This window comes from Lithobates pipiens, unplaced genomic scaffold, assembly GCF_037356315.1.
Source record: "Lithobates pipiens isolate NorthernLeopardFrog02 unplaced genomic scaffold, aLitPip1_a1.2 Scaffold_1, whole genome shotgun sequence".
In the NCBI taxonomy this organism is placed as follows: domain Eukaryota; kingdom Metazoa; phylum Chordata; class Amphibia; order Anura; family Ranidae; genus Lithobates; species Lithobates pipiens.
In genome coordinates this window covers 217,021,665-217,165,843 of record NW_027507685.1, presented here as the reverse complement: position 1 = coordinate 217,165,843, position 144,179 = coordinate 217,021,665, and the positions used below count along the sequence as shown (strand labels likewise).

Below are 144,179 nucleotides of genomic sequence, written 5' to 3'. Positions count from 1 at the left end.
TTACGTCAAATGACGCACCAGACTTGGTTGAGTGGCTCACTCAGCCTTACTCTTCTGCATCCTCCTCATCCTCTCCACTCTCTGCTGTGTGCACCCTCAAAGACACTACCACCAACACCACCACTGTATACCCTCCGCTTGAGTCACAGGAATTATTTTCCGATCCATTACAAGACATTGCCGATGCGCAGCAACTCTTGGCATTGGATCAGAAAGAGGAGGTAGCAACAACCGCCACTCAGCAGTCTGACGACAGTACCCAGATCAGCCCAAGGAGGTTGGTCCCCCGTGTTGCTGCCTACTCCAAGATCTCCAATTATAGCGGTGGGGAAGGTGGCATCGATGATGACGTGTCTAGTGATGTCACATGGATGGCCACAAGAGAGGAAGAGGAGGGGAGTTCAGAGGGAGATATGGACCAGCAGATAGGGAGGAGAAGCAGGCGGAACTTACATTGCACAGGAGGGACAAACCAGACTGCTAATGTATCAGGAGCGAGGCATCAACCATGTACGGTCACATCTGGCGCTCCCAGGACGCCGGCACATGGCTCCGCAGCGTGGGCTTTTTTTAACGTGTCTGCTGCTGACAATAGTGTTGCCATCTGCAGCCTTTGCAGTCAACGCATAAGTCGCGGTAAGGGACGACCGCCTTAAGAGCCCAGTGGGAGCAACGGAACCCACAAAGCCACACTCCAGGCTCTCACCGTCCAGCCTTGTCTTCTACTTCTCCTCAGAATTGTCCTCCACTCCACCTTCCATCATGTCGTCCTCACGTTTTTCTGGAAAAAGGCAGGCTTCCGTGGGCCAAATTTTCGAGCGTAAAAAAAATGACGCCGGATAACCCTCTTGCCCAACGGTTGACCGCTGGCTTGCCAGAACTGTTAGCCCGCCAACTACTGCCATATAAACTGGGGGACTCAGAGGCTTTTCGAAAATTTGCGGCCATTGGAACACCACAATTGAAGGTCCCAGGAAGGAAGTATTTCTCACAGAAGGGCATCCCAGAGCTATATGGCCATGTTCAGCAGCAATGTGTGAATGTATCTCTGACACACAGGGTCGGTGCCAAGATGCATATGACCACAGACACGTGGTCTAGCAAACACGGGCAGGGAAGATATATAACTTTTACTGCCCACTGGGTGAACCTTCTGAGGGCCGTCAAGCATGTAACCCGTGGCACCTGTGTAGATTTGGTTTTACCGCCACGGATTGCATTATTCCTCCTCCTCCATCCTCCATCCTCCCCTGACTCCTTTTCCGCTGCTAGCGTCTCTTCCACTGTGCCACCCAAGATCCCCAGAACCTATTCGACATGCCAGGTGAGACGTTGCCATGCTGTGCTGCGTCTGTTGTGCCTGGAAGCCAAGAGCCACACTGGCCTTGCACTCCTTTCAGCTTTGCGTTCACAGACAGATCAGTGGCTAACACCGCTCAATTTGACAGTTGGTAAAGTGGTGTGCGACAACGGTGCCAATCTGCTTAGCGCATTGAAACAGGGCAAAATTACACACGTGCCATGCATGGCACACATCTTAAACTTGGTCGTGCAGCGATTCTTTGTCAAATACTCTGGGGTCCAGGACATCTTGCGGCAGGCAAGGAAAATTTCAGAAGATCTTACACGGCCATGGCTCGCCTTGCTGACATGCAGCGGCGAACACAATCTGCCGGTCAGATGTCTTATTTGCGATTGCCCGCTGTAATGGAACTCAACCTTCTATATGCTTGATAGGCTACTCCAGCAGAAACGTGCAGTTAACGACTACCTGTACGAACTCTCTGGCAGAACAGGTTCTGGGGAGCTGTTTTTTTTTTCACCGCGCCAGTGGCTGCGACGCATGCAGACTTCTGCGGCCATTTGATGAGATCAAACTGGTCAGTCGCAGCCATGACGCCATCAGTGACATCGTACCTTATGCCTTCTATTTAGAGCGTGCATTGCGTCGTGTCATTGATCAAGCTGTGGAGAAGCAGGAGCGGGAAGATGAGGAAGTCGTAATGCTGGATGAATTCCCAGGGGGGGCTACTCTATCTGAGACAAGTCAACAACAGGAGTCTGAAGAGGAATCAGAGGAGGATGGTGCCGGGGCGGATGAGGAGGAGCAAGAAGAGCATGCTTTAAACCTTTCTGGGATCCCTGTTGTTGTGCATGGATGGGGAGAGGAGAACGAGGAGGACGAAATTATCCTGGATGATGAGCAGGAGCCAGACCACCACACCGCTTCCAGTTTAATGCAAATGGGGGCCTTCATGCTCCAGTGTTTTAACAAGGACCCCCGTATAAAAAGCATAAAGGTCAAGGACCAGTAATGGGTGGCAACATACTTAGACCCCCGGTACAAACACAAAATGGCGGACATGTTACCACCATCACAGAGGGCTGTCAGAATGGAGCACTTACAGGCCTTGCTTAGAGAAATGCTGCATTCTGCTTTTGCGTGCACTGGCAGAGGAATTCCCACTGCCAGAGAAAGAGTTGCGGGTACCAATCCAACAGCGCCTGCAAGAAGAGGGCGGTTTGAAGATGTGTTGGTCACTTTTGATATGAGGTCATTCTTTCAGCCGACCCATCGACAGGTGTCATACGGATCCAGCATCAGGGACCGCCTAGACCGACAGGTGTCCGACTACATCGGGTTAACGGCCGACGTGGACGCTCTGAGAAGTGATGAACCCCTGGACTACTGGGTGGGCAGGCTTGACCTCTGGCCAGAGCTTGCACAATTTGCAATGGAACTGTTGGCTTGCCCCTCGTCCAGTCCGAAAGGATGTTCAGCGCAGCAGTGGGGATTGTGACCGATAAGCGTACTCGCCTAACTCACGACAGTGTTGACTACCTCACATTTATAAAAATGAATGAGGCGTGGATCTCGGAAGAATTCAACACATGTGACCAGTAGACCATGTAAATGCATAACTCTATAAACGATTTATATAATCTAGCACACGGACCTTTTTTCTACCTTTGGCCCACTTCCTTGTACAAAAAAAAAAAAAAAAAAGCACAGCGTACTATATGCCCGTATCCTCCCGTTTGAAGAGGTTGAGCGGTGTCATATTTTTGGGTCCCACAGTGCTGCTGTCAGTGCTCTCTATCACGGTGCTGGTGGCGCGTCAGTGCTCTCTATCACGGTGCTGGTGGCGCGTCAGTGCTCTCTATCACGGTGCTGGTGTGGCGTCAGTGCTCTCTATCACGGTACTGGTGTCAGACAGTGAGGGAGATAGCAGCGGAGAAGCCAATCAGCAGGCAGTACCAGCACCATGGCTGAGGATCAGCACTGGACTGGCACCTCCAGACCACTGCAGTGGAGCCCTGCATAGGTGGGGGTAAGGGCCGGGCAGAGGGAGGGGTCAGGGGCTCAAGCACAGGTTGGCACAGGACTGCGCTGCCCTGACTGTGGCACTGATCATCTCCTGCACCCCTTTCATAGCCTGCCCTGACCTTGCCTCTCCTCCATGGCCTTCATGCTCTCCTGAATTGTCAAAATTTCACAGATAAAAAAAAAAATAAAAAAAAAAAAAGGAATGCTTGTCGTTGTCGATCCCATATTCACTTAATACTTCTGTTATGTCAGTGTCCATGTTGTGGGACTATGTGTGCACAGCTAGTAAGTATTTGGTGGCTGAAAATATGACCTGGAGGTTTTTAAGGTTCGCCTGCCATTAAAGTGAATGCGGCTCGCGGACATTTGGACATGTTTGCGAAACGTCCTGTTGGAAGTTCGTCCATCACTAATTCTGACCAAAAAATACAAAAATAGGAGATCTGAATATTACACAAAATACAGCACATTTTATTTGGGGAGTGTATGAATGTTTTACTCATGCAAATTTTTATTTATTTTTTTTATTCAGGTTTTTAAGCATATGCAAAATTTTAATACATAGACCTCTTACTGAATAAGAATAGAGGCAAAATTGCTTCTTGCTGATTCAAGAGTAACGTGACCATAATTGTGCACACAGACTTAGGGGAATAATGACACAATTCACTGCTCTGCTGCACATGCGCATTTGATCGTTGGTGTGCACACTTATGAACAGCATACAGATTGTAATGTCACACCCCACAATGCAACTTTTTTTTACTTGCACTGACCTCACCAATGGGGCTTATTTTACTCACACTGACCCCATCAATGGGGCTTATTCTACCCCATGCTGGGGCAACACTGCTCAGCTCTGAAGCACAGGTGGTCGCACCCACTGCTATACTAATCACTTCCTGCCCCCAGATCAAAACAGACAGGCCTAGTTTAAAGCATAGGCCTGCCTAAATGTACCTGTGCTGACAGTCTTTCTAGAAAAAAAATCCTATGCTAGCACTTTCCTCAATGGGGCCATTCCCATGGAAAATACAAATCATAATCTTGCTTTTCCACTATCATGTGAAGACAGCAACAAAGAGCATTATGGGCATTTCACATCATTAGAGACTGAACAAAGATCATTGTTTTCAGCCAACACCATATTATTATTATTCAGGATTTATATAGCACCAGCAATTTATGCAGCGCTTTACAATATAAAAATGAGACAATACAATAAAATACAAAAGGATTAAGAGGGCCCTGCTCAGAAGAGATTACAATCTACAATCACGGGGTTTATTTACTGAAGTAGAGGCAGCTTCACTTTCTGAAGTGAATTATTAGCAAATAAGGTGCAATGAGTTGACAAATCGTGAACATGAGTCGGATGCATTTATACTGTGTGTACTGCTTGGCTTGTCCTTATTCACTGTGTTCGTTATTCTTCTCTTTTTGAAAATATTTAGCAAATCCAATAAAATAAAAAAAAATAAAAAAAAAAAACGAATCATGTGCTAGCAAGAAATCATTTTTATAATATTATATAGATGAGCTGAGGCGTGTTCGCATGGAACACGTGCAGAGCCCGCCAGGAAGTCGGCGCAGCGCTGCGCGTGTTCCATGCGAACACATCTGAGCTCATCTATTTTATTTCCCTCACACTTGATTTAGAGTGAACTTGGCTTCACCTTATTTATTGATTTCCAGTTTGCTAAAGGCCAAGTCACACCATAGTAGTCCGCTGGAGCGCAAGTAACGCATTCATGTAAATGACCGCAGCACATATAGGCAGTTATTAACGCAGTGCACTGGGGTGAATGGGCCCTTAGTGAGTAGTAGACTCCTTTAGTTAATCAACCCCCATCTCTGGAAACCTTTCAGTGAACTAAGAAGATTACCAAGGCACCTTCATCACTCAGCGCCAGAAAGCAGAGCCTAGGTTTCAATATGGACGCCCCCCATGAGCATATAGTTTTACAAACTATACACAGAACATTTTTTTTTTAAAAAGATTAAAACATGTTGGTAAGATTATTTTACATAAATCCCCCAGTATATCCACATTTGTGCATGCACACTCTTACCTGTGCTGTGGGTCTGTGTGCTCATTAGGTGTACTGCTAGGTATTCTGGGTGAGTTTTTAGCTGCTCTGGGTAAAATATGGAATGGACTACATACTAAGGGCTGGTTTATGGAAACCAGAGGAAGTGTCTGTGTTGTTCATACAAAATAATCAGCCAATTACTGTCTATGGCCCCATACACACTATTAGATTTTCTGCAGATTTTTGTCTTCATATTTACCAAAACCATGTAGTACAAGGACCTGCCTGATTGCATATAAATTGAAACGCTTAGGCCCCTTTCACACTGTCAGTTTTGCCAGCGGACCTGAACGGGCGCTCAATGAGCAACGGATGTCAGCGGTGACAAGTCCGCTGACATGCGACCTGGTCCGATCCACTAAAATCAGACGCATGGCCCTACGCTCGCATCCGTCCCTGGCGGATCGGATCGAGTGAGATCTGATGAAAATGGACATGCTGTCCGTTTTTGTCCGATCTCTCTATAGCAACCAGTGGCGCTCAACAAGCCCCTCCCTGCTCAGTGAGCAGAGAGGGACCTGTCATCCGCCGGCTCAGCGGAGATCAACGGAGAGATCTCCGCTGAGCTGGTGGACAGAGGCGGAATCCGTGGCAGTGGTTCCGCCTTGTGGGAATGAAGCCTTAAGGTTTGACCTCATATTATATGGTTTTGGTAAATTTGAAGACAAAAAAAATGCAGAAAATCGAATAGTGGGTATGGGGTCTAAAACAACTACGGTAGTATTTTTTTTTTTTTTTTAAATCCTACACAAAATATACTGACCCTGACCTTGGACCCTTACTTGACCTAAACACTAACCCTGTCACTGACCAAGATCAAACCTTATGCTGGCCATACACGCACAGAATTTCTGGTTGTTTGCAGACTGAACAATTATTCATCGGTCGAAAGCGAATTGGCCACTAACTTACAGAATAAACTTGTTTACATGATTGTTTCCATGATCATAGTGATCGTTGGACAACAAAAAAACATATGTAAATCCTACAAGACAGAATATTCTTTTTGTTTTGATTACAACATACACGTATACATTATAGTTGAAACGGTCAAAGTTTTTGCTTTTGGCTCCATCAACATTAGCCGGGCCCACGGACGAAATCGTCGATAAAGTTGAGTCCACTAATGGAACGATTGTCGAACGTTCTTTCTGAAAAAGATTTAATCTATGTATTTTTTCTTTATTTTCTATTATTTTACACACAGCTGTTTGTTTATTTCTCTCTGCAAGAAGAGAGAGAAATACAATGTATCTTTCCTCCATATTCACAGAGAGAAAAACAGGGGCCAGGTTTCACAGTGGCTGATCACTGTGATAGCCAATCAGAGGAATCGGGAGTTGATTGGTAGTACAGGAGAGGGGTAACCCGTCCATTAGGGGTGACCGGGCATCGCCCCCTCTATCCTCGCCGCCCCCTATATGCAGTGGATAGATTCATGCATAGCATGAATCTATCCATGGCCACCACGGCTACCCCCCTATCCATGCGTCCTGTCCCTTTTGGGTCACCATGCATATGAATTACAGTCAGGGCTGGATTAACGTAGGGGCTATTGAGCTGCAGCTCCAGGCCCCTATCTTAATATAGGCCCAGCCACCCAAAAAGGACAGACTGTTCATGGAAAGCAATGGGACAACGGGAAGAGATCTCCCTTGATGGGCCCTGCATTCCACATGCACCGTCTGGGCAGGGTGGTGGGATTGATAATGAGCACTGCATGAGCAGTCCTAACAGAAGCCTGGGCCACGTCAATGCAGGGTTCTTAAAGAAGTCTGGGGCTTCCATAGTGTTAGGCCTGCACAGCTGCACTCTTTCAGCTTAAAGGGCATGCTGATGCACGGCCCTTACAGAAACTTGGCAAATCAAATGCCAGGCTTCCCTAGTGTTATGCCTGCATGGCTGTGCCCTTTTGAGTTTGGGTGCATGCCAGCACAGGCTCTTGGAAAACAGAAGGGTGCCCAGTAAAAGGTCCACCAAAATCCTCGGCACCAAGCACATGATGCTCTTAATCCTGCCCTGATTACAGTGGCCAGGTTTTTTTTTTAAGAACCTGATTAGAGCCATGGGCTCTAACAGGGTTCAAAATAGGGTGAAATTGGGATGCAGAGCATTGCGTCTGGAGCCCACAAAGGTGTGTTGCAACAGCGAATGAAAATTCACTGTTGCAACACTGATCCTCCTCCCGGGCCAATCGAGAAGCTGTTATTGCCACGGTGGGGGGTTGTTCCACTCCACTGGTGGCCTGAGGGGGGGGGGGTTATTTGCCGCCCCCCCCCAACAAAAAAAAAACACCAGCCACCACTGGTACGAGACCCCGGTCACTGTGTGGCGCGCTCCCAGCACAATGACAGGTATGCATATAAGCTACCCCACGGGAAAAGAAAGCCCAGTCCAGTGAGGCCGCATATGTACTGTCAGCATGAAGGGGTTAATGGTCACTGATATATATGATTATGTGGTATCCATGAAGAAATTGCATATTAAGGTTTATTCCAGGTGAATAATGGTGTAAAACCACTGGTATGTACCCACCAAGGTGATTGTAAATGGCTGGTGGCCGGTAGAGGTTTCCAACGGAACATGACATTGAGTAGCACTGTCAAGGACCTGGCTTTAATGGTTGTATTGGAATTCAAAAAGTTGGTGTCTAAATTATGTTATTGTTATCTTATCTTGTCATTCAATAAAATCTGAGGCCATAAAACTCCAACAAAAATAATTTGTGTCTCATTGTATTATTTATGATGTTTGGTCTTGGTGTTCAATATCACTCTGCCCTCTCAGCCCTACCCGGGTCATGTCCATAACATAGGGAGAATTGTTCTGTAGTCTACAGGGCTAACCTGTGCAGGTTTAAAAAGACTGTTGCGATAAGGTTGCAGATTGCACAGGACAGCACTGGATTTCTGGCAGGATCAAAAGTATTTTTTTCCACTTAATAAGCGTCAGTTTACATGGAGATCGCACAGGAACGCATGGGTTTGAGCCCACACTGTGTGTTTTGACAGCCTATTTATTTGTTTGCACTACTTTTAAACACACACTGCATCAAACCACATGGTACTGGGGTACCATGCATTTGAGGTGCCAATAACAATACATTGGCACCTGTATGCAGAATGTAAGGGCAATGCGTTCACCTACGCTGTGGGAAACGTGCATGGAACACGCTCTCGTGTGAACCGTTTCTAAAAAAAAATAAAAATAAATTAATATCCCTAAAACCTTCCACTATAACTCATAAGGCAACAAAATTAAGACAGTTGAGTTAAGAACACCGCAGTAAGGCTACTTTCACACTGAAGCACCGCTAAAACACCAGTCGGTTCGGGCGCTAGCGGGCTGGATTTTTTTAAGGTCCTGTGATAAGGGGACCTTAAAAGAAAAGGAAAAAAAAAAATAAGACTCGGCAGTGCTTTCAAAGCACTTTTAAAGGCGCTTTAGCAGTGCTACCCATTAATTTCAATGTGCAGGGGCGGTTTTGGAGGCGCTATATATATATATATATTATTATATTTATATATATTTATATATATATATATATATATATTTATAATATATATATTATAATATATATATATATTTATATATATATATATATATATTTATATATATATATATATTTATATATATATATATATATATTTATATATATATATATATATTTATATATATATATATATATATATATATATATATATATATATTTATATATATATATATATTTATATATATATATATATATATATATATATATATATATATATTTATATATATTTATATATATATATATTTATATATATTTATATATATATATATATATATATATATATATATATATATATATATATATATATATATATATTTTTATATATATATATATATATATATATATATATATATATATATATATATATATATATTTATATATATATATTATATATATATATATATATATATATTTATATTTATTTATATATATATATATATATATATATTATATTTATTTATATATATATTTATATATTTATATATATATATATATATATATATATATTTTTTTTTTTTTTAATATATATATATATATATATCATATATAGTGCTTATTTATATATATATATATATATATATATATATATTTATTTATATATATATTTATATATTTATATATATATATATATATATATATATATATTTTTTTTTTTTTAATATATATATATATATATATATATATATAGTGCTCTCAAGCTACCCCAAAAATGCTGCTTGGAGGACTTTTCCTAAAGGAGTCTAAGTGCATCCAAAACCTTTACCTCTATTAAAAAAAAAAAAAAACTATGGTGAAGTAAACCAAAAACAAAACCTCAAGGTATCCACAAAAGCCAATCCGACCATTGGTTATACAAAAAAAGGAAAACTCATTCAAATTAAAAACAACGAAAAAATGTATTAAAATTCTACTTACAACAGATAAGTGATCACAAGCATTAGGAATACAACTCATCCTAGCACTCTCACGAGCGTGATGACGTCACCGCTATTCGATTGGATCTGGTAAGAAGATATTCTTGCCTGACCTATTCAGAAACTGGATGATGCACTGAATATAATGGGCTTTGCTCAATAATAATATATGTTCTTTGGTGTCACAATTGATTGTTTTATTAGTTATATGCCAATTTTTCAAGTAGACAGTGCAACAATTTTTCTTTATATATCTTTTGATGTTGCTGTTTACAATGTTCATGACGAGTGCAGCTGTCATATCATCATTTATTTGAATTGTTTCAAATTAATTGGGAGTATTTAATTTTTCTTTAGCTATATATATTTAATATACTCCAGTCAATCCATGAAAGGAATCACTCAGAAGGTGGCTGGGGAGGTGATAAATGTTTTGGGGGCCTTTCCAAAGTGTTCACTCCTCTCCAGGGAGGGTTCCAATTTTCCTGGGGCTGCTGCTCCTGGGAGATAGCTAGTGAGATAAGAATTTGTAGGATCTGGGCTGGGGGCCTAGAGGGGATTGCTAATACATTTGCTGGAGGGCACAGTCCTGGTCTGGAGGATCTTTTGTCTCCCTCACTGAGGATCTACCTGTGGATGCTGGGTGGTAGGCAGCTCTTGGGACATAGTAAGAAAGACCTGATTTGGGACTGTTGTGTGCCTGCTGGTGTAGAGATTTTCTACTAAGAAGCTTGTACTCTAGCAATGATAGCTAGGGCCCAGCAAGGTAAGACCCATATAGAAGCCATACAAACTGTTGCAGGGGACACAATAACTGACCAGACCCGTATACCTGAGGTTTTCTCAGACAGTTACCGGGACCTGTACACGTCCACAGGAAGAACTGGACAACTTTCTGGACCAGTGCTCCCTTCCCAATACATCACAACAGGGTGTTGCTCTACTTAATGCACCAATAACACAAGAGGAGCTTTCTTAAGCGGTGAAACAGATGGATAATAATAAATCACCAGGAGAAGAAGGCCTACCCACTGAAACGTACAGGAGATATGAGGCTGCTCTGCTGCCTGCCTTGCTACAAACTCTGAATGATTCCCTTCAAGATGGCAGTCTGCCCGCATCTATGAATGAGGCTATCATAGTAGTCATCCCAAAGCCAGGCAAGGATCCACTACAACCTGACTCGTACAGGCCTATCTCACTGCTTAATGCAGATATCAAATTGCTGGCATGGGTGTTGGCCAATAGACTGTCGGGGGTTGTGGCTGAACTAGTACACTTCGTCTGGCTTCATTCCTACTCGGTCTACTGCGTTAAATATATGTAGGCTGTTCCTGAACACCCAAATCCCAGTGTATAACCCAGGCAACAGAGCTATATTTTCTCTCGATGGCCAAAGCTTTTGATAGCATGGAGTGAAACTATATGTTCTTGTATTTGGGTTCTGCGTCAATTCGGGTTGAGTGACAAATTCATATCTTGGGTGCAACTTTTGTACTCTGCCCATACAGCGAAAATAAGGATAAACGATTCCCTGTCGGAGCCTTTCCCTTTGTTCCGGGGGACACATCAGGGGTGCCCATTGTCACCAGTTATTCACCCGTGCCTTCGAACCCCTGGCAGCCATGGTGCGAGCATCCCCCAACATAACGTGTTTCTGTAGGGGACAAAGGGAGGACAAGATTTCCCTGTATGCAGATGATACTCTGCTATACCTGGGAGACACCGGGGACTCCTTGGGAGCGGTGATGCGCCTGATTGATCGGTTCAGGCAGATGTCGGGCTTCACGATTAACTGGCATAACTCAGCACTCCTACCGTTGGATCCTCTGCTGACACCTTTGCCAGACAACGTGTCTCATATACAGGTAGTCACCTCATTTAGATATCTAGGCATAGTGGTTACCAGAGACCCAAGGGACTATATAACTTTGAATCTGAAACCAATCCTTTAAAAGTTCCAACATAAACATACCAGCTGGTCTAAGTTACTGCTGTCAGTGACCGGAATCATTAATCTCATAAAGATGATTTGGGCTCCGCAATTACTGTACATTCTACATAACGCCCCGATCTGGATACCACAGTATTGGTTCAGCGTATAGATTTGCAGTTTAGGGCTCTCATCTGGAGAGGCGGAGTGGTGCGCATTAAGCTTGCCACCCTGCAGCTCCCTAAGGATCAAGGTGGAATGGCTGTTCCACATCCACGAATGTACTATTATGCAGCCCAACTACAACATTTCACAGGTTAGGAGCTTGAGACAGTTGAAGATTCTTCCAAGGGTTTACTTCTAGGCCCAGATACAACTTACACTGCCTTTCTCATATGGAAATGGGGTTTCCTAGGGTCCCAGCTAAATGCCCCACAGTGTAGCTTCTAATTAAAGTCTGGAAAGAGGTCAGGTCCATGCTGTGGATAATTGGGTATTCCTGACAATCACCCATTTGGCAGAACCGCTTTTATACTGATCTAGCCAATGTGCCTAAGCACCTGGTCTGGGAGAGAGCGGGGATTAGATTTCTTACCCAAATACTTAACGGCTCTGTCCTAAAGCCATATCCTCAACTTCTGCGGGAATTCCCTGGGCTGAAGGGTCATTTCCAATACATACAGCTATACCATGCTATGCACTCCCAAGGTAGACACTCTAATTTGTAGTTGGAAAACTCTGCATTCCTGGATTCTATATACACTGACCCCGAGAAGAAAGGTATAATTTCCAGAATTTATACTCACCTATTAACGCACATGCTGGCCCCTGACCTTCTACCCTGCAGGGAGAGATGGGAGTAAGATGTTGGCCCTATTGATGGGGAAAACAATGGGATCAGATTCTAGGAGTGGGTCCGCTGGTGTCAGGGTCCGCATCGCAGACGTACCCCAGTACAGCTACATAAGTGGGGCAGACGAGAAAACTCCCATATGTCCAAAATGTCAAGCTCATTCAGGTGACCTCATCCATATGCTCTGGAGATGTCCCAAGTTGATAAGGTATTGGAGTAGAATTTTCACCAAAATGAATAGTTTACCAGGTCTAACTTGCAGTAGACCCACTAACATGTTTGCTGGGGAGTCTCATTGGGTCGTGGCCTGTTAGTGGTCTGTTGCCTGATAGGCACCAGGAAGCACAGCAGAAGGCTTGATCTGTGCTCACAGAGCCAGAACGCTCTACCTCTCCAGAACTGAGGAAGTCTATTTAAATCCCCCCACCGCCCTTCTAAAACTGTCTCTTATGTCTTCTCATTCCTGGCACCAGACATGTGTATGAATGTGTGGACACCACATGTATGCAGAGGACACACAGCTGGAAAGACACTTCTGCTTTACTGAGGACAGCAGGAGGCTACACCTAGCTCGGGCACAGCAGCAGTGTTGGGGGGCAGATACTTTCCCTGCAGTGACAAGAGTTCCTCATTTGGCCGGAGTACAGGGACTCCACCCCTCCATGTGTGTCACCTTAAGGATTCCTCAGCGAATTCCTGGGATCTTCTACATACTTTTTACCAACCTTACTCAACTGGGTACTAGGCATGGAAAGTATATAGCACGTAATACAAAATTGGGTGCAAGGAGCGTTGGGTACCTCAGTGCTGTAAGTGCGCTGCCCTATCATGCCATGCTGCGGGGAGTATCACATAACCAGTGACATGCAATCTCCCTCCCTATTGCCTGCGTGTGTCCTGTATACATATATACTGTATATCTATTTACCATTCCCTGGTACCACAACCCCTCCAATCGTCTCATCATCATTCTTCCCGTGGCAAACTTGTCTTCCATGAAACCAGTCCCTGATGAGAAAAAGGTTGGGGACCACTGGTATAATATACCTAAAATAACCAAAACTATTTGAAAAACAAAACAAAAGGTTAGAGACAGAAGTTTATTTTATTTTTTTTCTGTGACAAGCTTGAAAATGATGCCATTTAAGAACCAGAGGAAGTTGTAACACCCACCAAGCGAAATATTTTTCCAGCAAGAAGAAAAAATTCCTTCCCGACTCAAAATGTTACAGCTGTTGGTTTTCATCCTGAAGGTCACTGTCTACACCAATGTGTCTTATTATTCACTAATATCCATTATGATCCAGAGGAAGGTGAATATGTCTTCAGCAAGGGGAGAAAAAAATTCTTCCGGACTCCAATTATGGTAATCGGTTGTTTTAACCTCCTATACATTTCTTTTGGGTGATTAGAGTTTAAATATATTCATTATCCTTGCAGGTTAGTCTGCATAAGTACAATGTGGTAATTGGTAGGGCAGGTTGGACAGATGAAGGCAATGTTCTACTCTATGTTCTGTTAATCTACTCTATATCGTCGATAAGGTTCAAATCTGAGCTTAACTTTTTTTTCAAAAAGTTGGCAAAGGTGAAACCTTTAGAAAGGTTAAGGGGGGACTTCACTGGGCAGCCTCCAGCTCCTTCTTCTATTTATTAGATTGAAAGAATGGCAGAGGTCTTATGTCTCCTTGTTTTCCCAGTTGCTGGGATGCGTTTTTCAGCTAATTGCTTTTTGCAAAGATTGTTTCTTTTTGGCCAAGGCCATGGTATGTTGGCTCTTGAATATCAGTCGTCACATTGATGGCCAATCTCATGTCTTGATTAAAAGGGAGTTTTCTGGTAGGAATTTGGAAAATTACACTAAACACAAACTGGTCCACACTGTCATTACAGTGCTGTGAAAAAGTATCTGCCCCCTTCCTGATTCTTTTTTTTTGCACATGTGTCACACTTAAATGATTCAGATCAAACATATTTTAATATTACACAAAGATAACCCAAGTAAATCCAAAATGCCATTTTTTAAATGATTTGATTTAAGGCAGGCATGTCCAAAGTCCGGCCCGCATTCCGGTTTTGAACGGCCCGTCTGGTTATTTGGACATATATATCTTTTGTGGCTCCCAATGATCGCCCAGTGCCGAGGCCACAAAAGATATATATGCCTTGGAAGGGACAGGGAGGAGCCGGGGCCGAGTGTCGTACACACACAGGAGAATTTCCTGTTTACAGGCGGCCTCTATAATAGGAAGTTCCGTCTCCGGTGCAGCCATTGGACGACTATTCTGTCCATCAAAGGAGGTGGGACTTTCTATTAAAGAGGCCACCGTGTAAACAGGAGATTCTCCTGTAGGTAATCTTTGGCGCTCATCAGTGCTTTCCTGGCAATGGTGCTTTGTTCCCGACAATGGTGAGGCTTTTCTGGCAATGGTGAGTGCATTCCTGGCTATAATGGTGCATTTCTAAATGTCTCAGTGACAGTGGTGTTCAATGTAAATCTTCTCATTACATTAAGGCTTGGTGTACAATTCTTTCATCCACACTAGTGGTCAGTGTGAAGGTCACCCCCCCCTTACATTGATCAGTGTAAATCCTTTCTTACATTGGTGGTTACTGTGAATGCTCCTATTACATTAGTGGTCAGTGTAAATCCCTATTACATTGGTGGCCAGTGTAGAAACTCCTTTTCATATTGGCAATTGGTTAAAAAAAAAAAAAAAAAAAAAAAAAAAAAACAACAACTTGCATTTGTAGTCAGTTTCAAAGTCGCCTTTAAATTGGTCGTGAATGGAAACCCCACCCCCACCCCTTACATTGGTGACCAGTGTAGAAAGCCTCCTTTATGGGTTGTTGATGTAAAATCCCTCATTAAATTGGTTGTCAGTGTAAATTCATTACATTGGTGATCAGTGCACATTTTCCTTTACAAGGTGCAAAATTGACCTTACACTGGTGGTTAGTGTAAATCCCCCTTTACATAGGTGGTCAGTGCATATCCCCCTCACATTGGTGGTCAGTGTAGAAACCACCACTATGTATTTACTTGCCAAAGATTTCCAGCTTTGCTCTAGAGCAGTGATGGCGAACCTCGGCACCTCAGATGTTTTGGAACTACACTGCAGAGTGTATGAGCATCATGGGAAATGTAGTTCCAAAACATCTGGGGTGCCAAGGTTCACCATCACTGCTCTAGCTGATTGAGAATTTACTACAGGGTACCGCCTCCTAACTAATCCCATCCCCAGCATTGCTATTTGTTCCAGGAGTAATTTTCTGTCTTTTGATGGGTCCCCTCACCTCCTTAGTTCACGGTGTGCAGGCAGTGAGGAGATGATGTGCTGTAATGTTTAGCAACCAATCAGTGAGCAGTAATGACGTGCATTAACCTCTTGCAAACAATTATTGAGCAGTAAGGATATGCAGTAACCTCTAGCAACCAGTGAGCAGTAATAATATGCAGTAACCTCTAGCAACCAATTAGTGAGTGATAAGGATGTCCAGTAACCTCTAGCAACCAGTGAGCAGTATTGATGTACAGTAATCTCTAGCAACCAATCAACAAGCAGAAGTCATGTGCTGTAACCTCTAGCAAATAATCAGTGAACCATAATGTGTGCCATAACCTATAGCAGCCATGATACACTGTAACCTCTGGCAACCAATGCCTGATCCAATTCAGTAAACTGCTATTTTTTTGTATTCAGCCTTTTTCTAGCGCCATAGCGCCTGCAAAATGCCCCCGGCGTGAAAGGGGTCTTAGGGTGTTACTGTTTCCAGCTCCCTTCTCTACCTTCTCCCTGTGATAGCAGGTGGGAGTTCCTCTCCCCTGCAGCCAATGTCTCATTTTAAAATTGGCAAAGCCCTGCACAGCTGCCGATTCATTCATTCACAACAATCTGTGAAGTCCTATCTTCCACCATGGTAGATGGACTTGTAGTTTCAATGGAATGCAAGCTTGCTGATCAGAACACTGGTAGTTCATACACAAGTCCTCTAGCTTTCTAACAGAAAGCCCGTATTCAATTCAGTAAACTGCTATTTTTTTTTTGTATTCAGCCTTTTTCTAGCGCTATAGCGCCTGCAAAATGCCCTCGGCGTGAAAGGGGTCTTAGGGCGTTACTGTTTCCAGCTACCTTCTCCCTGTGATAGCAGGTGGGAGTTCCTCTCCCCTGCATCCAATGTCTCATTTTAAAATTGGCAAAGCCCTGCACAGCTGCCGATTCATTCATTCACAACAATCTGTGAAGTCCTGTCTTCCACCATGGTAGATGGACTTTTAGTTTTAATGGAATGCAAGCTTGCTGATCAGAACACTGGTAGTTCATATACAAGTCCTCTAGCTTTCTAACAGAAAGCCCGTATAGAGGTATGGGCAGGACTGATCACAAAGTGCAATGCTTTGCAAGTTCCTATAGGGAAAAATTATAAATGCACATTCCTGCAAAAATTGTGCATTTATTATTTTTCTCTAAGGGCCAGTTCACACCACACGCAGTCCAGTGCATTTTTGTTCTGAATCAAAAACGCATGGACAGTAAGTTATATGGTTTCCAATGGCATAGTTCACACGAGTGCAGTCAGTTCCAGGGCTTTTCAGTTCCAGAAAAAAAGAAAAGTAGAACATGCTGCATTTTTCCTGCACTGGACTTTACTGGAATACAGAAAAATGCACTGGACCCTAATATAGTTAAAAACAAACAGGAAAAAAAAAAGCACCTGGAATGCATCCAGAAATGCATCAAAAACACGTTTAAACGTGCATGCAGAGACGCATCGGGAATGGATCTGGAGTGTGTTTTTGTGGTGTGAACTTGGCCTTTAAAGTGGAAGTTTAGTTAGAAAATGAAGTCCTGTCAGATCACTTTAGACTGCCCCATTTTGAAGGTATAGCTATGTAAAACATAAAAATAAGTTTCTATACTGTTTAAAATCCAGTAATACACTGCCTTACCCTACTCTGCACATGCTCAGTTGCTTTCTATTTTTCAGCAATGGGCCAAAAATGTAGAGGCCAATCCGCTGACAGCCTAAATATTTATTGCTGCTCATGGGCTCTGGGCTTCAGCAAAATGGCAGCCTCCAGCAAGAATAAACAGAACCCATGCTGGAGGCAATTTACTGCACACAAATTTTGGACGAACATTAAAGGTGGAATGAATGTATGTTCCTTGCTAAAGAAAATGGGTAAAGTTCTGCTTTAGGTAGGTTTTTTCAGCACATGAACTGACTAGCTATTATGATGCTTCTTCCTCACACATTACAGCCTTGCGGTATAGGAAATGCTAGAGACTAATACAAGGCCACATTCAGGTACTTACATTGCTTGCATTTAAAAAAATACATCCATTGATGTAATATTTACAGGTCTGAATTAATTAATTAGTGTCATATCTGCCTAGCATTCAACTTTAAAGTGATTGTAAAGGCAGAAAGTTTTTTTACCTTTGTGCATTCTATGCAAACATGTGTGCTACTCCCCTCACAGCCCCCCTAATACTCACCCGAGACCCCTTTCCATCCAGCGATGTGCATGAGAGCATCGGCTGTCCCAGGACTCCATATTTTCATTGGCCGGGACAGCAGCAGGAGCCATTGACTCCTACCGCTGTCAATCACAGCCAGTAAGCCAATGAGGAGAGAGCAGGGGCAGGGTCAAGCTGTGGCTGTGTGTATCTTTTGGACAAATAGAGCAGGGCTCAGGAGTGAGCACTCGACAGTGTCCCCATCGCAAGCGGCTTGCTATTCGGGGCACTGATCAAGGGGGAGGAGGCAGGAGCGTTAGTGGTGGGACGCATCCAGAGGATGATTAATATTATATATATATATATATATATATATACATACATACATACATATATACAATGGAATTTTTGTACACACCGTAAAATCCATTTCTTGAGTTCATCGAGGGACGCAGCACCTCCTTTATCCTAACCATTGGGTTATATCGGCTCTGCAGGAGTATGACTAGGCAGAACATAAAACTATAACCCCCTCCCTGCTCTAGGTATACAGTTTAGTAGCAAGCAGTAATAGAAGTATCAAACTCCATAGAAGGGTGGGTGCCGTGTCCGTCGATGAACTCTGAGAAATGGATTTTACAGCGAGTACAAAAATGCCATTTTCTCCTTTGTTCATCGACTGACACAGCGCCGCCTTAATCTGGACCATTGGGATGTCCAAAAGCATTGCCAAATAAAAATGAGAGGTGGGGAAAATAACCCAAGGCCAACCGCAAGAGCCCTAACCAGGACACAGGAACCTTAAGGTTGTCTAGGTGTCAGGAACCCCATCTGAAAAATAAAAACACACCTCAAGAGGGAAACCCCCTCTTAAAACAGCAACCTGCAAAACCCTGCGGCCAAAAGAAGCATCCACAGATGCAAATACTTCTACTTTATAGAATTTAGTGAAGGTATGCACCGACGACCAAGTGGCTGCCTTGCAAACCTGTGATATTGACGCCTAATGACAGAAGGCCCAAGAAGTACTAAGCACCGTGACAGGGAAAGGAGGACCCCGACCTTTAATAGAATAGGCCTGAGTCTGTCTGATCCATCTGGAGATGGTAGCCAAAGAAGCGCCCACCCCTTTCTATGGTAATGAATATAATGAATAAGTGCAGCGTCGCTGTGTGAAACACGTCTATCTGTACCCGTTTGCCTGTCCTGTGGTGTTATTTATGTTACGGATTTTACAATAAAGAGATTCATCACTACCTCGGTGAGCAGCCATGCCTTCCTTTTAGTTCAAATCCCATGGCGGCAAAAGAGACCATACAGGCAGAGCCACATGTCGGACTCCTTGATTGAAGGTACGAACTAAAAAGAGTGCGTGACTAGGGTTCGTGGAAAGAAGATTGGATAAGGCAGACAACTGGTGCTTGCTGGTACTCAAGGCCAACCTCTGCTCAACGCCCCATGGAAGGAAGGCCAACATGCAAGCTATAGAAAAGGAGAGTGTATGAGCGCCAATGGACTCACACCCAAAAATGTATGCTTTCCACGTACGATTGTACATCTTGCTAGACGTCAACTTTCGCTCCTTCAACAAAGTAGTAATCACTGATCCAGACAAACCTCTATCCCTCCGTACCTGGCTTTCAATGCATAGGCCATTAAAACCAGCAACTGTGAGGCAGGATAGTAAATCGGCCCTTGGAACAGGTCCTCACTGAGAGATAGCTCCCATGGGATGTTTACGGCCACCAGAATGACCAGAAGACTTTCGCCCTCAGTCCTTCGCAGGCACCGCAGAAGAGGAAGGTGTTGGCCCCGCAGTGGCACTAGGATGACTGCGGCATCTACCAGAGGAACCTGCGAGATTGCCACGAGTATCGGTAACTTCCTGTTGAACTAAACCTGCTGAACGGGCCGAAGTTTGAGTAGGAAAACTACTAGCCTGGTCAGCATTAACTCCAGAGTCAGACCCAGGTAATTCAATTTTCTGGACAGGGATAGAGGGGACTTTGGGTAGTTCAGACATCACCCAAACCTTTTCAGGAATTATATCCGCACAAGGAAACTGCAGGTCCCCTGCAGCAGACAAACTCCCAAAAGGTTCAATTTGTGGACCCCCTTGACGCTCACAAAGGAGGTCCACAAAGCTGGAGATCAGCAAAAATGGGAGCCCGAAAGAATTTCCTATGGGCTGAAAAGAAAGCCAGCCGCCCCCCTATCATCATCTATGACAAGGCTCCTTCCTTTTCCTAGATTGTGGCAGGAAGGTACTCTTCACCCCTGTGACACCCTTAACGATGTCATCCAAGGTAACCCCAAACAGGCGATCGCCTTGAAAAGGCAGATCAATGAGAGCTTTCTTAGAGGCTTGATCCACAGACAAATTCTTAAGCCACAGCACACATCTAACCATCGCCGCTAAAACAGAAAGCTTGGACAGCACAGGAGCTGCATCCAAGGCTGCATCACACATAAACTGCAGCCCATGGACCAACTGGTCCGCTAAATCAACATAAGCGGTGCGAACCTGCTCACAACTCAGACCCTGGCACAGAAGCTTGGCCCATTCAGTTAGGGTCTGCGACACTAGGGCCGAAGCCAAGACTGGACGCAATGCCGAACCAGCCATAGTATATATGCTGTGCGTCATAGCCTCTGCTTTCCTGTCAGCCAGGTCCTTAAAAAGGACGGTGATTACTCTACTGGGATCATGGTTGCTTTATTCAACCTGGAGACAGGAGGGTCTACCACTGGTGGAGTAGTCTACTTTTTTTAAAGTGATTCCTCAAAAGGGATAACGTACTGAGAAATGTTTGAGGATCACAAAGGGTGACTTTGTTACCATTCCTTATAGGTAAACCTGTCAAAATAAGGCAGATAAGCAAACACCTTAGGTATGTGAGGCGACTTTTTCGTACCAAAAGACACAGCCACGTCCGTGGCCCCCTCAGCTGTATCCTCCATTTTTAAAGTCTCACCCATGCAGTAATAAGTGCGTCCACCAGCGCTTTTTCACTCGCTGCTGTGACCGCAGAGGATTCATCCTCACCATTGGTTGGGTCAGGGAGCGTGATACAAACCCCCCTGGATGGGCCTTGTCCCCAGGAGCAGAAGGTTCTAAATCAGATGAGACAGACTACTACAGATACCAATGCCGCCGTCAGCGCAATTATGGGAAGCTGGGGTTCCAAGGGACCTGCCACCTCCATGAGGAGGTCAGTGGGGGAGATGTGACCCTGAGGCTCCATAAAGGAAAAGACCCTGCAGTAAAAAAAAATAATTTTTGGCACCACTAAAGGATCCCCCAATGCTCAGGGTACCTATCAGCAGAGTGATGCACAGGGACCCCCAAAGACTCACCCTACAAGCCTGAGGAGCGCCACAATTTGCAGGGTGTTACAAATTGTGACGGCTCACCTGATCTGACGAAACAGGGTCTCAGTAGACCAAGGAAAATTGGCCGCCGTGATATCAACTACACAACCATGGCCACCAGCTAGAGACCAAGGGAAAATGGCCACTGCGATGTCATCGGACACCCCAAACATGGCCGCCAGCCGTTTGATATGCCGAAGCATGCTGCCAGGATCCTTTCTGTGCCCTTAACATCACTGCACCCTCTGCAGTACCCTCAAAGGTACTGTACCAGGCAGGGTGAACATTTAAGGGGACTCCACTGCACACTCTGCACTGGGACCCCCAAACTGCACAATACCTCACACTGCACACAACCTAGGGGTCTTCCCTGCACTGGAACCCCCCCACTCCCAGGGCAGGACACACATCACCTCAAGACTGCCTCCCAATAATCCATAGGGGGGAGGGGTAAGTCCAGCTTAACTGAGGGACCTTTGGATGGGAGTAGGGCAGGGGTTGACAAATTTGCTTGGAATCTAGGAGCCAGCTAAAAAAGTTAGGAGTCAGGTCCGTGACGGCGATCTGGACGTGTCCCTGGCCTGACATGGAGACGAGTGAGGGGAAGATAGCCCCCAGCCCCCCCCCCCCATATGAGATCACCTCCCATTGGACACACTGCTCGAGTGCTAAATGGCCGCTGTGATTGGCCATTTAGCATGATCTGTGATTGGCTGTATCCAAGGGACACGGCCAACACAGAACTTCCCCGATGCGTGCCCATGGCGGCATGCAGAGGGGAAGTAAACAGGAGGATGTCCAGGGACGCCCTCCCGGCAATTGGTGTCCGCGCAGTAGACATCTTTCGTCTATAGCGCGGGCACGAAGTGGTTAACAAAAGAATGTGACTTCTTTTATTTCCACCATATTCCTGCTTTTTTACTGCCATATCCCCGCTAAGGGTTCGATCAGGTGAGCCTGAAAAACTGACAGGTGAACCCGATCAAACAGCCCTTGTGAAAGGGGCCAAGGAGGTAGGATTACAAATAATAATTTTTTTTTTCCTTAATTAAAATTAATTTTTTTACTTTTAAAAAATAAATAAAAATAAAAGCTATTATGGAAAAAAATGTATATATATATATATATATATATATAGTTAGTGTATATATGAAGCTATTTACCAGCCACCACACTCATCGTTGGGCAAAAGGTGCCAGATGACGCCAGTAATCACTTCCTTCTCTTCACTTTGGGAAAGAAATGGGCGGGCAGTGAAAAACAGGCAGGGCTTTGAAGCTCCATTAGGATTAGCATTATTGGATGGGTTGTAATTTCAACATCCACCATAAGATGGCGCCAGACGACCGAAAGACTTTAGAAGGCTGCAAAGCTGCGGCCTCAATTACGGCCGGCGCGGCCCGATGCAATCGCACGGCGGAGTTCGGGGTCCACACGGAGACAGGATACCCCAGCTGTGTTGCCCCAGGACGCGAATTCTAGTCGCAAATGCGACCTGGCGCCCGGGGTTTGTAGAGCCCTGGAGTAGGGAACCCGCAGGCAGGCCTGACCATCCCTGGAGGGTACCCATTTCCACCCCAAACCGCACAAAGGGGGAGAGGGGGGACTGTATTTACTGATCCATGATGCGGGTGACACTCCAGACAGAACTTCTCACTGCCGCAGTGGGGGAGCTCTCAGCCAAGGGACCACTGCGATTCAGACCAGAGCCCTGCGAGACATTTAACTTGTGGGCCAGCCTCCATCCATTGAGGTTATGCTGTGGCCGAAATAGCGTGTAGCTGTGGTATGCACCTGCTCGCTGGCTGGGCAGGAAAGAGCACTGGATCTAGATTATGCAGCCTGGTAGTTGATTGTAGCTCTTCCAAGAGAAAATTCATAAGAAGACAAAAAGCTAAATTTGCTAGGACCACAAGATCAAAGCAATGAGCTAGGTCCCTACTCCTGACTAGACAGAAATAAACTGAATACCTAGAGCAGGGAGGGGGGTTGTATACTGACTGAGGACGACCCATGGGGGTTAGCCAAGTTTTTTATGTTGTGCCTAGTCCTACTCCTGCAGAGGCAACATAACCCAATGGTCAAGATTGAGGAGGCGCTATATCCGTTGATGAACGAAGGAGAAATATATATATATATATTATATATATATATATATATATATATATATATATATATATATATATATATATATATTTTTTTTTTTTAAGTTGAACCTTTAATACCACTTTAAAGAGCAGGCAATTGTAAATTTTGACTCCCCTCTATTATAGATATAATAGTATATATTACATGTCAGGGATTATTACTGTTGACTTGTATTCGCTAATTGTAAAAGCAGGAACGCCACCATATATCTTACCCTCTCACACAATGGTCATGAAATAAACATGCTATTGTGAATACAAAAAAAAAAGCAAACAGCTGTGCTAATAAACATGTTTTCCTTCAAGAGCAGCCTAGAAAGTTAAAGTGGCTATAAAGGCTAAACTAAAAAGGTTACCTGCTTTGTGCATATAGCGGTCTCTTACCTCCTCTTTTGGAATCCCCTGATGTCGCTTGCTGTTCCTCCTTCCTATGGGTGGGCCCCCATTCAGCGCTGTGTGTGTCCATAGCCACACACACACAGTACTGGTAATCCCCACCCCCTCCTCTCAGGAGTTTGACTGACCACAGCAGGAGCCTATGACTCCTGCTTCTACCTTCTGTGAAAAAAGAATAGGACGAGAGCAGGGCAGCACTGGCTTGTGAGAGGAGACAGGTAAGTGTTTTGAGATTGGGGGAGGGGGTAGAGACAAGTAGACTATTTTAGAACCACTTTAAGACAATTATCAAAGTCCAACACCTGGAAGAAGCCAGTAAGAAGATGCCGGCACCAATGGAGAATTTTGCAAGTGTAGGCCTGTTAGAGCAGAGGAAAGTATTGATTACTTTTACCTTTGTTTAGAGTGGTGAAAGTCTACAATACTTACCTCTGCTCCAACAGTCCTACACTTGCAAAGTTCCTCATTGGTGCTGGAATCTTCTCATTAGAAATAGTTTTGCCATTAGATTTACTTTAAAATGGTTGGAAACCCTTCCATATACCCAGAGACGTGACTGGCCTCAGGTGATACACAGAGATTAAACAGATCCTCCTACATAAGTTGTACCTTCATCTGCAGTCTTCTCTACATCTGCTCTACATCTGTTCAAAGAGCAGAATTTATAAAGCTTTTCTGATGGTTCATAAAAAACAAAACAAAAAAAGAAAAGTAGGCAGAGAGCCGAAAATACACTTTGCAATGAGAGCTCTGAGAGCTGATTGGAGGGAAAAGACACACCCCCCGCTTCCCACAGCAACAGAGCTGAGACGGTCAATGAGGTGGAGATCCCTCCCTGTCACCATTTTTCCTTTGGTGTCAGAAGCGACTCATGCAGATATAAGAGGAAGGAGGCAGAAGAAGATATGCTGTGTTCAAATTTCATGTCTGAGGTTTACAACCACTTTAAAGGAAAGAAGTCATCATAATTAATGCAGAGACTGCCACTGCTTACTTTTGAAGCCACCAGCTCAAAACAAGTACACATCCTTTAAAGTCCAGACCACCAAACTGAGATCAGGAAAGGCAGCCTTCATAGGTCTATACATGCTTCCTTTGGTCTTGAATCACATATATGCGGTGTGGGAAACACAGCGAATTTTGTGCATTTATTTCCTGAACCGCATTAATATCGCACAGCATTCATGCAAATCACAGGGCATATTAATGACACCCCAAACAATTTGCAAAAAACAGAAGGGGGGAAAAAAAAAAAAAAAAAAGTCCTGCATCCTTTTTTGTCCAGATTTGGTGCGATTTGAAGCATACAAATGAATGGCTCAAATAGCACCACACAGACATCACATGTGACTTGAATAGTAATGCAGCCCAATTCCTATCCGAATCGCATGCGGTATCCCCCATTGCATATATGTGAATCCAGCCTTAAAGTGGAACTAAACACATCGATTTAAAAAAAAGTTACATTCCCGACATCCCAGGCATTGTGGTCACATTTGCTGGCGCCCGCAACCAAACTGACAAACTGCTGCTTTCATAATGGATCACATGTCAAGATGGCAGCTTCCTTGGCTGAAAAAGAGAGCGTTTAGTTCCACTTTAAAGCAGATCTCCAGCTTTTAGTGACGTTTAATTAGTTTGGACCAAGACAAGACATGCAACAGCTCTCAGCACCATATAAACTGTATGTAGCTTCAGCTACAAGCAGTATACATCATTGGGTTCCGGCAGTGGGCTGGAGACAAAACAAAGTCAAGGCTCAGGGCTGCTCAGCCACTCAGAGAGCATTGTGTTTTATGAATGATCGTCATCTGCCTGCCTCTGGCCGAGGCGGAGAGGCAGGCACAACCTCCACCAGTGTCTTGGTGGATTGAATGGTTTGTTTGCACCAGCTTGGTCCCAACAAATTAAACGTCTCTAAAAGCTGCAGGAAAGCTTTAGGCATATTGCACAATAAAGGTTTTGCCGTCTCCTAGACGCCTTTCCTCCTGGCAGCTGCGCTTTGACGCCTGTAATTGCATATAACACATTTAGGAGAATCGAGCGATTGGGCATCATTTCATTGGGCAGAATATTAACCACTTGCAGACTGGCCCACTTTAGCTTTTCTGCTGCAGGGCAGTATATATATATATATATATATATATACATACATATACACACACACACATACATAGATAGATAGATTGGCTTCTGTAACTAATCGCAGCAGAAGCTCTATCAGCAGGTGCTGGCCAATGGATGACAGCCAGCACCCTCTGATTTGCGAGAAGACAGAGTGGAGGGAGCTCTCCCTATGTAAACAAAGCAGAGCTCCACCATGTCAGTGGGAATGTGCTGGATTTCATTTCCCTGCAAAGCAGTGAAAGCAGCACTGTACACACAAGCACAAATCCGAGATCAGTGATGGCGAAACTTGGCACCCCAGATGTTTTGGAACTACATTTCCCATGATGCTCATGCACTCTGCAGTGTAGTGGAGCATCATGGGAAATGTAGTTCCAAAACATCTGGGGTGCCAAGGTTCGCCATCACTGTCCTAGATGTTTAAGCCCTTCCCAGGCAGTGTCATCAGTACAGTGACAGTGCATATTTTTAGCACTGATCACTGTATACGTGTCACTGGTTCCCACAAGGTGTCAGACTGTCCACTGCAATATTGCAGCCTCACTATAAGCCGATTATCATCACCATTACTAGTATTAAAAAATAAAATTAAATTAAATTCCAGTATATATGCCATAGTTTGTAGACGTTATAAATCTAGAAAGACACAAACCAATCAATATACGCATATTGGGATTTTTTTTTTTACCAAACATATGTAGCAGAATACATATTGGCTTAAATTTATGATTAAATTTGACATTTTTAAGTTTATTTATTGGATAGGTTTTAAAGTAGAAAGTAAAAAATCATTTTTCAAAATAGTTTTTTTTTGTTTATAGCGCAAAAAAAAAAAAAAAAAAATCACAAAAAAATCCAAGTGTTCAAATACCACCAAAAGAAAGCTCTATTTTTGAGGAAATAAATGACACAAATGTAATTTTGTGTACAGTGTCGCATGACCGTGCAATTGTCAGTGAAAGTAGCGCAGTGCTGTATAGTAAAAAATGCCTGGTCATCAAGGGGGTAAATCTTCCAGAGGCTAAGTGAATAATTTATTCTGGTCATTGAAATTAATTAACACTCCAAACACTAAAGACACCTAGCGTAACATGCGTTTACAGGCATCAATTGTTCTTTAGTGCCAAAACGCAGCTGCTCCAGGATGCGATGGAAGTTTTTTTTTCTGCCTCTAAACACTGCACATGGACACATAGGGGCATTTAAAAAGAAAAAGGAAAAAAAAAAAAATACTCCCCAGAATCCCCTAGGAGCAGCGTTAAAAACATTCAGTGTGCACGAGGCCCAACACACGATCCAAAAATCAGGCGAAAAATACCACAATCGAATTGGTTGTACGATAATTGGAACATTAGTACAGAGCTTTCGAGAGCCGATTGCGACAGTTCATCCAATCGGAAAAACGCCAAAATTCTCGTATAATATTAGTTTCATCAGTACGCTTGTAGTCCAAAAATATAATACAAATATACTACAACACGTGACATCACTTCCGATATTTTATTCTGTCGTACGAGAATTTTGGTACCTTTAGTAACCAGTGTTAATTTAGTCGACTAAAACATTTTAGTTGACTAAAATTAAGACAACTGAAATAACTAAAATACAGCTAAAATTACTTTTTAGTCAAAAGACTAAGACTAAATCTAAATTGAAATTTGATTTCAAAATTAACACTGGTCTGTAGTGCATGTTCATACTTCAATGTAATAATAAATAACATATTCGATTTTTTACTCCAGCCATATATAATGAGTTTGCAAATTGTAGAGAATTGTTAACTAATGCATTACAATTTACACCCATTCGATTTTAGACGACTAAAATGAGTTTTAGTCGGCTAAAATGTACTTGAGATTTAGTAGACTAAATACGACTAAACCAATTGCAGAAAACTAAAATGGGACTAAAACTAAAATGCCATTTTAGTCCTAAGATTAAGACTAAAACTAAATCAAAATTTGCTGCCAAAATTAACACTGTTAGTAACCTCTCAATTGTCGATATGCAACTAGCATGCAAAAAAATAAACGGACGATCTGTCGAATCGTGTGTACGGGCTATAAGGCTCCATTCACACTTTTGCAACTTGTCAAAGTCGCAGCTCGTTCTTTTTAATGGCACCCGTTCAAATCTTTGCAACTTAAAGAGGAAGTAATTCCTGATGGGTTTTACTTCCTCTTTTTTCCCTTGCAAAGTAAAACCATAATGCGATGCATAATAGCCCATTATGTGCCGCTTACCTGCAAATCAAGCCCGCGATGTCCCTGCTGGTGGCCACATCCATCTTCTTCCTTCCGCGGCCGTGGGCTCCAGCTCTGTGACTGGCCAGAGTCGCGTGACGTCACTCCGCGCATGCGTGCGGGGAGCTGCCAGTCACGGCACAAGCCCCTTAGAAAGGTATGATCATGCCCTTTCTTCAGTGTGCATGCGGTGATGATGTTGGCGAAAGCATATATGGTAAATATCTGCTAAACCGTGCAAATTTAGGAGATATTTCCAGTACCTACAGGTAAGCCTTATTATAGGCCTACCTACAGGTAAAAGTGGTGTAACAGGGTTTACAAACACTTTAAAGCCACAGTGAATTTGAAAAGGGGCCTGCGCTACTTTGATGTGACTGATCCAAACAGTGTAGTCACGCTAGTGTGAATGGTGAGGTTGAGATCACATCTTCCTTCCTTTTTTGTGGTTTTTATATTGCTTTGGGAACATGCCACAATTATACAATTAGAAAAAGCCTTTAGAATATGCATTAGATAATGGAAAAAAAAAAACAGACATGAAATATTTTTGGGCAGCACTTGTCAACACACCAAATAAATGTGAACTAGCACCATTAACCACTTGACCTCCAAAAGGTTTTACCCCAGGCCATTTTTTGTGATACGGCACTGCGTTACTTTAACTGACAAATGCGTGGTCGTGCAACACTATACACAAAGAAATTTGATACCTTTTCCCCCACACATAGAGCTTTCCTTTGGTGGTATTTGATGCGGTTTTTATTTTTTGCACTAAACACAAAAAAATAGGCGTATATTGATCGGTTTGCGCAAGAGTTTTAGTGTCTACAGACTATAGGATAGATTTATGGAATTTTTTTTTTTACTAGTAACGGCGGCCATCAGCAACTTATAGCAGGACTGCAATATTGCAGCAGACAAATCAGACTCCTGACACTTTTTTGGGAATCAGTGACACCAATACATTAATCAGTGCTAAAAATATGCACTGACTGTACTAATGACAATGGCAGAAAAGGTGTTAACATCTAGGGTGACCAAGGGGTTAAATGTGTGGCCAACGTGTTAGTGTGTGGGATGTTATTACTAAGCAATGTGCTGTTTTTTTACTTCCTGCTTTGCGGCCGTCAGAATAGAGCCCTGTGTTTTTTACCTACACAGTCCTCTACAATAATGTCTGGAGCCAATTGTGCAGGTGTTGGCGACTAATCAGCGGCCGGCGCCCACTGATTGGCTGGCTCTGCAGCCAATCGCAGCACAGCTGGTACGTGATCCAGCACAAAGCGGCCGCCCTGCCGTGGTATATCTACGGTGGGTGGTCCGCAAGTGGTTAATAACCTGTGCAAGCATGCTAAGGTACACAGTTGTAAAATGGCCCATATCTGTTTATATAGTAGGGGAGGCAAAAAAAAAAACAAAAAAAAGACACAAGTCCATCAAGTCTATTATAAGTAATAGGAGTGAAAGGAAACCTGTCATCTCTGTAGAACTAAGTATAGACGAACCATACCCTTCTGTTAATTGCACGTTTTCCTTGTTTTACTGACAAAAAAAAAAAAAGTTATCCCCAAGTAAAAAAAAAAAAAAAAAGACAGTAAATGAGAAAATGTGTTTTTATCTCAAATGTCTACAAAAGTTAATTTCTGAGATAAACATTCATCTCATACAGCATTATGTTTAAAGAACCAGTCCCAATAAACCCTTGTGATGATGAATAGCCATTTGTTTGCAGTCTGAGTGAATGAAGGTTGGGGTGGGGGGTTTAGGTTTTACTGTACGCTGTAACTAAATGTAAGTGGGTCTGTAGATAAAAAATATGAAAACAGGCATTCTAAAACCAGCAGATATTCTAAAGATGGCGGTATGGATTTTCTGAACCAGAGTGTGGGACTGCCCCTTTAAACCTGAGTTCTGCAAATTGCAGAAGAAAAAAAAAAAAAAAAAAGATGCAACGTTCAGATATTCTGTAAGATAAGAAATTCTATTATTGCTCCACAAACTGTCGCTTTTCATCTACTTTTGTTACGTGGAGGCATCGGTTCTAAAATGACCAAGCCTATACCGGGCATTCATTTAAGTCATAAAGCAATTATTTAACCTAATTTTCCCCCAAAACATCCAAGGTTTCCCAGAAAATTGGTACATTCCACAAAGGCTGGGAAGGCGGGACATTTACATTTGGCAGAGTTCTTAACCAATGAGATTTTTTTCACCAAACGTTTTAGTGCTAGTCATACCAGTTCTTGAGAAGAAGAAAAACAAACCAAGAAAAAAAAAAAAAACCTTTTGCCTACAGGGCTTCAAATACATTAAGATGAAATTAAAAATAGCAACAATTATTGCTTTTGACCCGGAAATCCATTTTTGAAAAATAAATTTCTGCAAATACATTCAGTTATTGAAGTTAAGCCACTTTACATGCCCTTTGGGAAGGAGATACATGGCGTCCCCTGCTGGAACAAAAGCGTCAACGTTCAGCTTACGGAGGCCGGTAACAGCAAGATTTAACGCAGCACAGCCTATCCGTCAATTCATATGCAGGAATAAAGGGCTAAGTGGACTCCGGGAACAGGTGATTGTGGGGGTAGAAAATTAGCATAACTGTTTTCTGCTTGTACCGACCAAGTGGAAAAAGCACCAATAAACTGAACTGCCAATTCTAACTTTCCTTGCACAACATGCACAAATGGAGACTTGCGTTTCATGCTTGGTTTTCCACCTGCCTTGAAGATCATGGTACCGTTATAAGGACAGAATGATGCTCAGGAGAGAGGTAGGGAAGAGGTGGTGGCCCGCTATAAAACCGCATTTTTTTTTTTAAAGGATGCTTTGCCCGTTTCTTTTCAGCATTATGGCTTAGAATCCTGTTGCTGCCCCAGCAGTACAAGGCATTTAAAAAAAAAAAAAAAAAAAAGATATGAACATAAATTTTCGATCCAGGATGAAAGACCGCATTATATAGCAAATTGTCTCTAAGTAAATTCTGCTCAATTATGTAGTCTTTTAATTAAGTTTCAGGGACGGTAGAACGAATATAGAGTTCCTGCCCCACTTCAGAAAGGGACAAGGATCTTCTGCACATCTTTCAGTAGAAAGTCTTTCTGGCGGTTGTGTCCCTTCGCATTGTAGGCTTACTCCCGAATGCTGGCTGAGTATGAGAACTGAGGAAAGTGGGTGCGCTGGTCAGGTTCTAAGGCATCCAGGTTGTCGTCTGCAAGGGAAAAAGACAGTGTTAGGACAAATGACAACAACCTCTGGAAAAAAAAAAATTAGAACAAAAGTTAGCGATACTAAAGCTAAAAACTTTTTTCTACATTAATGCATGCCTTGTAAGGAAAAAAAAAAGTTTTCTATTCCTCTGTCCTCCCTCTTCCCTGCACTCAAACAGCAGCAGGAACCATTGGCTCCCGATGCTGTCAATCAAATGCAGTGAGGAGGAAGTGGTGGGTGGGTCTCCAGAGACACACAGCTCGGAAGAGAGCAGACACTATGTGCCCTATATCAAACAGATTGAAAGAAGAGTTGGAGCCAGGAGAGACGCTGGGGGGACCCGAGAAGAGGTGGAACGGGGCCGCTCTGTGCAATACCACTACAACAGAGCAGGTAAGTATAACATGTTTGTTATTTTAAAAAACGTACTTTAGTAACAACTTTACCCTTTTCACCACCAGCTCTGTACGTCTTACGGGCCTAACAGCAGGGGGTATCACACGCACAATCCGGTGGCTGTAGCCACTGGAATAGTGTGAAACTGACAGGCAGACTCCTGCCTTTCAGGTGAGAGCATTTGGGCGGCTCTGCTACCACCCGATTGCTCACACACACACCACCGGTACTGGCTTACCAGGCTCCGCTTGCCCATCGGCAGGCCCAAGATCTCCATGGCGGGTACTGATGGGTAGAGGGGAAGGAGAAGAGCAGATACACATAAGCTCTCATCCTCTTCTTGCGACTCGGAAAGCGACGTCTCTGACGTCACTTCAGGGTCAAGCTCTCGGTGTCCCCGGCTCGCTTTGCTAAGGATGTTTTGCAATGCGACCTGCACTGCAAAACATTCAGTGGAGTACGGGGGAGATATTGACAGTGTGAACGCGGGCTCCAAGTGGAATTCCGGGATATAACGAATCTTAAAACTGCTGCCATATTTGAAAGTAAATCCAAAGGAAATTGAACAAGAAAATTGTATAATGTATGGCCAGCTTTAGACTGGAAGATGAAGAGAAAGGTTTACTTACATCTGTCAGGAGGTGTTATTGTAATGGACTGAGCTGTAAATTCATCATCAAAGTATCTGGTGTCAATTTCAGAGGTGACTTGTGGCTTGAAGGGAGGGGTCAGCTGATCATAGACAAAAAAAAAAAAAAAAGACAATTATTAAATCAGGTACATGCATATTAAATACACTCTACACTCTGCCCATATGATATGAAATTTAACAACACAACCACAGAAGCAAAATGACACGTGTATCTAAGTTACCTTTCGCTGGTCGACATCTTGCCAGTTGATACAAGAAAAGAATCGATGATCTTTCACCTCTTGGGCGTCATTGGGTCCACCTCCAAGCCTGCAATGTGCCATATAATTAATGGATAACCTTGCAATGGGTACTTCATGAAAATTTAATCTGTAAACAGCAGATTGTGTTTCACTAGTCACACAGACCCCTTCTAGTTATTTCAGAAAGTACTACCCACTGCAACAAAACCCAACCACTTCTAAACAATTGAATTTTTGAAAATTAAAGTAGCTTTGGCTGAGGTGGATGGTGTGTATGCCACTAGCAGACAGGTAAACCTGTTTATTGGGCAGGATAATGCAAAAGTCGTTTATAAAAATATTATAAAGTGGAAACATTCTGTAATGTTAAATTAAAAGTGATGTTCACAGTCTTACGGGGATGATTAAATCATTACAGAAAGGATGAAATGTTTTACACCTGGAGAAATTTTGGTTTCCTTTAGTGCTGATCACATAACCAAAAAGCCAAGCCTTGAACATAAGGATCAATGAATCTGAATTCTGATACTCCTCCTCGGCACAGATCACACAACCAAATCCCTAGGCTTTTAGGAACGGGAACTGAGGATACGTGTTCTCTTTAAAACAATTTCAATCCATTCCAGTAAAACCAACAAAAATGTATGGTAATATTTGAGTACAGGCCAACTTTAAAATTGCATGACCTGTATAACAGAACACCTGCGTTTTCATTCATTTTTAAGGTTAGGGAACTACTTAAAAGCGGAGTTCCACCCATTTAAAACTCAGCAGCTACAAAAAGTGTAGCTGATGACTTTTAATAATCAGATACTCACCTGTTCCACAGTCCAGCGATGCGGGAGCAAGAAGCCTCACTCCGCTCCCCCTATTCTCCGAGGCACCGGCATTCTAACTGTGGGCGCCCGGCCGTGGCTTCACAGCCTGGCGCGCACTGCACATGTGCGAACCACACGCTGTGAATGGCCGGGCAATCTTTTGACGTGTCCCAGAAGATTGACGTGTCCCAGAAGATTGCCGGGAGCGAGGGGGGCATTGGTGACCTTCCTTCCAGCGCCAGGGAGCAAGTGGGAGCAGGGTGCCTGTAAAAACAGGGTACCCACTCCCCCCCCCCCCCCCCCCCAGAAAATGACATGCCAGAGTACTTAAAGCGGAAGTTCCATGTTTGGGTGGAACTCCGCTTTAACTACCTTAGAGTGTTGCATTATTATCTAACCTTAAATTGCGAGTAACACCGTTTGCTAGCGTTTCTCAATATTTTTTTTAAAAATAAATTCTGACTCAATTTGCGAGAGTTGTCTCGCAAGACGAGCAGGATTCAAGCCTCGGGGGTGTATGGTAACGTATGTGGCCAGAGGTGCGGGGGCACTGGAAACACATGATTTCCGAGCAGTCTCAGAGTGTCTCCTGCTCCCCCCCCACCTCTGGCCACATGCGATACTGCATACACTAGCAGTGACACTAGAATTATCTGTGTTTCCATTGATTCTTATGGGGAAACTCGCTTTGATATACAAGCACTTTGGATTACAAGCATGCTTCTGCAACAAATTATGCTTGTAATCCAAGGTACTACTGTACTTTGAACGTATAATGTTGTTAAGCACCCAACAGTCGCTTAGAGTAAGCCATTGATATTTTACCATCTGTTATCCAACACTGAAAATAAAAAAGAAGGCCAATGAACTCTTCTCTGGAGATTTTGAAGTAAACAGCAGGGGGAATCTTTACCTTTGTTTTGGATCCTTTTTAAGTAGGCCACTCAACAGGGACTTCGCTTCAGGACTGAGTGTTCGTGGGAAGCGGATTTCTTCCATGAGAATAAGTTCAAACAGCCTCTCGTGGTCCTGATTGTAGAAGGGTAATCGGCCACACATCATCTCATACATCACAACTCCCAGCCCCCACCAATCGACAGCCCGACCATAGTCGTTGTCTTCCAGCACCTAAGAAAAGGTCAGTTTTACTAAGGGCAACTTCAGACAAACACACAAAGTACTGTAGAAAATTTTTTCTCAAACACTATAAAATAATGCACCTACAGTGAGGGAAAAAAGTATTTGATCCCCTGCTGATTTTTTTTTGCCCACTGACAAAGAAACGATAAGTCTATAATTTTGAAGTGATTGTAAGGGATCCTTTCATTTTTTTTAAAACAACAAACATATCATACTTACCTCCACTGTGCAGCTCGTTTTGCACAGAGTGGCCCGATCATCCTCTTCTGGGGTCCCCCGGCAGCATCAGATAACCCCCTAGGCGAAGGAAGCACTCTCTCGAGGGGGTTACCTTGCGGGCGCGCTCCCGAGTCCAGCATTTGCATCCACAGACACGAATGCCGGACTCAGCCCAAGTCATTGGCTTTGATTGACAGCAGCAGGAGCGCCAATGGCTGCACTGCTATCAATCTATCCAATCAAGAGTCGGGACCCCTAAGTGACTGCCATGTTTACAACCCCTTTAATGGTAGGTTTATTTTAACAGTGGGAGACGGAACAAAAATATCCAGAAAAACATTTAAAAAAAGTTATAAATGAATCTGCATTTTAACGTAAAATAAGTATTTGATCCCCTATCAGCAAAATTTCTGGCTCCCAGGTGTCTTCTATGCAGGTAGGCAATGAACTGAGATTATGAGTACTTTCTTTTCTTAGTGCTCATAGTCGCACTAAACACACGGCCAAGGCAGTAGTGGCTCAAGAAGAAGCACATTAAGGTCCCAGAGTGGCCTAACCAGTCACCAGACCTTAATCCCATAGAAAATATGTGGAGGGAGCTGAAGGTTCGAGTTGCCAAACGTCAGCCTCGAAACCTTAATGACTTGGAGAGGATTTGCAAAGAGGAGTGGGACGAAATCCCCCCCAAGACGCATGCAAACCTGGTGGCCAACAACAAGAAATGTCTGACCTCCGATTGCCAACAAGAGTTTCTCCACCAAGTACTAAGTCATATTTTGTGAAGGGGTCAAATACTTATTTCACTCATTAAAATGCAAATCAATTTATAATTTTTTTTAAAAATGCGTTTTTCAGGATTTTTTTTTGTTATTCTGTCTCCCCCTGTTAAAATAAAGCTACCATTAAAATTATACCATTTCTTTGTCAGTGGGTAAACGACAAAATCAGCAGGGGATCACTTACTTTTTTTTTCCCCTCACTATTTCTCTGATCCACCTAGCCCCTGCTATGCACTAGGGATAGACAATCAATGCCATCTCCTATTTGGCCTACTAAATGCTGGGGGTACCCAAACCTACTGTAAGTGCATCCAGTATCTACTCCTGCAGCCAAATCACTTTTAGCTGGCACATACAAATCACACACACACAAAAAATAAAAATAAATAAAAGTGTGCACTTATTTATAGCTGTAGCACGCTATTAGATAGGTTGCTAGGATGTTCGGTAAATTAAGTTATTTTTGGTCCTCTGTATTCTTTGGGCTGTGATGGATCTCACAGGCTGCAGGTTTGTTTGCTTCCCCCTGCATTCTACATAATTCTAAAACATAGCAGGCTGGAAAATCAAATGAGCAGCTTGAATATTTATTGTGCTTCAGCCAATCCCTGGGGAGATGTGCCCAGCCGGTGGTCTGAGCTTTAGAACAGCAGGGGATATCCTGTTGGAATGATTCCACCTGTCTGGATGGGAGGTGCCTTAAAAGGAACATGTTAGGTATACATTATTACATGTCATAGCCTACTTCTGTTTTTTTTTTTTTAAATTAACTAAGACCACCCATAAATTAATCGTTACCTCTGGGGCCAGGTACTCTGGGGTTCCACAAAACGTTCTCATTGTAGCGCCGTCTGTGATGCCTTCCTTACAGAGTCCAAAATCTGTAATTTTTACATGACCATCTTTATCCAGCATAAGGTTCTCCAGCTTTAGAGAGGAAAAGAAGAAATTAGCAGGAATTCCTTTACACCTATGTTAGCAATAAACTGAAAAGTTAAAGATTGCTGCAAGTGTAGCAAACTCAGTTTATGTCCTCTAACAATGACCCAACACAAATACTGTAGCTTACCAATCCTTAAAGCGGTTCTCCACCCTAAAAGGGGAAGTTCCGCTAATCTGATCCCTCCCCCCTTCCGGTGCCACAATCGACACCTTTCAGGGGGGAGGGGGGGTGCAGTTACCTGGATAATCCAGGTATCTGCACCCACTTCCGGGACAGACCACCGCAGGACCCCCCCCCCCCCCCCATTGTGTTCTGGGAAACACACAGTTCCCAGGACACAGCGGGGACCAGAAGAGACGCGCAGCGCGACTCACGCATGCGCAGTAGGGAACCGGGCAGTGAAGCCGCAATGCTTCACTTCCCAATTCCCTGACAGAGGATGGCGGCGGGGGCAGCAGCGAGACGAGCGATTGCTCGCCATCTGCCGCCGACATCGCTGGACCCTGGGACAGGTAAGTGTGATTTTATTAAAAGTCAGCAGCTGCAATATTAGTAGCTGCTGGCTTTTAATATTTTATTTTTAGGTGCAGAACCACTTTAAGCCTAGTACACACCACTCGTTTTTTTTCGTTCGGTCAACCCAGCAAATTGAATGTAAAAAAAAACCAAAAACTGGGCTGGTCCAGTAATAGCTGCTGTACTAACAATCCAATGTTGATCTTTGGACTGTATGTGCATAATACCAAATGAAAACTTTTTTTTCTGGATAAAAAAAACAAAACAAAAAACAATCCGATGTTATTGTGTTCTGACAGGGGGACGCCGCCATGCCCCCGCCAGAACTCTCCATTCAGCAGTTTTTTTTATTGAAAGGGCCGATGTCGGCCCAGCATTTGGCTTGTGTGTCCTAGACTGTAGTTATAGTTGCTGCAGTAGTCTACATTTGGCTCTTGTCCTTTTATTTTCATCTAGTGATCCTGTTCCAGGGTGACAAACTCCACTCACTGTATTCTATCCATGGAGGAGTAGTGTTGTCAGCCTAGGAAGTTAGGGGGTCTATTGATAAAAAGAAAGTTGCTGTGTGGATGTCTTCAGCAAACGCACAGGCAAAACCAATTATAACCGTATTGTATGTTCTTGTTTTTTTTGGGGGGTGCACACCACATTATAGGCGTTACATTAAGCCGATCATAGAAGGTAATCATGTTACAAAAAATATAGTGATAACTATATATTTTTTTTTTTTAAACAAAGACCCCTTAGTTTTTTAGGGTAACAATATACAAGGCTCCCTTCTCATGTAAAAATATGTGCTTTCCAATATATAAACTATAAATAGAAAAAAATAACCATTATCCCAATCTAATCAGCTATATGCACAAAAAAAGTGTACAAGCAACTGGATTGCTTTGAACCAACTGCACATTAGGGACCCATTCACACTATTTAACCACTTTAAGACCAGGCCTCTTTTTTCAGACTCGGTGTTTACAAGTTAAAAAATGATTTTTTTGCTAGAAAATTTCTTAGAACCCCCAAACATTATACACTTTTTTCTAACACCCTAGAGAATAAAATAACGGTCTGTCACACCGTATTTGCGCAGCGGTCTTACAAGCGCACTTCAAAAAAATAAAATTAAAAAAAATACACGTTTTTGAATTAAAAAAATAAGACAACAGTAAAGTTAGCCCAATTTTTTTATATTGTGAAAGATAATGTTAAGCCAAGTAAATTGATACCAAACATGTCGCCTTTCAAAATTGCGCCCGCTTGTGGAATGGCGGCAAACTTTTATCCTTAAAACTCTCCATAGGCGACATTTAAAAAATTCTACCGATTGCATGTTGTGTTACAGAGGTGGTCTAGGGCTAGAATTATTGCCCTTGCTCTACCGGTCGCGGTAATACCTCATGTGTGGTTTGAACACCGTTTTCAAATGCGGGAGCTACTCACGTATGCATTCGCTTCTGCACGCGAGCTCGGCAGGACGGGGCCCATTCAAAAAGTTGTTTTTTTATTTTTATTTATTTTTTTAACTTATTTTACCCTTTATTTTTACACTTTTATTCCTATTACAAGGAATGTAATCATCCCTTGTAATAGAAAAAATCATGACAGGTCCTCTTAAATATGAGATCTGGGGTCAAGAAGACCTCAGATCTCATATTTGGACTTAAATGCAAAAAAAAAATAAAAAAAATGAATTTGTCATTTGGGAAAAATAAAATTCCCTTTAAATTCTATGGGACTCTTCACATCTGTGTGCTGCATTTTTTTTAAAGTTCTGCATCTTCGGTATCCTGCTTACAAAAAACAAAACAAAAACCCTCCCATTGAAATAAATGGTTGCGTTTTTGGGGCTTTTTTTTAGTTACATGTCCATGTTTCACAAGTGCATGCTGGGAGTGTCAGGCAACCAGAAAATGCACCAAAAAGCAGTGCTTTTTCAGCAGAGCAGTGTGAAAGGACTCGAAGTGCTTCCAAATCAATTCTAACGCCCAGTATCCAATTAGAAGTGGAACACAGGTCAATATGTAGTTTTATTGAAGGTCATAAAGCGCGATAAAACCAACACGTTTGGGGGAGCAAAGACTCCCCCTGCTTCAAGGCTGCTGCTGTATGCTATGATGAATGGGGATATTGTATAAAAAAAAAAAGTATAAAATACAATCAGCACAAAGAGAACAAAAATAAATGCAGCTGAACACTAAAAGATTTTTTCACATAATCCAAAAAAAGGAGTTCCAGCAACAAAGAATCCCCGTGAGAAATTTCAATGCAAGGGTGACTTTCCCTCCACCTTCAACACGCTTGCTTCGCTCACCTCTAGGTATGGACCACTGAACAGATGGTCAACAACGCATGTCCCTTATGGGTATAACTTCCAAATGAAGGTCCGGATCAACAGATCGGCATCCCAGGGATATAGTGGTAAGAGAGAAGCAAAATCTGTGCACACTGATGCTTTCTGCTCAGCAGATTGTGACACTGAAATCGGGAGAGTGTCTGCATTCTGCAGTGGTTGCTGCAACCAATGGAAAATACAGACGACATTCTCCCGATTTCACCAGTGTTGGTATATCCCCATTCATCAAAGCATACAGCAGCCCTGAAGAAGGGAGAGTCTTCATACCCCTGAAACGCGATGGTTTTATCATGCTTTTAACTTTCAATATAACTACTTTATTCACCCGTGTACCACTTCTAATTGAATACCAGGCTCTCCTTTTACCTACCCCCACAAGTACACGTGGAAACAACCTTGAGGTTGTACCCAGAGATAGCAGCCCAAGACCCTCAAAAGGGTTCACCACTACCTTTTCTGCCAAGGTGGGCCAGATTCACCAGGAGCGAACTTCCCAAACAGGTTTGATGAATGTGAAATGTCCCCTTGCTGACACAACGAACAACCATAACAGACTCAAAGAGAAGAAGTCTTATCAGGACAACATATTGGTTTTTACTTGCCTTAATATCTCTGTACACCACGTTCCTGGAGTGGAGATATTCCAGGGCAGACACAATCTCTGCACCGTAAAATCGTGCCCTTTCTTCTGTGAAAACTCGTTCACGAGACAAGTGAAAGAACAGCTGTGGGGAGGAATGGACAGGTCACTAACAGCATAGGAACCATTTATACAAATTAAAAAATAAATATTATATATCTCCATCTACAGTATCTCACAAACTTAAGTACACCCCTCACATTTCTGTAAATATTTTATTATAGCTTTTCATGTGACGACACGAAATTACACTTTGCTACAATGTAAAGTAGTGAGTGAACAGCTTGTATATCAGTGTAAATTTGCTGCCCCTTCAAAATAACTCAACACACAGCCATTAATGTCTAAATCACCGCTGGCAACAAAAGTGAGTACACCCTTAGGGGAAATGTCCAAACTGGGCCCAAAGTGTCAATATTTTTTGTGGCCACCATTATTTTCCAGCACTGCCTTAACCCTCTTGGGCACGGAGTTCACCAGAGATTCACAGGTTGCCACTGGAGTTCTCTTCTACTCCTCCATGATGACATCACGGAGTTGGTAGATGTTAGAGACCTTGCGCTCCTCCACCTTCCCTTTGAGGATGCCACACAGAGGCTTAATAGGGTTTAAATATGGAGCCATGTTTGGCCAGTCCACCACCTTTACCCTCAGCTTCTTTAGTGAGGCAGTGGTCATCTTGGAGGTGAGTTTGGCGTTATGTTGGAATACTGCCCTGGGGCCCAGTCTCAGAAGGGAGGGCATCATGCTCTGCTTCAGTGTCCCACAGAACATGTTGGCATTCATGGTTCCCTCAATGAACTGTAGCTCCCCAGTGCCGGCAGCACTCCTGTAGCCCCAGACCATGACACTCCCACCACCATGCTTGGCTGTAGGCAAGACACACTTGTCTTTGTACTGCTCACCTGGTTGCAGTCACACGCTTGACACCATCTGAACCAAATAAGTTTATCTTGGTCTCATCAGACCACAGGACATGGTTCCAGTAATCCATGTCCTTCGTCTGCTTGTCTTCAGCAAACTGTTTGCAGGCTTTCTTGTGCATCATGTTTAAAAGAGACTTCCTTTTGGGACGACAGCCATGCACACCAATTTGATGCAGTGTGCAGCGTATTGTTGGAGCACTGAGAGACTGACACCCCACCCCTTCAACCTCTGCAGCAATGCGGGCAGCACTCATACCTCCATTTCCCAAAGAACCTCTGGATATGATTCTGAGCATGTGCACTTAACTTCTTTGGTCGACCCTGGCGAGGCCTGTTCCAAGTGGAACCTGTCCTATTAAACTGCTGTATGGTCTTGGCCACCATGCTGCAACTCAGTTTCAGGGTCTTGGCAATCTTACTATAGCGTAGGGCATCTTTATGTAGAGCAACAACTCTCTTTTTTCAGACCCTCAGAGGGTTCTTTGCCATGAGGTGTCATGTTGAACTTCCAGTGACCAGTATAAGAGAGTGAGAGCGATAACACCAAATTTAACACATCTGCTCCTCATTCACACCTGAGACCTTGTAACACTAATGAGTCACATGGCACAGGGGGCCCAATTTGGACATTTTCACTTAGGGGTGTACTCACTTTTGTTGCCAGCAGTTTAGAAATTGATGGCTGCGTTTTGAGTTATTTTGATGGGACAGCAAATTTACACTGTTATACAAACTGTACACTTACTACTTTACATTGTAGTAAAGTATAATTTCTTCTGTGTTGTCACACGAAAAGATATAATAAAATATTCACAAAAATATGAGAATATCTATAAAATCAGCATTCAGAATTTAACAAGAATGTCTAGTGTTTTCACACCTTGATCGTCTCATTTAACTACTTAGCAGCATTTCAGGATGATATTAAATATATTTATTTGATAATGTTATAACATCCAGGCTCCTAAAAAGGTTCTTGGAAAAAAAAAAAAAAAAAAAAAAAAATGAAGGGACATGCTGACTTAATAAAAGGACACTTGCTCTCTAGGGATCCAGCACCGCCCTTACCTGGGCTAGTTCTTCACTAGCCTCCAGGTGTGGAATCACCATAGCTGGAAGCCGACTAGTGAGGGGCAGTGCTGAATTCTTACTTTAAATAAGCGTGTGTACTCAATAACTGGTGCACATGCACTAAACCACAAAATATATATTTAAAGCCCGCACCTCTCCACCATTGGCATACTCCATAACAAAGCAGAGCCGGTCACTTGTCTGAAAGGCATACTTCAAAGCCTGTAAGAGAGAACAGAGTGAAAAATCAATTAGCGCTCATGAGACCGTTCTGTGTTCAAACACAATGCTAGCGGCACAATACTGTTGATTATCATTTTTCAGAATTAGGTTGTATAACTGCCTACTTACCTGTTTAAATAAATCTGTTAGACAGTATAGTCTTTTTATATAAACTTAACCACATAAACCCAGTGCAAAAGCCATTCCTTCCCTGCCTGTCAGAGCGAATCAGGTCTGAATCAGAAATAATAAAAGTTTCCCTGCCTGCGATTCAGTTTTGTTGTTATAGTAGGGGTGGATACACAATATCGATCACATTAACTGTGGTTGTAGAGACACATTTCCCCCCCCCGCCCCCCGGGGCCAATTCACACTATATGCGGTCACAGAAAACATTTCCTATTCACATTGCAATACAGCCAAGGGCAAATCTCACAGTAATGTGCAGCAAATCGCACCACTGAACATTCCCGTGAATGAATTGTACACTTTAAAGTTAACAAAAAAAGGGGGGGGGGAGGGAAGGAACAGTGTGATGTGCTGAATCTCACACCACACCGTCCCCTTCTGCAGCCTGCAAAGGAGAGCTGCTGGAGCGGTGAATCGCTGCGCCAGCTCTCCGCTGCAGTGTGAATACAGCCTAAAACAAACATGTTACACCTACCTGCTCTGGGCAATGGTTTTGCGCAGAGCAGCCCTGAATCACCTCTTCTGGGGTCACCCGTGGGAGATCTCGGCTCCTCCTTTTCTGTGTCTGCCCCCATAGAAAACCGCTTGCTTAGGGGCAGACGTGCGGCTCGATTCCGAGCGGGGCAGTGTGCATCTACCAACACACAGGGCAGCTCAACCCCATCCCCAGCTCTCTGATCACATGATTTACTTTACAGCAGCAGGAGCCAATGGTTTCAGCTGCTGCCTCTGTGAGCAGAGAGAAGAATGGGAACAGTGGCAGATCGAGATCAGGTCAAGGTAACTATAAAGGAGGAAACAAATACAGGGATTTTTTTTTAAAACACCACAGGGAATGCATCAAGATAAAAAAAGTTTATCTTTTAGAACCCCTTTAAGTTTCAGTTGAGCTAAAAGGGACTTCTAGGTGGAGACTGCTAGGTTCAGCTATACATCTCCTAACATCACCTACTTCAAGATCTCCCTGCCACTGTTCCTGTCAACCTTGGAGCTGTAGGAACTCTCAATTCCTCGATAAATCCTCTATAAAAAAAATAAAATAAACCAAGGATCCAGAAAGGAAAGTAGGACCCTTCATAACAGGTGTGCAGACCCTAAACCACTGAGGAAACCTCTCTGTATTGATCCGAGACCCAAATGTCTCTGCATGTGTCAATAAATTCAGTGAACAGAACCTTAAAGTAATTGTAAACGATCACCTCGTAAAACACCACATTCAGTTTAATAGAAATGAAAGGCGAAACATTTATCTATATAGCTATCTATATATCTATCTCTATCTCTCTATATCTAAAAAAAAAAAAAAAAAACACACATCAATACTTTCCCCTTGATGGGTGGTCACATTTCCTCTGTTCTCAGCTGCATTAGGCCTGAGGGGGCAGCAGCACTCTGAGCTTCCCAGTGAATGGCTGTGCAGCGGGGGCGTGTTAGGACAAGTCTTTGGAGAAGAGTACACAGAGTTCCCAGCATAGCTAGAGAACTTACCACAGTGTGCTCTCCTGCTTAGTGTGGTCAGTTGTTTTAATAGGGAATCAGAGGGACTGGCAGGAACTCCAGGGATTTCACATAAAGGAAGCAATACAAGGAGAATAGGATACTTTCTCATACAAGTACATGGTACAGCAGGCACATATCAGAAATATGGAGTGTTGGGGGTAACAAATGCTTTAAGGCAGGATGGCCAATAACAACAGTATCTGCTTTAGAACAACCAGATTGTCTATAACAGCCCCCCATCTTCAAAAATTAAGACAAGTATATTAACAGAAGCTATAGAAGAGTATATTCAACAATACAGTTGTACTGTAATGATACAAATGTATAATTAGTGACTTAAAAAGAAAAAAAATAGAAACAAACAAAAAACAAACAAACAATGGACCTCCCGCAACAAAACCTACCGTTAAAAATGGATGTCTTGTATTCTGCAAGACTCTGCTCTCTGTAACTGTATGAGCCACTTCATCCTGGAGCCACAAGAGAAAATGTCAAACGATAAATCAAGATGAGAGTAGAAACACAAGTAACACGGAAAAAAATACAAAAAAAACAAACAACAAACACTCTACAGATGAACCTTTTTGGTTTTATTTTCCTTTTTTGTCTAGTTCCATTCATGAAAATCATGCAGGACAAAAATCGCTTTTCCATATACTGTGCTGTACATGTGATGCCTTATAATCTCACTATATCTAAAGACATCTTTGTACATGAGGATGAAATATCATCTCTGCCTTTTACCATGCGTTCCAAATTTTATATGACTAAATAAACTTGAATCCAAGTGTGGCTGGCATGAGACTAAAAGTGTTGTTGGACCAAACATTAGAAGCTGCGTGATCTAGGTTACTGCCTAAAGAAGAATTCAGTTTTTTTTTATCTTCTGAGTTATTCACTCAAAAAGGGGGAAGATCAGCATGACAGCCAAGCAAATATCAATTCTAGAAGAGGTCAGCAATGGCTTTCTTTTAAAAAAAAGAAGTCAAAGTCCACAGATGCTCAAATAACAAAACTTAAAGCAGAGTTCCACTCATTTAAAAGTCAGCAGCTACAAAAAGTCTAGCTGCTGACTTAACAGATACTTACCTGTCCCACGGCCAGGTGATGCCAAATGTGGCATGTCGGGAGAGTCAGAAGTACTTAAAAGCGGAAGTTTAGTTTTTGGGTGGAACCCCGCTTTAAGAAGCCCGAAAAAAATGTGACTTTCTTTCCTTCCTCCATGGGTGGAGGAAAAGAAAAATCGCTCAATTTCCCCCATCAACACTGACAATGCCTCCTGCAATGCTATTGTGTACTCCTGGTGGAAAGGAGGCACGAGGAGCCTTCCCAGCTGGAGGAACACGATTATTACTAGCAGCTATGGACACTGGCAATAATCGCATTTAAAAAAAAAAAACACAACAGGCTGGTTGTACCAAAGTCGTACAATCAGCCTGCCCAGATATGGATTGAATCTCTGCCGATCCCTGCTGAACCAGCTAAATTCCGATCCATGTATTGCCAGCTTTAGTAACAAAGGCTTGCAGAAGGGCATGTCTGAATGCCCGAGAAGTTGATCTTAGGAGACAATACGCTGTAGCAGCAAAGATCTATGGCCAGTTCAACTACAAACTGCTAAAAAACTAAATAAAAGCCACAAAAACTACATTAAATCCCTAGCCATAAACAAATCCTCCAAAAGAAAGCTCTATTTGTTGGGGAAAAAAAAAAAAAAAGTCAATTTTGTTTGGGAGTCATGTTGCACGACCACCCAATTGTCAGTTAAAGCGAAGCATTGCCGAATCGCAAAAAGTCAGGAAGGGGGTAAATTCTTCCGGGGCTGAAGTGGTTAAGCTATGTAACTGACAATGCTCTCTGTATATTTACCAAACTCCTGGAAAGTCTGTCATTATGTATTGTTGTTGATTCCAGACTAAGCCATGTCATTTTCAAAAAAATGTAATAAAGAATTTACAAAAAAAAAAAAATTTGCACCGAGTTGGGCTTTAACACCAAATGAGTATTATTTTAGTACCACACAATATTCCTGCTAACACCCTTTATGTGTACATAGTTATACTTAATAAAGTGGTCACGGAGTGCATATAGTATATAGCAGCTCAAAACATCTGCGCACGCACCTTGGCGATGATGACATCTTTGCGTAAGATTTTCATAGCGTAATAACGACCCGTTGCCTTCTCCCGTACCAAGATCACTTTTCCAAATGTTCCTTTTCCCAACAGCTTGAGATAGTCAAAATCATTCATGGTCTAGAGAAGAGTTCACAAATGAAAAAAATAAACTTAATAAGCTTGAGGGGAAAAAAAAATAAAGAATTGCTTTTATTATCTGAACAGTTAACCCAAAGAAAAACTATAAAAAGTTGTTGTTTTTTTTGCCTTTAGGCCGTTTATATGGGACAATTAGCAGCGTGCCCCAAGGGGGGATGTCTGACCGGCATGGGAATGCAAAGGTGTTGCATGCATCCCCGTGCTGGTGTCCCATTGTTGTCTATTGGGAAACATGCTGCTGCATGGAAACAACTGCTGTGTTCCAATACGACATTAGGATGCAGGTCCTCAAACACTCAAAAATGTGTAATTTATTACAAATCGTATCTGCGTTTTTATTTTTTTTATTTGAGCTGATCAAAATAAATCTAGATATATGCGTTATAAATGCAGTCATGAAAAGTTGAACGGTATGCATATGAAAATGAGAAAGGTACACTGAAAAATTGGATTTTTGACTTACCGTAAAATCAATTTCCCTGAGTTCATTGACACAGCGCTCCATTATTCAGAACCATAGGGTTATATCGCCCCGTACAGGAGTAGGGCACGGCTTGGCTTGGCTAAGTCTATGGTCAGTCCTAGAAGAGATACACCCCCTTTCTCTGCTATAGGCCTTCAGTTTAGCAACAACAGACAGCCCCTTTTTTGGCCCGTCCGTGATCACAAAAGGTGAGTCTGATCTGCGAAAAGACCCTGTGACTGCCAAATACACACGAATCGCCTGAATACATCCAGGGCATGCAAGATAAATCCCTTGGGACATTTTGACCTGGGACACAGGGAAGGCAATACAACGTCCTTAGTCAAAAGGAATCAGAGCAACCAAAAAAATCCACCTTCTGGGACAGAGCAAGCAGAAGAACCTCCCAAATATTTTCAAAGGAAGGCTCCTGTAGATGTTCTGCTCAACCCACCATGAAGAAAGATCAAAATCTGAGCCGAGAAAGAACGAGTGTAAATGCCAAGCGCCTCACACCAGGATATGCATGCTAACCATGTCCGGTGGTAAATCTTCCTAGCCTTCAGCAGAGTCGTAACTTCAGCACCCGGCTCATAACAGCCAGGTCTACAAAACCAGCGAATGAAGAAGGACTGAAGAAGGATGGAAGATCGGCCCTTGGGAGAGTAAAAGAGCAGTCACCAAGGAACAGCAGCGATCAAGCGCACCTGGTCGGCGTATCAAGACCGACAAGGCCATCCAGGCCCACTAGAATGACCAAACTTCCTTCTGCCTCGATCTTGCACAAAAGCCGAAGCAGAATCTTGAGGAGAGGCGTCGACCTGACTATACCAGCCCCACAAAGCCACCAGAGTGTCTGCAGTGTGCACCGGAGGAGCCAATGACTTTGCCAGAAACCTCAGTACCGTTCCGTTAAACCGGGGCACCAACAAGTCTATCTCGGGAGTGCCCCATCGAAGACATATCCGATGAAAAACGTCCTGGTGAATGGACCACCCCATGGACCAACACTAGTCGACAGGCAACTGCCTGCCATTTTTCCACTCCTAGAATGCATATGGTAGAGAGGGCTGGAACAAGGCATTCTGCCCACCGGAGGATGCTGGCTACTGTCAGGGCTGCCAACACACTCTTCGTTCCCCCTGGTGATTGACATAGGTCACCGCCATGGCATCATTCGACTGGATCCGTTCCAGGAGCCCCCAAAGTCGACCTCCATGATCCATGTGTAGTCTGATCGTTCGAAGTCCCAGCATATTGAGCAGCAGTCAGGATTCCTCCAGTGTCCAACAACCCCAAGCAGATCCCAGTCCCAGGACACCTCCCCACCCAGACTGGCATTGGTGGTGGCCACTGTTCAATACAAGGGGAGAAAGGATGTGCCCTGACGAAATCCCAGAGAGCGAAGCCACCAGACCAGGGGCCCCTGATTTTCTGGCTCAGCAGAATCTGATAGCTCAGAGACTTTGGGCACTTTATGCCAGGATCTCACTTGAATTGAGCTTGTATGGAACTGTGCAAATGGAACCGCCTCGAAGGTAGATACCTACCAGGCCCAACACCCACACATGCAGGGCCACAGGGAGGCCCACCTGTGAGACAACAATAGTTGAAACGCAGCATGCAACAACTCCGAAGTGGGGGGTGGGGGTTGGCTGTCGGCCACGAGGAACGATGCGACACAAGCCGAGACCCGGGCATATCCGAACTCGTGAGATGTTTAACTCGCAGGGCCAGCCCCCGTCCAGTGGGGCTATGTCGCGGCCGACTTAACACATAGCTGCAGTCTGCACGCACTCGCTGGCCAGACTGGGGAGACCACTGAATCTTAGTGTCCAGCCCGTCGCCCTGTCTGACAGTTGATTGTAGATCTTACAGGAAAAAATCCAAGACAAAAAAGTAGTTTAAAAAGCAAAAACAAAATTGCAAGGACCAGTTATCCCAGCAGGGAACTAGGTTCTTACACCAGACAAGACAGAAAAAAAATGAAGGCCTATAGCAGAGAGGGGGTGTATATCACCAAGGTCTGCCCATAAGCCTAGCCAAGTCTTTTTTCTGCCTCGTGTCCTACTCCTGTAGGGGGCGATATAATCCCATGGTTCTGAATAATGGAGCGATGTGCATCAATGAACGAAAACAGAAACTTTCAGGTTAAAGCCAAACTCCAAGAATATTTTACGGGTTACGTAGATGATAAAAAGACACCAGTCCATTCAGTTCAACCTGTGTGGATATGTGTTTATGTCAATACCCTTTCCCATATCCCTGTATGTTGCGTTGGCTAGTGCATGAATAGTCGCAGAAGCTGATCAGCAGGTGCCGGGCAAAAGATGACCGCCGCTCATCGAGGAGACACACAGAACAGAGGCTTCTGCCTATGTTAAGGCAGAGCTCTGTTCTGACAGCAGAGAAGTGATGGATTTTCTTTCCCTCCAAAGCAGGGAAAAAACAATCCATCACATCCTTTAGTAAAAACAGCACACAGTGTACACAAAACTCTGGCTAGGCACACAGTTAACCCTTTGATCACCCTAGATCGGGGGTCAGTAACCTGTAGATCATGACCTACCAGTAGATCGCAGACAGGCGACCGATAGATCGTGGTCTGGGCTTGCTGACCCGCCATCCCAGAGTATCAGAGTACAATACAGAGGAACTACTTGTAAAGTTAGAGCTGTAGTAGGGAGCAAGAGCTGCATAAGCCGATGCTTCCTCTGTAGTGCTTGCTCTTGTCCCATACGGAGGGAATCCAACAGCACTCCATCTCTTATCATGGCTAACGGTCTCCAGAGTGGCGCCAACAGCAGGAAAGAGGAGATCTTCAGGTCAGTGTGAAGCAATACACTGAGCATAGTAGTATAGCGCTCCTTTTACACTGATGCGCTGCAGTTTACCCACACCGTGGGTGCAGTGAATGCAGGAATTTTGGTGCACTTTAGAAAGTGCACCACACCTGCAGGAGATAATACAAGTCAGGGGCAAAGCGCAGTTAACACAGGAAAGTTGCAAATGCACTGTCCTGCACCCGCGGTGCGGGTAAAACGAAACACATCAGTGTGAAAGCATCTTTATAGGGGGCTCAAAACTAAGGGTTAATTTATATTTGTAGTTTGGGGGTGGAAACCCCAGTTAAGATTTGTGGCCAAATTTACTTGAATGAGTTGCAATTGCCAGGCAGTCACCCCCCCCCCCCTAAAAGCAACAGGGGGTTTAATTCCTGCTGCAGAATTCTCATTATGGAGGAGAGCAATGGCAGCCCTCATATTTTTCTTAGGACAAGTGTCTTTTAGGACACGATTTAGAACAAAGTGGGGTGTTTTTTCAGAGCTCCTTCACTTACGGCTTTAGATCGCCCCTTCGATATTGCCAAATCCATCTCTTCTGTGCTGGTTGCATCACTCGGAGAGCTACTCTTGAAGTCCATGGCCTCCTCATCCTCTAGTTCAGAATCTCTGTTCTTTAAGCTGTTAGCAACGGTTTGGATTGCTCTCATCCATTCCTCCCTTTCGGATTACAAAAAAATAAGTAGTCATTGTAGCGCCTCTACCATAATTTCCAAAATCTATAACCAGTTGAAATGAGCAAGTCAGTCAGCCAAGGGCCTTTGCGTACCTTTCTTCAGGTGTGTCAACATGAAATGTGCGCTCAATAACCGTTGTCCACTGTAAGCATCGTATCACAAAGGTATTAGGTCTGGGGCGCTCCGTCTTCATAAGCTGACATTCTAAAAGAAAGGAAGTTGTAGAATGAAGACATAGATAGTTGTAATGTTCTCCAGAAATGTGAAATGATTAGGTACTTACCTCCCACAGTGAAGTTGTTAAGAGGGGGCATAGACACACTGTGCTCTGAGGAATCTGGCTTCTCCTTATACCCGATGAAGGAGCCATCACTCTTCAATAGGAAGTACCTGGGCCTCCAGGTCTTTATATATTCACCTGTGGAAAAAAAGAAGAGAGGAGAACATCAGAAATCTCTACATACATAAACTTACATAGTAAAAGGGGAAAATGTTTTTCACCAGTTCCCCTCTAAAGCAATTTTTATTTTTTGTAGACAGTAAAGTCTGCATTACAGATTTTCTGAAAGCATTGGCCCTGTAGAATGAAATGATGGCTGTTGCAAATTTTTTGCTACCAATCAGTGCATATTAAAAAAATAAAATAAAATTGACCACCACAAAATGTATTCCCCATATAAAAAAAAACTGCAATATAATAAAAAATATTGTTGCGCTACTCGATAAACTATATGATGCAAAACAATGATGTGTGATAATAAATATCAAACACCAAATTCATCACAGTATCAAGTATAATCAAAGTGATAAACCAATAAAAAAAGAAAGCCTTGATCAAAAACGTCCATCACACGAAAGACTTATTTTAAATCATTTCTCCACCACTTTAAAAATTCAAGATCTTAGTAGTCAGACGGAGTTGTAAGTCCTGTATTTCACTATATAAACTGACTTTACTGTTATAAATGTGTAAAATGCAAAACTCCAGTGGGTGCAACATGTCCGCTTTCCCCCCTTCTTAGTGTATCCTTACTGTGGACAAGTGTGGGGTGTAGCAAGATGGCGGTGACGGAACTTCCGTAGCAAACTGCGATGATGGGTCGGCGAATATGTTGTTACACCTCTACCAGCCTGTAAATGCAGTAACTCACATTTAGCCACATTCCGTTTACAGTTGTTTTTAATGGAGATACATTTCTGACCATTTAAAGAAAAAAAAAAAATCCCTTCTAAAAACGCAAACGCGGCTAAAAACATGTAATGCGGCAAAGGAGACGTTTTTAAATGCGTCCCATGTACATTAAGCCTTAAAGAGGAAGTAAACCCTCTTTCATTCCCTGCAAAGGCAAAGCATAATGGACTACTATGCATCGCATAGTAGCCCATTATGTGTCATTTACCTGACACAGGAGCCAGCGAAGTCACCGCTGTCCCCTGTAGTCCGGCGCATCCATCTTTTTGGTGGGGTCTCGCAGCTCCGCCGCTGTCATTCGGCGGAGCCGCGATGACGTCACTCCCGCGCATGCGCACGGGAGCCGACACGCGCGGCAGCTCTGTTGTTGAAAATGCCGCGCTCAGTGTGCCTGCGCGCCGCTGTCTACGGGCAAATATCTCCTAAACCGTATAGGTTTAGGAGATATTTCTTATTATATATTACGCATTGTAAAAACATATTTCACGTTTTTTTCCCCAAATTTTTTAATTTTACACGCATGTCAATTGCCACCTTTGACGTTCTCTTGGAAAAGGTTAGACCTCTTCTAGTTTGCATGGACACCAACATGAGGAAAAGCGTGCAACCAGAGGAACGTCTGTTGGTGATTCAACTTCAGCGTTCAGTAATGCAAGTCGTGTATTGTACAGCATAATTGGCTGATGAGGGGAAGGCAGTGATAATTGAGTTTATGGTGTGTTTTAGTCGCTTGGGGTATGTCTCTATCAGTTTTGCACATCGAGAGACTGAAATTCTTGCCCATTCTTCCTTGCAAAACAGCTCAAGCTCAGTGAGGTTGGATGGAGAGCATTTGTGAACAGCAATTTTCAGCTCTTTCCACAGATTCTCGATTGGATTCAGGTCTGGACTTTGACTTGGCCATTCTAACACCTGGATACGTTTATTTGTGAACCATTCCTTTGTACATTTTGCTGTATGTTTGGGATCATTGTCTTGTTGGAAGATAAATCTCCGTCCCAGTTTCAGGTCTTTTGCAGACTCCAACAGGTTTTCATCCAGAATGGTCCTTTATTTGGCTGCATCCATCTTCGCCTCAATTTTAACCATCTTCCCTGTCCCTGCTGAAGAAAAGCAGGCCCAAACCATGATGCTGTCACCACCATGTTTGACAGTGGGGATGGTGTGTTGAGGGTGATGAGCTGTGTTGCTTTTACGGCAAACATATTGTTTTGCATTGTGGGCAAAAAGTTTGATTTTGGTTTCATCTGACCAGAGCACCTTCTTCCACATGTTTGGTGTGTCTCCCAGGTGGCTTGTGGCAAACTTTAGATGAGACTTTTTATGGATATCTTTGAGAAATGTCTTTCTTCTTGCCACTCTTCCATAAAGGCCAGATTTGTGCAGTGTACGACTGATTGTTGTCCTATGGACAGACTCTCCCACCTCAGCTGTAGTTCTCTGCAGTTCATCCAGAGTGATCACGGGCCTCTTGGCTGCATCTCTGATCAGTCTTCTCCTTGTCTGAGCTGAAAGTTTAGAGGGACGGCCAGGTCTTGGTAGATTTGCAGTGGTCTGATACTCCTTCCATTTCAAAATGATCGCTTGCACAGTGCTCTTTGGGATGTTTAAAGCTTGGGAAATCTTTTTGTATCCAAATCCGGCTTTAAACGTCTCCACAACAGTATTACGGACCTGCCTGGTGTGTTCCTTGGTCTTCATGATGCTCTCTGCGCTTTCAACAGAACCCTGAGACTATCACAGAGCAGGTGCATTTATAGAGAGACTTGATTACACACAGGTGGATTCTATTTATCACCATCAGTCATTTAGGACAACATTGGATCATTCAGAGATCCTCGCTGAACTTCTGGAGTGAGTTTTCTGCACTGAAAGTAAAGGGGCCGAATAATTTTGCACGCACCACTTTTCAGTTTTTAATTTGCTAAAAAAGTTTAAAATATCCAATAGATTTCGTTCCACTTCACAATTGTGTCCCACTTGTTGGTGATTCTTCACAAAAAAATTAAAATTTTATATCTTTATGTTTGAAGCCTGAAATGTGGCAAAGGGTTGAAAAGTTCAAGGGGGCCGAATACTTTCGCAAGGCACTGTATAACATACATACACACACATTATATATATATATATATATATATATACACACACACACACACACACGTACGTACGTATGTATGTATGTATGTATGTATATGTGTATGTATATGTATATGTATATATAACACAAACTTTTACTATCACTTTAAGAGATGGTAGTCTTTAAACTGAGCCTCTGCTGTGCATTTCAGAGCCATCTTCAGGGGAAGAAATTACACCCTGCCAGTCCTAACTGATGTCACTATTTAATTTATATAGCTCTGACAATCTACGGGGGGTTTTACATATACACTATATTACCAAAAGTATTGGTACGCCTGCCTTTAGACGCACATTATTATACAGGATTTATATAGCACCAACAGTTTATGCAGCAATTTATAAGATGAAGGCAGACCCTACGAATACAATACATTTTAAAGTGGTTGTAAACCCCTTACAACCACTTTAACCTACAGGTAAGCCTAGATTAAGGCTTACCTGTAGGTGCTTGAAATATCTCCCAGACCTGCATGGTCTAGGAGATATTTGCAAATCGCCATACGGCGATTTGTTCTGCGCATGTGCCGGAGTTAGAAAGGGCACGCTGTGCTGTTTCTAGCTCGGGTCATGCCGTTAAAGGTGATGCAACGTCACGCGACTCCGGCCAGTCAGAGCCGGAGTTCGCGGCCCCAGAAGGAAGATGGGTGAAGAAGAATGGACGCTCTCTACTGGCGAGGAAGACGGGGACATCGCAGGCTTCTCCTGCAGGTAAGTGTAGTAGCCCATTATGCTTTACCTTTGCAGGGAAACAAAGGAGGACGTAACACCCATCAGGGTTTATTTCCTCTTTAATACAGTAGAAATCAGAGGGACCTGCTCGTTAGAGCTTACAATCTAAGAGGGAGGGTCAAGAGATACAAAAGGTAATAAATGTGGGGGATGAGCTGACTAAGAAAATAATTGTACAGTTGTTGGGGGGGGGGGGGGGGGCAGATAGGCTTCTCTGAAGAGATGTGTTGTCAGGGATCGTCTAAAAGTGGACAAAGTAGGAGAAAGACAGATTGGGATAGATCATTCAAGAGGATGGGAGAGGCCCTGGATAAGTTCTGGAGGCAAGGATGGGATGAGGTGACTACGGAGCTAGAGAGCAGGAGGTTTTACATGGTTACATAGTAGGTGAGGTTGGAAAAAAAAAAAAAAAAAAAAAAGAGACACGAGTCCATCAAGTCCAACCTATGTGTGTGATTATATGTCAGTATTACATTGTATATCCCTGTATGTTGCAGTTGTTCAGGCGCTTATCTAATAAGACTACCGCCTGTGGAAGGGAATTCCACATCCTTGACGCTCTTACAGTAAAGAATCCTCTACGTAGTTTAAGGTTAAACCTCTTTTCTTCCAATTTTAATGAGTGGCCAGGAGTCTTGTGAAACTCCCTTCTGCGAAAAAAGTTTTCTCCCTATTGTGGGGTCACCAGTACAGTATATGTATATTGAAATCATATCCCCTCTCAGGCGTCTCTTCTCCAGAGAGAATAAGTTCAGTGCTCGCAAACTTTCCTCATAAAGAATATCCTCCAGACCCTTTAGCTTAGTTGCCATTCTTTGTACTCGCTCCACTTCCAGTACATCCTTCCTGAGGACTGGTGCCCAGAACTGGACAGCATACTCCAGGTCCGGCCGGACCAGAGTCATGTAGAGCAGGAGAATTATCGTTTTATCTCTGAAGTTGATCCCCTTTTTTAATGCATGCCAATATTCTGTTTGCTTTGTTAGGCTCAGCAATGGCATGCAATGCCAAGGTGCTGCCATCTATTAGGACCCCCAGGTCCTTTTCCATCCTAGATTCCCCCAGAGGTTCTCCTCCCCACCCCTGACCATTCTGAGTCCTCCCCATTTATCACCACCCTCTGAACTTGCCCTTGTAGCCAGTTTTCAATCCATGTACTTGCCCTATGGTCCATACCAAAGGATCTTATTTTGTACAGTAAACATTTATGGGGCACTGTGTCAAATGCTTCTGCAAAATCCAGATACACCACGTCTACGGGTCTTTCTTTATCTAGATGGCAACTCACCTCCTCATAGAAGGTTAATAGACTGGTTTGGCAAGAACAATTCTTCATGAATCCATGCGGATTACGGCTAATGATACGTTCTTATTACTAAGATCTTGTATATAGTCCCTTATCACCCCAATAGTTTACATGCTACTGATGTTAGGCTAACTGGTCTGTAATTCCCAGGGATGTATTTTGGGCCCTTTTTAAATATTGGTGCTACATTGACTTCTCTCCCATCAGCTGGTACTGTTCCAGTCAGTAGACGGTCAGGAAAAATTAGGAACAATGGTCTGGCAAATACGTGACTGAGTTCCCCATGTACCCTCGGGTACAAGCCATCTGGTCCCGGTGGTTTATAAATGTTAAGTTTCCCAAATCTAATTTTAATTCTGTCCTCTGCTAACCATGGAGGTGCTTTCTGTGATGTGTCATGAGGATAAACACTGCAGTTTTGGTTACTGAAGCCCCCGATTCCCTTGTGAAAACCGAGGAGAAGAATAAATTCAATACCTTCGCCATCTCCACATCCTTTGTAACCAGATGTCCTTCCTCATTCTTTATGGGGCCAATATCGTCTGTCCTCCTTTTTTACAGTTTACATACTTAAAGAATCTTTTTTTTTGCTCTCCTCTGACGTGCATGATTCATGTTCTATCTTAGCCGCCCTTATTGCACCCTTACGTTTCTTGCTGCATTCTTTATAGTCTGAATAAGTCTGAATGCTGATGATGATCCCGCAACCTTGTATTTTTTGAAGGCCTTCTCCTTTGCTTTTATATGTATTTTTATATTGACGTTAAGCCATCCAGGACTTTTGTTGGCTCTTCTAAAATGCATTAGCCATTGGGATGCATTGGCTAATGCCCTCATTTAATATGCTCTTAAAGCAAACCCATCTGTCCTCTGTGTTATTTGTTCCTAAGATTTTATCCCAATTTGACCTGTGATTGCCGTTACCTAAATTGCCCCCTTTTTCCACATCCGTGATCAGGTCTGTTTTGTTGATAATCAGTAGATCCAGTAACACTTAAATTTCTAGTTGGTGCGTCTACCATTTGACCCATAAAATTCTCCTGCAAGACATTTAGGATCTGTCAAGCCTTAGATGAATATGTGGTTCCCTTTGCCCAGTCTCCGTCCCATCCTTGCTGCTAATCCAAATTGTGATCGATCTGTCTCCCCTTCCTCCCTCAGGTTAGGGGGCCTATACACCCAGTATTATTTTCCCCTTAGCTTCATCCCTTTGGAGCTCTATAAGGATTCCACCTACTCCCTAGCTCCCTTATCTCTCACATTCATTTGTATATTAATCTTGACATATAGGCACACCCATCCCCCTTTTTTACCCTCTCTATCCTTGCGATAAAGGGTATACCTTTAAATGTTTACCAGCCAATCATGAGAGCTGTTGAACCAGGTCTCTGAAATTCCCACAAAGTCTTGAACTTTAATGGCATCCCAGTCTGTGTAGGGTTCAATATTGAGTTGGCCCACCCTTTGCAGCTATAACAACTTCAACTCTTCTGGGAAGGCTGTCCACAAGGTTTAGGAGTGTGTTTATGAGAATGTCTGATCATTCTTCCAGAAGCGCATTTGAGAGGTCATGCACTGATGTGGATGAGGTGTGGTCTGGCTCATAGTCTCCACTCTAAGGCACCTTTCACACAATCTGCCTGTTCGTTTTTCTGGCAGATCTGAGCGGGCCACCTATCAACTTGTATGGGCAGGTGGATGTCAGTGGAGATGTGTCCACTGACAACCCCCTGCCATCCAATCCGACAAGATCTGCTCAAAAAAGACAGATGGTGATATGTTGTCCTTTTTATCCAATCTTCCCATAGAGAACAGCAGGGATCGGGCAGGTCCGTCCCTGCACAGTGAGCAGAGACCGATCAGTCATCCGTCTGCTCAGCGGGGATTAATGGAGTGATCCTTCGCCAATCTAGCGGAGTCCGCTGAGCGGATCCGCCCCCTGTGAAAGGGGCCTAATTCATCGCAAAGATGTTCTATCGGGTTGAGGTTAGGACTCTGTGCAGGCCAGTCAAGTTTCTCCAACCCAAACTCGCTCATCCATGTCTTTATGGACCATGCATTGTGCACTGGTCCAAATCATTTGGTGGAGGGGGGATTATGGTGTGGGGTTGTTTTCAGGGGTTGGGCTTGGCCCCTTAGTTCCAGTTAATTGAACTCTTAAGGCGTCAGCAAACCAAGACATGTTGGACAATTTCATGCGCCGAACTTTGTGGGAGCAGTTTGGGGATGGACCCTTCCTGTTCCAACATGACTGGCACCAGTTTAAAGCAGTACTAAACACCAATCAAGTCTCTATTATTTTAACTTGTTAATCCTGACAGTCTTGTTTCTCAACAGAACTATCCTGCAGATGTAACCGTTAGAGGGTTGAGACAAACTATCGCTGAAAGGGGTGCTTAAAAAATTACCAGCTTTTATTCATGTAAAACCTTTTTTTCAAAAGTAACACAGCTGTTGATGTAACTGCTTAAAACATGTTAGCTGGAGTTTGGCTTCAATCCGTTTAGTGTATCTAAATTAGAATGGAAGCTCTATCGAGCAGGGGCCTCCGATTCCTCTTGTACCAAATTGTATTAGAACTGTAACGCCTGGCTTCATTTTGAGCAAATTATTGATGTTATATAAATCCTGACTACTAGTACTACCCCCCGCATTGACAATGCTGCTGTCTGAAAATTGTCTCTGTTTCGATTTCACCCAGCGTGTAGGCAGCCTAATAAAAGGAGGAGTGTTGCTGGTCAGCTCAGCAGGTGAAAACAGAGGGGGGAAAAAAAGCCAAAAGAAGGAAACTAATGCAGCCACCACATCCAATTGGTAAACTGCAATGCATTACATTTTTTTGGTTTTAGATTTAATACTGTTTTAACCTTCTGTACCATCTGAAAGAGGGTAAACAGAGAGGTGGGTAACACTGCAAGCCAAATCAAAAAAAAAAATTAAAAAAAAATTGGAAAGTACCTGCAGCTCAAAGAGCTGTCTGAAAGACATTACGTCCAACGCTGGCATAAAAGGGGCCACAACATCCAGTTGGTAGAACTTAGAGAAAGTGTGAACAGAAGACCAGGTGGCAGCCTTGCAAATGAAATGTGGAAAACAGATGCCCGATGCTGATCTAGTAGAATGTGCTTTGACAGGAAAGGTGGAACCCGATCCTTGAGACCATAAGCTCAAATGATGGAACAAGGTGGCAGGGCACCCTACGGGGTCAATCGGGGATGACAAAGAGGGAAACCATTTTCCTGAAGGAAGCAGTGGCTGAGAGATAGATTCTTTACCTTCTATGAAAGTCTTAATCTAGCAACGACAGAACAGAATAGAAGTGGCAGAAATCAGACCATAAATAGTGATGAAAGCCAAGTGCTGCTCTAGGCATAGCTGCAGGAAGGAGAGGATTTGCCAAACTGAAAAACTTCTGGAGGTAGAAGCCCTGGGACTCACATCAAGTGAAGCATGCCTTCCATGTCTGATGCTGGACCTTGCAAGAAGTAGATTTCCTAGCTTTTAGCATCATGGTCATCACAGGCTGAATTACTCCTGTCCCTTAGAACCTGGGCTTCAACGGTCATGTCATTGAAGCGACCACAAAGCAGAATGGCAAAAGGGTCATTCCATAGCAATTAGGATCACCAGAATGTCCCCTCTCGATCTTACAGAGAAGACAAATATGTTTCATGGGAGAAAAAAAAAGGCACATATCAGCTTCTGCTAGAGAAACCATGTACCTGCAAACAAACCTGTACAATTCTTGTTCAACCTGAAGGTCCACATCTGGTATCCAAAGGTCCTGAACACCCCAGAGTGCATAGACCACTACCCTCAGTCCAGATGCTGCCATTTTTTTGTCTATGCTTGGGACATACTTGGCTTACCAAGCTGGAATGTTCTGCCTAGGACAGGATTTGATTTACCACCAGGATTTAACTAGGCTCTTGTGTCATTGCAAAACATCTGGCTCTTGATAGTTGATGCATGCCACTACCATGGTACCATCCATTTGATTCAGAGTCAGATGAGCCTCCAGTAGGATAGTTCAATGCTGCAGAGTCGAATTGCCAAAAATTTCAAGATATTGACGGGATAGGAGGTTGTGTCAACAACCAAGTCCCTGACACCGACAAGGTACCTAGGACTCCTTCCCCAGCTAGGCAGACATTCTAAAGACATCAAGGAAAGATTACCTACAACTCCAGAGCCAGATTTCTGAACCACCAAACCAAGCATTACCCGGCCCTCTGTGATATGTGAATCAGTCTAGCCAAAGACCGAATCAATTTATCCCACCACAACAGAATGTTGCGTTGTAGAGGTCTGCAAGGAAACAGCTCTGAAAGAGGCTATCAGACCAAGACTTCTCATACAAAAGTGAGGCATCGGAAAGCTCCTGGACAAGAAAGTCAGTCAGTCAGTCAGTCAGTCAGTCAGTCAGTCAATCTAGGACTGGATTGTTTGAAGTTTCTCCTGTGGACGGAACACTCTGCCATGAGCTGTGCCCAGGACAGGACCCAGAAACTACAAAGAGGAGTTTCATTCCAGCAATGATTTCTGAAGGTTCAAGAGCCATCTGAAGCGCTGATGGAAGTAAACGCCACACTGTTAGACAGAGCCCACAATGACTGCTCCCTGAACAGGGGATTGTCCAAGTATCCCACAATGGATATTCCATAAGAATGCAGCAGCACTAGCGCTGGGGCCACCATCTTGCCAAAAAATGAGGTGCAGCCAACAGGCTGAAAGGCACGACTACAAACTGGGCAGGTGCACCACAGCACAGCATTGAAATCACTGATGCGCTGAAAAGGTTGGGGGGGGGAGGGGGATTTGATCAGGTTACTTAACCCACTACCACACGTGTTTGAAAGCCAAGGAAACATATCCAAGAAGTCCGATAGAAGTGCTTTAAGATCCAATGCACAACTGTAAATAGTTTTTGTTTTTTTAAGTTAGGTTGCCAGCAAATGCAAAAAGTCCTGCCTGTAGTACAATCGGCACGATATTTGTAACAACTGGCATTTCAGCAGTCCAAGTGTATAAATGAAACAGAGACTTGCTTCTTTGGACACTACAAAATGTTCCTATGTCTGCCCCGTAGCCATTACGGTTGTGTTGCTACAGTCAACTTTCATCCACTTTGCTAAATAAATTCCCCTGTAGAAGTGCAAATCCGCGCAACTTCCTACAAAGCTTTGCACATTACAATATCACACACAGGCAGAACAGCTTAGGACTGAAAGGCTAATGTGCTCTTCGGGATATTTTCCATTATCACATTTGCCTTGAAGCAACTTTCCTTTTAAGCTGTGCCACAGGTGGAAGGAAAAGGTTAATGTTACAGAAGGTAATCCAACACAGCCTTCCAGAAATAGCATCTAATCGGGGAGCTAATTTTACCAGCTGTCAGGCAACTAGGTAGCACACTTCCCTCCACATCTTGTTCATCTGCACAAGAAGCAAGTCCTTGCCATAAACACAATGAATTTACTATTAGAGCTCACTAATAATTGTGCACACTAGGGCTGCATTCACACTACAGCGTTTTGAATCACGGGCAGATTTGCCACGAAGGTGTGAATGACAAAAATGCGGGACTCATTTGAATGACACCTTAAATCGCAGTGCAGGTCTGCCGCAATTGTTGCGTGATAGAAATGTGCTGCAATTGCGGAACGCATGTCGCCCAAAAATAGTTCAGGAGCTACTTTGGGGCTTCATGCGTCCTGCGATTGCAGCACGTTTTATCGTGCGACGATCGCAGCGCCGCGTTTTGGGGTGTCATTCAAATGAATGGCATCTCGAATGCAAGTCCCGCGTTTTGTCATTCACACCTCGCCGTGGGCAGATCTGCGGCAAATCTGCCCGTAATTTAAAATGCAGCCTAAAGATCCAAACAGGAGCAAAATATTGGGAGACATTGGGCAGGAAAACCCCCCCCCCCCCCAAAAAATCCCACTTTCAGCCCGTGTGTATTTCGGTCTGTCAGAAGGGGGTGGGGGTAATCGCGCCCCACCACTGGCGCCAGGAACCGCGCACGCCATCATTGGCGCCAGGAACCGCGCGCCCCATCATTGGCGCCAGGCGGGAGGAACCGTGCGCGCCATCATTGGCGCCAGGCGGGAGGAACCGCGCGCGCCATCATTGGCGCCGGGAACAGTGCCCCATCATTAGCGCCAGGCGGGGGGGGCTGGGGAACAGTGCCCCCATAATTGGCGCCGGGGGGGGGAACAGTGCCCCCATCATTGGCGCCAGGTGGGGGGTAACAGTGCCCCCATCATTGGCGCCAGGCGGGGGGGGGGGGAACAGTGCCCCCATCATTGGCGCCAGGCGGGGGGGGGGAACAGTGCCCCCATCATTGGCGCCAGGCGGGGGGGGGGGGGAACAGTGCCCCCATCATTGGCGCCAGGCGGGGGGGGGGGGAACAGTGCCCCCATCATTGGCGCCAGGCGGGGGGGGGGGGGAACAGTGCCCCCATCATTGGCGCCAGGCGGGGGGGGGGGGGAACAGTGCCCCCATCATTGGCGCCAGGCGGGGGGGGGGGGAACAGTGCCCCCATCATTGGCGCCAGGCGGGGGGGGAGAGAACAGTGCCCCCATCATTGGCGCCAGGAAGGGGGGGGAGAGAACAGTGCCCCCATCATTGGCGCCAGGCGAGGGGGGGGGGGGGAACAGTGCCCCCATCATTGGCGCCAGGCGCGCGGGGGGGGGGGGGGGGGGAACAGTGTCCCCATCATTGGCGCCAGGCGGGGGGGGAACAGTGCCCCACTATTGGCGCCAGGCGGGGGGGAACAGTGCCCCACCATTGGCGCCAGGCGGGGGGGAACAGTGCCCCACCATTGGCGCCAGGCGGGGGGGAACAGTGCCCCACCATTGGCGCCAGGCGGGGGGGAACAGTGCCCCACCATTGGCGCCAGGCGGGGGGGAACAGTGCCCCACCATTGGCGCCAGGCGGGGGGGAACAGCGCCCCACCATTGGCGCCAGGCGGGGGTTGAACAGCGCCCCATCATTGGCGCCGGGAACAGTGCCCCATCATTGGCATCAGGCGGGGGGGGGGGGGAACAATGCCCCATCATTGGCACCAGGCGGGGGGGGGGGGGGGGAACAATGCCCCATCATTGGCACCAGGCGGGGGGGGAACAATGCCACATCATTGGCACCAGGCGGGGGGGGGGAACAATGCCACATCATTGGCACCAGGCAGGGGGGGGGAACAATGCCACATCATTGGCACCAGGCGGGGGGGAACAGTGCCCCATCATTGGCACCAGGCGGGGGGGAACAGTGCCCCATCATTGGCACCAGGCGGGGGGAACAGTGCCCCATCATTGGCACCAGGCGGGGGGAACAGTGCCCCATCATTGGCACCAGGCGGGGGGGAACAGTGCCCCATCATTGGCACCAGGCGGGGGGGAACAGTGCCCCATCATTGGCACCAGGCGGGGGGGAACAGTGCCCCATCATTGGCACCAGGCGGGGGGGAACAGTGCCCCATCATTGGCACCAGGCGGGGGGGAACAGTGCCCCATCATTGGCGCCAGGTGGGAGGAAAAGTGCCCCATCATTGGTGCTAGACGGGAGGAAAAGTGCCCCATCATTTACAATAGTGGGAGGAACAGTGCCCCAGCATTGGTGTCAGCGGCAGGAACTATGCCCCGTAGTTGCTAAGATTGGGAGGAGTAATGCCTGAAGGGCTGAATAAAAGCAGGCATCTGGCCACTGGGTCGTAGTTTGGAGACCACTGTGATAGACTGATGGGGAACGGATCCCTATCCATCTGTTTTTGGTGGCCCGGATCAGATGCAGGCAGGAGTCCATTTACATCTGGGTCCCCACAGAGAACAATGGGTGGTCCCAACGAGTCCCTCTGAAAAACAGACAGGTGGGTGGTCGGTGGGGGGAGTGCCTGAGCAAAAGGAACACACTGGCTTGTGCAACCACCTCCTTATGCTCCTTTGCATATGGGAAAGCTGCACTGGAACACACTGGCTTACATTTTCACCAACACAGATTTTCAACCATTCAGAAGACAATGCTTAAAATAATATATTATAGAAATTAATCTAGCGGGGCAGAAATGATCAATCCATAAATATCAGAATGAAAACTGAAGACACTCAGCTGCAGCCGGCGGCTCTCTGGCCAATGTAAACCCAAAGACCTCGAGTGACAGGAGTGTACCTATCTTTATAAGCAAAGTTATTTTTAGGCTGAGCGTGAAAAAAAACATACAGCTTGCTACTGCAGATGCTGACAGGAGCCGTCACTTACTGTTTACTATTGTTTACAGGCAGGAGAGGAAGTGACATGGCCCCTTCGGAGTATACAGAAGAGAAGGTGGCAGCAGATAACATCACCATGCATGTTGCAATTAGTACTGCACAAGCCTCCAGAGAGGAACAAGCAAGACACAGGCCTTTCATCACCAATAATGGATGCCGCCATCACACACGAGAGCTCAGGAGCTCCGCTAAACAGATTCATGATAGGAAATGTATTCCAGAGAAGTCCACTGTCCTCTCAATCTGTCCTGTTCTCTGGCCCATAAAGCGCTTTTAGTTTCCACAATGCAAACGTGGAAAGATTTTGTTTGCGTTTTCCCCTCCCCCATGCAAAACACTACAGAGGTGGTGTAAAGATAGGGCCTTACACAAAGAGGATAATCCTCTTAATCCATCCCTTTCTTTCTAGGAAGCTCATTATTCTCAGACACAGGGGACTCTGCTATTGTCTGCAGATAGACAAATAAAAACTAAACACAGAAAAACAACCATTTCTGTGATCAACTTAAAGTGGGGTAACCACTAAAAAAAAAAAAATTAAAAAAGTCAGCAGCTACAAATACTGCAGCTGCTGGCTTTTAATAATCGGACACTTACCTGCCCCAGGGTCCAGCGATGCGGGGGAACGAAGCCCCCTCTCGCTCCCCGCTCCGCTCGCGGCGCCGTCATGCATACTGTGGGCACCCGGCTGTGGCTTCACAGCCGGGCACCCACTGCGCATGCGCGAGCGGCGCAGGGCGCCGTGATACGCCGTACAGTCACCTGGGACACGACAGGTCCCAGGTGAATGTGCGGCGCGAGGGGAAGTGATGTCACCAGCCCGGGCAATGAAGAAGGCAGATTACGAGGGACCCCCTAGCAACCGGTATTTAGAGGTGAGTAAAAATTTTTTTTTTTTTGATTTTTTTTACGAATTTTAAGTAGTTTTAATTTTTTGGTGGCAACACCACTTTAACACTAATGGTTTCTCCATGATTTTCCCGAACAATTGCAAGAGCAAACTGCCCATAAAACAATAAGGTCGTCCCTCCCTAAAGCAAACATTTTTTGAAGTTAAAGTGTTACTAAACCCACAACAGTAAAATCAGTCTGTAAATGAGTAAAGCATGCGTGTTATACGCATTGTGGAACCTAAGGGGTTAATCCTCTGCATTGTGTAAAAAGGCTGTTTGATCCTGTCTACTCTGATCCTCCCTTCTTCCACAGTCCCCAATCCATCTCCTGATGCCTTGGGAGCACTCGGCACATGCTCAGTTTGGTGTGTATTGCTAGACTGTTTTTTGTTTTGGGGAAGTGCATGCAATCAGCACAGGGCCAATCAGCACTGTCCAGCCTCAAAGGAAAGTCAGAAGAAAATTCCTCCTACAAGCTTTAACCAGACATTGATAGAAGTCATAAGACTGCTATAATACAGCTAATGAGAAAAGGTAGTTAGCAGTTTATATTTAGTAAAATAATTGCATTTCCATGTTCTGTGTACGGCCAGATATAGTGAATGCAGGGTCCTAGGTTTAGTAACACTTTAACACCTATTCGTTTGTCAGATCACGTCTGCAGATTCAAAAGTAATTTACATTCATTAAAGCAGACTTTCCATGCCAAACAGAAAGCCTGTTTATTTGCCCAGTTTCCCCAATAACCCCCCTCTACCCAGACAGAGTAGGGTGCTCAAAGCCCTGCAAGAATCCATGTAAGCCCACTGCGAAAAAGCATTCTCACAGGATTTTGAGTGCCCAGCTATTTCAGGAGGCAGCAGTGGGACATGCTGTCATCATCCATGTCTCCCAAAAGCATCAAAGACCAGGACTGAGAGTTTTGTCCCCCCCCATGGGTGACCTGCAGGTTTACAAATGGCATTATAATGCCATTTGTGTTGGGGGGGACAGTGAGCTTGCAAAACGGGAGACCATCTAAATGGCTGCAGTCGCCGGCTGTTTTTTTTTTTCCGCCCGAGTCAATTTGTTTTGATTGGCTGACAGGCCACACACATACTATCTGCCTACCCGATAAAAATGTATCCTTACTGGCCACTGATGTATTTTAGGCCTCTTTCATAAGCAGACTCTGCCAGCGGATCCAACTGCTCAGTGGAGGATCTCTCCACTGATCAGGCCAAAATGGACACAGCCCGCTCTCCTCTATGGGCGGGTGGATGAAAAAAAACAAACAAAAAAAAAAAAAAACAAACACACACACACACACACACACACACGCCAGACACCAGACCCCTGTCAGTTTCCATCCGATCTGTCAGATGGATTCGTCTGTTAGTGGAGCGGATGGGATGTCGGCAAGTGAAATCCGCTGCTTTATAATGGATGGACTGATGGGGTCCACTTGAAAAACTGACATGCGGACACAACCGGTCCACTTGTGTGAAAGGGGCCTTAGTAGACAAGAGATGACAGAACTTAAAGTGATTGAAACGTCTTGTTTTTTTTCCCCCTATAAAAATAACAGACATGTTATACTTACCTGCTCTGTTGCAGTGGATTTGCACAGAGCAGCCCCGATCCTCCTCCTCTCGGGTCCCTCTTCTGTGATCCTGACTCCATGTTCAGTGCCCCCACAGCAAGCAGTTTGCTCCGTGTGTCCATTCAGACACAGAGCCCCACCTGGCTCCACCCCCCCTCCTGATTGGATAACTGACAGCAGCCGCTGCTGCTGTGTCTCAGCCAATCAGCAGGGCGAATCTGAGACGGCTGAGACGCTTGTGGACATCGCTGGACAGAGAGGGACCTCAGTTAAGTATTAGGGGGGGCTGCTGCACACAGAAGCATTTTTTAATCTCAACACATAGAATGCATTAAAGCGGGAGTCCACCGGGACTCCGCGTTTTTTTTTTTTTTAAAAGCCAGCAGCTACAAATACTGCAGCTGCTGACTTTTAAATAGTGACACTTACCTGTCCAGCGCGCCCGGCTGCCGGGTCCCGCCGCCATCTTGGGTATGGGAATCAGGAAATGGAGCCTTTCGGCTTCATTTCCCGGTTCCCTACTGCGCATGCGCGAGCCGCGCGGCGCAATCCGGACGGTCCCCGCTTGCTGAAGGGGGCGGGCGCTGCGGAACGTACGCCCCGTTCCGCAGAGAGCTAGCCCGGAAGTGGGTGCAGTTACCTGGATTATCCAGGTAACTGCACCCCCCTGAAAGGTGCCGATTGTGGCGCCGGAGGGGGGGGGGATTCCGATGAGCGGAGGTCCATTTTAGGGTGGACCTCCGCTTTAAGCATTGCATTAAGATAGAAAAACTTCTGAATTTACAACCCCTTGAAGTTCCAAAATTTGTAAAGTCAAGCTCTTAAACAAAACAAAAAAACAAACAAAAAAAACACAAAACACCCCCCCCCCCTAGTGGAACTCGGACCAGAGAGGCACAGGGAAGTGGTTTCTGAGAAAAGGGTAAAAGTCCGAACTCTGACAGAGCTGACCATACACGGATTGCATTTCAGTGGGTCCTGATAAAGTGGGCAAAATGTATTTTGTGGGTGGCCCCCTACTGACCCTCTCTCGCCCAACATCCTTCAACTGCAAAAAATAAATAAAAAGGAGCCAGGCATACAGTGCCTTGCGAAAGTATTCGGCCCCCTTGAACTTTTCAACCTTTTGCCACATTTCAGGCTTCAAACATAAAGATATAAAATTTTTATTTTTTTGTGAAGAATCACCAACAAGTGGGACACAATTGTGAAGTGGAATGAAATCTATTGGATTTTTGAAACTTTTTTTAACTAATAAAAAATGAAAATTGGGGCGTGCAAAATTATTCGGCCCCCTTGCGTTAATACTTTGTAGAGCCACCTTTTGCTGCGATTACAGCTGCAAGTCGCTTGGGGTATGTCTCTATCAGTTTTGCACATCGAGAGACTGAAATTCTTGCCCATTCTTCCTTGTAAAACAGCTCGAGCTCAGTGAGGTTGGATGGAGAGCGTTTGTGAACAGCAGTTTTCAGCTCTTTCCACAGATTCTCGATTGGATTCAGGTCTGGACTTTCACTTGGCCATTCTAATACCTGGATACGTTTATTTGTGAACCATTCCTTTGTAGATTTTGCTGTATGTTTGGGATCATTGTCTTGTTGGAAGATAAATCTCCGTCCCAGTTTCAGGTCTTTTGCAGACTCCAACAGGTTTTCATCCAGAATGGTCCTGTATTTGGCTGCATCCATCTTCCCCTCAATTTTAACCATCTTCCCTGTCCCTGCTGAAGAAAAGCAGGCCCAAACCATGATGCTGCCACCACCATGTTTGACAGTGGGGATGGTGTGTTGAGGGTGATGAGCTGTGTTGCTTTTACGCCAAACATATCGTTTTGCATTGTGGGCAAAAAGTTAGATTTTTGGTTTCATCTGACCAGAGCACCTTCTTCCACATGTTTGGTGTGTCTCCCAGGTGGCTTGTGGCAAACTTTAGACGAGACTTTTTATGGATATCTTTGAGAAATGGCTTTCTTCTTGCCACTCTTCCATAAAGGCCAGATTTGTGCAGTGTACGACTGATTGTTGTCCTATGGACAGACTCTCCCACCTCAGCTGTAGTTCTCTGCAGTTCATCCAGAGTGATCATGGGCCTCTTGGCTGCATCTCTGATCAGTCTTCTCCTTGCCTGAGCTGAAAGTTTAGAGGGACGGCCAGGTCTTGGTAGATTTGCAGTGGTCTGATACTCCTTCCATTTCAAAATGATCGCTTGCACAGTGCTCCTTGGGATGTTTAAAGCTTGGGAAATCTTTTTGTATCCAAATCCGGCTTTAAACTTCTCCACAACCGTATTACGGACCTGCCTGGTGTGTTCCTTGGTCTTCATGATGCTCTCTGTGCTTTCAACAGAACCCTGAGACTATCACAGAGCAGGTGCATTTATACAGAGACTTGATTACACACAGGTGGATTCTATTTATCACCATCAGTCATTTAGGACAACATTGGATCATTCAGAGATCCTCGCTGAACTTCTGGAGTGAGTTTGCTGCACTGAGGCCGGGTTCACACCGCTGCGATGCGGAAACGCCGCGAATCCGCGGCGTTTTCCCGCATCGCACACCTCCCGCCGGCAGTTCACACTGCCCTATGCGGACGGCTGGGAGTGTCAATGATATGTTAATGACACCCCCAGATCCGTCCGCATATCGCAGTGCGATCTGCCGACTCGCACAGGAATCGGATCGCATGGTGTGAACCCCCATGCGATCCGATTCTGTTGCGGACCAAAAAAAGGGTCCCGTGCGAGTTTGCTGCGGGAGCGATGCGAATTCAGCCATACTATCTGTATGGCTGAACTCGCATCGCTACGGAGATCGGATGTGATTTGCGGTGCGAATCACATCCGGATCTCCCCCCGCAGCAGTGTGAACCCAGCCTGAAAGTAAAGGGGGCCGAATAATTTTGCACGCACCACTTTTCAGTTTTTTATTTGCTAAAAAAGTTTAAAATATCCAATAGATTTCGTTCCACTTCACAATTGTGTCCCACTTGTTGGTGATTCTTCACAAAAAATTAAAATTTTATATTTTTATGTTTAAAGCCTGAAATGTGGCAAAAGGTTGAAAAGTTCAAGGGGGGCGAATACTTTCGCAAGGCACTGTATAATTGTCAGCTGCCTCCAATCAAATTCAGCCACCAGCCCCTGTTAAAATAGATTGGCCGCAGTGGGAGATTCATCCATTCACGCTGCATAGTGTGGCTGGAGGGATCTGTAAGGAATCTGCAGGCTACACAGGAAAAAAAAATAAAATAAATAAAAAAAAAAAAGTGTATTGCCAGCCAAAAGCATGACTTGCCTTTTAGAAGATTAAAATGGGTGATAGAAAACCTATGATTTGCCTATTCAAGACAAATCAACACGGTTTTACCAGCAGCCACTACAGGAGTTTATGTTTGCCTTCCCTTTGCCAGTGGGCCCCCCAGAAGCAACGGAAAATACCCAGAATTTCCAGATATGCGGAACATGTGACAAACTTCCCCTCCTCCCTCTGGAGCTGGTGCTTGGCAATGGGATGCTCAGGCACCACGTGGCAGGGAGAGAATCCTCCGCTGTGTGACTGGTGACTTGGAGCTTACACGGGGAAGAACTCTTCACTCCCAGGGTTTGAACAGAGCAGGGCCGGCATTAAAGCAAATCTCTTGCTTTGTCCAGAATAAGCAAAACACGCTTTAAAAATGAATGTGCGAGTGCAGAACATCTATAAATCTGAGTGTGCGTTCCCAATACAGAGATGAATTAGTTGGGGGGTGTGGTGGTCACACCATCTGACTGTGCAATCAGATCGCTACATGCATGGCCTGTTTTACACGTAACCACCAAGCCAATTGTGTCATTAGTCCACGGAAGATTTAAAATGCAGAAGGAAGCAATGGTTGCTAGGAGCATTCAGACACCCTTAACAGGAGGCCCTATGCTACAATGCAGTTGTCGCTCTGTAAGGCGGTAGGGGAATTCAGGGGCCTCTGGAGTAAGGTGGTGTGTTTATTAGGATTGCGCTTATGGCATTTTAGGAATGTGGAGAGGTCAGCCAGGGTTACAGAAAATCACAGGATGCCCTGGAGCACAGACTATAGAGGGCGATCTTCTAGTCAATGACTGCTGACAAAGACCACGGCCACCGCACACAGCGTGCCGTGTTAACAAGGAATCCTGCTTCTAGCTGATAACTTAGATCTGTGAATGCGTTTTATTTTAAAGCTGCAATTTATTCTTCTACATGTAAAATGGCCGATTCTTTCAGAGCACACATTGGTATTGCAGCACCTGTTAGTCACTGAAATGCCCTTCGTAAGAGAGAAAAGCAGGCTACCCCAGAAACTAGATTTTTGTTTCAATTATTATATTATACAGGATGTATATAGCGTCAGTTTGCACAGCGCTTTACGTTAGGGCAGACAGTACAATTACAATACAATTCAATACAGGAGAATCAGAGGGCACAGCTTGTTAGAGCTTACACTCTCAGCCCTTGTACACACAGTCGGAGAATCCATCGGAATGTGTCCTATTGGACCGTCTCGTCGGATAATCCGACTGTGTGTGGTATGCATCGGACTGATTCCGTCCGAATATCCGTCGGACCCAATTTTCCAACATGTTGGAAATATTTCCTGACCAACTGGTTCGATCGGACATACTCCGATCATGTGTAGCGAATTTTGATCGGACCAAGTGCCATGCATGCTCAGATCAAATTCCTACATCAAAGCTATTGGCTACTAGCCTGAATGTAGTCCCATCGTAACAAAATTACGTCATCACGTTCTGAAAGATCGGATTTTTCGACAACTTAGTCCGACCGTGTGTATGCAACAGTTTCGGACACAATCCGTTGGACTAAATCCCACGGACAAAATCCGACGGATTTGGTTGGCAGAATCTCCGACCGTGTGTACAGGGGCTCAGAGGGAGGGTCAAGTGATACAAAAAGGGTAAAACAAAAACTGTGTTGGATGATCAATGAAGAAAATAAAAGTACAGTTTTTACGTGGAGGCAGGAACGGCTTCTCTGAAGAGAAAAGTTTTCAGGGATCGCCTAAAAGTGGATGGATTTTAAGATAGTCTGACAGATTGGGGTAGGGAACTCCAAAGGATAGGAGAGGCTTGGGAGAAGTAGTGGAGGCGAGTATGGGAGGGTGATGAAGTAGCTAGAGAGGAGGAGGTCTTGGGAGGACCGAAGAGAACGATTAGGTTGGCATTTTGAGATTTAGTGATGTAGTTGGGGGCAGAGTTGTGGATGGCTTTGTAAGTTATTGTTCGTATTTTGAATTTAATTTGTTGGGCGAGTGGTAGCTAATGGAGGGATTGGCAGAGAGGGGTAGCAGACACTGAGCGGTTAGAAAGGTGGGCGAGTCTGGCAGTAGCATTCATGATGGACTGAAGGAGGAATAGCCTATGTAAAAGGTAAGCCAATGAGGAGGCAGTTGCAGTAGTTGAGGCGAGAGAGAGAACCAGGGAGTGCATCAGGAGCGTAGTGGTTTCATTGGTTAGGAAGAGACGTCGTTTAAAGATGTTGAAGGTTGCAATATTGGACAAGGTATGTGGGAAAGCCATTGTTTACTTACTGAAAAAAAATCAGCTGAACATTTGATGGTTTTGGACCTCATTCACACAGACGTAAAGTGGTTATTTTTTTTTCCATTGACAAAGTGGAGGAGAAGAAGAAGGAAGGAGGAAGAAGAAAGAAGAAAAAAAAGTACTTTTATAACCGCTTAAAGAAACTGGTTTGCCAGCACAGGATGCAAACCTGTTCATGGGCATCTGCATGCAGGCAGCCTAATTAACCGCTTGCCTACTGGACACTTTCACTCCCTTTCTGCTCAGGCCAATTTTTAGCTTTCAGTGCTGTCGCGTTTTGAATGACAATTATGTGGTCACGTAGCGCTGTACCCAAACTAAATTTTTACGTTTTTTTGGAGACAGTTGGAGCTTTCTTTTAGTGGTATTTAATCACTGCTGGTGCTTTTATTTTTTGCTAAACAAAAAAAAAAAAAAATAGGCCAAAACTTAAAGCGGTAGTAAACCCGCATTTTTTTTTTTTTTTTTTAAAAACCTGCAAAGCAAAAGGCATAATGAGCTAGTATGCACCGCATACTAGCTCATTATGAAATACTTACCTTAGAACGAGGCCCCGACATCTCGCCCGATCCACGCCGAGGAAGCCGACATGCTCCCTCGGCGTCTCTTCCGGGTATCGCGGCTCCGGCGCTGTGAGTGGCCGGAGCCGCGATATCGTCACTCCCGCGCATGCGCGCGGGAGATTTAAATCCGGCCGGACGAGCGCTGCCGGATTTTCGCGGAGAGAACCCCCTTGTGCGCATGCGCCGCTGCAGTCAGCGGCGCATACCGAGGGGAATATCTCCTAAACCGTACAGGTTTAGGAGATATTTTTTTTACCTACAGGTAAGCCTTATTATAGGCTTTCCTGTAGGTAAAAGTTAAAAAAGTGGGTTTACTTCCACTTTAAAAAAAAAAGAGAAAAAAATAGATAAATAAAGAAGGTGGTTTTAGATTCTGTTAAACATTTTCTAAATCATTTTTCTCCTTCACTGATGTGAGCTGATGAGGCTGCACTGATAGGCGGCACAGATGGGCATGGATAGGGGGCTACACCAATGATCAGGACAGAGATTATCAGTGTAGATGTCCCCTGTGTGGTTACCGGCTCTCCTCACAAATTCTCAGCATAAGGAGAGGATTGGCAATAACCTGCAAATCCTGTTTAGGCTGCGATTGAACAGAGCTGGTCACATGGTAAAAAGCGGCTGTGATTGGCTCTTTACTTGATCTGTGATCAGCTGTGTCCGCAGTACACAGCAATCAGAGATTCCTCCCAATGCACGCCGTAAAGGGGCGCGCAGGATACGTGATCACGGGAGGACGTCCGTAGACGACCTCCAGGCAATGCGAGTCCGCACTATAGCCATCATTTGGCTATAGCGTGGGCCGTTAATGTCAAATGGGATGTGACTGCTGCTCCCAATTTGACATCTGTGTGGGTGCGGGCACATGCCCCCGAACATAGACCGTGTAAGATTGGAGACACACACCCACGCAGATGTCTGTGTCCATGCAGCCGCTGAATCTCAATTGAAATGAATGAGACTGCCTGCAGATGTATGAAACACCTTTGCATCCTGTGCAGGCAAACAGCTTCACAAGGATGTATAAGTCTGTGTGAACGAGGCCTAGCCCTCCTATTTTTATACCTTTTGACTACAAAATACTGTAGGGAGACAATTCTCAATTATAGTGATGCTAAACAGACTCCACAAGATGGATTGTGTGACAGATTTATTACAAGGTTATAGTTGGAGTCATAAAATTCCTTCCTCAGCTGCTCTAAACTAGCACTGCAACAGAATAGGACCAGACCCCAGACCCTGACCACTTCTTAAAGAGGGAGTCCACTGGAAAAAAATTTTTTATTAAAAGCCAGCAGCTATAAATACTACAGCTGCTGACTTAATAAAAATGGACACTCACCTGTCCCAGGGTCCAGCGATGTCGGCAGCCAAGAACGATCGATCCCTTGGCTCTCAGCTGCTGCCGCTGCCATTCTCTGTGAGGGAATCAGGAAGTCCCTCCGCTATTTGATGTGAAAACCTGTCATAGATCTTTGCAAACTGCTGCTGGGGGGTCACAAACCAACTACCTGTCCCAGAGACTTTGCTGAAATAGTAGTAGACTGGTTTGTGACCAACTGTGTTACCAACTTGCTTGACCAATGTCTCCCAATGATTCATATACCATCTCCAGGTACAACATTAAAGACCACACCATAATCCATTGGGGATTATATGTAAAATACTGGAAGACTACCCAATCAATGCACATGAAAAATCTGATTGTACAATCCCACCGCCACAGAAAACAGAATGCAGATTTGTAAGGTCAAGCAGACATTTTAATCCGCTAAGATCTGACCCATCTTCCTGTGTCTGCCCTGCTCCAACACAAGTTTGTTAGATTTAGGCCTCATGCACACGGCTGGTGTTAAAACGATTGTAAAGTCTCTCTTTTTTTTTTAACTAAAAATGTTATACCTACCTGCTCTGTACAGTGGATTTGCACAGGACAGCCTGGATCCTCTTCTTGGGTCCCTCTTCACTGCTCCTGGCCCCTCCCTCCTGTTGAGTGCCCCCACAGCAAGCAGCTTGCTATGGGGGCACCTGAGCAAAGCTGCAGCTCAGTATATCCATTCAGACAGAGCTGCAATTCACCCTGCCCCCTCTCTTTCCCAATTGGCTAACTGACTTTGATTAACAGCAGCGGGAGCCAATGGCGGTGCTGCTGTGTCTCAGCCAATCAGGAAACAGAGTTCCAGGCGGCCAAGGGAGTCGTGGACATCGCTCGAGAGAGATGGGGCTCAGGTAAGTATTAAGGGGGCTGTGGGGTGCGCTTTATCTTACTGCATTCGATGCAGTAAGAAAAAAATAAATAAATAAATAAAAAAACACTTCTGCCTTTACAACCTCTTTAAGGTAGAGCTACAGGCAAAAAAAATTCTCTTTCATTTTGGAAAGAGCAAGTGAGGGTTATAAGCCATAATTTTTTTGCCATCTGGGTCCTATAGGGAAGATTTCCCTTCACTTCCTGTCCCATAGCCAAACAGGAAGTGAGAGGAAACCCCTGCAAATTTAGGCTCCATGCACACTAGAGTTTTTTTTAAGCTAAAAAACGCTGGAAAAAAAATACACTTGACAAAAACATGAATAGCTTTTTGTAGTAGCGTTTTGGAGAGTTTTTGCTGTCAATAGCGTCTCTGCTGGAAAAACACTCCAAGAGACTCTTTTTCTGCTCCTAGATGGTTGAGCTGAAAAAACACTAACAGCCCAAAGTAGTATGCATGGACACATAGGGGTTGATTTACTAAAGCTAGAGATGGCAAGATCAGTCACACTTCTGCAGAGAAGCCAATCAGATTCTAACCACAGCCTGCTTAATTAAGCTTTAGCAATACAACCTCATTGCCGATTGGTTTCTCTGCAGAAGTGTGACTGATTTTGCACGCTCTAGCTTTAGTAAAGAAACCCCATAGAATAACACTAATTAGCTTCTAGGAGCAGAATAAAAAAAAAATGCTAATAACAGCTTCTAGGAGCTTGCAAAAAACGCTAGTGTGCATGGAGCCTAAAAGGAATTCTTTGCCCCCCCCCGGTCATCAGAACTTGTGTCCCAATTGGAAGATTTCCCCTCTATTACTTTTCAGACAACCCAAAATTTGCGATTTTCTTTACTTTCAATGATAATAGTAAACAGGAGAGAGGCTGAATCTCCCTAATCCCTAGTGGGGACACAGACAGCAATAAAAACCGACAGGTGTTCTAATCCCCCTCAACTCTTTCCAAAACAAAAAAAAAAAGTTTTGCCCTTAGTTAAACTTTAAACTCAAGTTTTTGGGAGTTTAGGCATTTTTTTTCTTCTGTCCTTGAACTCCCCTCATGTTATCCTGTGTCCATGCACTCATGTTTTTATCAGTTTAGTAGCAGGGGAGTTTGGAGGATGTTTTCTAAAGGCCCTAAAATCATGTTCCAGAGAGGGAATTTTGACCCCACAAAACAATGAATGCTGTTAAACTCTAGGTACATTTAGCGCTTCAGCTTTCATTTATTTCAATGGCCAGAATGAATTTTGGCCAATGAAATAAACACCCAAACTTCAAACACTGTTAAACTGGTTTGAAAAAAAAAAAATGCAGCTTAGGTGAGTTTAGACTGCTGATCATCTCCGGTCAGGATAAGCAGCATTTACAAGAAACCAGTGTGCATGAGGTCTTATATTAAGCATGTATATTTCCCAGATTTAGGCCAACCTACCCCTGCAGTGACCCCTAAAGCTGGGTATTCTCTAGAAGACTTTCAAATGAAAATTCGTACAAAAATGTATATAAATTCTGAATACATTCGATGGCTTGATGAATAGAGTTGGAAATTCCGATTGCTTTTAACATACAATTTTGTAAGAATGGAATTTCCCAAACAAAATACCAAACAACACTGTTAACACATTCTACTACTTCAAATTTTATTGTCGCTATAACTGAAAATGAACATCGATCTTACCCCACCAACGATTAAAAAAAAAAAAAATGCAAGTTCTTGAAGCGGAGCTTCAGGCTCCATCAGAAAAAAAATAAGAGTCAGCAGCTTCAAATACTGTAGCTGTTGACTTTTAATATTAGGACACTTACCTGCCCACAAATCCAGTGGTGTTCTCACCCAAGCCGATTTTTCAATAAGCTCTCGGTTGCTGCCGCCATCTTGGCTGAGGGAAACTGGTAGTGAAGCCTTGCAGCTTCACAGCCGGTTCCCTACTGCGCATATGCGAAGTGCGCTGCGCTTTGTGAAAGGCCCGCCGGCGGGGGGGAGGGGGGGGGTTGCTGGAGGAGCTTCTGGTTGAGTCTGCCGCAGCGAACACACCCGAAGTGGGAGCGGATATCTGTCAAAACCAAGTACCCGCTCCATCTCCCCCAAAAAGGTTACAAATGTGGCAGCAGAGGGGGTGAAAGGGCAGATTAAAGCGGAGCTCCACCCAAAAAGGGAAGCTTCGCTTTAATATGAAAGCTTTTGTTCGAAAATAGACTACTATATGCCCAGCTTTAGATTCGTTGTTTGCTGGAGCCAAGGCCCACACAGAGTTTAAGGCCTCATGCACACTGGACTTTTTTTTTTTCACAGCTGCTGTTTTTGGCTTCAGACTTTTTTCTGCAGCCAATAAACTCTGGAGCACGTTATCCTATGTATCCATGCACACATATAGACTTTTAGAAGTTTTTACAGGGGCATTTTCTGGCTGGAAAAAAAACAAAAACTAGCGGGTTTTAAGAAGTGTTATTCAGCTGTAAAAATACTCTAAACTCTGGAAAAAAGCTTAACGCCATAAACTGCAGCTATTCAGCGTTTTTAAACCATAAGCGTTTGTGGGAGTATAATTTTGTTTAAAAAAAAAATAAATAAAATAAAAAAACTCATTCTACAGCTAATACTGGCTTTTTTTTATTTTATTAACATCCAGTGGTATTGAGGCGTAAATGTCATGATGAATCAATATATAATGTTGCAACGTAAAACGAAATGTTACATAACATTCCACAACCCTTATCTAATTGTTGTCATGAGTGCAAATAAAGGTCTCATTTTAGAAGGGGAAAAAAACAAAACAAAAAAACATTTCTTTAGAAATTGAACAGGGTCTGCCCTTCAGAAGCACATTCAAGGTAGATATGGAAATACTAATAGCATCTCAGGTGAAGGGGGGTGTAGTGTCGATGTCAAATTAACATGATGTGGTGAGAAGCTTATGTCTTGTTAAGCTTGGGTATACTGAAGAACAGCTGACCTGCCACAAGCAATAGGAACACATGCCATGGTGTCACCCCCCGATACCAGTGTGCACAGGCCCCAATATGTATCAATCAATGAAGGAAGTAGCAGGTTTCTTGCGGTTCATACTAATAATCAGGACTTTCACATTTTAGATGGCTGACAGGTACACCTTTAAGCTAGGTTCACACCTATGCAGGTTGCGATTGATGCATTTTCCTTTGCATTTTTCATGTGCATTTTTGACACTTTTTAATGTGTTTTGCTTTTTTATTTTTGATCAGTCTATTGAACCAAAAATGCAACCTGCTGCAGGCATAAAAGTCATTGACCCTTTCCAAAAAAAAAAAAAAAAAAGGTTGAAAATGCACAGGTGTGAACACTACCTATAGGAAACCTTGTTAAATGGACTTTAGTGCCTTGCTACAAATTTGAAAACGCATAGATGTGAACCTAGCCTTAAGTGGAACTTAAGTTGCTAAATGTCAACGTGATCAATGTATCTAGCAGTATCCGACATGTTATATTATCTTTACAAGCAACCTGGGATCCCTGAGACCATTTCAAAACACTTAGAACACTAAAAGGCTTGGGCCAGCCATTTCCTAGCTGGTGGTTAGATCACCCACTGCAGTGACTGACAAACTTTTAAAACTGCAAGAAAGTGTTTTAATTTGAATAATTTAGAGTGCTACAAAAGGTGCTCAACATAAAGTTTAAAGGGATGTGCGTGAGCTGAGAAAATTGGATTCAAACATTTAAAATTTCCATTACTATGACATGTGCTAAAGCATTCTGAGATTTTGCCACTTGGGAAGTGTTACTAAAGGTTATAACAAACACGTTCTACTTACCTGCTCTATGAAATGGTATTACACAGAATGCCCCCGATCCGCCTTTTCTCGGGTCCCTCCTCTTCTTCATGTGTCCCCATATCAAGCTGTTTGCTATGGGGGCACATGGTGTCTGCTCGCTCCCGACCTGTGTGTCTATTGAGCTGCGTTACACAGACACAAAGCTGGGCTTAGCCCCATCCCCTCATCACAGCGTTTGATTGACAGCAGTAGGAGCCAATGGCTCCTGCTGCTGTTCAAGGCTGTGTGTGAAGAGGAAGAGAGGGGGGAGAAGAGATGCAGCTGCGCACAGCACTTGATCCCTTCTCCCCTCTCTTCCCCTTCACACAGGGATAGGGGGAGGACAGAGAAATATAAAACATTTACCTTAATGAAAAAAACCTTTTGTAGATTTAGTATCACTAACTATAAAGAACCCTTTCTATACTGAAAGAAAGATTATCTTTTTAGGCAATCTGTTGAGATGACCAGAAAACACTTCAGAACAATGAGATTGTGTCTGTATTGCCTGAAGCCAGTAGAAGGAGCTGTATGCTCGGAGCCTGTAGCCTTGCATCTTGTCTTTCCTACACTGAGGCCCACCCGCCGGTGACGTCATTTCCCTTGGTGCGGTCCACGCCAGGCAGCCTGGATCCTCTCCACTTCCTGTCTTGGATTCAGCGTCCTGCATAGGCTTCAACATCTCTGGATGCCAGAAAACTGGACAGCTGGTACCCCTCGAGGAGGACCTTCTGTACCACAGATATGCCTTTGAATTCTACTATTGTGTAAATGCATTACTTTGCACAATTAAAATATACATTTAATACTACACTTAGGTGTGCCTCCCTTCTTTCTTCTTTTGCTTGTATTGCCTACAGCTAGCTTTAGACATCTTTATTACACGCTAAACCACCTTTCATTAAAACAAGACCTCTTTTCATTTATACCTTTATACAGTGAAAACTGTAACCTGATGTGGACCTAAAGCAGAATGCCACCCTAAAACCAACTAGACTTAAAAAATGCCCCCCCTCCTATGCGACTAAGAAGTGTATAAAGATGTATACATTTACGTTTTTTCAGCCCGGTCACATGATCCAGCTCTCCTGTGTCAGCTGTAGGGGAGAGGAGGGAGCTCCGACAACGGCGGAGACACGGGAGCCTGTGTGGGACGTCACCACTTCTAGAAAACGCACCCATTGTCAAACGCTCTCTCCCCTTTCCCTGCAGCCTGACACAGGGATCCTGTAACCAGGCCAGGTTGAAAACAGGTATATACATCTGTTTCACACAGGTTAGTCAGCATAGGTGTTAGGAGGGGGGACAAAACATTTTTAGGACTAGTTAGGTTTAGGCTGGAATTCTACGCTTGGCATTGGGTTTTGCTGCTTATCATTGTTTCAAGAACAGACAGATCTTATATTAGTCTCTGTACATCCTTACATAATATCTTTTTTGCATTTGCCACTCACCTCTTTTTTGCAGCCAGCCTTCCTTTACCACCATTACTTCATTCATGGTGATGGAAAGACCAAGGCCTCAGTGTAAACAATCAGCTCTCCAAAAAAAGTGGGTTCAGACTGTTTAGCGGTTCTGGAAATAAGAAAAATAAAAGTGGTTAGCCAACAAAGGCATCTACAAGAATATAATACAGCGTATAACTTACACACTACAAACAAATGGCATAGACAAAGACATGAGATCTTCAAAAGAAAATTCAAGAAACACAACACTATAACACAAAAGACTGTGTGGTGGTTAACACGAGCTTTCCATACACTTATAAAATGTCATATCAACTATCTGTGCAGATTTGTAACAATCAGTAGGAAGGAGATTTCATAATGTGTAATGCCTCACAGTTTGCACAGGCTGGCTGTCAGAGACTTTATTAGTTACTGGCAGAAATATATTGAATTATATTTTAATGCCATTTTAGTTTTTGCTTGAATTCCCTCAAAAGCAGCTAACTTTCTGTCCTACTGCACCTCTACTAACTGTGCTGGCAGGTACTGGATTTTTTCTCCCCGACTTACTGCTCCTCTACTAACTGTGCTGGGAGGTACCTGAACCTTACATTCTGTCTTACTGCTCCTCTACCAGCTGTGCTGGCAGGTACCCAAATCTTACTTACTGTCCTATTGCTCCTCTACCAACTATGCTGGCAGGTACCTGAACCTTACATTCGGTCCTATTACTCCTCTACCAGCTGTGCTGGCAGGTACCCAAATCTTACTTACTGTCCTATTGCTCCTCTACCAACTATGCTGGCAGGTACCTGAACCTTACATTCGGTCCTATTACTCCTCTACCAGCTGTGCTGGCAGGTACCTGAATCTTACTGTCCTATTGCTCCTCTACCAGCTCTGCCCCTACTATATCTCCACAATTCCTTTATCATCCTCCACTATCAGCTGCATAGCACTGTGTTCCAGGTCTGAGCCGAGACATTCCTGTCTCATACATGGAGCACAATATTATCTGAGTGGCGCTTAACCATTCATAGAAAGCAATGTTTTCTAGCAATACAAAGCTTTCTCTGATTGGCTTCAGAGAGGCGGGCTGATGATGTCACAAACTCTGTCTCGGCCAATCAGCTTTAAAGTTTTAAGAATTCTGCCATAGCCAAAAAATAAAAAATGAGCTCCAGAGGGCTTAAGCTTGCTATACATTAGTAGATTGAGAATGAACATTCAGACAAAAAAAAAATAAAAAATCTCAGTACATTCGATGATTCTGCCATTTGAATGAGCTTTAAATTTTTGTTTACTTTTAACATTAGATTTTAGAATGAATGCACTTCTCTCGATCGAAACACTTGCACTCTTGAAAAATTAGCATTCGTTATGTTTTAACCACCCCATAGATTTACTGCTACAGAGCAGCCATTCTGTGCACCTAGAAGAGTCAAAGGGCAGAGCCCCGCCTATGCAAAACAAGGCAGAGCCCCGCCTATGCAAAACAAGGCAGAGCCCCGCCTATGCAAAACAAGGCAGAGCCCCGCCTATGCAAAACAAGGCAGAGCCCCGCCTATGCAAAACAAGGCAGAGCCCCGCCTATGCAAAACAAGGCAGAGCCCCGCCTATGCAAAACAAGGCAGAGCCCCGCCTATGCAAAACAAGGCAGAGCCCCGCCTATGCAAAACAAGGCAGAGCCCCGCCTATGCAAAACAAGGCAGAGCTCCGCCTATGCAAAACAAGGCAGAGCTCCGCCCTGACAGGTGGGAAGAGATGGATTTTCTTTCCCTGAAAGGCAAGGAATAAAATCCATCACATCCCTGACAGTACACAAGCACTGGCTAGGCACACATTTAACCCTCCCTAGATGTTTAACCCCTTCCCAGTCAGTGTCATTAGTGCAGTGACAGTGCACTGATCACAGTATTGGTGTTACTGGTTCCCACAAAATGTCAGTTAGTGTCAGGTTCTCTGTCGCAATATGGAAGTCCTGCTATAAGCCACTGATCGTTGTCATTACTAGTATAAAAAAAAAAAAAATTCCAGTATATACAGTCCATAATTTGTAAACACTATAATGTTAGCATAAACCAGGCAATATACACTTATAGGGATTTTGGTAACCAAAAATATGTAGCAGAATACATATTTTCCTAAATGTATGAAGAAATTAGATTTTTCTTTATTGGATATGTTTTAGGGTCAGTTCACACTACATGCATCTTTTTCTGCTTCAAAGATGCATGGAAAGTAGGTTATATGATTTTCAATGGCATGGTTCACACCAGTGCTTGCAGTTTCAGCAAGTTCCAGAAAAAAAAAAAAAATAGAACATGCTGCATTTGACTGTACTAGAATGCTGTAAAACGCATCAAAAGCGCACTGGAACACACATCCTTATTGAAAAGGTTAAGAAAAATGCACTGGACTGCATCAAAAACAAGCATGCAGAAAAGCACCTGGCACGCATCTGGACTGCTTTCCTATAGTGTGAACTGGCCCTTATAGCAGAAAGTAAAGAAAAAAAAAAAGTCTTCAAACTGTCTTCCACTGGAGCGGTGCGCTGGCAGGACGTTAAAAAACCTCATGCAAGCAGCATCTTTGTAGCGGTGAAGGAGCGGTGTATATACCGCTCCTGTCCATTGAAATCAATGGGGCCGCGCGGCTATACTGCCGGCAAAGCAACGGTAAAGTGGCACTAAAAATAGAGCAGTTTTACCGCCGACGCTGCTCCCGTCCCAGTGTGAAAAGGGCCTAAAAGAAAGCTCTATTTGTAGGACAAAAATTATATTTTACTTGGGTACACAGGAAAAACATTGTGCTGTTATTTTCCACAGGAGACTACAAAACACTGCACCAATAATCAGGGGGTGCAATATCAGGCTCCTGACGACACATCTTCCAGCTAGTAGTTCTGTAGAGGTTTTCAGTTAAAAAGCTGGAAGGGTCAGTGGACTACGAGTCCATTGAGAACTACAAGTCTATCTGCCACACTAACAAGGAAAGGGATTCAGTGTGAGGGGAACATGTCACACCCTAAATACATGTGTAACATGTTCCAAAAGGTGAACTTATCCTTTAAAGTGGTAGTAAACTCTGCTATATAAATTTTGTTTTAGGGTCCCCCAAGGTGGGCTATGCCATAATGTTGCTAGTATCCAGTTGGCCCCCGGCGCTTCCATCTTCTCCCGGTCTTCCTTCCGGGTCTTGGGCCTGCGCGGCTCACTGTACATGACAGCTGACAGGCAGAAGGAAGCATTTATGGCAGAAGAGACCAGTGCCTGTCAGCACATTTTCAAAAAATTGCCTTTACTTTAAAAGGGGGGTTGTAAAGGCAGAAGGATTTTTTATCTTAATGCATTCTATGCATGTAGACCCCTTTCACACTGAAGCGGTTTTCAGGCACTTTTGGGCTAAAAATAGCGCCTGTAAAGCACCTGAAAAACATCTCCCCTGCAGTCTGAGGGCTTTCACACTGGGGCGCTGTACTAGTAGGACGTTAAAAATAAAATCTTTGGAGCGGTGTATACACCTCTCCTAAACCGCCCCTGCCCATTGAAATGATTGGGCAGTGCCGCTGTAGCGGCACTTTGCAGTAGTTTTAACCCTTTTTTGGGCACTAGCGGGTAAAAGTGCCCACTAAAATTCCTCACCCACTTTGACATGCAACGACTCACATCCTACTAGCAGCTAGACTCTCAATCAGGTTATGGAAAACAGATAAGACTCCCTCCACTGACCAGCATCTAGAAATAGTCAACCTCCATTACGTTTATGAACTAATGATGGCCTCAAGTGAGGGTCTGTTACCCAAAGAAAAACGTAGATGGACCCCGTGGGAACAGTGGTCAGGAGCCGCTGGATTCCTATGACATTCACAATTAAAACCTTGGATATATTCTTACTGTGACCTCAGGTGATGCAATACACTACTCACTCAAGCCTATGGATGTAGGAAATATGCTAAACTCAAGTTCCATGACACCATCCTCCCCCTAGAGCACAGTTGAGTTCCCATTGGGGTGTCTATGGGAGGGAACAGCAAATAAAGTACGTATCTCCTCTGGGATATCATATTTGTAAAAATAGTGGCTGAGACTGCGCAGTGGCGCCATTGGCTGCTGTCAAAGTCAACTAGCCAATCAGGAAAGAGAGGGTGCCGGTTTGGGGCTCCATGTCTGAATGGACACACGGAGCTGTGATTCTACTTGGGTGCCCCCATAGCAAGATGCTTGCTATAGGGGGACACTGAACAGGAGGGAGGGCCAAGCAGCACAGAAGAGGAGGATCCGGGCTGCTCTGTGCAAATCCACTGCATAATGCAGGCAAGTAGAACATGTTTGTTATTTTTATAGGAACAAAAATGAGACTTTACAATCATTTTAGGTTCAGTAATTTTTGCAAATTGTGGGGTCTTTGTGTCTTATTTTATAACTCCTTGCTCTGGATGAACAAGTGGGAGGGGGTTTTCTGTCACTTTCTGTCAAAGGGAAGTAAGTATTACACAGCAGATTATCATCTCACTTCTGTGAATGAACCAGGAATCACACCCACTATGCAAAACAGTGCGGTGGAGAAAAAAAAAAAAAGCAGAAGATAAACACTGCCACAAAACAGGACATGAGAGCAGATGTGACCCGCTCTGCCCATGTCTGCCTCCAAATCCAGCCTGCGGGTGACCATGTTCAGCCAGCCCTCTGCCTGGGGGCACTGCCACGATGACAGACTGTCCTGCTCCACAGTGGTGGAAAACACAGCAGATTGCAGAGTGTTTGTTTTGCGAGCTGCATAAATAATACGCACGTTCTTATCTCTCTGGAAACTGCTATTAGCACAGAGACAAAATCTGGATTGGAAAAAAACAGGCGCTTGGGTCGAACGGCGAGCATAGGAGGCAGCGCAGGTTAAACACTTTGCTTGCAGCTCACCTGATGCTGCTTATCTCTCTCTGGGAGATCATGTTCAGACAATGGAACAGATCAGAATTAAGAGAAACAGATGGGTCACCAAGGATGATTTTAAGGATTCTGTTTGGACAGAAAAAAAAGTGCAAATAAACAAACTGCTGGTCTCTAATAATACCGGCAGCTCCAATGGTGTCATTTAAAGTGCGCCGATTATACCAGGAATTGACAAATTTGCTTTGAATCTAGGAGCCAGTTTTTTTTACTTAAATCTTACGGGTAACATGTTCCCGATAGAGAACTTATCGATTAACCCTTTCACGTTTTGGCACATTAAAAAAAAAAAAAATTATATATATATCACTTTAGGCCTGAAGATTACGTAAAACCCCCAAATATTATATATTTTCTGAAAGCAGACACCCTGGAGCAGTGATTCTCAACCAGGGTTCCTCCAGAGGTTGTAGGGGTTCCTTTAGCATTGGGCAATTTCTGCCTCTCAGATAAGTTCCCACTGACACCATTGATATTTTTAGCTCTCTGTAAGGAGGCAATTCTTCCCAATGATCACAAGTGTAAGGACCATTCTTCCCACTGACCACCACACTAATGTATCATGGGTTGAAGATTTATAATTTTTTAGAAGGGGTTCCTCACGAGACCGGAGAACTATTTGAAGTGTTCCTCTGTGCTCAAAAGATTGAGAAAGGCTGCCATAGAGAATAAAATAATGGTAGTTTAATTTTTTTTCTCATGTCACACGATATTACCGCAAAAGGTAAATAAAAAAAAAAAAAAAAATTATATATATATATATATATATATATATTAAAAAGTTAGTTTTAGGGGGCACAAAAATGGCATAAATTTCGCAATGTTTTTTTTTTTTTTTTTTTGGTAAAATATTAAAGCGGGAGTCCACCGGGACTTTTTTTTTTTTTTAAAAGCCAGCAGCTACAAATACTGCAGCTGCTGACTTTTAAAATAGTGACACTTACCTGTCCAGCGCGCCCGCGATGTCGGCACCCGAAGCCGATCTCTAGGTCGCCTGTCGGGTCCTGCCGCCGCCATCTTGGGTATGGGAATCAGGAAATGGAGCCTTTCGGCTTCATTTCCCGGTTCCCTACTGCGCATGCGCGAATCGTGCTGCGCAATAAAGGACGCTCCCCGCTGCCTCTGGGATCTGTGTGTTTCCCAGCAGGCAGCGGGGCACTTGCGGAAAGGGGCGTAAGTTACGCCCCTTTCCGCAGAGAGCTATCCCGGAAGTGGGTGCAGTTACCTGGATTATCCAGGTAACTGCACCCCCCTGAAAGGTGCCGATTGTGGCACCGGAGGGGGGGAGGGTTCCGATGAGCGGAAGGTCCACTTTAGGGTGGACCTCCGCTTTAAAGCTGGTAAATGGTTACCCAACATATCTAACCTTAAACAGGTTAGTATCCTATATTTTCCATAGGTGACACTTAAAGCTGCTGTAAACCACTGATGTGCAAAAAAACAACCTGCAAGTGGGGCTGGTGGGAAAAAAATTGATTTAAATCTTGAATCGAGTTGAGAGGTCAAATTGATTCAAAATTTCAGCAAATCTATTTTTTTTTCCCCACCAGGACCGCAGACTAGGCCGAAGCCGCGGCCTCGACTAAAAACTCCTGTCCGTAGCACCTCAGGACTGGCTCAGTGTCCATCAAAAAAAAAAAAAAAAAAAACAACACTTGCAAGGCAATGGCGTAATATGCTAGTATGCGTCGCATAGTAGCACATTATGAAATGCTTACCTTGGAGCAAAGCCCTCCAGCACTGTAAAGTCACCGCTGAGAGGACTGACATCTTCCCCTGTCTTCCAGGTTTGCAAGCTCCAGCTATGGGATTGGCCAGAGCCGCGATGACGTCACTCCCGCGCATTTGCGCAGGAGCCAGACCTTCAGAGTGCATGTGCCGATGAGGTCATGGGCTGAATGCACTCTGAATACCTGTAGGTACAACTCGTAGTACAGAGTTTACTACCACTTTAAAAGCCCCCTTTAAGTCATCAGTTTAGTGTTACCAAGGACGTCTGGTGCTAGAATTTTTGCTCTCATTACAGCGTGCGTGGCGATATGCAACATAATCAAAGTGTTTTTGGCATAGGCGCCCCACGCGTTTCCTTTTGTACGTGCATCTTCCCTCCTCCCCTACCTGGCAGCATCCGCTATGCGGGCCCGCAGAAGGGCAAGCAGTGCCGGTGTCATACAAAAGAGGCCGCATGATGAGCGCAGTTTTACAATGGGCAGAGCTGATAAGTGTGGGTAGTTTAATGTTGATGGGCAGGTCACAGACAGTACATAACACAAGCAATTTCAATACTTTAATCTTCTGTATGCATCCGCCCCTACACCCACCCCTTGCAGAGTTGCACGAGCATCGGCAGCGTGCGGCACAATGTAGTGTTAATTGCGCAGGCGCCGCGTACAGCTCACAAACAGCTGTTCATGTTCGGAGACTTTTGCCATCCCCTTTGTCCTTTGTGCTGCGCCTGCGCGGTACAGGTTGGACACTATCCGACGGGGGGACCTTTCTCAGCAGAACACCGGGATACATAGCGGAAGAAGGAGCACAGAGCAACACGGCCACCTGGCACCTGGGGTTTGTCAAGCCCTGCATTACACAATCTCCTTGTACAATTTTCCTTTAGATTTACCAAAACCATAGAATGAGGTCAAATCTAAACAAACTATTTCAAATGTTTAGTATAATGTATGGCCAGTTTTGAAGGTGTGTAGTTCTGAAGAATGTCCCCATCCTCTTTGTGGACATTAGAGTTCTGGGCTCTATCGCTCTCCAACCTGGAAAAGAGGAACACTTATCAGTTCCCTCCTTCTTTGTCCACTAGATCGCCCTCAAAACACACACACACCACGAGAATCCAACAATGTCTGTTGTAATCCTACAGTGCAATCTTTTTTGTTTACATCAGGAACCTTCCTTCAGCGAGCCCCCTGATGACACACAGCACCACACATGCGCAACGCAATGGCCCCCAAATACATTTGGGATGCGAGACACAAGTATCCCGGCAAGCTGCATCATTCTCACTTGGACCAGGAAGTTCTAGCAGGGTAAATAAAAGTACTATACAATATATGGAATGTCTTATGCCTAGTACACACATTCAGTTCAGCACTCCTGCTGTGCCTTTGTGTTCTGTGAAGGGTACTTCCCCCTCTACACCCCCCCCCCCCCGTCCCCGTCAGAACATACTAATCAGCGCTCACGGCCATTGGCCGCCGCACTGATCAGGTGCTGGTTTTTCCAGCATGTCCCCTTGACAAAAGCCAGTCCTTAGGCCAGCTCCTGCCTGAAGGACAGCTATACACATGGTCCGAATGTTGGCCAGTTCCTGCTGAACAGGCCGATATCTGAACCGTGTGTAGCCAGCTTTAGACAGCCCGAGGACAGGTCCAGCAACAGCAGCCGCCGCCTGCCCCTTCTCAGAAGGCAGCTTATCAATTCACAAGAAACCAGAGACACACAGATATCACTTATTCCTCGTACACAGATAAGCCGCCTTCTCTGAAATGTTGGTTCAGCCCACAAAATGGCTTTCTGCAGGCTATGAAAGAAAACAAAAATTGTCTAAATTTACCAGCACAGGGATTTTAAAACGGAGTTCCGCTGAAAAAAAAAAAAAAGCCAGCAGCTACAAATACTACAGCTGCTGACTTTTAATATATGGACATCTGTGCAGGGCACCGCGATTTCTTCACCCAAAGCCGATCTGTCCCTCGGCTCCTGGATGGAGGCACCATCATCTTCAGTAAGGGTATCAGGAAGTGAAGCCTTGTGGCTTTCACAGCCTGGTTCCCTACTGCGCATGCGCGAGTTGCGCTGCACGGTCTTACTGGTCCCTGCTGTCTATCGGGACCTGTATGTCTCCCAGAGGACAGCAGGGGGGATGGAGGAGGGGGTCGGACATTGCGAAGATAGCCGCGGATACTGCAGCGATCTATGCTCGGAAGTGGGAGCCAATACCTGGATTATACAGGTATCTGTTCCCCCTCCCCCCTGAAACGTGCCAAATGTGATGCCGGGGGGGGGTAACCGACAGGCGGAAGTTCCATTTTCAGGAGGAACTCCGCTTTAAAAGGAGCAAAAAAAAAAAAAAAAGGCCCTAGAAAATTTGATTTTCATAATCCAGTATAGTAACAAAGTATACAAGTATCATATTAATCACCAACTAAGCTGCTCTGTACACATAAGTGATTTCTGAGAACTGAAGCAAATTAAAATTTTGCTTCCAGCAACCAATCACGTTTTGGCCTTTATTTATCTTTGTGGATCCGAGTACTCTGGGCAGGACGGTGAGGGGCCAAGAGATTTGACATTTGCTAGTCATTAGGGGTGCAACGGACCGTCACCGGTCCGTGATCCAAACGGGTCACCCTGTTCGGATCGGCACACGACGCGATCTGCAGAGCGCTCCGCGGTCTCGGCAGCAATCTCGATACCTAACGCAAATGTTTTGTTTTAACTTCAGCAACTGTACAAAGCATTAAAAAGTTATTTACAAATGAATTTTTTATTTTTTATTTTTTTTAAATTTAGCGCTTTTTCATTGTGAAATGTGTAAACATATCTTAATACATATACGAGTAAAAATATTCACTAACAAAGCAAACAAAAAAAAAGTTTTAGTTGTTTATCGTTTATAAAATAGACGTGAACAAAAGAAAAACAGGAAATTAATAATTAAATGGAGAATAGGGAGTTAAAGTGGTTGTAAACCCTTACAAACCACTTTGACCTACAGGTAAGCCTAGATTAAGGCTTACCTGTAGGTCCAAGAAATATCTCCCAAACTTATACGGTTTAGGAGATATTTGACCGAAGACGGGCACCGCTGTCTACGGTGCATGCGTCGTAGACAGCGGCGCGCAGGCGCACTGAGCGTGGCATCGTCGATGACGAAGATGCCGCGCGTCTCGGCTTCCGTGCACATGAGTGACGTCATTGCTGCTCCGGCGAATCACAGCGCCGGAGCAGCGAGACCCACCAAGAAAATGGACGCTCGGAACTACAGGGGACAGCGGTGACTTCGCTGGCTCCTGTGTCAGGTAAGTGGCACATAATGGGCTACTATGCGATGCATAGTAGTCCATTATGCTTTACCTTTGCAGGGAATGAAAGAGGAAGTAAACTCATCAGGGTTTACTTCCTCTTTAAGGCTGAGTAGAGTAAATGAAGGGTTATTAAGGGGTTAAAAAGAGGAACATTTGTTCATCCCTTTGATCTACAGATGAAGAAACAGAAATATACAAAAAGAAACAATGTTTCTATTTATTTTAGTTTCAGGGCTGAGCAATGTTGTTAATAAACATTGCGGGCTGCTCTTTTCTTTTTTCTTTTTTTTTTTTTTGACAGCTCCAATTACCGGACTTCTATAAAAAAAAGGGGAGACCCACTGACAGCTCAAAGAGCCCAAAGTATCGGTTTTAGGTAATCGGTGCATTTGCACGAGTACCGATACTTGTATCGGTGCAACCCTACTTTTTACTGTACATTGCTGTGTGAATGGATAGGTCAATTGTGGGCACTCAAATTGCAGTTTGGTTCTTATATATACATACATACACACACTATATTGTCAAAAGTATTGGGACACCTGCCTTTACACGCACACGAAATTTAATGGCACCCCAGTCTTAGTCTGTAGGGTTCAATATTGAGTTGGCCCACGCTTTGCAGCTATAACAGCTTCAACTCCTCTGGGAAGGCCGTCCACAAGGTTTAGGAGTGTGTCTATGGGAATGTCTGATCATTCTTCCAGAAAACACATTTGTGAGATCAAGCACTGATGCTGAACAAGTTGGTCTGGCTGGCAGTCTCCGCTCCAATTCATCCCAAAGGTGTTCTATCAGGTAGAGGTCAGGAATGTAGGCCAGTCAAGCTCCTCCACCCCAAACTTGCTCATTCATGTCTTTATGGACCTTGCTTTGTGCACTGATCCAAATCATTTGGTGGAGGGGGGATTATGGTGTGGGGTTGTTTTTCAGGGGTTGGGCTTGGCCTCTTAGTTCCAGTGAAGGAAACTCTTAAGGCATCAGCATACCAAGACATTTTGGACAATTTAATTCTTCCAACTTTGTGGAAACAGTTTGGGGATGGCCCCTTCCTGTTCCAACATGACTGCGCACCAGTGCTCAAAGCAAGGTCCATAAAGACATGGATGAGCGAGTTTGGGGTGGACAAACTTGACTGGCCTGCTGATAGAATACCTTTGGGATGAATTAGAGGCGAGACTGCGAGCCAGGCCCTTCTCGTCCACATCAGTGCTTGACCTCACAAATGCGCTTCTGGAAGAATGGTCAAACATTCCCATAGACACACTCCTAAACCTTGTGGACAGCCTTCCCAGAAGAGTTGAAGCTGTTATAGCTGCAAAGGGTGGGCCAACTCAATATAGAATCCCAAGGACTAAGACGTCATTAAAGTTCACGCGTGTAAAAGCAGGTGTCCCAAAACTTTTGACAAGATAGTGTATATACCCACTGGAAATGTTAGGCCTCCTTGACACGGGCAACTACCTGCATATGCCACATTCCAGCACCAAGAATCAGTGGATTCTTGTGGCTGGAATGACAGGCGTAGGTGTACAGCGACGGCCGCTCAGCCTGTACGAAGACAACAGGCTGAGAGAAGTAGTCGCTGTTCACATGTATCCACACAGCTAATGATTACATATGTTTAGGGATGGATGCCTGGGCCTGGAAGTATCACCCATGTATACGCATCCATCCCTAAATGCATGCAACTGCTGAGTGTCCAGATACATGTGACCAGCAATAGCTCATCTCTGCCCGTCATTACTTTGTACAGGCCGAGTGTCCGCCACTGTATACGCATCCGTCTGCCATCCTTGCTGCCAAAATCTGGTGTATGCTGGCAATTGCCCATGAAAGTGAGGCTTTTCAAGTATACCAATTGTAAAGTCCCACTAACCAGCAAATTTTCTTGGAGCAAAAAAAAAAAAAGGATTATATATGACAGGGATATGCAATTAGCGGACCTCCAGCTGTTGCAAAACTACAAGTCCCATCATGCCTCTGGGTGTCATACTTGTCGCTGTCAGAATCTTGCTATGCCTCATGGGAATTGTAGTTCTGCAACAGCTGGAGGTCCGCTAATTGCATATCCCTGATATACGAGGACTGTTCCCCATAGCAATAAGAAAGGTATCAGCTTTGGATTCTATAACATGCAATTGAAAATGAGAACACTGAATGCGACTGGGTCCTAAGAGCATCACCACATTTATTTGCTATGGAGGTCCTAGGAGCACGGGTATGAAACTTCACTTTCAGGGCAAAAAAAAAAAAAAAAAAAAAGTGTACTGAGCAGAATCTTAGAATTGGTGAGGAACAGATTGGTTTGCATAAAAATGAATTATGAGTGCACCATCTGCGAAGGAGGACTTCCCCAGTCATCCAAACACCTGGACTGGTGACTTTACACTGGCAGTAGATGAACTTCTGCATCCAACTCCTGTCTGTACGAGATTTTACAGGTAACCAGACAACTGTTCCACAGAGCAGATTACATACAAAAGAACAGCTGTCTGCAAGAAAGTTATCACATGTAAACAAACAGCTGTCATGAAGAAGATCATGTGATTTCCATTGGCCACAGCTGCCTCATCACAAATGGTATCTATCTTATAAAAGGGAAACCCCTAAGAATTCTGCTCTTCCACCTGGCCGTGTCTCCACAAATAAAATCTCTACAGAAAAACATTTTAGTCACCTGTCTCTAAAAATGGCAACTGTTCCGGGGCTCATACACACTGATGTAGAAGTGGATCCAGCACCGGTGTTTCTTTCAGATCATATTCTGGTAGGCCTTCCTATACTCCCCTGGTAGACCTTTCATAAAGGCCAACTTCAAACTAGTGGACCAATCCGACCCTCCATTCTCCTCTATGGACCGGCGGGAGTCAACGGACATCTGTCCATTTAAACCCAACGTCCGATCCGCTAAAAATAGAAGGACGGGGATCCATTCCCCATCAGTCTGGCAGAGCAGATCGGGTGGCAGTCGGGTGTAAACGGACAGACCATTCGACCACCCCTAAAGGAGAGCGGGATATGTCTATCTGCTCTTCATAAGTGGAGGGGACCAGCCAACCGCTTGAAGTGGAGATCAGTGGACAGGTTCTCCGATAAGCAGGCAGTCTCCAACGGAGTTCGACCCGTGTGGAAGGAGCCTTACTCCACCTTTTGCAACATGTTACACCTATATTTAGGTTTAGGTTGTAATGTTTCCAAAAGCAAAGCCCTTCCTCACCCCAAAACATCAGCCCAGAGAACTGTGAAGGAACTACAAATCCCGTTTTCCACTGTAGTAGATGAACTTGTAGTTCTCAATACAAGTGCAGTAATTGGCAAACTCGTAGTCCATTGACATTTCTTCCAACTGAAAGGCCATACCTTGGAACTGGCACTAGCCTGGCATTACAGCTGTCATTCATTGATCATGGGTGTAATGCACTGCAGGCTCATGTGAAAAGAATAAAGACAATTTTTTTCCTGTGAACTTAACCTCTAGGCCCCTTTCACATGGGTCGGTGTTTCGTCACATATGGCGACCCATCACATTTGACTACCCGCTGGACTGCGCATGCGCGATGCCGCTATATGCGTTCCAATACTGTGGCAATGAATTTTGTGCCCAGGTTCAAGCCCCACCATCCAAGTGGACATAGAGTTAGATTATAATTATGCTGAATGTTGCGAGGCTGTGCTCAAAGTGTGGTGAGTGAAGCGAGCCTGGGAGGGGCCCTGTGTTGGAATGCATATATCGGCGTCACACAAGTGCACTCCAGCGGGTAGCAAAACGTGATGGGTGGCCGAATGTGACGTGACACTGGATCCAGTTTTGCTCAGCAGGGGATCTGTCTGCTGATCCCCTGCTGAGCAGAGTGACCGGGTGATAGGTCCGTGTCTGCTCCGCTTATGCAGAGTGGGCACAGACACAGCCCACTCTGCTCTATGGGCAGCCAGATGCAAACAGACCAGCTTTCTGTTTACATCCTACTACCCTCTGATCCGATCACCTGGAGTGGAATGTTTTTTTTTTTTTGCTAGATCGGACTCAGAGGCAGTCGGGTGTAATCAGACACAAATCTGTCTACATCTGCCGCTCCATGGAGGAGCATAGAGGGTATGATCAGGTCCAGCTAAAAGACAAACCCGATCAAATCTCTTGTGTGAAAGGGGCCTCAGCCTACGTTCACAAGGATGCGATGCGGGAAACACAGCAAATTCTGTACGTTTCCCACACTGCACTGAAATCACACGGCGTTTATGCGATCTACTGCGGGTGCCAATGTTAAATTGCACCCCAAAACAGCTTGTGAAACGCAGTTTCACAGAACACTCCCTTGAATGCAAGGCACACCCACAGGGGTTGATTTACTAAAGGCGAAAAAAAAAATATGCACTTTGCAAGTAGAGTTGTTCCACTCCAAAAAGCTATTTTTACGTTTTGGATAGCATACGGGAGGGTTAACTGGCCATGCAGTGATGTAGGATTGCTGGCAGGTCCAGTGGACAGTAGGTGCAGCATGCGGTGAACAGAAAGGTGGCTGCCCGGCGGTTTCTGTAACCAGCGTGACGTCACGCTGCCTCTGTTCACATGTCTCAATTGTATGAAAGTCGGATGTTTGTAACTTGGGGACTGCCTGTAATGTTAACAGGCATAGCTTTAAAGCTGCATGCCACATTTGCTTTGATACGCTGCAGTCAGGCCCAGTTGCTTGTGTGTACCAAGCCATTCTGCCCAGTATGTTGTTTGCGGTTCAATGCTTTTGGTGCTTTCAACAAGCTTAAAGTAAGATCGTCATGAGAGAAATGACAAGGGCTGATGCTGTGGACAAGTCTGTGCTGACCATCAATCCTTCATTTGCAGAGCAGCTATTGACTGTTACAAAGGTCAACATGAGGCAGAAAGAATTACCGACCACTAAGCAAAAAAATGCTGCAGCTTTTATGCAGGTTCTATATGCCACCTGTCCCCACCAGCGTTGCCTGGGTTTGCTTTGAAGAGACCCAGTCATAAAAATTGGCAAGGAATAAAAACAAAAACCAGAGGCAACCTGAAAAAATAGCCATGTGCAGCAAATCACTATTCTGTTGTGTTATCTTTATCCTAACAAGAGAGTAATATATTCTTGCAGCAAAGAATCAACACTCCTGGAGTGTCAGAAGCGCTGGCTTCCGGTTTGCCCACAGATGCTCCTCCTCTCCCTCATAATGTCATTACGATTTTAAGCTGGTCATACAGGGTAGTTTTTTTTTCCCCTAGTCTGTGGGCTGAATAAAAAAAAAAATAAAAAAAATAAAAAAAAAACTATTCCTCCATCCACATAAATGAGGTGGATAGAGGAGCAAGCGAAGTGAGGCCATGCCCGAAACGTGGCGAACGAAGCGAGCCTGCGAGGGGCCCTCTAACTATGTGCAGCCCTATGTCCACTTGGATGGTGGAGCTTGCACCTGGACTCACGGCGCAGGCGACTTTCATCTTCGGAGATTTTCCGAATCGCCTTGTGCTCCGTACTGCGGACACTATCTAATAGGCGGACATTTTTGGACAGAACACCGGGACCCTGAGCATTACATAAAGGAGAGAAGGGTGCATTCCCCACTATTTTCAGATGGCATGTGAGCTGATGTGGCCAGATGAGCAAATGAGCCAATCTATGCTACAGAAATGGGAAAAATAAGGAGGGGTTAAGGCGCTTTAGCACTAGAAATAGCCTCTCATTCATTGCAGTGTGTCTTGTCACACTGGGGTGCTGTGCCTTGGGGACGTTATGAAAAGTCCTGCAAGCAGCATCTTTGGGGCGGTTTGGGAGCGCTGTAAATAGCGCTCCCAAAACGCCCTGCCCATTGCAATGAATGGGCAGCACTTCTAAAGCAATCTGAAAATGCACTTTTTACAATTTTTTGGGGTAAAAAGCACACGCTAGTGGCTGAAAAGCACCACAAAAGTGTTGCTAAAACTAGCATTGCCAGCGTGATAGGGGTCTTAGTTCTGCTCCCACTTCCTCTCCTGGCACTGCAAGGAAGTTCTCCTCTTCCCCCTGCAATCTTCTGAGACACATCACAGGTCCCAGAGGATTGCCCGGCCATTCACAACATGCAGCTCACGCATGTGCAGTGCGCGCCAAGCTGTGAAGCCCCAGCTGGGCGCCCACAGTTACAATGCCGGCGGGGAGGAGGGGGAGAGGAGCAGGCCTTCATACGCCCGCATAGCTGGACCGTGGGACAGGTGAGGGCCTGTTTACTAAAAGTCAGCAGCCACACTTTTTGTAGCTGCTGACATTTTTAAATGGGTAGAACTTCATTTTAGAAAACCTTCTGCCTTTACAAACTCCCCTCCTCATTGACAGAGGGCAGCGTGGCGCCATTGGCTCCAACTGTTGTCAAAGTCAGTCAGCCAATAAGGAAAGAAGGGGAGTGAGGTCGGGCTGTGGCTCCATGTCTTAATGGACACAAGGAGCTGCAGCTCAGAAGGGGTGCCCCTATAGCAAGCTGCTTGCTGTGGAGGCACAACAGGAGGGAGGGGCCAGAAGAGCCGAAGAGGGACCCGAGAAGAGGGAGATCCAAGCTGCTCTGTGCAAATCCACTGCATGAAGCAGGCGAGTATAACAGGTTTGTTATTTTAACCTACAAAAAAGGAAAAAGACTTTACAATCCTTTTAAAGCTGTTGTAATGGCTGAAGGTTAAAAAAAAAAAAAATAATAATAAACACGTTCAGTGTGTAGCTACACCCCCTAATACTTGCCTAAGCCCAATCCAGCAATGTGCATGAGACCCAACGCTCTCCTAAGTCTCTTTCTCCTGGTTGGATGAGCTGTAGCAGCAGGAGCCATTAGCTCCCGCTGCTGTTAATCACAGCCAGTGAGGCAGGAGCGGGGGCGGGGCTGAGCCATTCTCTCTGCGTCTTATGGACACAGAGAGGCGGCTCGGGAACGAGCATGCACAAGTGCCCCCACAGCAAGCGGCTTGCTATGGGGGCACTTGGCAAAGGGGGAGGGTCCCAAAGTGCCAGTGAGGGACCCAAGAAAAGAAGGATAGGTGTTGCTCTGTGCAAAATCATTGCACAGAGCAGGTAGGTATAACATGTTTGTTATTTAAAATGTTTTTTATTTTTTTTTTATGAAAAAAAAAAAATCCTTGTTTACAATCACTTTAATGCATTCCCATTTTACAGCTTGCTGTCATCCGCCACTTCCCTAAATACTTACCCGAGTCCTCAATCGATCCAGTGCTGTGTACTGCTGCATCTCTTCTCTTCACACAGGGTGTCAAGAGGAAGCGGGGAGTGGGTCCAAGCCGGACTGTGTGTGTCTATGGTGCGTGGCTTCATAGCTACTCAGCTCGGGAGCACACAGACAAGGAGGAGCCAAGATCGCCGGCGGGGAACCCTGGAAAAGGAGGTTTGGGGCCACTCTGTGCAATACCATTGGACAGAGCAGCTGAGTATAACGTGTTTATTATTTTAAATTTTAAACAAATTACCTTTAGTAACACGTTACAATCACAGGAAAATGCACAAAGCCAGAGCGGATCTGTGCTGTGTGATCACTGAGATGGTCAATCAAAGTGATCACAAGTGTGAACACTACTATTGTTTACATTTCATAGCCTGCTCTTTCCTCTCACAGTAGAAGGATGAGGCTTCAATGAAATAATGCATGAATGAAGGGATCATAGGCAGCTGCAGACTCAAGGTTGTTTAAATTGAAAGAACTCCGGGAACCCCCACTGCATGGGTTAACTGCTTGTTTTGTCCAGGGGCGCACCGAAAGGCTTACACGATCATTCGATCCTCCGGGAAAACAGCGTTCCCCCCACGTCCAGTGGTGGACTGTTCCTGTTGTCCAGACCCAGTCTATGAGCATGATGACATCAGGAACAGTCCGTACAGGTCGCTAGCATGCGGGACGGGGGGGGGGGGGGGGGGGACCAGGAGCGGCAGGGACCGGTTTTGTGTTCGGTGGATTAGTCAAGTATAGATAGAGAGTAGGTAAGGGTTAGATCCCCTGACATTTTTGTTGCTGTGTCCCTATTGGGAAGATTCACCCTTCTATATGTCCTGGTGACCGTTGTTATCAAAAACACAAAATGTTAGCGTTCTCCTCGGGGCAGAAGGTGAGTCTCCTCGGGACAGAATTGAGAGAATTGTATAAAAGCGGAATTCCCCTCACTTTCAGGGAGATTTTCCAGGATAGGCAAAGGAGGGAAACCTATGCTACTGGACACAAATGGCAAAAAAATAACCTGACAGGTTATAAAAAAAGAAAAGGGAAGAGCTGTGCCAATACACACAATGAGTATGTAGATATTAGTAATGGAATAAACTAATATTCCATATATTAAATAACACCAGTTCTCCTCTAGTGACACCACAGTGACTCCACACACAGAAAGAGTGCCCGTCCACCGTATCATAAGCCTGCTTACCAGATGGCATGCACAAAGGGCATTTGGCTGTAACCCAGCTTGCAATGTTGACCACTGGAACCACACAGGAACCGGACCGTGTAGCTGAAAATCACCCTAGGCGTGTCAGAGTCCATAGCCGTACTTCAGCGATAGGCTCAGGAGAAAGAAATAAAAGACACACTGGGAAACTTCTTCTTCCTCAACCTTTAACCTTTCCCTACTTTATTCCAAACTAAAAAAAAAAATGTTTGGGCTATACATATACTTGTAAAGTAGATCAAATTTAACCAACCTCATGTAAGCTTTAGGTAGGTTAGTATCTTTTCAAAAGTTGTTTACAATCTTCAGTCTTTGTCATTCCATGCCCTGTAGCACACATTAAAAAAGAAGGGGTGGGATGCAGATGATGTCATTGCCATTATACCAACACTTGCCTATGTTTAGCCAATGACATTGACTAAACATGGTCATGTGTCCATATAAGGGCATTGATGTCATTAGGATCCTGCTCCTTTGTTTACATGCTCTGGGGGGACCTGGCCGGCAGCTAATTGGACTTAAGACTGCAAAGTGAAAAGTTCAGAAAGCAATGAGTAAGGACACCTGAGCTCATCTCTAATTATTGGTACAGACAACACAGAGGCACGACCCATTATCAGGAACCCAGTTTACAGCAACGATATGCAGCTGATGCTGGAGAAAACGCATGCAGACAGGAATTGGCTGAAAGCGATGCAATAATAATGGGAAAAATAAAAGGTGAAAACCAGTATTTTGTAAATGGCAATTGTTCATGATGCACAGTATTTTCTGCACTGGAACACCATGAGTCACTGCAAGGGCACATAGAATACAACTGTTGTCTATGTACCCCCTAAACCAGGGATATGCAATTAGCGGACCTCCAGCTGTTGCAAAACTACAAGTCCCATCATGCCTCTGCCTCTGGGTGTCATGCTTGTGGCTGTCAGAGTCTTGCTATGCCTCATGGGACTTGTAGTTGTGCAACAGCTGGAGGTCCGCTAATTTGCAAATCTCTGCCCTAAACCATGTTATGTGCGATGGGCCTGCAGGTCAGCGTGCAAAGACTGGAATGGAGCGCATGCTTTATAAACATCCGATAAACTGGAACTTACTTTCCCAATCAACACTGATTACTTTTATTCCTCATGCTGCTAGCATTAGTAAATAGATAGGAAATATCATATTTGTTTTTTAACTTTTTTCCTTTTACATTTCTTCAGTTACTTCCTGGTTTCTTGCCTGGGCGAATGTCACCATACATCCCAGGAGTCTTCAGGACGGATGGGGAGGAGGGGTTTTCTCAGCTAAGCACATTCACCTGCATTCATGCCTGAGCTAAGGGCAGATGGATTATCATGTAGTAAATGCTACATGAATCACATGCCCTTACTCAAGATGGCCAGAAATGCTAAGGGGGTGTTTTTCAAAGTGATTTCTCACCAAAAAAATATAAAATGTAGGCACGGATGGATGAGGGGGGGCTGGTGTTTGCTTGGAATATTAAAAATGAATTAAATGGCGTTTTTTGGGGGCTCAGATGAAGTGAAGATCTAATTTAAAAGAAATAAAAAAACATTCCAGGGCATTGAACCAGCTAATTGCGGCCTAGAAAAACTGACCGCAGACAGGACTGGCTCACACTAGCCGCATGGGCTTTGGCGCCTGTAATTCTACAACGCAAAACACCATATTGCTATTTTAGCTGAATATCTATAGTGAAAACATAGAATCAGCAAACTCCACATTGTATTCCAATTATTTCTAGCCTATTAATCCAAACAATCTTGTAGTTTGAAAACTTACTTTGTTAAGATCTTCACACATTTACCTCCTTTAGGTCGATTTCACACTGCTGTGGCTTGGCAGCAGCGTGGGTATACCCATGGTTTTCATGTGGTTACCCTGTGGTTTCCCATACACTATTAGGTTGTGCGTTTTCTGAAAGAGCACCAAAAGTCCTGCATGCTGCATCGTCCTAATACAAAGTCTATGGGAAAACCGCAGGTTAAAGCAGAGCTCCATCCAAAAGGGGATGCTCTGCTTATTTGCCTCCTCCCCCTCCATATTTGGGGGGGGGGGGGGGGGTGTACCAGCTCCCACTTCTAGCTGACTTCACCACAGCGAACTCAATCGGAAGTTCAGCCTGCCATGTCCCCTCCTTCCCACCGCCACCGGGCCATTGACAAAGTGCATTGCAAATGCACAGTACTGAACTGGCTGTGTGTGAACCTGCAAGGCTTCACTGCTGGTTTCCCTTACCCGAGATGACGGCGTCGGCACCCGAGAGCAGATTGATAAATCGGCTGGGGTGAAGGCACTGCTGGATTCGTGGACAGGTAAGTGTCCTAATATTAAAAGTCAGCAGCTACAGTATTTGTATTTGACTTAATATTTTCTGAAAGGAGCCTGGAGCTCCATTTTAACCGCATGAAAACCGCAGTGCAGCAGTGTGAAACCACCTTAGAGTCTGTGATCACTATCCTCGTGTGAGTAGTCAGTACAGGAATCACAGCTTGCAGGCAGCAAGGTACCATGGGATATGTAGTCATTAGAAATGGAACGTAAACAGCAGAAAGAGAAGCTGCAAAGCATGCAGGGAATGAGGGAAGTTGTGGAAAGCCAGCAGACAGAACTCATAATATGAATGAAGATTTTTAGGTAAGCTTGTATTGGATTGTCAACAATAACTATTATTTGCATTATTACAATGCTGAGGTTACATAAAATGAAAAGTGTACGCTGTGACGAGAGCACTCCTTTAATCCCTTCCGGACCAGCCACCAGTTATACTGCGGCAGGTTGGCTCCCCCAAGTGAGCCGTTGTAGTTGTACGTCGGCTCTTTAAGGCGCTTTAGCAGGCGCACATGCAGCGTGTCCCCTGGGCTGACGCATGTGCCTGGCAGGCGCGGTGGCCGCCGGACACCCGCAAACGCTCATGACAGAGCGATAACCAGGATCTGTGTGTTTAAATACACAAAGCCTGGTTCTCTCAGGGGAGAGGAGAAAGCTTGTGTGTAAATACTTAGTATGAACACCAATATCTCTCCTCCCCTAGTCAGTCCGACCCCCCTCCCAGTTAGAACATACCTAGGGAACACAGTTAACCCCTTGATTGTCCCCTAGTGTTAACCCCTTTCCTGACAATGACATTTATATAGTAACCAATGGCTATTTTTAGATCTGATCAGCTGTATAAATGTCACTGGTCCCAAAAAAAGTGTCAAGTGTCCTAACTGTCTGCCGCAATCACAATATAAAATCACTGATCACCGCCATTACTAGAGAAATAAAATGTTATTAATAATAATAAAAACGCCAAAGAAATATATCCCCCTATTTTGTAGATGCTATACATTTTGCACAGACCAATCAATATACGCTTATTGCGATTTTTTTACCAATAATATGTAGAAGAATACATAGCCTAAACTAATGGAAAAATGTGCTTTTAAAAAAAAAAAAAAAAAAAAAAAAAAAAAAAAAAATGGGACATTATAGTAAAAAGTACAAAATATAATTTCAAAATTGTCAGTCTTTTTTTGTTTCTAGAGCAGAAAATAAAAACTGCAGAGGTGATCAAATACTATTAAAATAAAGCTCTATTTGTGTGAGAAAAAACAAAAAGAGGACGTCAATTTTGTTTGGGTACAGCGTCGCACGACCACACAATTGTCAGTTAAAGTGACGCAGTGTCATATCGCAAAAAATGGCCTGGTCAGGAAAGGGGTACATTTTTCCGGGGCTGAAGTGGTTAACAATGAGACATTTCTGATATTTCTGCACACCCCAGATCAGCTGCAGTGCAAAGAAAGGCAATATATAAAAGAGAACCGGGGAGCAGCACAGAATAGTGCAGGCACCTTGTATTGTTCTGCACAGAAATTCTCCAAAGCTGTCGCCTGCGCTCCAATGTAAATAGGGCCTGTTAAAAACATTTGTTTCCAATGTGCCCTTACGGAGCGCAGAATACAGTTGATTTCCGCATATATGAATGAGCCCTAAACCAGTGTTCTAGCATGCAGGCAGCGTGTGCCCATAAAATCGTTACACACACACACCTGTATGTATTTTGCAATGTCCTATGAATGGATGCATTGCTAACACTTTTGTGAACACTTTTGGCAGCATCTATTAACATCAAAACTATAAATGAGATCCCCCCCCCCAGATGAAACAGTACCACCAGGGGACAGTCAGGAGGGTGCTGTGTTCTGACTGCGTGGCAGAGTGCCGCCAGGACCCTGCGTGGCAGAGTGCCGCCAGGACCCTGCGTGGCAGAGTGCCGCCAGGACCCTGCGTGGCAGAGTGCCGCCAGGACCCTGCGTGGCAGAGTGCCGCCAGGACCCTGCGTGGCAGAGTGCCGCCAGGACCCTGCGTGGCAGAGTGCCGCCAGGACCCTGCGTGGCAGAGTGCCGCCAGGACCCTGCGTGGCTGGACCCCGCGTGGCTCTGTACCGCCAGGACCCCGCGTGGCTCTGTACCGCCAGGACCCCGCGTGGCTCTGTACCGCCAGGACCCCGCGTGGCTCTGTACCGCCAGGACCCCGCGTGGCTCTGTACCGCCAGGACCCCGCGTTGCTGGACCCTGTGTGGCAGAGTACTGCCAGGACCCTGTGTGGCAGAGTACTGCCAGGACCCTGTGTGGCAGAGTACTGCCAGGACCCTGTGTGGCAGAGTACTGCCAGGACCCTGTGTGGCAGAGTACTGCCAGGACCCTGTGTGGCAGAGTACTGCCAGGACCCTGTGTGGCTGCACCCTGTGTGGCTCTGTACTGGTAGGACCCTGTGTGGCTGGACCCTGTGTGGCAGAGTACTGCCAGGACCCTGTGTGGCAGAGTACTGCCTGGACCCTGTGTGGCAGAGTACTGCCTGGACCCTGTGTGGCAGAGTACTGCCTGGACCCTGTGTGGCAGAGTACTGCCTGGACCCTGTGTGGCAGAGTACTGCCTGGACCCTGTGTGGCAGAGTACTGCCTGGACCCTGTGTGGCAGAGTACTGCCTGGACCCTGTGTGGCAGAGTACTGCCTGGACCCTGTGTGGCAGAGTACTGCCTGGACCCTGTGTGGCAGAGTACTGCCTGGACCCTGTGTGGCAGAGTACTGCCAGGACCCTGTGTGGCAGAGTACTGCCAGGACCCTGTGTGGCAGAGTACTGCCAGGACCCTGTGTGGCTCCTCCAGCAGCCCAGCGTGTCCCTGCAGTGCATTGCCCTAGGCCTCTGCGTACACATCTCAGCAGCGCTCTCTGGCTCAGGCCTCAGCCCTTACGTCCTCCAGCGGCCTACCCCCCCCCCGTCTTATGCTCACGCCCCCCACACACACAGACCGCACCCGGGCCTCTCTTCCGCCTTACCTTCCCGGGGTCAGGCGCCGCTCACCCCGCCGCTCCCCGATCTCATGTCTCCCTCCGAACGAAACCAACAGCGCTACAGAGAATAGAGGCGACAATGTCCGCCCACATCCGCCCCAGCACTGAACAGCACCGGAAAGGCCGGAGCCGCCATCTTTACTGAGGGCAGCGGCCTGGCGCGCCCATGTTCTATACACTATAGGGAATTGCCTACAATGTATAAAACGCAGCAATGTCACGAAAATGACACAGTAGGCAGCGATAGTCCAAATTGATTTATTTTTTTTTTTTTAGATTTTCCTCAAAACATTAAGAGACAATTGGGTCAGAGCAAAAAAACCTGACCAGGGCCGGGTCGGGCTGGACCCACAATTCTGCGTTATGACTTTTTTTTTTTACATTCTACACAAAGCGCAACAATGCACGTTAACACTGATGTCAGTTTAAAAATGCATTGGCGGAAATCCAACTTTAGGCCTCATCTACACTGCTAAAGCGTATGCCCGTGCGAGGGCCGTATTTACCAACATGTGGATATGCACAACTGTTCCTCGAGTCCCCATGCAGGAAGTCCCACTCATGTCGTTTGGGATGCAGCGGCTGCACGGACACTGTTCCCAATTTGCCAGCTGTGAGGGTGCACAGTCCCGAATAGAGACAGTATGCGTTCAGGGCTGTGCGCTCAAATGAATGTCTGATTGGGAACAGCATCTATGTTCCTGCAGCCACTGCGTTCTGAATGTGACTTTCCGCATGGGGATGCGCAGAACATCTGCGCCTCCCTGTGTTGGTAAACATGGCCCTGGTAGGGGTGTACGCTGTAGTACACCCGCGTAACCAAGTCCTTAGGCCTCATTCACACAGGCATTGTCAACCGTACACTATATTATCAAAAGTATTGGGTCTCCTGCCTTTACACGTGTAGCGCCACCCCTGAAGGAGCCGCTTGGTGAATTTGGATCTGTGATCTCTGCCTCAACTCCAAGAATGACCTTAGCCCCTCTTGACACACCTAGTTAAATAAAATTACTGCAAACACATTTAAGGACACGTGGTAAATATCGTTATCCTGGCTGTGGATTATCACCAAAAATAGACAAAACACCTGGTAGTGATAAACAAGTTGAATATATTAGCAAGGTTTAAAGCATATGGAAACTTACAACACTGTTAAACCTTAGTAAGAAGAGCCGGCAACACTGTAATCCTTGAAGTGTCATTTATTGGTACATCAGAGTGACAATAAAACAATAAAGCTGACGGGTTTCGACAATTGCCGTCGTCGTCGTGAGCTACAACTAAGGTTATTGCCGAAACGCGTCAGTTTATTGTTTTACTGTCACTTTGATGTACCAATAAAGGACACTTCAAGGATTACAGTGTTGCTGGCTCTTCTTACTACTGTTGCATTGGAGTGTGTTGGGACACATTGAGCCTCGGCACCTGTGAGTGGACCTTTTGTATGGATTGAGTTGTCCCTGCAGAGAGCGCTGTTACTTTTCTTCTTTTCCATACTGTTAAACCTTGCTACAAATAACTAATATATTAGAAAAGACAACCTTCAATATTTAGCAACTGAAGGTATAGAAAGGGCAGTAATCTATATGCCCATAACACAGGCGCTGAGAGGGAGGAGAGAAGACTTGTCAATTTCTCAGCTCCTGGGCCCCAAACACCTTTGAGAGGCAAACACTTAACAAAAAAAAAAAAAGGGTTACACAAGTACAGTAAGCACAGTTCTGTAATGTTGCAGGTCCTAAGGTGAAGAATACTAGTGTCTTCTGCTAGCAAACGGTGCGGCCCTTGTTTTAAGAGAAGGTTTAAACAAGCTTGCATGGAGCATTTATCTTCTAGAATGTTCTGTAGAAATGTAAAAGGGCAAACTACTAGAGATGGCAGCTCCAAACAACCATCCTGTGACACTAAAAAGGGAAATTGATGTCAATAGTAGTGGACCAAGTGGCTGTCTCTGCTCCTGGCTCCCCTCACGCATCCTCACTCCTTCATCTCCAGGCAACACTCTCTCTGGAAAAGCTTGGCTTTATCCCCCTCTGATGCTGCCAGAGTCTCTCTCTCTCAGTCTCAGCAGTTTTCCTCACACCTGTCATCTCACCACATGCTCTCTTTCTCTCCTCAGACCGCTGTCCTTATTCTCCTCACAGACCCTTTTTCCCGAGCTTCAGGATATCCCTCCTCCTCTGTTGGAGCACACAGTCCCTGGTGTCAGCGTGTGTCTCTCTACCCACTCTGGCACCTCAGTTCCTTCCCCTCACACGCCTCCTCTCCTCACTGTTAATTGTCATTGTGTCCCAGCAAAGGACTTTTTGAGCCTTGGTATCTCCCTCTCTTTTAAGCAATCTCCTCTCCTCTGTCTCCTGTCAGAACTCTCCCTCTCTTTTACCTCAGTACTTCCCTCTCTTTTGTTCCCCTCAGCACTTGCTCAAACTCCCCTTTTTTTTGGTGTTCTCTGTCTCTCTGTTTTTCTGGAAGGACCAGTCAGCATCTCTCTGTCTCCATCTTTTGGCTAAAAGGAGAAATTGCATTACAACATGCCTGCTACATACTCCTCTCACCAAAGAACCTTTGGTCCCCAAAGGAAGGAGAGAGTCTATCAACAATAATGTCCACAACCTGTTACATGCTTTCAAAATACAATGGGATGCAAAAACAGGTTAGTACATTTAAGAAAACCTCCCACCATTTGTCATAAGAGGAAAGATGTTCTGCCCACAAGCCACTGATATTGGGATGGCCCACCTAGATGTGCCAGGGGTTGAGTTAGAGTCGCCCACCCCTAAATTTGTAGTGGGAAGGGTCGGCACGTGGTGAGTTCTTTGAAAGATATGGGTAGCTTCCTCAGAACTTTCGCCTAGAGTATCTTAAGTCAGTCTTTTTGGCTGGTGAATTATTTGTTTTTCCCTTTGCTCCTTGGGCTCAGATGGTTCTGGTATAGCAGTCTCTTCCTCTTCCACCCTTGAAGGTTTGAAAGTCGCTGTGTCCTCTGCAGTTAGGGAAATCAGAAGATTGTCCTGACCTGTCAATGATTGGTTCTGTGGTATGAACTCTGGTGCCTCACTGTCCTCTTCATCTGTGTTCAGTGGCACAGACTGAGACCTGATTATTGGACATGATCTCTCAGAGGTAGTTTGAGAAGGCTGTGGATCTGGTTCTTGAGGCACACAAACTGCTTCTGATAGCGGTAATAGGTGATTATGGCACCAGGTCTTTAGTGGGTCGGTACTTCCATCTGGGCGGATCTGGTATACTGGTAGCCCTGGCAGCTGCTTACAGATAATATAAGGATGTGATTCCAGCAATCAGCCAGCTTGTGTTTCCCCAGGCACACCTAAGTTCCTCAGTAACACTCTGTCAGCAGGCTGCAAATCATGTACCCTCACCTTCAAGTCAAAATTTCTTTTGTTTCGCTGCCCTCGGGCATCTGAGGCAGCCTGAGGTTTCTCATGTGCTGCTTTTAGACTCTTTCTCAAATGGTCCACATATCTTCTGTGAGGCATCATCAAAGTATGGTCCAGGGATGTGCTGAATGCTAGGTCGACTGGCAGTCGAGCTTCTCTTCAGAACATCAGCCTATATGGTGAATAACCTGTGTCCTCGTTTTCGGTGCTATTATAGGCATGTACAATAGCTGCAATGTGCCTGCTTCAATGTTGATTCTTTTCAGCCGTAAAAGTCCCAAGCATATCTAGGAGGGTGCGATTAAAGCATTCTGGTTGAGGATCCCCCTGAGGGTGGTAGGGAGTGGTTCTTGACTTCTGAACACCTAACAGATCTAACAGTCATTTAATGAGTCTACTCTCAAAGTTTCTCCTCTTGTGAATACGCTGAGGTAGGCCGTAGTGAATGAAGAACTTCTCTACCAGAATTTTGCCCAACATAGGTGCTAGTTGGTCTTTAGTTGGGAATGCCTGGGCATAGCAGGTGAAGTGGTCGCCACCAGAATATTTCCCTGCCCACTCGAGTCAGGCTCCAGACTCAGAAAGTCAATACACACTAATTGTAGTGGTCCTTGACTTTGAAGATGACCCATTGGGGCAGCTATGTGGGGGAAAGTCTTCCTCTGTATACAATGTATGCAGGAGTGACAGTATCAACTTCAGCCTGCATACAGGGCCAATAGAACTGGTCACGCACCAGTCTGAATATCCTCTCAGACCCTAAGTGACCATGATTGTCATGTAAGGCAGTCAGCACCATTTCCCTATGCTTTCTCGGTAAGAATAGCTGGCACTTATCTTCATGATCATCTGAGGAGCCCCTTCGTTAGACCACCCCATTGTGTAACTGCAGTCAATCCCTTTCCTTGTGCACTTGTCGTGCTTCTGTTGGAGAGTCTGTTAGCAGTAGATCTGGGCATTGGTCCTCCAGGGCTTTCAGTGTTAAACTACACAGGGGGTCTTACATCTGGTCCTTTCTTAAGTATCTGAAAGCTTAGGTAGGCCTCTATCTCTGACCTGGGACAAATCACAATAGTATTTGGGGAGACCTGCCACTGAGACTCTAATGGCTTCTGCCCCAGTTGTTCCTCTGGCCTGATGTTCTGCTCCCTGACACAAGGCTTGTATCCCTTCTGGACTCAGTTGAGTCCACTCTTCAGAGGAAACCCCCAAGTCATAGGGTCTCCTCGACAAGGCATCAGCATCTCTGTTCCCAATTCCTGGCCGGTATTTTAAGCTGAAGCGGAACCTTGATAGGGAAGCCAACCACCTGTGCCCAGTGGCATCCAGTTTTGCTGTGGTGAGTATATACGTGAGTGGGTTGTTGTCAGTTTTGACCATGAAGTCTGCACCATACAAGTAGTCTTTCAACTTGTCCACCACTGCCCTCTTCAGAGCCAATAATTCCAAATTTTGAGTAGGGTATTTTTTCTCAGCAGGTGCAAGAATTCGGCTCCCATAAGCAGCAGGACGCAGGCGTTCATCATGCTCCTAATACAATAGCCCACCTAGCCCATCTCTACTGGCATCAACATGCAGGCCATATGGCTTGGCTGGATTGGCATAGGCCAGAACAGGAGCAGTTGTAAGATTCAACTTCAGCTGCCGAAAGGCTTGCTCACACTGGTCGATCAACTGGTCTTTGATAGACTCTCGAGACTTCCTAGGTCCTCTAATTTGCTCGATGGGTTTTGTTGAATCGGGGTCATCGTCATCCTCATTCTTCAACAACTCATTAAGAGGCCAAGCTATTTTAGCAAATACTTCGACAAACCTTCTATAATATGAGCAAAACCCCAGGAAAGACCCAAGCTCAGTTACATTGGTAGGCGTTGGCCAAGAGAAGACAGCTTCCAGCTTCTGGGGGACAGTATCTATTCCTTCAGCGCAAACAACATGGCCGAGATAATTAACTGAAGGCTGCTAAAACATTTTTGCAGGGGCGGCTTCAATCCCTTGTCATGGAGTCTCTTCAGGACTTTCTCTAGATGCTCTTCATGTTCTTTGAGGGTTTTGCCGAAAATGATGATATCGTCCAGGTACACCAGCACTTCCATCAGGTTCATGTCTCCTACTGTCTTCTCCATCAGCCTCTGAAATGTTGCCGGAGCACCAGACAGACCCTGAGGCATCCTGTCTAACGTGAAGAACCCTACTGGGGTGATAAACGCTGTCTTCTCCCTATCTTCAGGGTGCATGGGGTTTTGATAGTACACAAAGCATCCGATAATCGATACACAGCCTTAGGGACCCATTCTTCTGCTGCACCACTACTATGGAGGGGAGGCATAAGGGTTCCTGGACTCCCTGATAATCCTTGATCTCTTCAGCTCTTCTAGTTGTTCACAGAGGTCTTCCAAATCACCCAGTGGGATCTGTCTCACTCTTTTCCTAAATGGCTTGTTTTCCTGAAGGCAAATCCAGTGCTGGGCACTATTCATACACCCCACATCAAACTCATGGTTTCAAAACATATCCTGCCATCTCAGGAGCTGGGCTTTGACCTTTTTTTTTCCACTCAGGTGGTAGTGCAGTGTTTTGTCTCACCAGATGGTGAGACTGGGGTGGCTGGATTTACTTGTCCTAAAAACATTCGGGCTCGCAGTTTAAACGGCGAGGCCGTAACATTCCGGATGCTGACAGGGATCTTCCCATGACTCAGTTGCAAAGCCCTAAATGATATGACTTCTGGGATTACCTCAATCATTCCCGTGTCCTCTCCCTGGCGGTCAGCTTCAAGGAAAACAAAGGAACCCGGTTGTTCCCAATTGGGCTTGACTGAAGCTTGTAGACACACCACCTTTTCAGGTTGTAGTATCTTCTCACTTCTGTCCAATCGCCAAATCGTCCCCACGCCTTCAGCTGGAGCTCTCTGTTCTTCGACTAGCTGCTGATACACTTGTCTCAGCATAGGGTGTATGCTTTTGATTGGGGCGTCAGACTTCAATGCAAGAGGAGTGAGCAGCCTTCTGACACAGTCAGTGTTCATTCCTATTATCAGAGAACTCTTGTTGGCTCCTGATGGGTGAGGGCATACAACAGCCAAGGTATCAAACGTTTCTGTTTGTTCCGTCACAGAGGGGTCAAAAATCAACTTGACCGGTAAGCATCCATCATATGGCAAATTTTGGGTTCCAATACACCATATCTCCAGTTCCTCCAATTTCTGCAGGGGTAAATGTTTGAGGTGCCAGTCGTAAAAGTCTCTATATAGCAGGGTAACTTGCGCCCCAATGTCCAGAAGGGCCTTTGTATAGATGCCTTCTACTTGAATTGACACAATGGGAGAAGGTCCCACAAGTTTGTCAGGGAATCTACCAGGAGTAGGGTAGTTATTTTGTCCTGCCATCTGTATTTGTGCCTATTTATTGATGGGCTTCTGGTTTTGCTTGCGTCTCTGTTGGGCCCCAGAGGGTTTATGTGCATCTATTCTCAGCAACCGGACACCTGAGGTCAAAGAGAGGGGGTTGTGTGGTTGCCCGGAAACAGCAGCGGAGGCCTTTGTATAGTTTTTATAAAGGGCCCCCTCGGATTCTTTGCGTCTTTGAATAAGGAGCTAAGGGTTGTAGGTGAGCACCTGGTTGGCTCCTTCACCAGGGCCCTCTGAAGTTTCCCACTGGCTTTGGACGCTGGGTTTCAGACTTTGGTAGGCTTGGAGAAACACATCGGTAGTGCCCCACTCCTTCACAGTTGAAGCTAACCCCTTGATTCATTGGCTTCTCGCCCTGGACAGCCATAGGGTTTGCAGAGTGTGTGAACTCCGAGACTTCCAACAGGTGAGACAGTGGTTCCGGCTGTTAGTAGAGTCATCATTTCCATCAATTGTGACACCTGGGTTTTCAAAAGCTCTATCTCTGTGTTGCCATCAGTCCTCTTTTTTGTTTTCCAGCATGGCCTCCTCTTCTCTTACAACCCAGAGTAAGTCAGGATACTTTAGGATTCCTCCATCTCCTTGAGTATTCAGCTGGATTGTGATAGGGTCTAGGGGTTGAGCTCCCCTCAAAGCCTGTTGCGCCTGATTCTCATCTAGTGACCTGGGATCCAAGCCCATTTTTTTAGTAATACCTAGTGCATTATCTTATCCAGATATATATTTAGATAGCTTTTCCCCTTCATTCTGATAGGTATGTTCGAACTGATACATAAGGTCAGATGCCTTTTCTGTTCACCTAAACACGTCTTGCAGAACACTCAAGTAGTTCTGAGCAGTACAATCCTGTTTGCTGAGATTTAAATTGCGAATGGCTTCTGAGGTAGGCCCTCTTAAGCTCTCATTAACTCTCTGTTTTTTCTGGGCCTCAGGAACATCCCATTCATTTAAAGCTTGAGTGGCTTCCTCTAGCCACTCCCCAAGCTGTCCTCTTCGGCTGGCACTGGTTGCTTTCCTGAAAAAGCCCTCAGTTTGTCCAGACCCAGTGCATGTAGGGTTACTCTTTTGGCACTTTTCAACAAAGGCTCCCATGCAGCAATAAACTCTGTTCCTATCATTGCTACAGGTGCTGGTGGCGTAGCGTCTTCCGATGATGCTGCTTGTCCCGAACTTTCTGGGCTCACATCCAATCCATTCAGCTGGATCAGATGAGCTTTGATATCATCAGTCAACCATACACTGGCCCTTTGGAAACAAGTAGGGATCCTTTTCCTTCACTCTATCAGGGCATACGTGCGGGAGTTCTCTTGATCTGACTGGATGTCTATTACCCACGCCTTCTGATCTGGGACTAGTGTCTTCACAGCTTGACTGATCTATTTCTCAGTCCAGGCCATCCCAGGGATGTCGATTACAACACTTGACTCCCGTTCACCATTTTTCTCCTCACACCACTGGGTTGCAGCGGCAGGGTCCCTCTTAACACTCTCTGGGGTGTTTTCTTGGAGATTTGCTAGTAGAAAAGATGATCCCAGGCCAGCCTTCACGTTAGCGCCACCCCCGAAGGAGCCACTTGATGAATTTGGATTCTCTTATCTCCGCCTCAATTCCATGCATGACCTCAGCCCCCCTGACACACCTGGTTAAATAAAATTACTGCAAACACATTTCAGGACACATGCGGTAAATACCATTATCTTGGCTGTGGATTATCAGCAAAAATAGACACACACCTGGTAGTGATAAACAAAGTGATAAACAAATTGAATATATTAGCACGGTTTAAAGCATATGGAAACTTACAACACTGTTAAACCTGGCTACAAATAACGAATACATTACAAAAGACAACCTTCAATAGTTAGCAACTGCAGGTATAGAAAGGGCAGTAATCTATATGCCCTTAACACAGGCGCTGAGAGGGAGGAGAGAAGACTTGTCAACTTCTCAGCTCCTTCCTTGCCGCAAACACCTGTGAGAGGCAAACATACAACAAAAAGAAAAGGGTTACACAAGTACAGTAAGCACAGTTCTGTAATGTTGCAGGTCCTAAGGTGAAGAATACTAGCTTCTTCTGCTAGCAAACGGTGGGGCCCTTGTTTTAAAAGAAGGTTTAAACAAGTTTGCATGGAGCAGTAATCCTCTAGAATGTTCCATTAGGTAGAGATTTAAAAGGGCAAACTAATAGAGATGGCAGCTACAAACAAGCATCCCCTGACACTAAAAAGGGAGATTGGTGTCTGCATGCAGTGTCAGTATGGTGTCAAGAAGGATGTCGTGTTTACACCCGCTCACCAGTCAACTTTGCGATGACTCAACATTAGTCCCAGGTGCTGATTCAGGCTCTTGATGCTCCTAGCGATGTTGTAAGGCACTGGATCGCTTGCTGATTGCCAATCGAGATGACTGGTAGCAAAACACAAGGTGAGCAGGCAGTGGCCGTTCCGATACCCAGATGGGTACCTCGATCCATGAAAGGCATGGGTTGTCTCTGCTGAGCTGAGTGGTGCTGGTCTGCTGAATATTGTCCCTGGACTAAATAGTAGTGGACCAATTGGCTGTCTCTGCTCCTGGCTCCCCTCAGGCATCCTCACTCCTCCGTCTCCAGGCAACACTCTCCTGGCAGTCTCTGGAAAAGCTTGGCTTTCTCCCCCTCTGATGCTGCCAGAGTCTCTCACTCTCAGTCTCGGCGGTTTTCCTCACACCTGTCACCTCACCACACTCTCTCTCTCTCCTCAGACTGCTCTCCTTATTCTTCTCACAGACTCTTTTTCCCACGCTTCAGGATATCTGTCCTCCTCTGTTTGGGCACACAGTCCCTGGTGTCAGTGTGTGTCTCACTCCTCAGTCTGGCACCTCAGTTCCTTCCCCTCACACACCCCTCCTCTCCTCACTGTTAAGTGTCACTGTGTCCTAGCAAAGGACTTTTTGAGCCTTGGTATCTCCCTCTCTTTTAAGCAATCTCCTCTCCTCTGTCTCCTGTCAGCACTCTCTCTCTTTTACCTCAATTCTTCCCTCTCTTCTGTCCCCCTCAGCACTTTCTGAAACTCCCCTTTTTTTCAGTGCTCTCTGTCTCTCAGTTTTTCTGGAAGGACTAGTCAGCATCTCTCTGTCTCCATCTTGTGGCCAAAAGGAGAAAATGCATTACAACATGCCTTCTACATACGCACATCCATGAACTTTAATGGCATCCCAGTCTTAGTCTGTACGGTTCAATATTGTGTTGGCCCACCCTTTGCAGCTATAACAGGTTCAACTGTTCTGGGAAGGCTGTCCACAATGTTTAGGAGTGTGTCTATAGGAATTTTTGACCATTCTTCCAGAAGCGCATTTGTGAGGTCAGGCACTGAAGTCGGATAAGAAGTCCTGGCTCGCACTCTCTGCTCTAAAGGTACTGTCACACGTGGGCGGTGCCAGCCTTAGTGGTAAAGCGATGCTGGTTTTAGTGACGCTTTACCGCTGTTATAGTGGGGCACTTTTAACCCCCACTAACGGTCAAAGAAAGGGTTAAAAGCACCCGTGTTGAAGCGATGCCGAATCTTCGGCAGAGCTGCCCATTAATTTCAATGGGCAGGGCATTTTGGGAGCATGGCACCACCCCAAAGATGCTGCTTGCAGGAATTTTTTTCCCGTCCAACAAGCGCACCGCCCCAGTGTGAAAGCACTCGGGTTTTCACACTGGGGTGGCTTAAGAGGCGCTTTTCGGGCCCTTTACAGTGCCTGAAAAATGCCCCAGTATGAAAGGGGTCTTATTCATCCCTAAAGTGTTCCATATCGGGTTAAGGACAAGACATCATTCTACCAGAAGCGCATTTGTGAGGTCAGGCACTGATATTGGATGAGAAGTCGTGCAACGTTGTACCCAAACAAAATTGATGTCCTTTTTTTTCCCCACAAATAGAGCTTTCTTTTGGTGGTATTTGATAGCCCCTGCAGTTTTTATTTTTTTGTGCTATAAACAAAAGAAAAGCGACAATTTTGAAAAAAAACCACAATATTTTGTACTTTTTACTGTGGACCTGACGCCATCCCAGAGTTATCCAACCGCCCCATAGCCCTCATTCGGCTATGGGCCGGTTGGTAAGTGTTAAGAGACAATAAATCTCTTTGCATTCAAAAAGTGTCTGGCGCCCAGCTGTTCATCTTGTTTTACACCCACCATGCCTTGTAACCCACTCTATACTGAAGGATATCAGCTGTCCTTAAAGTGGTTGTAAACCCTTACAAACCACTTTGACCTACAGGTAAGCCTAGATTAAGGCTTACCTGTAGGTCCAAGAAATATCTCCTAAACGTACACAGTTTAGGAGATATTTGCTAAAAGACAGGCACCGCTGTCTATGGTGCATGCGCCATAGACAGCGGCGCGCAGGCGCACTGAGTGCGCCGCAGTTAGCGGCGATATCCCGCGAGTGATGGCTCCCGTGCGCATGCGTGGGAGTGACGTCATCGCAGCTCTGACGAATGACAGCGCCGGAGCAGCGAGACTCACCAAGAAGATGGAGGCTCCGGACTACAGGGGACAGCGGTGACTTCGCTGGCTCCTATGTCAGGTTTGATGCATAGTAGTCCCAATGCTTTACCTTTGCAGGGAATCAAAGAGGAAGTAAACCCATCAGGGTTTACTTCCTCTTTAACTCTGGAGGTTTCATTGGGCTTCAGGGGCCCCGGGACTTTGCTAGAAGAGTTACAGAGGAGGTCTAGTGGTAAAATTATGCTCTCGTTCTAATGTTCGCGGCGATACCTCACATGTGTGGTGTGAACACCATTTACATATGTGTGCGCGTCCTACCCATGCATTCACTTCTGCGCACGCGTATAGAGTGATGGGGAGCTTTAAAAAAAATATATATTATTCTATATTATATCTTTGGTCCATCTCAGCATACAATATTGGTTACATAAGATAAGATTTATCAATCAGTAATACTTTTTTTTGTATCACTTTTTTCTTATTACAAGGAATGCAAACATCTCTTGTAATAGAAATAAGGATTACAGGTCCTCTTTATGGAGAGATCTGGGTTCTTTGAAAAAATGATTTACTTCCAGCCTGGACCGGAAGTGACGTCATGACATCGCTTCGGTCCTCCAAGGCCATAGAGAAGATCAGAGACGATTTGGTCTCTGTTCGCCTCTGTGACCAGCCAGCCTCCCCATTGGATCATTTCTCTGGTACGCCGGTAAAAACGGTAAGCCCACAAAACACCAGCGAGTGGTGGGAGGGAGGGTTACATGATAAATCCTCCCTTCACACTGCTATTGAAAGGGATCCAGTGGCTAATGAGCTGCTTGGACTGTTTTCATGAGAAAGCCAGCTGCCGACCGAAAAAAACAAAACAAACTGTGGCTGATAGCTTCAGCCATAACTCCGGTAAACCACTTCAAGCCCGCAATGTACATATATGTATTGTAGGCACATGTTTGCTGCGCTTTGACTGCACCGGCAAGGAATACCTTTTATACACATGTGCTTGCCTGTACACATTAAAGCCCAACTCCAACTTTTTCCTAGTTTTGTATAGATTTTTATTGCTGTCTGTTGCATCACTGGGGAGATTTTTCTACATTTTATTACTGTGGTGCGAGAAGAAAAGATTAGCAGAACAGGGGGGTTGTCATGAGGCAGGAAGATGCAGACAGCAGTAAAAGGCTTCATGTACATTGCCACCTTTGGACATATGTAGCAAAGTCCCGGGGCCCCTGAAGCCCAATGGTGACCTCCAGAGTTAAGGACAGCTGATATTCTCCAGTGTAGAGTGGGTTACAAGGCATGGTGGGTGTAATGCAAGATAAGCAGGTGGGGGCCACAAGCGTCACCTCTGCTGTTCCGCTGGGTCCCTGACTTGGTACTGATGCACTGATGCTTTCCCACTTCTTCACCGTCCCCGGTTGGTAAGGAGTCTGCTCTGGTACTGGCCTCAGCTTACTTACAGTCGTCTATGGTAGTAAGGTGGATGGTCCCTTTGTGGCAACAGCTTCCCCTCTACCTCCGACCATGACTGGTTCCCCGGCCAGCGGAACCATTACTCCTAGATTGGACTACAAGTCTGCAGTCCCAACCCTGTACTACTTCTGTGATAGGGTCTCAGATAGCCTAGCAGCCAGTTGTCCCCGGGATAGGCCTTAGGTTTCTGATCTAGCAGCCCGGGGAAATACGACACACGTCCACCCGGACAGCCATCCGGGTGGCACAGAACCCCAATCACCTGAATCCACCCAAATAAATAGGTTCTCCCAGCAGGCCAGGCCAAGGAACCCAAGAAAATCCCTGCCTATTGGCTGAGATACCCCATTCATTCCTAATCTGTTCTTGCAGTGCATTTGTCTTATCTAATGTCACAAGACACCCGGCCAACTAGTGACAGAAGAGAAAAGTGCAGCAATTCCAGAATTAGGGTGAAATCAATTTACCTCCTCACAATTAGCCAAGGCAACTATCACTTGGCAAATAAATTAAATAGTAACCCTGCCTAAACATCATGGTGGTACACGTACAACATGCAGTTTGGGCATTCTCCAACCGGGAGCCCCAGGTGCTGCGTACAGCCGCCCCACATATAGTGCTCTTTCCCACGTTTACAGTGTGTTTAAGGTGCGGCTGAGTTTTAATAGAAGTGAATGGAGGCAGATGCAAAGTGTCAACACCTGGCAAACTCTGCAGACTGCAGTGGCGGCTTGTCCATTAGAGGCGCAGGGGCACCGCCCCCCTAATCCATGGGCCTGGCCCCTAATCTAAATGCGAGGCGCCAGATGCCTGGATTCCAATGGGTTTTTTATTTATTTTTTAAGCACATGATTAGAGCCCGAGGATCTAATTGGCTTAAAAAAAGGGTGGGTTCGATATTAAGCTAATGTCTTCCTGATTCTCCTCCTGGTCAATCAGGAAGCGGCTCCTGAGACCCGACAAGCGAGAGCTGGTTCAGAGAGCAGGGAATACGATTCGGACGAGCAGAAGCCACTACAGAGAGTGGGGAGCCTGAATGGATGAACGGGAGCCAGCGCGGAGAGCGGGGAGTCCAATAGGACGAGCAGGAGTCGGTGCGGAGAGTGGGGAGTCCAATCAGACGAACAGGGAGCCTGATCAGGCGAGTGGGAGCCAGTGCATAGAGCGAAGAGCCCAATCGGACCAAAGGGAGCCAGTGCAGAGAGAGGGGAGCACGATTGGAGCCTGTTTTCTGGACTCTGGAGTGGCGGTGGGATGTCTTGTTTGCCGCTCCCCCAAAATTATACAGCACCAGCCGCCACTGGCAGGCAGCATTATTCTTGCCGCGAAGCAACGCTAACACTGCGGTGTGAACACCTCCATCCGATCCCTATTGTAACAATTCTGTTTGCCATTGAGAGGTGTTCGGGAAGTGTTAAAAATGCAACCCATTCATCTATTTTCAACGCATGTGTGAGAGAGCCCATAGACAGTCTACGATTGGGGTTTTACCTTTGCACGCCCCTCTGTACGTAAACAGCCATACATACCTGTCTATGGGGAGACTGTGCACACAGCACCTGTTGCACCTAGGTGGAAATATACACCCAAAACTTTTATTGTGTGGGCATGCGCGTGAAGCCAAAGCCTGACGTAGGTTTTAAGTTGTCCCCACTTTAGTAACAAAAAGCATTAGGCTGCTTTCTCACTGATCACTGAGTTTTCCCAGCAGCGCAGTGCGCCCAGTTTTTGTGCAGGTTATCCTAGTTTTGCCATAGACTTCCATGCATGCAGGACTTTTGGTGCACTTTCAGATAACACATCAGGACCACCCAATCTAGGACTCTCTGGCCAATCAGGTCTATGTCAGGAGCAAAGGCCCGGCTCTTCCTTACCCTGCTTTCTAAAGTCAGTCCGTCTAACTCCGAGGGCTTGCCGCCCCCCCTGAAATATATAGCCACCAGCAACAATAGATCCACCCCAGCATTAATAGACCCTCCAGCACCCAAGAAACAATAGACCCTCTCCATCAACAGTAGATCCCTCCCAGCAACCATTGACCACCCTCAGCCACCCTCAGCGAAATAGATCCACCTGCACCCCTTGCCATTACATTCATTCAGTGCTGGAGGTCCCGGAATTGCATTATCCCTGAGTAACTATAATAATATATAATAAAATATAATAATAAAAAAGCCCTCAGTACCTATAATAATATTAATGTACCCTAGCGTATTACAATGCACTGTGACATGGAGTGTCATTACTAATAAAAAATAAATTAATTAAAAAAATGCCATAAAACTATCCCCTATTTTGTAGACGCTATAACTTTTGTAAAAAAACAATCAATATACGCTATTGTGATTTTTTTTTGATTTTTTTACCAAAAATATGTAGCAGAATACATATCGGCCTAAACTGAGGAAAAAAATTTTTTTTTTAATATATTTTTGGGGGATATTTATTATAGAAAAAGTAATAAATACAGGCATACCCCATTTTTAAGTAAGCAATGGGGTTTATTTACTAAAGCTGGAAAGTGCAAAAACAGGCTCACTTCTGCATAGAAACCAATGAGCTTCCAGGTTTTATTACCAAAGCTTAATTGAACAAGCTGGGATTAGAAGCTCGTTGGTTTCTGTGAGTAGTGACCCTGATTTTTCACTTTCTAGCTTTAGTAAATAAACCCCATTGTGTACTTAAAAGTGGGGTATACCTGTATTGCTTTTTTTCAAAATTGTCGCTCTTTTTTTGTTTATAGCACAAAAAATAAAAACCGCAGGGGTGATCAAATACCACCAAAAGAAAGCTCTATTTGTGGGAAAAAAAGGACATCAATTTTGTTTGGCCGCACAATTGTCAGTTAAAGCAAAGCAGTGCGAATCGCAAAAAGTGCTCTGGTCAGGAAGGGGGTAAATCCTTCTGGGGCTGAAGTGGTTAAAGAGTAACTCCACTTTTGTTGAGTACCTATAATAATAATAATGCACCCTAGCGTATTACAACACACGGTGACATGGAGTGTTGCACTGTGTAAGGGCTCAATCACACTAGTGGTTGAAGGGTGGTAAAACTTCTCAACTGAGTCACGTTTCTCCCCCCCCCCACCTTTTAGCTGCTGCAGCTGTGGCAGGAATTGTAAACCCTGTCACTTTCGGCAGGTATGCCCCCAGCAAGCACTCTGCAAGAGCCCTGTGGCAATGGTGCCCTATTGTGGCGTTCAAAGGGTTAAAGTAGGAAGTGAGGAGTCAAATGCTCTCTGAAGAGCGATCCAAATGCAGATCACTCTTCAGAGGCGAAAGCGAACCAAATAAGCCTTAGAAGTCAGATGCTTTGGGTGTATACTGGTCATTTTATGTTAATTCTTCAATGTTCTTCCTATGGAAAAAGTGCTTCTAGTGAACGCTCGTATGTAGGGTTGCCACCTGATCCCTTTAAAACCAAACGCAGATTGATTACACGGGTTCTGTGGTGGATTAAGGTGGTAATTATACACACTCGGTGCCTTATCTGCATTAAATTTGCCTCAGAACCAGTGTAATTCATATGTGTTCGGGTTTAAATGGATGAGGTGGCAGCCCTACTCGTATGTGTTGAATGGAAGGCTGGTAGGCCCCGAGGGCTGGGCACAGCTGTGTTTGTGTGTAAAATGTGGGGAATGGCACGGCCCAGGTTGTGTTTATTATGCGCACACCTGTGCCTGTGTTGTACACATTACTATCAGTGCGTGTGCCTTTGTCAGCTGCTCCTGCTTCCTGTTCAGTGTTTCCACTCTCCCGGCCAGGCCTTGTTTACTCTGTAGTGTTTCCTCTCCGTCATTCAGCGCGTGTGTAAGAAACATTTATAGCTGTTTATCGCGAGGGCGATAAGAGGATCACACACACCGCCTAAAGCCACGCATCGTCACACACACACACACAAGGTCCGTTCTCAGGGTTATTTGTGAACACCTAATCTAAAATAAGCACCGTCTTTCATCTAAAATAAGTCGCTTGTTTAACCCCTTATTGCCCACACACCGCATATGTGCGGTGGCAAAGAGGGTGAGTTTTTTTAGCCCTTGTGCGTCCATAGGGGGGGGGGGGCACAGTGACCGAGAGTTCAAAGGTGGCTCCCAGTCTCTACTAATGATGGAGAGTTGTCAGGACTAGCCTCCATTTGTGTGACCGCCCTGACAGTCACAGAGGTAAAGACCCCGCAGTGATGGCGAACCTTGGCACCCCAGATGTGCGCCGTGACCATGGCTGCGGGTCCTGCGGACTCGATGTCTGCCGGGTGCCCGTGATCATGTCAGAAGAACAGGGAGATGCCTTTGTAAACAAGGAATTTCCCCGTTCTGCCTTGTGACATGACAGAGATCACTGCTCTCTGTCATCGGGAGCAGTGATCCCTGTCATGTGAGTGGTATCCCATCCCCCCCACAGTTAGAATCACTCCCTAGGACACACTTAACCCCTTCATCGCCCCCTAGTGTTTAACGCCTTCCCTGCCAGTGTCATTTACACAGTAATCAGTGCATTTTTATAGCACTGATCGCTGTATAAATTACAATGGTCCCAAAATAGTGTCAACAGTGTCTGATGTGTCCTCCATAATGTCGCAGTCACGATAAAAAAATTTGCAGATCGCCGCCATTACTAATAAAAATAAATTAGTTTAAAAAATGCCATAAAATTATCCCCTATTTTGTAGACGCTATACCTTTTGCACAAACCAATCAATATACGCTATTGTGATATATATATATATATATATATATATATATATATATATATTTTTTTTTTTTTTACCAAAAATATGTAGCAGAATACATATCGGCCTAAACTGAGGAAAAAAAAAGTTTTTTTATATATTTTTGGGGGATATTTATTATAGCAAAATGTAATAAATATTGCTTTTTTTTAAAATTGTCGCTCTTTTTTTGTTTGTAGCGCAAACAAATGGGGGGGGGGGGATGGGTAAATGCTTCCGTGGCTGAAGTGGTTAAAGAGTAACTCCACTTTTGTTGAGTAAAAAACATTCCCCTCTAGGTGATCTATGTACATTGCAAGAAATTTAAACAAACTTTGTTGCAGATTCCTACCTTTTGTTGTTCTGAAGTATTGGCTGTTTGTGTCCATGGGCTGAGTGAATCAGCATGGGAGTGTTTTTTAATTATGAATCAACTGCTGCACCTGTAGGGCTCTAATGAGGAAAGTGGCATGGTCTGCATCCCTTTAGAAGTGATTTCCCTGATGCATACTAGCAAATTATTAGGCTTTTAAGATGCCAGATTAAAAAAAAAATCAGTATTATAAACAGCCAAACTTGGCGTTTTGAATACTTTTAAGTGCAAAGGAGGTATTTAGGGTCTAATGGTCCCCAGATCCCTCAATAAACATTACCTGTCACTGCCTATTACTGTTACAAGGGATTCTTTGTGACAGCAATAAAAGTGATTAAAAAAAAATAAAAATTAAAGGGACAAAAAGCATACGTAAGTCACGCCCCCAAATGTAAACAATGTTCAAACCACACATGTGAGGTATCACCAGGATCATTAGAGCGAGAGCAATAATTCTAGCATAAGAACTCCTCTTAAAATTCTAAACTAGTAACCGTTACATTTTTTTTAAAGTACCATAGTTTGTCGCCATTCCACAAGTCCATAAAGACATGAATGAGCGAGTTTGGGATGGAGGAACTTGACTGGCCTGGACAGAGTCCTGATCTCAACCCGATAGAACACCTTAGGGATGAATTCGAGGGGAGACTGCTAGTCAGGCCTTCTCGTCCATATCAGTGCCTGACCTCACAAATGCTCTTCTGGAAGAATGGACAAACATTCCCATATAGACACACTCCTAAACCTTGTGGACAGCCTCGTTCAACATTAGTGCCCGACCTCACATCATCTGCTGGTGTTGGTCCACTTTGTTTTATCAAGTCCAAAGTCAGTGCAGCCCTCTACCAGGAAATTCTAGAGCACTTCGGCTGACCAGCTTTATGAAGAAGCTGATTTAATTTTCCAGCAGGACTTGGCACCTGTCCACACTGCCAAAAGTACCAATACCTGGTTTATTGATCATGGTATCACTGTGCTTGATTGGCCAGAAAACTCACCTGACCTAAACCTCATAGAGGAAGATGAGAGACACCAGACCCTACAAAGCAGATGAGCATTGTTGGAAGCAACCTGGGCTTCCATAACTCCTCAGCAGTGCCACAGGTTCATCATGCCACGCCGCATTGATACAGCAATTCATGCAAAAGGAGCCCTGACCAAGTATTGAGTGCATAATATACTGTACATGGACACACTTTTCAGTAAGATGGGAGAAAAGATTTTTTGGGGGACTTAATGGACTAGACTGCAAGAAGAGAATAGGAGGACGGCCGCCCGTGGATCAGAATAATTAAGGTATCCTCGAGGTCTCTGTCTCTCTCTGTATGTCTGTATCTCTCTGTCTCTCTCTGTCTCTGTATCTCTCTGTATGTCTGTCTCTGTCTCTGCATCTCTCTGTCTCTCTCTCTCTCTCTAAATTGCCACCACTGTACCCATCAAACGCAGCCACTGTGCCCATCAAACGCAGCCACTGTGCCAAACGCAGCCCTTGCCCATCAAACGCAGCCACTGTGCCCGTCAAACGCAGCCACTGTGCCCGTCAAACGCAGCCACTGTGCCTGTCAAACGTAGCCCTTGTTCCCTCAAATGCAGTCACTGTGCCCGTCAAACGCAGCCACTGTGCCAAACGCAGCCCTTGCCCATCAAACGCAGCCACTGTGCTCTCAAACGCAGCCACTGTGCCAAACGCAGCCCTTGCCCATCAAACACAGCCACTGTGCCCGTCAAACGCAGCCACTGTGCCCGTCAAATGCAGCCACTGTGCCCTCAAATGCAGCCACTGTGCCCTCAAATGCAGCCACTGTGCCCTCCAAATGCAGCCACTGTGCCCTCAAATGCAGCCACTGTGCCCTTAAACACAGCCACTGTGCCCGTCAAACGCAGCCACTGTGCCAAACGCAGCCCTTGCCCATCAAACGCAGCCACTGTGCCAAACGCAGCCCTTGCCCATCAAACGCAGCCCTTGTGCCCATCAAACGCAGCCACTGTGCCCGTCAAATGCAGCCACTGTGCCCGTCAAATGCAGCCACTGTGCCCTCTAATGCAGCCACTGTGCCATCAAATGCAGCCACTGTGCCCTCAAATGCAGCCTCTGTGCCCTTAAACACAGCCACTGTGCCCGTCAAACGCAGCCACTGTGCCAAACGCAGTTTTTTTGGGGGGGGGGGCACAAACTGAAAAAAATAAATAAATAAAACATCAATTGCAGCCTCACTGTGCCCATAAATTGCCACCACTGTACCCATCAACCACAGCCACTGTGCCCTCAAGCGCAGCCACTGGGCCTGTCAAACGCAGCCACTGTGCCAAACGCAGCCCTTGCCCATCAAACACAGCCACTGTGCCCTCAAACGCAGCCACTGTGCCCGTCCAACGCAGCCACTGTGCCAAACGCAGCCCTTGCCCATCAAATGCAGCCACTGTGCCCTCAAACGCAGCCACTCTGCCAAACGCAGCCCTTGCCCATCAAACGCAGCCCTTGCGCCGTCATACGCAGCCACTGTGCCCGTCAAACGCAGCCCTTGCGCCATCAAATGCAGCCACTGTGCCCGTCAAACGCAGCCACTGTGCCAAACGCAGCCCTTGCCCATCAAACGCAGCCACTGTGCCCTCAAACACAGCCCTTGTGCCATCAAATGCAGGCCCTTGTGCCATCAAATGCAGCCCTTGCGCCATTAAACGCAGTCACTGTGCCCGTCAAACTCAGGCACTATGTCCGTCAAACGCAGCCACTGTGCCCTCAAACGCAACCACTGTGCCCGTCAAACGCAGCCACTGTGCCCATCAAATGCAGCCACTGTGCCCTCAAACGCAGCCAATGTGCCCATCAAATGCAGCCACTGTGCCCATCAAACGCAGCCACTGTGCCCTCAAATGCAGCCACTGTGTCCTAAGTATATATAATGCACTTTTGAAATACGCTTTAAAATGTTTGGTTTTCTCTTTTATGAACAAGAAAATAATGACGTTATGCTGCTGGGCTGGTATAATAATGCTATGGGGCTGGTATGAAATTATTGTGCCCGTCAAACGCAGCCACTGTGCCCATCAAACGCAGCCACTGTGCCCGTCAAACGCAGCCACTGTGCCTGTCAAACGCAGCCCTTGTGCCCTCAAACGCAGCCACTGTGCCCGTCAAATGCAACCCTTGCCCATCAAATGCAGTCACTGTGCCCGTCAAACGCAGCCACTGTGCCAAACGCAGCCCTTGCCCATCAAACGCAGCCCTTGTGCCCATCAAACGCAGCCACTGTGCCCGTCAAACGCAGCCACTGTGCCCGTCAAACGCAGCCACTGTGCCCGTCAAATGCAGCCACTGTGCCCTCAAATGCAGCCACTGTGCCATCAAATGCAGCCACTGTGCCATCAAATGCAGCCACTGTGCCCTCAAAATGCAGCCACTGTGCCCTCAAATGCAGCCACTGTGCCCTTAAACACAGCCACTGTGTCCGTCAAACGCAGCCACTGTGCCAAACACAGCCCTTGCCCATCAAACGCAGCCACTGTGCCAAACGCAGCCCTTGCCCATCAAACGCAGCCCTTGTGCCCATCAAACGCAGCCCTTGTGCCCGTCAAACGCAGCCACTGTGCCCGTCAAATGCAGCCACTGTGATTTTTTCTGACGGATTTTGGCCGAAACTTGTCTTGAATACACACGGTCGCACAAAATTGTCGGAAAATCCGATTGCTCGGAACAAGGTGACATAAATCAAGTACAACGGGACTACGTAGAGGCCAGTAGCCAATAGCTTTCGTCTCCAAAATTTTTCTTTGTGCGTCGGAATTCTCTACACACGATCGGAAAAAGTCAGATCGGATTTTGTTGTCGGAAAATTTTAGATCCAGCTCTCAAACTTTTTCCGTCGGAAATTCTGACAGAAAAAGTCAGATAGAGCCCACACACGATCGGATTTTCCGACAACATAATCCGATTGGACTTTTTCCGTCAGAATTTCCGACCGTGTGTATGGGGCATAACATATACCTCAAACTGGCGGCCTTCCAGCTGTTGCAGAACTACAAGTCCCATGAGGCATTGCAAGGCTGACAGTTACAAGCATGACTCCCACAGGCAGAGGCATGATGGGACTTGTGGTTTCGCAACAGCTGGAGGGCCGCCAGTTTGAGACCCCTGCTCTAAAGGCTCGTACACATTATAAGAAAATTGGGCAAACATTTTTGTTCAAAGAATTTTCATATAGTGTATATACAACTTTCGACAGCCGATTCCGAATTTGCGTATGTAAATTGTATTTTTTTTCTCGTAAGGCAACAGAACGTACGATTTTCGTTTAATGTGTACCGTTTTATTATTCAATTTTATACAAGAAAAATAAGAAAAGAAAGACTGCGCATGATCTGAAACACTAAACAACAACAAAAAATGTGAGAATTTTTGTACAAATTTTCATTCATTTTCATTAGAGGCGATTCAGTTCGCCTTGTGTGCTATACAAGTATTTCATTCATTCATTCATTCATCAGTTCGCCTGATTTTCCTATAGTGCGATCGTTCGCCTGATTTTCCTATAGAGCGATCGTTCCCCTGATTTTCCTATAGTGTGATCGTTCGCCTGATTATTCTATAGTGCGATCGTTCGCCTGATTTTCCTATAGTGTGTACCCCACTTAAGGCTGTGCTCATGCCTGAAGGACGCTTAGGGTTGCTACTAGACATGGGCAGGACGAAAAAAAAATTGTTTAGTTTTTGATATCTCATAAATTTATTTTATTAAATTCGTTACATTCGTTTCAGTTGTTTTTCGAAATTTGTTTAGCTAGTTTCGTATTCAAATTCAAAAAGTTCAACCGCATTCGAAACAAGATCTGACTGCATAAGAATTTTTTTTTTTTAAATCGAATCGGTATTCGAATTTGAAAATGCATTCAAATTCGATTTTTTTTTTTCCATTTGAATGCAGCTGATGCATTAGGCTATTGTTACTGACTGTCTGACAATACGAAAATTATAACAAAATAGATTAAAACAAAAAAAATTTAAATAGAATATAAAATAAGAGAATAGAATAGAAAATCAATAGAATATAATAAGATAATATAGAAAGAATATTACGGTTATATTCTATTTTATTTTATGCTATATTAATTGTTTTTCAATTTCTTTTCTATTCTCTTATTTTCTATTTAGAGCTGCACAATTCTGGGCAAAATAAGAATCACGATTTTTTTGCTTGGAATAACAATCACGATTCTCTCATGATTCTCACGGTGTAACATCTTTCAGATTATACAAAGAAAAAAAAAAAAAATTGGGCTAACTTTACTGTTTTAATTTTTTTTTTTAACTCATTAAAGTGTCTTTTTTTCCAAAAAAATAGCATTTGAAAGACTGCTGCGCAAATACAGTGTGACATATAATATTGCAACAACCGCCATTTTATTCTTGAGGGTCTCTGCTAAAAAAAAAAAATATATATATATGTGTATATATATATATATATATATATATATATATATATATATATATATATATATATAATGTTTGGGGATTCTAAGTAATAATTTTCTAGCAAAAATTAAAAAATTTATGATTTTAACTTGAAACCAACAAATGTCAGAAAAAGGTTTAGGGTCCTTTCACACGGGGCAGATCAGTTCTGATCCGCCCCGTGGATATCCGTTTGCTCAGCGGGGATCACTCTGTCGATCCCCGCTGAGCAGGAAGATGACAGGTCTGTCTCTGCACACTGCGCAGGGACGGACCTGTCACAGTGGCGCTCTCCCCTATGGGAGATCGGATGACGACGGACCGCAGTGCCCGTCGTCACCCGATCCGATCCGCAAACGGATGGAAAAATAGCTTTTTCCTCCGTTACACTTTTTCGGATCGGAGCGGGTCGGATGTCAGCGGACATGTCACCGCTGACATCCGACGCTCCATAGAGCTCTATGGAGCACCCGTTCAGGTCTGCCTGAAAAACTGACAGGCGGATCTGAACGGGACGTCAGTGTGAAAGGGGCCTTAGTGTTTAAGTTTTAACTTCCCTCAGTTACACACAGGATTGTATTCATTTGATCTAAAGGACAGATCGTTACAATGTTTACACTTAATTCCCCAGCTGAAGAATGTTGTGATACTTGGCAGACTGACGTTTTATTTTTTATTTTTTTATTTTGGCAGCTGTTGAGCAGAGAATTTTCTGCATAGAAAGAATCAGGAAAATACTTTGTCAAGATCGCAAGGGGGAATAAATTGCGATAACGATTCTTAATGATTAATTGTACAGCTCTATTTTCTATTCTATTCCTTTCTATTATTTTCTGTTCTAATCTGTTCTATTCAAATTCATTCTATTCGAAATTCTAATTTCTGAAGCTGGTTATATTCTTTATATTTTCATCTATTCTATTGTTTTTCTATTCTCTTATTTTATATTCTCTTATTTTGTGTTATTTTGGATTCCATTGTTTTGAATTATTTTCTAATCTATTCTATTCTAATTTAAGAAGACAGTCATATTTTATTCTATTCTATTAAATTCTTTTCTATTCTTTACTATTCTTTCATTTTTAATCTATTGCTTTATTATTTTATACCTTATTTTATTGTATTCGTTTTTTCGAAAATTGTTTTCAAAATTTTTCAAATTTGATTTAGATTCAAATTTGTTTTTAAATTCGATTAGAATTTGTTTTTGAATTCAAATCAAATTTCGTCCAAATTTTGGTTTGTTATTTTGGATTCATTTAAATTTGTTACTATTGTAATTTGGTAATTCAGATACATCCATATTTCCGAATAACGAAAAATTTGTCCGAATTTCAATTCGGAATGAAACAAACCGCACATGTCTAGTTTCCACCTGTCTGGGATTTACCAGGACAGTTCGGGTTTTGAATCATGCGTCCGGGTTTCAGTCCGCCTGAAACCTGAACGCAATATTCGAACAGTAAAGGCAGAACAGGGCCTGGCAGGAGGGGGAGGGGACACTTTGCACGCCACATTACTATTCTCTTTGGAGCGCTCAAAGGTGTCCCAGGTTTGTTACAATCCTATATTGTATACTAAAAAAAATATTTTTGCTGTGTTCGGGTTTGGTTTGAAGAAAAAGTGGTGAACCTAACGGTGATGCCACGTCGCGTTTTATGCGCCTTTTTGAGGCATCATCATTCATTTTGAATGGGCCTCCCTCCAATTCAAAAACACACCAAAGAAGCTCATGTGTAAAATTTTGGCACTGAGCCAGGCGTGTTTGGCATCATGCATTTTCGTATAATTATACACATTTCCGTGCGCAAAATCGCACCGTGTTTGGGATGCCATTAAGAAATAATGGCAATGCAAGAGTATCCCACATTTTGCCACAGTTCCAATACACTCAAGTGTAAGGCTGGATTCACACCTATGCATTTTTAGTGCTTTTTGCATTTTGCAGATTTGCACTACCGTCCATTTACCATGGTTTCCTATGGGACACGTTCTTTAGTGCAAATCTGCAAAATGCAAAAAGCATTAAAAATGCATCAGTGTGAATCCAGCCTAATGGGGTCTAAGGCCTGGTTCCCATCTATGCGTGTTTTAGTGCATTTTCAGTTTTGCAGAAACACACTACAGTCCATGTAACATGCTTTCCTATGGGTCATGTTCACATCTGTGCATTTTATGGAAAGGGCCAGGGAGTTTTTTCTGGTTTTTGGTTCCATAGACTTTAATGGATCAAAAACGTGTATTGAAAAATGCAAAATGCACCTGGAATATGCAAACTGCAACCTGCATAGGTGTGAACCAGGTCCATCCGCACCGGAGCAGTTTAGTGTGCGCAGCTGTGCATTTTGGCTGCAGCAAACTGCGTCGAGCAGGCGGTGTGATGCACATTTCAGACATCACAAAGTGATAAAAGTAATAAAGCAGCATGATGCGTTGCGCTGCTGTGCGATGACATGCGGTGCCTTCCTGCATGCAAACTCACACCTCCGGGCTGCATTGAAGTGTGATAAGGATGCATCGGAGGTTATTTACTAAAGGAAAATCCACTTTGCACTGCAAGTGCACTTGGAAGTAAAGTCGCTGTAGATCCGAGGGGGACAAGCAAGGAAAATAAAAAACAGCATTTTAGCTTGCACATGATTGGATGATAAAATCAACAGAGCTTCCCCTCATTTCAGATCTTCCCCTTAGATTTACAGCGACTGCACTTCCAAAGTGGAGTTGCCTTTCGTAAATAACCCCCATAGAACACAATTGATTGCTATGTGCCCTAATGGTGACCGACCGAAATGCCATAAATCTATCCCCTATTTTATAGACACTATAACTTTTGCGCAAACCAATCAATATATACGCTTATTGTGATTTTTACTACCAAAAATATTTAGAAGAATACGCAACGGCCTAAACTGTGGAAAAAAAATGCTTTTTTTCCCCAAAAAAATTTTTTTTCCAAAAATTGTACCTTTTTTTTGTTTATAGCGCAAAAAATAAAAATTGCAGAGGTGATCAAATACCACCAAAAAAAATCTCTATTTGTGGGGAAAAAAAGACATCAATTTTGTTTGGGTTTTTTTATTTTTTATTTACCACTACTATTCCTTTATACTGTTTTTTTTAAAATCTACATATGCAGTCATTTAGAAATTAGATGAAAGGTTTGGTGCTGGAAAACACTTTTTAAAAGATAAAAAGTGCATTTTATATACAACTATATAGATCAGACCAAAATGAGGGACAAATGAGGCGGAAAGAGGGACAGAGGGACATTGTTCCAAATCAGGGACAGTCCCTCGTAATTAGGGACAGTTGGGAGCTATGGGTGTTAACAGGCCTTTATTCTCCAAAAATAATCCATACACATTCACTTAGTGGCCCTGTAATCTATTTATCATCAAATAATTACTGTATTTTTTTGCCTTCTAACATCCCTCATGAGCTCCCAAACCTCTTCCCCCCGGCTTCCCATTGTTTGAAACGATCAGTGTACGTTCGTTGTGGTCATCTGTACTGTTCTGTGCACACTATAAATCCCACAATCTATAGTCCAGGGGTCTCCAAACTTTATAAACAAAGTGCCAGTTTACCATCCTCAAGACTCTTGGGGGCCGGACTGTGGCCATTGGGAGTAGAAAATGTCCCAATGTCAGTGGAAAAATACAATGCCCCATCTTTGTTGTCATTGGTAGGAATTGTGCCCCATCCTTGGTGTCATTGGTAGGAATTGTGCCCTATCCTTGGTGTCACTGGTAGGCATTGTGCCCTATCCTTAGTGTCATTATTAGGAATTGTGCCCTATCTTTGGTGTCATTGGTAGGCATTGTGCCCTATCCTTGGCGTCATTGGTAGGCATTGTGCCCTATCCTTGGTGTCATTGGTAGGCATTGTGCCCTAACCTTGGTGTCATTGGCAGGCATTGTGCCCTATCCTTGGTGTCATTGGTAGGCATTGTGCCCTATCCTTAGCGTCATTGGTAGGCATTGTGCCCTATCCTTGGCGTTATTGGTGGGCATTGTGCCCTATCCTTGGCGTCATTGGTAAGCATTGTGCCATATCCTTGGTGTCATTGGGAGGAATTTTGCCCGATTATTGGTATTGGGGATTATGCTCCATTGTTGGTAACAGTGGATGAAATAGTGCACCAAGGGCCAGATAAAAGCAAGCAAAGGGCAGTATCTGGCCCCCAGGCCACAGTTTGGAGACCATTGCAGAGCAGTTACATAGTCGTCCGCAAATACAGAGATAATCAGTTCAATCTCTGTATTTGCGGACAACTATGTAACTGCTCTAGTCCATCTCATGAGTGAGAGGGGGCTGCGTTTTTACATATAGGGTGGGCCATGAAGAACGGACGTAGCCACCCAAAAAAAGAAGGGTTTAGGATTCATACCCGACTACTTCTGTTAAAAAAAAAGAAATGGCCAAGTATGAATCTAAATTCTTTTTTTAAAAAGAATTTGGCTCATACTTGAATATTTCTGTAAAAAAAAATAAAAATAAAAAAAAGGCATAGTCGATTATGAATCCAAATTTTTTGTTTAGAAAAAGAAAAAGGGGGGAAGAAGAATTTGGATTCATACCGGACTATTTCTGTAAACAAAAACGTGACTATTACTTTTTTCTTTGAGGCTCCTTTCACACTTGAGCAATCAAAATCATTAAATAATTAAAATTTTTGGAAAATCACAGTGTGCTTGTGCAAAGCCATTACTTCTTAATGGAACCCCAATCGTGCCATGATTTTTCCTCCATAAACCGCACTGCAATTGCAGCAAATCGCAATGCAGGAGATTATTTTGAGTGGCAGCATTGTGCGTTGAGATTTATCCCACGTCAATTGTGACAATTGCGCCCAGGATTTGGATCGCTCAGGTGTGAATGGAGCCTTACATAAATAGTCAAGTATGAATCCAAATTTTTTTTTTTTTTTTTAACAAACAAAAGAATTTGGATTCACACTCGACGATTACATTTTTTATTACATTTTTTTTACAGAAATAGTCGAGTATGAATCCAAATTCTTCTTTCTTTGGTTAAAAAAAAAAAAGAAAGAAAGAAGAATGCTGATTCATGCTCAACTATTTCTGTTAAAAAAAAAAAGTGTAATAGTCGAGTGTGAATCCAAAGTCTTTGTTTAACCACTTAAGGACCGCCGCATGGCAATGTATGTCGGCACAATGGCACCGACAAACACAAGCACGTACATGTATGTGCTTGCCTTCCAGCGGGTGGGGGGTCCGATCGGACCCCCTCCCACTGGCTGCGGCAGTCCGTTTCGCTTCAGGAGCGATCCGGGATGATGGGATGGCCGTTGGTTTCTGGCCATCCCCTCTCGATCGCTCCTGGCGAATGAGAAGCTTCCCCCACCTGTGTAGTGTAAACACAGGCAGGGAGGAAGTGATGTCTTAAGTGCACCAAACACTACACTGACATGTAGGTACACATAGGTACACAAATCCCCTGATTGCCCCTAGAGTTAACCCTTTCACCAGCGATCACCTTATAAGTGCCACTGGTTACGCTAGTTAGCCAGTTAGTTATTTAGGTTCCCCGTCAGGTTTTTATATAGCGTCAGGGACCCCCATATACTACCTAATAAAGATTTTAACCCCCTGATTGCCCCTAGTTAACCCTTTCACCAGTGATCACCATATAAGTGTTACGGGTGACTCTGGTTAGATAGTTTGCTTTTTATAGCATCAGGGTACCCACCATTCATTACTCAATAAAGGTTTAACCCCCTGATCACCCGGCGGGTGATATCAATTAGGTTTTAGGGTCAGGGTCTGCGTCGCCCCAGGCAGCGCTAGGTTAGTGCCAGTATCGCTAACACCCACGTGCAAAGCATACACCTCCCGTAGTGGTATAGAATCTGAACAGATCAATATCTGATCTGATCAGATCTATACTAGCGTCCCCAGCAGTTTAGGGTTTAAAAAAAACGCATTGTTAGCGGGATCAGCCCAGATACCTGCTAGCACCTGCGTTTTGCCCCTCTGCCCAGCCCATCCAAGTGCAGTATCGATCGATCACTGTCACTTACAAAACACTAAACACATAACTGCAGCGATCGCAGAGTCAGGCCTTATCCCTGCGATCGTTAACAGTTTTTTTGGTAGCGTTTTATATTTAAATCCTGAAGGCAGTGCTTGGTTTTCGGGGTCCTGTACGTGGCTAGGCTCCCAAAAAGTCCCCCACATGTGGTATCCCCATACTCAGGAGAAGCAGCAGAATTTATTTTGGGGTGTAATTTCACTTATGCCCATAGCATGTGTGAGCAATATATCATTTGTGCAAAAAAAATAAAAAATAAAAATTTTAATATTCCTGCAACTTGTGGCAAAATATAAAATAGTTCATGGATCAAATAAGCCTCTCAGTAAATAGCTTGGGGTGTCTACTTTCCAAAATGGGGTCTTTTGGGGGGGGGGGTTTTGTGCTATTTTGGCATTTTATGGCCTTCAAAACTGTCATAGGTAGTGAGGAGTGAAATCAAAAATTTGCACCCTTAGAAATCCTGAAGGCAGTGATTGGTTTTCGGGGTGCCATACGCAGCTAGGCTCCAAAAAAGTCCCACATATGTGATATCCCCGTACTAAGGAGAAGCAGTAGAATATATTTTGGGGTGCAATTCCACATATAACTATGGCATGTGTGAGCAATATATCATTTAGTGACAACTTTTTGTAAACTTTTTTTTTTGTGTCATTATTCAATCACTTGGGACAAAAAAATATATTCAATGGGCTCAACATGCCCCTCAGCAATTTCCTTGGGGTGTCTACTTTCCAAAATGGGGTCATTGGGGGGGGGGGGGGTTGTACTGCCCTGCCATTTTAGCACCTCAAAAATTAGATAGGCAGTCATAAATTAAAAGCTATGTAAATTCCAGAAAATGTACTCTAGTTTGTAGACGCTATAACTTTTGCGCAAACCAATAAATATACGCTTATTGACATTTTTTTTACTAAAGACATACATTTTGGCCTAAATGTATGACTAAAATTTAGTTTATTCGATTTTTCTTTTAACAAAAAGTAGAAAATATCTTTTTTTTTTTACATTTTCAGTCTTTTTCCTTTTATATCGTAAAAAATAAATATCGCAGAGGCAATCAAATACCATCAAAAGAAAGCTCTATTTGTGGGAAGAAAAGGACGCAAATTTCGTTTGGGTACAACATTGCATGACTGCGCAATTACCAGTTAAAGCAGTGCAGTGCGAAATTGTAAAAAGACCTCTGGTCCTTAGGCGGACAATTGGTCCGGGGCTTAAGTGGTTAAAAATAAAAATAAGTATTTGGCTTCATACGCAACTATTTCTGTAAAAAAATAAAAAAAATAAAAAATAAAGTGTAATAGTCGAGTGTGAATACAAATTCTTTTTCTTTTTTTTAAAACAAAAAATTTGGATTCACACTTGACAATTACGCTTTTTTTTTTTTTTTTTTTTTACAGAAATAGTCGAGTATGAATCCAAATTCTTCTTTCCTTGTTTAAAAAAAGAAAGAAAGACAAATTTGGATTCATACTGGACTATTTCTGTTAAAAAAATTTAAATAAAAAGTGTAATAGTCGAGTGTGAATCCAAATTCTTTGTTTGTTAAAAAAAAAAAAAAAAAAGGATTCACACTAGACAATTACACATTTTGTTTTATTTTTATTTTTTTACAGAAATAGTCGAGTATGAATCCAAATTCTTCTTTCTTTGTTTAAAACAAAAAGAAAGAAAAATTTGGATTCATACTCGACTATTTCTGTTAAAAAAAAAAAAGTGTAATAGTCGAGTGTGAATCCAAATTCTTTGTTTAAAAAAAAAAGAAGAATAATTTGGATATATACTCGACTAATTCTGTTTAAACAAAAAAAAAAAAGTGTAAAAGTCGAGTGTGAATCCAAATTCTTTGTTTGTTTAAAAAAAAAAAAAATAATTTGGATTCACACTCGACAATTACACTTTTTTTTACAGAAATAGTCACGTGTGAATCCAAATTCTTCTTTCTTTGTTTAAAAATAAAAGAAGAAGAATTTGGATTTATACTCGACTAATTCTGTTTAAAAAAAACAAGTGTAAAAGTCGAGTGTGAATCCAAATTCTTTGTTTGTTTAAAAAAATAAAATAAAGATAAAAAATTTGGATTCACACTTGACAATTACACTTTTTTTTTACAGAAATAGTCACGTATAAATCCAAATTCTTCTTTCTTTGTTTAAAAATGAAAGAAGAAGAATTTGGATTTATACTCGACTAGTTCTGTTTAAAAAAAAAAAAAGTGTAAAAGTTGAGTGTGAATCCAAATTCTTTGTTTGTTTAAAAAAAAATAAACATAAAAAATTTGGTTTCACACTCGACAATTACACTTTTTTTTTTACAGAAATAGTCACGTATAAATCCAAATTCTTCTTTCTTTGTTTAAAAAAAAAAAAAGAAAAAGAATTTGGATTTATACTCGACAATTTCTGAAAAAAAAAAAGTTTTTTTCTTTTTTTAAACAGAAGTATTCGAGTATGAATCCAAATTCCCTTTTATTTTTTTATTTTTTGTGTCACTTTAAAATTTCAGTGAGAAAGGAAGTTGTCTGCTGCCATTTGTGCCCGGACCCGATGAGACATCTCGGATTAGTTGTGAATTGGACTGAGTGGGAGAGCAAGCATATGACACAGCCTAGACCGCCCATCCCAGAATAGTAGCAGCCATGAATATTCTTACCTTTTTGTGCTGAATGTCCCCCCCCTTCCCGGGTCCACGTCCCCCCAGCCGGGCTTTTCTGGGCAGTGGTCACCTGAGTAAGTGGTGCTGCGTTGCTGGGAGAGCTGATGCCAGTTGGCAGGTGTAGGGAGTGCAGGCTGTAATAAACACCTGTTCTATGCAGAGAGGGAGGAGAGAGGGGTGTGCGCACGCCTGTGTGTGTGTTTATCCGATCTGATGGGATGATCACTCTCACCCTGTTCCATAAACATGTTTTCTTTTTCCTTAACTGAGCGTGTCATTTACATGTCTACAATCAGGACGAAGGACCCGACACTCCGGGGCTGTCAGGCGACTCTACTGGAAATTAAAGTCATGGCTGAGCTGTACAAGGTCAGCTCCACTAAGAGCAAGAGGAGTCTGATGACAGATAAAACCCAACAGGTCTACCCCATCCCTACTTGTCATCGGGAATTCACGCCTACAAAATGTTTTCTTATCCCAAAGCTCTCTTCTGGGGGAGGGAAGGGCGCTCTAGTATATTTATTTCATACACTTGTCCTCTGTACGTCAGACATGTTTAGGTTGTGTACAGGTGATCCTAAAAAATGCTTTTCTTTTTACAGCCAATGGCTTATTAGCATTGCATACATTCGCTGGTCCATGGGAGTTCCCTATTTTGGATCTACCACACTAAGCCCTAAGGGGTGTATTTATAAATTGTAGAGGTGTTCATTCCATGAAATGTACATTCGTTCTGTGCATATAGGGGAAAAATCGAATGTTATTAGGCTATTTTCTCTACATTGTTGAATGTGTGAATCTTGAGAATACCACATTATGGCCACTAGATGGAGCATCAGAGTAAAGGGGGCCAAATACAAATGCATGGCACGCTTTTCAGATATTTATTTGCAAAAAAAATTGAAAATCATTTATCATTTTCTTTCCACTTCACAATTATGTGCCACTTTGTGTTGGTCTATCACATAAAATACATTTACATTTTTAGTTGTAACATGACAAAATGTGGAAAATTTCAAGGGGTATGAATACTTTTGCAAAGCATTGTACATCAACAATAAACCTCATTTGATTCCCCCAAGAGGCAATCGGATTTTCCCTGGATCAACTTTACCTATAAATGTTAGTACCCAGTTATATTATGTACATTTAGGAAATAATCCAGGCCTTTTATAAAGCAATCTACTGAGCTGGCCAGAACCACCTCTGGAGGGAATCTATTCCACATTTTCACAGCTCTTACGGTGAAGAAACCTTTCCGTATTTTGAGATTAAATCTTTTTCCTCTACACATAAAGAGTGTCCTCTGTGATGGCCTTAAAATGAATAACTCAACATCAAGTTCTTTATATGGACCACTTATGTATTTGTACATGTTGATCATATCCCCCTTAATCTCCTCTTCTCAAGAGAGAATAAATTCAGTTCTTCTAATCTTTGCTCATAGCTGAGCTCCTCCATGCCTCTTATCAGTTTAGTTGCCCTTCTCTGCACTTTCTCCAGTTCCCTGATATCCTTTTTGAGAACTGGTGCCCAAAACTGAACTGCATACTCTAGACGAGGTCTTACTAATGATTTGTACAGGGGCAAAATGATTCTCTCTCTGGAGTCCATACCTCTCAATACAAGAAAGGACTTTGCTCGATTTGGAAACCGCAGCTTGACATTGCATGCTATTATTAAGCTTATGATCTACCAAAACCCCCAGATCCTTCTCCACTATGGATTCCCCCAGTTGTACTCCCCCTAGTATGTATGATGCATGAATATTCTTAGGCCCCAGGTGCATAACTTTACATTTATCAACAATAAAACTCATTTGAAATTTAGTTGCCCAATTAGAGCATTGAGGTAAATTGGAGACATCCTGTAAGGACGTTATTCCACCGCATGGTTTGGTGTCATCTGCAAAGACAGAAATTGTACTTTTTATCCCATACCCAATATCATTTATAAAGATATTAAAAAGTAAGGGTCCCAACACTGAACCTTGGGGTACACCACTGATAACCTTAGACCATTCAGAGTAAAGGCCCGTACACACGGTCGGACTTTTTGACAACAAACATGCAAATTAGCTGTTTTGGAGCAACATCCGACTGTGTGTACGCTCCATCGGACAAACTTTTTCTGTTTTCATCGGACTTTTGTTGGCTCTGCGAACGGACAAACTTTTTGACAACAGAAGTCCGATGGAGCAAAGTCCGACCGTGTGTATGCAAAAGCATCGGACTTTTGTACAAGGTACAAACACGCATGCTCAGAACCATTGCAAACGATCAGACTACAATACAGAAGTTGACCAAAGGTGGCGCTGGAGTCATTGAACGTCCTCTTTTGAAGTGGCGTCCGTACGTTGTGACGTCACCACGTTCGTGTTTGTTGTCAAAAAGTCCGACCGTGTGTATGCAATACAAACTTGTGGACAACACACTTTGTACAAAAGTCCACGGAAAAGTTTGTACAAGTCCGACCGTGTGTATGGGGCTTTAGAATCATTAACCACTACTCTCTGAATTAGTTTTTTTAGACAGTTTTCACTTTTAGGTCATAATAGAGGACAAGGGGACACTCTTAACATCTGGAGGATGAGAAAATTAACCTTCACATCAGTGAGGGCTGATGCTCCATTTTCGGGGGGGGGGGGTGTAAACATACGCCCCCGCCAGGTCCGCACTTACCCCATCCAGGTTCCGGCATCCCCGGATTCTCTCCCTGGCCTATCTGGTCTTAAGATCCACTTCCTGTCCTGATTGGCCGAGAGGAGAAGCCAGAAGACAGCGGCAAATATTGATTCGCTAATATCACAAGTGGGTGGGGCTCAGAGCGCAGAGCACTGCGACCCGAGCCCAACCTTTTTGAAGCCAATTAGAGCCTCAGGCCCTAATCATGTGCTTCAAAAAAGAAAAATAAACTCATAGAAATCAATGCGTCCAGCGCCCTGCAGGGAGATTAGGAGTTGGCGCATGGAGATTGGGGGGGGCAGCGCCCCTGCGTCTCTAATGGACTGGACACCGCTGATCCACATATGGAAAGGCTTCTTCATAGTAAGGCCCTTTTCACATCAGTGGACTGATCAACCTCTCCTTTTTCAGGTGGACCCGATGGGACCACCTATTGATTTCTATGGGGCGGCGGATGTCAGCGGACATGTGCCCGCTGACACCCGCTGGCATCCGATCTGATCTGGGCCGCTAAAAATCAGATGCATGGCAATACTTTTGCCATCTGTTCAGTGGATCAGATCAGATGACAATCAGAGGGAAACGGACATGCAGTAAATTTCCATCCCACCCCCCATAGAGAAGAAGGGGCTGTGCCCGTGTCCACTTTGCATAGCGGAGCAGACACGGACCTGTCATGCACCTGCTCTGCAGGGATCAGGCAACAGATCCCCCACTGAGCAGGCAGATCCGCTAGTATGGAATCGTATTTTTTTTTTTTAAAAGAGCTGGATGCATTCCTAAATACACAAGTATAACTGTATACTAACATTCAGAGGTTAAATGCCTTCTGGGGGCCTGGGGGATCAGGAAGGATTTCCCACCCCCCAAACCTGGAGCAAATTGCATGTTTTTTTTAAGGGTTTTGTGCCTTCCTCTGGATCAACTGTGGGTATCTGATTGTGTATATGGTCATTTTCTATTAGTTCGTTATTTTTTTAATTGGCTGAACTAGATCAGGGGTAGGCAACCTTAACCACTTGCTTACTGGGCACTTAAACCCCCCTCCTGCCCAGACCAATTTTCAGCTTTCAGCGCTGATGCACTTTGAATGACAATTGCGCGGTCATACAACACCGTACCCAAATGAAATTTTTATCATTTTTTTCCCACAAATAGAGCTTTCTTTTGGTGGTATTTAATTACAGCTGGGAGTTTTATTTTTTGCTAAACAAACAAAAAAAGATGCAAAAAAAAATAAAATCATGTTTAATAGTTTGTTATAAAATTTTGCAAACAGGTAATTTTTCTCCTTCATTGAAATGCGCTAATGAGGCGGCACTGGTGGGCACTGATAGGCTACACTGGTGGGCACAGATAAGGCGGCACTGATGGGCAAAGATGGGCACAGATAAGATGGCACGGATGGGTGGCACGGATGGGTGGCACGGATGGGCACGGATAGGTACCACAGATAGATGGGACTGATGGTCACTGATAGGTGGCTCTGATAGGTGGCACTGCTGGGCACTGATGGGCGGCACTGATGGGCACTGGTAGATGACAGCACTGTTGTTGAGGCAGATTGTGGGCACTGATGGGTGGCACTATGGGCACTGATGGGTGGCACTATGGGCACTAATGAGTGGCACTATGGGCACTAAGGGGTGGTACTGATGGGTGGCACTTTTACTTTAATTAGGTTGCACTGGCAGGGGGCAGGTGGGCACTGATGACTTGGCCGTGATTGGGACTGATGTCCCGATCACGGCCGCCGGTGATCGGCTTTTTTTTTTCTCCTCGCGCTCTGTTGTGTCACATGATCAGCTGTCATTGGCTGACAGCTGATCACGCGGTAAGGGGTCAGGATCGACCCCTTGCTCCGATCCGTGATCAGGTGAGTCTCATAGACTCTCTGATCACAGAGCGCGGCATGCGCGCCCCTCAGGGGGTGCGCAGGCCGCTCGTGCACGGGACGACGTCAATAGACGTAGTCCCGGCAAAGCAGGTCCGCGCTGTAGCCGTCCTTCGGCTATAGCGCAGATCTGAAGCGGTTAAAGAGGTGGAGATCTACCTGAACAACATGGGAGAAGTCAAAGATCACTGAGCACAGTGTACCTGGTAGCTGGTTTTGACAGGTATCCGCTCCCACTAGGGTTGCCACCTGTCTGGGATTCACCCGGACAATTCGGGTTTGGAATCATGCATTATTCAGACTGGACTATGGCTTCCCAGCAGGGTTGCTGGCTGCAGTTGTCCAAGCTGAGAGTGTCTGTTGCACTCTTTTTCATGCTGCCCAAAGCCACCACAAATAATTCCCCCCCCCAACACACACACACAGGCGGGAGAGGAGAGGGGCCTCGATCTGCACCTCTTCCTCCCACCCCTACCTCTCTATGTCTACCCACACTCCTTAGAGCCGCTAATTTGAAGTCCAGCAGCCTCAGATACATCTGGTTGCTGGTTGTCAAGGGGTGAGTGAGCTCACCATCCATCTCTATCTGTGACTGAAGTCTTCTCAGAGCACCCCTTACATCAGAGTTCCCCTTTACACCAGAGGCCACAGTGTACCCCCTTAAATCAGGGTTCCCAGAACACCCCTTATATCAGAGTCTGCAGAGTCCTCCCTTACAATGAAAGGGAACTCTGCAAATTCATATGTAAAAGGGGAGCTCTGTGGACTCTGATATAAAGTTGGACTCTTGTTATTAACTTCATATGTTTAAAAATGTTATTTAATAACAAAATATATTTATAGTTTATACTATATAAAAAAAATTGCTGTGCGCCGCTAAAGTGTTCGGGTTCGACTTGAAGAAAAGGTGGCAACCCTAGCTCCCACTTCCAGATAAGATCGCTGCGATGATGTGCAATGATTTCCGGCCCCCCCTCCTTCCCCCCACTGACAGCGGGACCATTCAGAAAGAGTGGCTGTGAAGCCTGAATTGACAAATCGGTTTGGGGTGCAAACATCACTGGCTCCCTGGGACAGGTAAGTGTCCTAATATTAAAATTCAGCAGCTACAGTATTTGTAGCTGCTGAGTTTTAATTTTTTTGGAGACTAGAGCTCCTCCTTAACTATATAAATGTGTAATATCATTGGGTAGTAGGTGCAAAAAGGGTAAAAAAAAAAGACAAATACAACTTAGCAGCCCATGATCTTCACATCAGAGCTAAAAATAAAAATATGCAATACTCTTCATCCTAAACAAAACGATTATCTTGGGTGTAGGTACTTTTCAGACGTGCACAGTAAAATATGGAAATAATGCTTTGGGGACACAGCCAACTTGGTTATTGACACTTTCCTCATTCACTGAACACATTCACCTTACTATCACCATCTGCTGGCCAAACTAGATATTACACCTAAAACTTTCATCAGCGTGTCTCTGTCATCACCAGTGATGGAGGGTACTGGAGTAAAAAGATAAAAAAAAAAAAAGTCTACCCTTCCCTTGTGGTTTCCTGAATGCTAAAACTTATTGCAGCTTGAAATTAAATACATAAATAAATATATATAATATGCACAGCAGTGTGCTTTGTAATCCTTGGAACCTTTGTGGCTGCATGCAGGGCTGCTGTTAGAAATCACAGAGCCCCGTACAGCCTACTTGAACCCCCCCCCCCCCCCCCGTGCATAAATTTAAAACCGAAAATTCCCCCCTCCTAGCACAAATCTCTCTCACCCCAAAAAAAATCACCCACTTAGCACATATCCTCTTTCTTTTCAAACTTTATATCACAGCACAAATCTTCTTCCCCAAATCCCCCCTGCCAGCAAAAATCCCCCCCCCCCAATCTCTCCTATTAGACCAAATTCCCCCACCCCCTCCTGGCACAAAATACCCCCCCCCCCCCATCTCCCCTCCCAGCGCAAGTCTTTTTTCTTCAATCCCCCTCCTAGGACAAATTTCCACAAATCCCTCCTCCTAGTACAATCCCCTCTAAATTACACTTCCCAGCACAAATTCTTTCTCCCTACCAAAATCCCTCCCTACAGCACTAATCTCCCGCCCCCCATCCTGGCGGAGGAGGTGCGCTGTGTTCTGCTCTCCCCTACTGTCAGATGACCACTGGTCTATACAGCACATGAGAGCATTGTTTTTACTGTAGATAGCATTGCACTGTACACACACAGTGCCCTCTATCTCCTCCAAGGGCTGCTCACCTCCTGGCATCAGGAAATGTGGATAGGGGGCGCTGTGTGTGTACAGTGCAATGCTATCTATAAGAGTGATCTGATCTCATGTACTGCATAAATAAACGCTCCTCTTTTTATCGTGGCTGCTACATTATGGTGGACACATCGGACATTTTTGGGACCATTGTCAAATATACAGCAATCAGTGCTATACAAATGCACTGGTTCCTGTGTAAATTACACTGTCAGTGAAGGGGTTAACCACTAGGGGGCAGTGTAAGGGTTAAGTGTGTTCTGGGGAGTGTTTCTAACTGTGGGGGGACGTGGCTACGTGTGACATGTCACTGATCTCTGCTGCCAATCACAGGGAGCAGAGATCAGTGACACTTTCACTAGACAGAACGGGGAGATTCTTGTTTACATTAGCATCTCCTCATTCTTCCTCTCAGTGAGGTGATCGCATCTGCGGGACCCGCGACCCGACTCACGGAGGTCCCGGGCCAGCACGCACGCGATGGCAAGGAGGCAAACCGTCGGGAACCGGTTAAAAGTCAGCAGCTGCAAACAGTGTAGGTGCACACTGCGCATGCGCGAGTCGCGCTGCTCCTCCTGAATGGTTGGACAATCTTCTGGGACCTGTCTCAGAGTATTGCAGGGAGGGAGGGGAGAGAAGAACTTCCGCTCGGATCACCTAGGCGAAGTAGGTACCTGAAAAATGACGTGCCAAATGTGACATAAGAAGGGGGGGGGATTTTTAAAGCAAAACTTCCACTTTTGGGTGGAGCTCTGCTTTTAGCCATATTAGTACACTGCATACTAGTACATTATGACAGACTTGCCTACAAACGCAGCCCTCCAGCGTTGCGCTCTCACAACTCTCCCTTGTCCCCAGCAGCTTCCATCTTTGCCCGGTCTTTCATCTGGGTTTGCGATCTTCGGCCGCTTAATGTGCCGGACGACATCACTCCCTTACATGTGCACAGGAGTCACATCGTAGTGGCACACAGAGCGGATCATAAATGTGGTCTGACCTGCGCATGTTTGGCTCAGATGACATTACTCGATGACAGCCAGTGGGGAGATTTATGACAGAAGTGACCTCTAGGGTCTCTTGTGTTATAAAAACCCTGCCTGTCAGGAAGTATTGTAATAACTGACTTTGCTACCACTTTACCAGATTAATACTAGCCTGCACTGTCCACTGTTAACTCTTTCTTGTTAAGACTGGAAGTTCAGGGAAGCAGCACCAAAAGAGCAGGAGTCAGCAGAATTGAAAGGTATAAAGTGCAAGTGTTAGGGGAAGAGTTTTGACAAATAGTTCACTGATGAATGTTTATTTGATTGTGCTCAATGTGGTAAACTAAAAGCTCTGAGGGT

At 44.6% G+C, this 144,179-nt stretch overlaps 1 protein-coding gene across 2 annotated transcripts; it reads right to left on the bottom strand.

The window, feature by feature from the left end:
* Positions 1-30,022: 30,022 nt before the first annotated feature.
* Positions 30,023-136,139, bottom strand: AKT2 (AKT serine/threonine kinase 2). Of its 2 annotated transcripts, none has more exons than XM_077482629.1 (14): positions 135,992-136,139; positions 80,242-80,362; positions 50,782-50,916; positions 50,591-50,702; positions 50,319-50,481; positions 46,363-46,494; positions 44,644-44,709; positions 42,482-42,550; positions 40,294-40,416; positions 36,678-36,806; positions 34,655-34,869; positions 32,903-32,990; positions 32,659-32,761; positions 30,023-31,634 (listed from the first exon to the last, which is right to left on the bottom strand). In XM_077482629.1, exons 2-14 carry the CDS (start codon positions 80,285-80,287, stop codon positions 31,555-31,557), a joined length of 1,461 nt encoding a protein of 486 aa, XP_077338755.1. In that variant the 5' UTR covers positions 80,288-80,362; positions 135,992-136,139; the 3' UTR covers positions 30,023-31,554. The 2 variants fall into 2 exon arrangements, with proteins under 2 accessions (XP_077338755.1, XP_077338746.1); XM_077482620.1 differs by lacking the exon at positions 135,992-136,139 and adding an exon at positions 103,982-104,106.
* Positions 136,140-144,179: the final 8,040 nt, after the last annotated feature.

What these genes read in the sequence shown, in the direction of transcription:
- AKT2 (XM_077482629.1), bottom strand. Translation starts at nt 80,287, where the DNA reads ATGAATGAAGTAATGGTGGTAAAGGAAGGCTGGCTGCAAAAAAGAG. An exon ending in AAGATGTCATCATCGCCAAG is followed by an intron (nt 44,710 to 46,362) that starts GTGCGTGCGCAG and finishes TTGTGGCTCCAG; the next exon opens with GATGAAGTGGCTCATACAGT. An exon ending in CAAGACATCCATTTTTAACG is followed by an intron (nt 42,551 to 44,643) that starts GTAGGTTTTGTT and finishes TCTCTCTTACAG; the next exon opens with GCTTTGAAGTATGCCTTTCA.